At 53.4% G+C, this 105,428-nt stretch overlaps 6 protein-coding genes across 9 annotated transcripts; 4 read left to right on the top strand and 2 right to left on the bottom strand.

The window, feature by feature from the left end:
- Positions 1-324: 324 nt before the first annotated feature.
- Relb (RELB proto-oncogene, NF-kB subunit) lies at positions 325-29,071 on the top strand. 2 transcript variants are annotated; one of them, XM_036182925.1, is made up of 12 exons: positions 325-557; positions 1,568-1,615; positions 5,764-5,772; positions 9,199-9,515; positions 12,054-12,211; positions 13,613-13,704; positions 14,382-14,513; positions 16,467-16,571; positions 19,614-19,829; positions 21,900-21,968; positions 22,085-22,162; positions 28,217-28,945. In XM_036182925.1, the coding sequence occupies exons 1-12, from the start codon at positions 506-508 to the stop codon at positions 28,603-28,605; spliced, it is 1,665 nt and encodes a 554-aa protein (XP_036038818.1). In that variant the 5' UTR covers positions 325-505; the 3' UTR covers positions 28,606-28,945. The 2 variants fall into 2 exon arrangements, with proteins under 2 accessions (XP_036038818.1, XP_036038826.1); XM_036182933.1 differs by lacking the exon at positions 5,764-5,772 and having other exon boundaries at positions 28,217-29,071.
- Positions 29,072-30,225: 1,154 nt separating this feature from the next.
- Positions 30,226-53,954, top strand: LOC118580788 (CLK4 associating serine/arginine rich protein). Of its 3 annotated transcripts, none has more exons than XR_004944561.1 (21): positions 30,226-30,291; positions 31,405-31,520; positions 38,659-38,756; positions 39,296-39,397; positions 39,540-39,619; positions 42,036-42,120; positions 42,848-42,996; positions 43,628-43,724; positions 46,537-46,615; positions 46,699-46,772; positions 47,613-47,654; positions 48,957-49,172; positions 49,257-49,526; positions 50,382-50,627; positions 50,853-50,896; positions 51,138-51,198; positions 51,333-51,391; positions 51,464-51,510; positions 52,940-53,022; positions 53,602-53,626; positions 53,840-53,954. XR_004944561.1 is itself a non-coding variant. In XM_036182750.1 (21 exons), exons 2-21 carry the CDS (start codon positions 31,422-31,424, stop codon positions 53,880-53,882), a joined length of 1,995 nt encoding a protein of 664 aa, XP_036038643.1. In that variant the 5' UTR covers positions 30,226-30,291; positions 31,405-31,421; the 3' UTR covers positions 53,883-53,954. The 3 variants fall into 3 exon arrangements, 2 of the variants coding, with proteins under 2 accessions (XP_036038643.1, XP_036038653.1); XM_036182750.1 differs by having other exon boundaries at positions 50,853-50,892; XM_036182760.1 differs by lacking the exon at positions 30,226-30,291 and having other exon boundaries at positions 31,501-31,534; positions 50,853-50,892; positions 53,840-53,953.
- A 386-nt stretch (positions 53,955-54,340) lies between these two features.
- Positions 54,341-57,576, bottom strand: Znf296 (zinc finger protein 296). Its single transcript, XM_036183031.1, has 3 exons — positions 57,249-57,576; positions 56,826-56,951; positions 54,341-55,360 (listed from the first exon to the last, which is right to left on the bottom strand). The coding sequence occupies exons 1-3, from the start codon at positions 57,505-57,507 to the stop codon at positions 54,399-54,401; spliced, it is 1,347 nt and encodes a 448-aa protein (XP_036038924.1). The 5' UTR covers positions 57,508-57,576; the 3' UTR covers positions 54,341-54,398.
- A 4,595-nt stretch (positions 57,577-62,171) lies between these two features.
- Gemin7 (gem nuclear organelle associated protein 7) lies at positions 62,172-65,244 on the top strand. Its single transcript, XM_036183520.1, has 2 exons — positions 62,172-62,493; positions 64,352-65,244. The coding sequence occupies exon 2, from the start codon at positions 64,360-64,362 to the stop codon at positions 64,756-64,758; it is 399 nt and encodes a 132-aa protein (XP_036039413.1). The 5' UTR covers positions 62,172-62,493; positions 64,352-64,359; the 3' UTR covers positions 64,759-65,244.
- A 2,773-nt stretch (positions 65,245-68,017) lies between these two features.
- Ppp1r37 (protein phosphatase 1 regulatory subunit 37) lies at positions 68,018-104,325 on the top strand. The gene is made up of 13 exons (XM_036182689.1): positions 68,018-68,607; positions 97,795-97,892; positions 98,967-99,012; positions 99,119-99,219; positions 99,615-99,734; positions 100,032-100,182; positions 100,264-100,419; positions 100,661-100,773; positions 102,120-102,261; positions 102,363-102,529; positions 102,645-103,389; positions 103,611-103,697; positions 103,777-104,325. Exons 1-12 carry the CDS (start codon positions 68,391-68,393, stop codon positions 103,691-103,693), a joined length of 2,139 nt encoding a protein of 712 aa, XP_036038582.1. The 5' UTR covers positions 68,018-68,390; the 3' UTR covers positions 103,694-103,697; positions 103,777-104,325.
- Positions 68,861-82,000, bottom strand: LOC118582058 (NADH dehydrogenase [ubiquinone] 1 beta subcomplex subunit 4-like). The gene is made up of 4 exons (XM_036184538.1): positions 81,818-82,000; positions 81,544-81,753; positions 72,664-72,788; positions 68,861-68,987 (listed from the first exon to the last, which is right to left on the bottom strand). Exons 1-4 carry the CDS (start codon positions 81,998-82,000, stop codon positions 68,861-68,863), a joined length of 645 nt encoding a protein of 214 aa, XP_036040431.1.
- Positions 104,326-105,428: the final 1,103 nt, after the last annotated feature.

Genomic DNA, 105,428 nt, shown 5'->3' with positions numbered 1-105,428 from the left:
TTCCCGCTCCCGACGTCCCTTCACCCTGAGACACAGCAGGTTCAAGTCCTGGGGAGAGAGCAAGGGGTGCCCGTTTCTTAGCTTGTTCTGCGGGTAGGGGGCGAGTGGACTCCAGCAGGCCTCAGTGGTCTAGGCCAGTGCAATGGGCAGCGACACGCACCGGTCCCTGCGCAGTGCCAAGCCTGCTCTTCCCGGCCGGCCCCGCCCCCGCAATCACGTGACCGGCGGGGGTTTTCCCATTCCCTTTGGCGTGACGTCACGGAGGGGTGCAAGCCAATGGGTGTCCGGGCCGGCGGCGCCGGGGAATTCCGCCGCCCCGCCCCCGCCCGCCGCCTGCCCGGCCCGGCGCCCCCCGCAGCCCCGGGCGCCGTGCGTCCAGCCCGGCCTTCGGCCCCAGCCTTGTCCGTGATCGCCCCAGCAGACCGGGCCGTCCGGCCGCCCGGCTTGCCCTCGCGCGCTTCGCCCTGAGCGGGCCTTAGGGCTGTCGGTCCCCACGGGCCGGGCCATGCCGAGTCGCCGCACTCCTAGAGCGTCCGCGCCCGAGCTGGGGGCCTTGGGTAAGCCGAGTGGAACGTCTGGGGCGGGGCTCGGACTGGGGGTGTTCGGGACACTCGGAGTCATCTGCGGGTTCCCGCAGGACTCGCGCTTCGTTGCGGAGAGTACGAGGGTGGCGGGGACAGTGCGTGAGAACCAGGCGGGAGGCAGAGGATGGTGAAGGGTCCAGCCCGAGGTACAGGCTAGGCGTCCCGCTAAGGAGTGAGGAGGGGGCGGGGCCTGAGCCTGAGGCAGAGAAAGGGGCGGGACCCGGCCGCCGGCGCCCGGAGGGGCGGGGCCTCACCGCGAGGGGCGGGGCCGGGTGGGCCTGGGGGCGGGACAAACCCCGAGAGGTCCTGGTTCAGCGAGTGGGTGCAGCCTGCTTAAGGATAATGGGCGGAGCCTCATTTAAGGAAGTGGCTCTCTAGTCTCCAGACAAGGGGACCAGGCAGAGAAGGAGGCGGAGCTTAGCGGCAGGCTGGGGGCGGGGCCTGGCTTCGAGTGGGCGGAATCAGGATTGAGTTTGACAGGAAATAAAGGTGGGGTCAGGCTCTGAGAGCGCGAAGGTGTGTGGCTCAGTGAGTGGGCGGGACCTACCCTGCGGCGGGGGGCGTGGCCTGACAAGGCTCCGGACGAGAAAGGGCCGGTTCTGCCACTGAAGGGCGGGGCCTGACGCAGGGATAGGAAAGGGGCGGGGCCTGCAGTGAGAGGGGCGGGAAGGGTTCTCCAATGACAAAGTAGTGGGGCTTGGATCTAGCCCTGAGGGAAGAGAGGAGATGGGGTTTTCCGGAGGTATTCCTCCAAGTCCGACCTTAACCGGGAAAGTAGCAGATGTTGAGCGGTGACGGGCATGGCCAATGACAGAAACGGAAAGCCAGAACTTGCTCAAGAGTTAGAGAGAGAGGCCTGGCCTCCCTGGAGCTCCGTAAGCAGGAGGGGCAGGCCGAGTCGAGGTGAGGGCCGGGCTTGCCTGAGTCTGGTCCTCTAGCTGCCTGCGCTGCAGCGTCTGTTGATCCAGGTCTCCCTCTCACAGGTTCCGGTGACCTTTCTCCGCTGTCCCTGACGGTCTCCAGGACCACAGGTGAGCTACCTTCCACAGTCCCTGCTTGAGTGTGGAGGAGCCCCTGTACGAGGAATGAGTGTGCCCACTTTGTAAACTGCCCTTCCATGCTGCTTCCCAGGACTGCGGGCCTGTCCACACTTCCAGAGGACCTTTTAGAGGTTGCCCACCGTCCAGAATCTTGGGCCTTGAAACTGCAGTTCACATGTTCTGTTACCACCCTCTCACTGGCTGAATGCACACTTCCCTAAAGCCGCCTCAGTATTCCTCATCTGTATGATGGATGTCATACCCATTTGTTCTTCCGTGGGGATGGAGAAAGTTGGATGAGTTGATGCTTACAAACCCACAGGGAGCATTCTGGTTAGTAGTAACGGTTAGTGTCGTAAGAGTGTAATAACAACTGTTATTAGTCATAAATTCTCAGACCATGTGCATTCAAATCACATAGTGCTGGAGAACTGGCTGAGAGTCTACATCCAGTTTGGCGAGCAGCAGGAAGAGAGAGCGACTCTGGGCCTGGCTTGAGCTTGTGAAGCCTCAAAGCCCACCCCCAGTGACACACCTCCAACAAGGCCACACCTCCTCCTCCAAGGCCACACCTCCTCCTCCAAGGCCACACCTCCTAAAGTGCCACTCCCTGTGAGCCATGGGACCATTTTCATTCAAACTACCACACACCCTGAACAATGCAAAATAAATACATAGAAAGTACAAACATTGTTAGGTGCAACTCGAATTTCTGAGTCTAAGTTTGGAAGAAGTTCTGAGGGTCTCAGTTTTAGGAACTTCCTAGGAGATGCTCTTCTCATAGTTGACTATTCTAATAGGTCCCTCAAGCCAGGTATGGTGCTGAATGCCTGGAGTCCCCATGCTTGGGAGGCTGAGGCGGGAAGATTTCAAGTTTGAAGTCATCCTGTACACATAGGAGACCCTACCTCAAACAAACAAACAAACAAACAAAAAATCAGAGCCGTGATTTATTTTCTGAGGTTTGGACAACAGAGCTAGATCTCATAAGTGTGAACACTCTGTAGCCCCTGTGGTTAGCCAGGCCTGGACTTCTCTTAGGGTGGACACCGGAAGTCCCGGAGTGGGCGCGGGAGAGGTTGAGAGTTTTAGGGGGCTAGAAAGGTAGCGGATGGCCTTGAAGACAGGCGTGACCCAAATGCTGGTTCTGGACAAGAGCAAGTTGAGACTTGTGTGGGCCAAGACATAGCTGTGAGGTTTCCAAGGAGAGTCATTCCTGCTGTTCATTGATTACCAGTTCTTTTTCATCATCTTCTTCTTCTTCTTCTTCTTCTTCTTCTTCTTCTTCTGCTTCTTCTTCTTCTTCTTCTTCTTCTTCTTCTTCTTCTTCTTCTTCTTCTTCTTCTTTTTCTCCTCGACACAGGGTTTCTCGGTGTAGTTTTGGAGCCTGTCCTGGATCTTGCTCTGTAGACCAGGCTGGCTCTGCCTCCCAGGTGCTGGGATTAAAGGTGTACGCAACCACTGCCCACCTACCAGTTCTATATGAGAGCCACTGTTGGGCATAGTCCCAGCCCTGTCCTTCAGGGCTCCCTACCCAGACGAGGAGGCCGGTCTATAAACAATTAACGGTGGGGTTATGAAAAGTAGTGAGCTATGAAGAGGCCGTTGGGTCAGTGATATTCAGTAGTAGGACTGAGGGGTCAGGGATACTCAGTAGTAGGACTGAGGGGTCAGGGATATTCAGTAGTAGGACTGAGGGGTCAGGGATACTCAGTAGTAGGACTGAGGGGTCAGTGATATTCAGTAGTAGGGCTGAGGGGTCAGTGATATTCAGTAGTAGGGCTGAGGGGTCAGTGATATTCAGTAGTAGGACTGAGGGGTCAGTGATATTCAGTAGTAGGGCTGAGGGGTCAGGGATACTCAGTAGTAGGACTGAGGGGTCAGTGATATTCAGTAGTAGGACTGAGGGGTCAGGGATACTCAGTAGTAGGACTGAGGGGTCAGTGATACTCAGTAGTAGGGCTGAGGGGTCAGTGATATTCAGTAGTAGGGCTGAGGGGTCAGTGATATTCAGTAGTAGGACTGAGGGGTCAGGGATATTCAGTAGTAGGGCTGAGGGGTCAGTGATATTCAGTAGTAGGGCTGAGGGGTCAGGGATACTCAGTAGTAGGACTGAGGGGTCAGTGATATTCAGTAGTAGGGCTGAGGGGTCAGTGATATTCAGTAGTAGGACTGAGGGGTCAGGGATATTCAGTAGTAGGGCTGAGGGGTCAGTGGTATTCAGTAGTAGGACTGAGGGGTCAGGGATACTCAGTAGTAGGGCTGAGGGGTCAGTGATATTCAGTAGTAGGGCTGAGGGGTCAGGGATACTCAGTAGTAGGACTGAGGGGTCAGTGATATTCAGTAGTAGGGCTGAGGGGTCAGTGATATTCAGTAGTAGGACTGAGGGGTCAGTGATATTCAGTAGTAGGGCTGAGGGGTCAGGGATATTCAGTAGTAGGGCTGAGGGGTCAGTGATATTCAGTAGTAGGGCTGAGGGGTCAGGGATACTCAGTAGTAGGGTAGGGACAGGGTGATGAAGCTGGGTAAGTGGGAAGGGCAAATTCCTTCATTCTGATGGGCCAGACACAGACAGAGCTTTGCACACACTGAAGGTGTGGCAGGCATGGTCCCCACTCTCCAGTGTTCACAGTTGATAGTGTCATTTAGTAAAGAGAGTCTCATCTATGACAGGCAAGCTCTGAACTTCTGGATCCTGTCCCTATGCCCAACTGGAAGTGACTTTGTTTGTTTGATTGTTGGAGAGAAGTGTCTTTCTAAGTTACCCAGGCTAGCCCAGAAGAGCTGCCGTCCTCATGGCTCAGCATCCAGTGCTGGGATGGCAGCCGTGTGCCTCCCTGCCCAGCTCCCTGGGGTCTGTTGAGGACCACCAGGTAGAATTTCTTGAGTTTGGGTTTGGTTTGGTTGACACAAGGTCTCACTTTATAGTGTAGGCTGGCCTGGAACTCACTATGTAGCCCAGGCTGGCCTCAGACTAGTGTCTGTCTTCTTGCCTCAGGCTCTGAGTCACATGCCATAAAGCCTGGCAGTTCAGTTTGTCTTTGGATCTCTAGGTTCCTCCAGCAGAGATACCTAAGAAGGGTTTTTCAAAACAGAGTGATTTGAGGTTGGCACTGTCAGGTCCCTGCTACTCTCCAGGCCTCAGTATAACCCATCTCACTGGAAGGGACCTTGGCATCTGCTGATCTCACAGATCAAATGAGATAAGGGGGATGTGAAAACTGCCTTCTAAGGGGCAAAGTTCTGGCTGCTAGGAGCCACTCCCTGAGTGTGGAGAAAGGGAAGGGAGGAGGTGGAGAGGGGGGAGGAGGGGGAGGGACCCAGCTGATACTGGGATACTATGTGATCAGTCCCCAGCCAGTAGCCTTCACAACTCTAGGTGGGACAGTCACTTAGGTGACCCTCCCTGCCCTGTGACTTCTGGGCTTGTATGTTTCCTCTGGCCTTCCCCTGTCCTGTCTGGGGAATGATGGGAAATTGGTTTCAATTACTTCGTTGCTGAGTTTTACGGGGGAAACAACGGTGCTTCTTTACTGGGTACCTAGTATGGCTGCTGCCCTCGCCTCCCCAACCCCTCTGGGAAGTGGGGGTGAGCCTGAGAATTGGGGAGCTGGGCTGTGGTGCAGAGCAGGTAGCACCTGGGTTTGGTCAGCTTCCTGTTCAGACTGTAGCAGTGGTCTCTGGGCCCAGGGTGGACTTTCAGGATGGAATCTTTACCTAGAACTGCTCATGTCTACCATCTCCCCCCGCTGTTTGTCCACAAGTCCTGATAACAAGTCTGAGTGCTTGGGGAGAGGCTTTGGGGTTTCTTTGGGGGTGCTTTGATGCTAGGTCCCCAGTATTAAGAACTGAAGGGACAAGCCGGGCGGTGGTGGCTCACGCCTTTAATGCCAGCACTTGGGAGGCAGAGGCAGGAGGATCTCTGTGAGTTCGAGGCCAGCCTGGGCTACAGAGTGAGTTCCAGGAAAGGCGCAAAGCTACACAGAGAAACCCTGTCTCCAAAAAACCAAAAAACAAGAAACTGAAGGGACGGCTGGGAAGGGGTGCTGGAGACTGGGGACAGGTGGGAGAGTCTGTGTTAGAAGATGTCAAGCCTGACAGCACCTGAACTTCACCTTTCTTTTCTCTTCCTTCCACAGATGAACTGGGTGAGTATCAAGTGTGTGGGAGGCTGAGGGGCCGGGTAGAGCGGGGACACACCTGCCTTGTTTGACGGGAGCAGGTCCTGGTGTGATTCCAGGACTATTGAGGACTTGAGCAAGGGCACAGTCCCAGGATCCAGAGCACTAAGTGTCCCGTATTTCTGTTATCTGTAACCAGTGGATGTCATTGACCAGTTTCTATTATCTGTAACTCATGGATGTCATTGACCCTTCTTGGACCAGGCCCAGTGCCAGGCACTGGGAATCCAGCTTTGCACAAAACACAGTTGTTACTCCGCAGGAGCTGACAGTGTGGACTGGGGAGTCAGAGGACGAGCGAACAGAGGACAAGCAGGAGAAAGTGAGGCTGGGATGAGGTTTGCTAAGAGAGGAAGGCAGTACCTTCTGCATCCTGCCTGGAATCTCAGCACCCGCAAGGCAGAGGCAGGAGGATCAGAGAGAATTCGAGTCCAGTTGGAGCTACATAGTGTGGCTGTCTCAGAAAAGGGGGAGGGAGAATGGGGCAGGGAAGAGAGAGGAGAGAGGCAAAGAGGCGTGGCTTGCCTAGAAGGTGGCAGCATGATGTTTCTTACAGGCTGAATGGGGGAGGCCTGGAAACCAGGAGAGAGGAGGGACAGACTCGTGGCTCTGAAGTGACTGGGCTGGGGGTGCAACAAACACCTTTTCTGAGAGAGTGAATTTTTTAAATAATTGATTTAATTTTATGCACATTGGTGTGAGGGTGTGCGCTGCCATGTGGATGCTGGGAATTGAACTCAGGACCTCTGGAAGAGCAGCCAGTGCTCTTAACCTTTGAGCCATCTCTCCAGCCCCAAGAGAGTGAATTTTAAGGAGGGTTTTATAAGTTTGTTTTTGAGACAGAGTTTCAAGTAGCCCAAGCTGAAGCTGGACAGTGGTGGTGCACACCTTTAATCCCAGCACTTGGGAGGCAGGCAGGCGGATCTCTGAGTTCCAGGACAGCCAGGACTGCACAGGGAAAACCCTGCCTTGAAAAACAAAACAAAATAAAAGTAGCCCAGGCTGGCCGTAAGTAGCTGAATAGCTGAGGATGCTGAGAATGACCTTGAACTTCTGACCCTTCTCCCTAGGGCTGCGATTGATGCAGTGCTGACAATGGAACCCAGGGCTTCATGCCTTGCATGTCGGGCCAGCACTGTAACCATTGACCCACAGCCATCTGTTTGTTTATTTGAGGCAGGATCCTGCCATGTAGGCAGGTGGTCTTAACCTCCCTGTGATGGATTTACACATTTCTACCATCACACCTAGATTATATGATTATCATCATTAAATACGAGGCATTGAACCTAGGGCCTCCCCCATGCTAGGCAAAGTTCTACCACTGAGCTACACCCCAGCCCCTCACTGGGGGATTCTAGGCAGGGGCTCTACCACTGACCACACCCCAGCCCCTCACTGGGGGATTCTAGGCAGGGGCTCTACCACTGAGCCACATCCCAGCCCCTCACTGGGGGATTCTAGGCAGGGGCTCTACCACTGAGCCACACCCCAGCCCCTCACTGGGGGATTCTAGGCAGGGGATCTACCACTGAGCCATACCCCAGCCCCTCACTGGGGATTCTAGGCAGGGGCTCTACCACTGAGCCACACCCCAGCCCCTCACTGGGGGATTCTAAGCAGGGGCTCTACCACTGAGCCACACCCCAGCCCCTCACTGGGGGATTCTAGGCAGTGACTCTACCACTGAGCCACACCCCAGCCCCTCACTGGAGGACTGAAAGGCAGACTCTACTAATGAAGCATATCCACATTTGAGGAAAATTTTATGTGGGGGACATTGTTAGCCTTTACTACCAAGGAACTGGGAGCCGTGAGAGGCCTCTAGGCAAAAGAGGAACAGGTTATACTAACAAAATCCCTCTGACTGTGTGAGACGGATAAATGCAAGGGACAAAAGGCAGGACCTGAGGGGAGCTGGCAGCTGCCTTGGTCCAAGTGGGAGATGCTGGATGGGGCAGGGGGCAAGAGCAGGAGATGGAGACTGTAGAGAAGTAAGCACGGTTCTGAATAGAGGCACAGAGGCAGAAGTGCTGTGTGCAGTTCTTCCTGGTGGCACTTGCCTGTAATCCAGAGGCGGAGGCAAGAGGATCATGGATTGGAAAGCAGCCTTGGCTACACAGTGAGACCTTGTCTCAAAAACCCAAGGGGAAGCCGGGCGGTGGTGGCACACACCTGTAATCCCAGCACTCGGGAGGCTGAGGCAGGCAGATCACTGTGAGTTCGAGGCCAGCCTGGTCTACAGAGCTAGTCCAGGACAGGCTCCAAAGCTACAGAGAAATCCTGTCTCGAAAAAAACAAACAAACAAACAAACAAAAAACCCAAGGGGAGGTGTTGGGGAGCCTGCTCAGTGGTTAAGAGTACTTGTTCTCATAGAGAGCAAGTTTGGTTTCCAGCAGTCACTCTGAAGGACTTACCACCACCTGTAACTGCAGCTCCAGGACATCGGAAGCCCTCTTCAGGCCTCTGCAGGCTGGACACTCATTGGCACATACCCCTGTATAGAGACACACACACACACACACACACACACACACACACACACACACACAATTTTAAAGATCTTTAGAGGGCTGGAGAGTTGGCTCAGCGGTTAAGAACACTGGCTGCTCTTCCAGATGTACCTGGTTCAATCCCCAGCACCCACATGGCAGCTCCCAATCATTTATAATTCCAGTTCTGAAGGCTCTCTGATGCCCTCTTCTGGCTTCTGAGGGCACTCGCTCTTCCTGGTGGTGCACAGACATATGAAGGCAACACACACACACACACACACACACACACACGCACGCACGCACGCACGCACGCACGCACGCACGCATGCACGCGACCACACATGCTAAAATTAAGGGGAAAAATCCTTTAAGAAAATCAAGGGAGAGCCAGGATAGTGGTGTGTGTGTTTAATCCCAGCACTCTGGGAGGCAGAGTCAGATCTCTGTGAGTTCAAGGCCAGACTGGTCTATATAGTTCTATATAGAATAGACAGCCAAGACTATGTAGAGAGACTCTGTCCCAAAATACCACAAAAAACAAGAGTTCTGCGGGTCAGTAGTGAGGAACGCCTTTAATCCCAACACTCAGCTGGTCTACAGAGCGAGATCCAGGACAGGCACCAAAACTACACCAAGAAACCCTGTCTCAAAAAACAAAAACAACAACAAAGGGTGAGGTGTAGGTGTGGTGTGTAGATCCCAGCAGAGGAAGGGGGATCCCTCTGTCTTTGAGACCTGCCTAGTCTATATGGCAAATTCCAGGCCACCCATAGCAACACAGTGGACCCTGGATGAAAACAATAACCAAAACCAAGAGTCAGGAAAGTGTGAGAAGACAGGAAGGGAGCCTAGTCCCGCCCTTCACCACCCTCACCTGTCTGTCTGTCTGTCCTGCAGAAATCATCGACGAATACATTAAGGAGAAAGGCTTTGGCCTGGACGGGGTGCAGCTGGGCGAGATGCCTCGCCTGGTGCCCCGCGGGCAGGCCCCACTGAGCAGCGTCACCTTGGGCCCAGCTACACCAGTACCTTCCTGGAGCTGCACCCTGGGCCGGCTGGTGTCACCCGGCCCGGGCCCACAGCCGCACCTGGTCATCACAGAGCAGCCAAAGCAGCGCGGGATGCGCTTCCGCTATGAATGCGAGGGTCGCTCTGCCGGCAGCATCCTTGGGGAGAGCAGCACGGAGGCCAGCAAGACGCTGCCCGCCATCGAGGTGCGTGCGGTTCTGCTACTGCCCTTGTTGTTGTGCCTGGGAATGGGATCGCCGCGCTTCCACTCCCTAACCTCACAACAGCCTGGGGTGGCGGCTCGCGCTTACACAGCCCGACACTTCGGGAAATCGGGGCTGGACGATAATCAGACCAGCCTGGATTATAGAGTGTGGCCTTTTAAAACAGCAAGAGCAGCGACGGGTTATATGGTATGGCGTGGTTGAGTGAGGCTGTTCCAATGACGAACTAGTATCTGTGGTCCCAAAGACAAGCCATCAAAGTTACCGTCAACATCCCATCCTCCGCTAGAGGGCAGCACTCACTCAAACGCCTGTGTGAAGCGTATGTCACTAGGCCTTTGCAATTCAGCACTGCTTTCAGAGACTCTGCCGCCAGCTGGGCCCAGACACTGATCAGAGCAAAGTGTTGTGTAAGAACCAGTTTTTTTATTTTTATTTCATTTGCCTTTTTTTTTTTTAAAGTACTCTCTCTCTCTCTCTCTCTTTTTTTTTTTTTTTTTTTTTTAAGATTTATTTATTATGTATACAGTGCTCTGTTTGCATGGATCCCTGCAGGCCAGAAGAGGGCACCAGATCTCATTACAGATGGTTGTGAGCCACCATGTGGTTGCTGGGAATTGAACTCGGGACCTCTGGAAGAGCAAGCAGTGCTCTTAACCTCAGAGCCATCTCTCCAGCCCCTTTGTTGGATTTTTTTCAGTGATGGAGATTGAATCTAGGTTTTGTACTTGTTAGGCAGGGGCTCTACCACTGAGCCACACCCCAGCCCCTCACTGGGGGATTCTAGGCAGGGGCTCTACCACTGAGCCATGGTCCCAGCCTTCATTTTTTCCTTTTTATTCTGAGTCACATCTTCTCTTGTTGCCCAGGTTGGCACTCACCTTTTTATCCTTCCTCAGCTCCTGAGTAGCTGAAATTACAGGCCTATACTGCCAGGCCTGTTTTTCATTATGGTTACTTGTTTTTTGAATTAGAGTTATGTTTCTCAGGCTGACCCCAAACTCTGAGACTCAAGAAGAGATCCTCCTGCCTCAGCCTCCGAAATTAGGTGGAGCTATAGGTGGATGCCATCCTGTTCAGCTAACTTGTTTCTCTGTCTCTTGTCACTGTCTTTCTGTCTCTCTCTAAATGAGCTATGTTTGTTCAGCTCTTAGGAGTACATCTGCTGTGCATAGTGGTGCACGCCTTTCATCCCAGCACTTGGGAAGCAGAGGCAAGGGTATCTCTATGAATTTGAGGCTAGCCTGGTCTACATAGTGAGACTCTGTCTAAAAAAAAAAAAAAAAAAAATTACATCTTTATGTGCTGGATGCAGTGGTGCAGAGCTCCTAGCACTGGGGGGATAGAGGCATGAGGATCAAGGGTTCAAGTTCACTCTTCAACTATGTAAGTGAGCTCAAGGCTATCCTGGGCTACATGAGGCTTATCTCAAAATCCAAGGAAGAACAGGACATGGTGGCTCATACCTGTCACGTAGTACATGGGAGGCTGAGCCAGAAGAATTGGGAGTTCAAGGCCAGCCTGGCTACATAGCAAATGAAAGGAAATCCTGGGCTACCTGAGCACTTGTGACCCTGTCTCAAAAACTGTATGTTAAAAAAAAAATCCAACAAAGAAAGAGAGGGGGAGACGAGGAGGGGCCAGAGGAGGGAGGTGAGATGGACGGCACATTGCAAGGCTCCCTGGCCACTGCTGACATGTTCAAGCTTTACAGAGGAGAACAGTCCTTTTGTTGTGTTGTGTTTGTTTTTTTCTTTTGTTTTGTTTTGTTTTGTTTTTCGAGACAGGGTCTCTGTGTAGCTTTGGAGCCTGTCCTGGACTAGCTCTGTAGCCCAGCCTGGCCTCAAACTCACAGAGATCCACCTGCCTCTGCCTCCCGAGTGCTGGGATTACAGGCATGCGCCACCACCACCTGGCTTTTTTTTTTTTAAGCTGAGGATCTAACCCAGGGCCTAGTGCTCTACCACTGAGCTAAATCTCCAAAGAGCCTCCCCCTTTTTTTTAAAAGATTTATTTATTTATTATGTATACAGAAGAGGGCACCAGATCTCATTACACATGGTTGTGAGCTACCATGTGGTTGCTGGGAATTGAACTCAGGCCCTCCGGAAGAGTAGTTGGTGCTTTTAACCTCTGAGCCATCTCTCCAGTCCCAACCCCTTGTTTTGTTTTGTTTTCTTTTAGATAGTGTTTCTCTGTGTAGACCCAGCTACCCTGGAACTCGCTCTGTAGACCAGGTTGACCTTGCACTCACAGAGATCTGCCTGTTTCTGCCTCCTGAGTGCTGGAAATAAAGGCATGTGCCACCACCGCCTGGCTGTTTGTTGTTTTATTAATGGTGTAGGCGGTAGGATCCAGGCTGGGATTAATGGCAGAGCAGAGCAGGAGAGAGATCTCTACCAGGGCCTTCCCCTGGTTTATCTAGGGAGAAGAGGTGAGGGTAGCTACAAGGGAGCCCCAGGGAGCTCTGATGGGGACAGGGGTCCAGCCAACACCCAATAAGCCCATGTCTTCCTACAGCTTCGAGACTGTGGCGGGCTGCGGGAGGTGGAGGTGACGGCGTGCCTTGTATGGAAGGACTGGCCACACCGGGTACACCCACACAGCCTCGTGGGCAAAGACTGCACCGATGGTGTCTGCAGGGTGCGCCTGCGGCCTCACATCAGCCCCAGGCACAGGTACCAGACCCTGACTCCAATCCCTGACCTTTGACTCCAGCTTTTCCCCGCTGCTCAAAGATCCCAAAGGTGGCCCTTGCCACCTGGGAAAGTCTAGGGCGTAGGCCTTTGGGCTGGGCCTTCATTGCTCATCTTGGCTGGATGGGAAAGTGAGGTGTGGAGGCGGCAGTGTACCACTTGGGTCTGAAAACCTGCCACACCCGTTCTCCGTTCCAGTTTTGCTTTCTGTTTTGCCTTTTGAGACAGGGTCTTGCCATGTAGTGAAAACTAACCTGGAACTCAGATCCTCTTGTCTCGGTCTCCACAGGCAGGTACCAGCAGGCCCAGCTCTTAGGGTTCTATTTATCTCCGTTCTGTGGAGGAGACAGGGTCAGAGAGGGAACTGAACACAGATGCTCACTTAATATTAGAGCTGCCACTGGACTCCAGCCTGGTCTAACTGTGTTGCCCACAGCAGAGGATGGCTTGTGGCAGTCAGTTCTCTCCTTGTACTGTGTGGGTTCTGAGGACTGAACCAAGGTAGTTAGCCTGGCTGGCAAAGAGCCACTAATCAACTCTAGTTTTTGGTTTTTTTGAGACAAGGTCTCATGTAGGCCAGGCTAGCCTTAAATTCACTATTGTAGCTGAGGATGACCTTTTTTTTTTTTCACATTCTCACTATGTGAGCCTGGCTGGCCTGAACCTTGTTACCTGGGAAAGAGATCCTCCTGCCTTTGTCTCCCCAGGGCTGGGACTTAAGAGTGTACCACCACACCTGATCACCATGACCTATTTTTTTTTTTTTTTTCGGTTTTTCAAGACAGGGTTTCTCTGTCTAGTCCTGGCTGTCCTGAAACTTGCTTTGTAGATCAGGCTGGCCTTTTTTTTTTTTTTTCCCCAGAGCTGAGGACCGAACCCAGGGCCTTGCACGCTTGCTAGGCAAGCACTCTACCACTGAGCTAAATCCCCAACCCCCAGGCTGGCCTTGAACTCAGAGTGCTGACATTAAAGCCATGCACCACCACCACCTGGACATTTTATTTTTACCTTGAACTTTTGATCCTTCTGCCTCCACCTCCTGAGAGCTAAAAGCACCACTTAGCCATTTATTGAGTTTTTCACTTAATTATTTTGGAGGCCTGACTTTTTCTACGTACCACAGGCTAGCCTCACATTCTGGTTCCCTTGCTCCAGCTTCTCAGGTGTAGAGAACCAGGTTTACTTTGTGCTCTCTTGGATATAAAGGAGCCTGGCTGGCATTTTTACATGGTAAAAATAAGGCAGGTTCTTGTTCTCGCCCTGACTCCTGGTGGCCTCTGAGAGATTCAAACCCGAGGCCTTTCCCGATGCTCCTCCGAGCCCGGTGCCTGCAGCATCCAGAGGGGGCTGCCCTCACAGTCTCTCCTCCTGTCTCCTGCTCAGCTTTAACAACCTGGGCATCCAGTGTGTTCGGAAGAAGGAAATTGAAGCTGCCATTGAGCGGAAGATCCAGCTGGGAATTGACCCCTACAATGGTCAGTGCCCCCTCCCTCCCCCCTCCCTCCCCTCCCCCATTGGTTGCTTTTCTTCTTTTCTCTTTTTTCCTTATTTATTTATTTGGTTTTCCGAGACAGGGATTCCCTGTGTAGCTTTGTGCCTTTCCTGGAACTCACTCTGTAGCCCAGGCTGGCCTCGAACTCACAGAGAACCACCTGCCTCTGCCTCCCGAGTGCTGGGATTAAAGGCGTGCACCCCCCCCCCCCCCCCCCCCCGCTTCTTTCTTAACAAAATAAAAATTAAAGGATATTACAGGTATTTATTTTATTTTGTGTGTATGTGTGTGGGTTTGTGTGGTACGGACATGCTGTGGAGGTCGAAGCATGCCCCATAGGAGTCAGCTCCCTCCCTCCACCATGTGGGTTCCGGCCAATGAAATCGGGTTCTCCAGCTTTGCAGCAAGTGCGTTTACCTACTGAGCCCTCTCACTGACCCCTTTATTTGATTTCATTTTGGTTTTCAAGACAAGGTCTCAATGTAGACCAGGCTGTCCTTGAACTTACCATATAGCTGAGGATGGCCTTGAACACTGGATCTTCTTGCCTCCACCTCCCCAGTGCTGGGATGACAAGTGTGCATCCCTTGGCCCCCTTCCCCTCCACCACCCCGCCTCCAGCAGCTCAGCTGACTCCAGCCTCCCTTTGTCCTCTCCCAGCTGGCTCCCTGAAGAACCATCAGGAGGTAGACATGAATGTAGTCAGGATCTGCTTCCAGGCCTCCTACCGTGACCAGCAGGGACAGTTGCGCCGCCTGGACCCTGTTCTCTCTGAACCTGTCTACGATAAGAGTGAGTCAAGGCTGCTGTGTTCCTTGGGATTAACTCCTCACGGGGCTCAGAAAGCACCCAACAGTGGCATGGATGAGCAGGGCATCATTGAGGTTTTCTATTTGTTTTTGCTACATTTACACAGTGGTTTGATGTTTGCAGTCTCAGGGGAGCTGGGTCTGTACTTCTTCCATTCATTCTCGCTTTTCCCCTGCTGGGCACACGGTGAGTGCCATAGCTCCAGACATCGCGTTTGCATTCAAAGCCTGGGATGGGCAGTGTCATCCTGCGCGCTTGTACAGTTTGCTCCTTGTTTCTGCACTTATTTCTCTTTTCTTTTTGTACTTTTTATTGATTAAGTTTGTTCCTTGACAATTCAGTACATTATGTTTCCTCACTGCCCCTCACCCTCATCTTCTCTCCCTCCCACAGGCCCTTCTACATTCATACCTTTGTGTTTTGTTTTGTAACCCACTGATTGTAATCAGGATCCCTGTAGGACCACAGCCTGAGAACTATGCACTTAGGCCTGGTGGGTTCACGGTTCACTCTTGGGTACACAAATAGCAACAAGATGATGGTCTCTCCCCCAGAATCCATCAGTAGCCAATAGTTCATTTTGAGACAGCCTACAGCTGGTCTCAACTGTCTATGTAGCTGGAGATGGCCTTGAACTCCTGATCTCCTGAGTACTGAGATGACCAGTATGAACTACTGTAACCCATTTATTGGGACTAGGGATCAAACCCAGGGTTTTGTGCGTGTTAGGGAAGTACTTGAGCCACACCCCCAAGCCCTGTGTTTATTATTTAAGACATGATCCCACTGTGTAACTGAGCAAATCAGCAGTCCTCCTGCCTCCACCTCCTGAGTGTGGAATTGCAAGCATACACTACCATGCCTGACATTATACAGTGTTTGCTCAGAGCCTCTGCACACACTCTCTTTGCTGGGAGCTTGGTCATTTGCTCCTCTGAGCATTCAGCAGTGGCCGCAGGGAGGTGATGCTCTGACTGACCAGGTCTAGGCCATGGGGTTAGTGCTGACCTAAGGGATGGCTCAGCACTCTCCACTCCCCGTGGCCGAGGTGGAGTGGCTCCTTAGTTCTCATCGCTGTTAATTAGAGAAGAGCAATGGCCACTGCTCAGGCTAAACAAGGGCGCACGACAGGACACAGGTCAGGTGGCAAGTAGGCCTGGTGACACGGGTAATCCCAGCCACGGGAGGCTCAGGCAGGAGGATGGGAAGTGAGTTCAAGGCCAGCTTGGGCAAATGATCAAGATTAATCAAGGTGATCAAAAAATGAGAGCTCAGAGCCTGACTCACTGGTAGTGCCCCTACCTAGAATCCCCCAGTGAGGGGCTGGGGTGAGGCTCAGTGGTAGAGCCCCTGCCTAGAATCCTCCAGTGAGGGGCTGGGGGTGTGGCTCAGTGGTGGAGCCCCTGCCTAGAATCCCCCAGTGAGGGGCTGGGGGTGTGGCTCAGTGGTGGAGCCCCTGCCTAGAATCCCCCAGTGAGGGGCTGGGGTGTGACTCAGTGGTAGAGCCCCTGTCTAGAATCCCCCAGTGAGGGGCTGGGGTGTGACTCAGTGGTAGAGCCCCTGTCTAGAATCCCCCAGTGAGGGGCTGGGGGTGTTGTACAGTGATAGAATTCTTATCTAACAAGATCCTGGGTTCCATCATTTCCACTGGGGGGAAACAGTAAAACAAAAGCAGTATTTCAGGTTTTGAATCCTCATCTGGGGACCTTGTGTCACCCTGGACATGCCAAGTCTTCCTGAGTGTGAGGGTCTCCATTTTGGATGGACACTAAGCAGATTTCAGAGTGGAGTTCTGGCCATTGTACACTGGACGTTGGACCTTCCCGCCTGAGCATCCTGTGTCCTACCTGGATGGGTGTCTTCCCTCTGCTGTCTCTCACCTGACGTCAGCAAGCACCGTGGTGTGGTGACTGAACTGTCATTGTTCCTTTGCAGAGTCCACTAACACATCAGAGCTGCGGATTTGCCGGATCAACAAGGAGAGCGGGCCGTGCACAGGTGGTGAGGAGCTGTACTTGCTGTGTGACAAGGTGCAAAAAGGTGAGGGGTCCACAGACTTTGTACGGTCTGGAGGCAGAGGTGGGTGCTGGTGGACCAGGGCAGCACTCTGGAGGGAGTCAGAGCCCTGCTACAGAGTCAGGCAGATGTAGGCAGGGCCTTTGTTTGCTAGCTCGTCTCTGCCAGGTATGGCAGCCTGTGAGCTGACCAGGGGCATGCAGTGCTCTTTCGGGATGCTGCCACACTAGAAATTCAACTGCACAGATGCTTTAAGAGGGACTGGGGGGCTGGGCGGTGGTCATGCACACCTTTGATCCCAGCACTTTGGAGGCAGAGGCAGGCAGATCTCGGTGAGTTTGAGGCCAGCCTGGTCTACAAAGGGAGTTCCATCCAGAACAGCCAGCCAGCACTGTTACATAGAGAAACCCTGTCTTTAAAAACCAAAGAAAAAAAAAGGGGGGGGGGTGGAAGCTAAGCAGAAGAGCACCTGCCTAGAATCCCCCAGTGAGGGGCTGGGGTGTGGCTCAGTGGTGGAGCCCCTGCCTAGAATCCCCCAGTGAGGGGCTGGGGTGTGGCTCAGTGGTAGAGCCCCTGCCTAGAATCCCCCAGTGAGGGGCTGGGGTGGGGTTCAGTGGTAGAGCCCCTGCCTAGAATCCCCCAGTGAGGGGCTGGGGTGTGACTCAGTGGTAGAGCCCCTGCCTAGAATCCCTCAGTGAGGGCCTGGGTTGTGGCTCAGTGGTAGAGCCCCTGCCTAGGATCCCTCAGTGAGGGGCTGGGGTGTGACTCAGTGGTGGAGCCCCTGCCTAGAATCCCCCAGTGAGGGCCTGGGTTGTGGCTCAGTGGTAGAGCCCCTGCCTAGGATCCCTCAGTGAGGAGCTCATACTAGCTTATCTCGTATGCATGAGGCCCTGAATTTCATACCAGGACTATAATGTATAATTAAACCAGTCTGATGGCACATGTTTGTAATCCCAGCACACTGGAAGGTTGAAGCAAGAAGGTTTCAAGCCAGCCTTATCTACACAGTGAGACGCTGTCTCAAAAATCATTCAAGTCATCAACAAAAGAAGGAAAATGTGAATGATACTACTGTACAAATTGTTTTTATAACAAAAACCTGGAGCCAGATGTTGGGGTAAATGCTGAAAGATCAGAGGAAGCAAGCCATGGCCACTTCTCGCCAACTCCTCAGCTGATCCCATCTCCACAAGTCCTTAGATGGAATGCTCCTGAGTCCTCAGCTGAAGGGGCTTGAGTTCCTGTCTCCTCACGCCTTATATGCCTTTCTCTGCCCGGCTGTATCAGTTCCTGTCTCAACCTTCCTAGTGCTGGGATTAAAGGTGTGCATGCTTCCCAAGCAAAGGCGTGAGATCTCAAATACTGGGATTAAAGGTGTGTGCCACCACTGCCTGGCTCTGTTTCTCTCCTAGATTGGATCAATCTCATGTAGCCCAGTGTGGCCTTGAACTCACAGAGACCCAGACAGATCTCTACCTCTGCCTCCAAGTGCTAGGATTAAAGGCGTGTGCCATCACTGCCTGACCTCTGTGGCTAACTCTGTGGCTCTGTCCTCTGATCTTCAGGCAAATTTTATTTGGTACACAATATATCACCATGTGATACAGAGGTGTCCGTGAGAGAAAGGGAGGGGACTCTTGCCTTGTCCCCAGTGGAACAGTCTTGAGGAGAGGGTGGTTTCTCATTTGTTTTTCTTTTCAAGCCAGTTGAGGAAAGGACATTTAAAAACAAGCAAATGACAGGGCAGGACATTTTCCCACCTTGTTTGCTTTCTCTCCACCTGTTACGACGACGATGATCATAAAGCAAGAGGTTTCCTGGGAATTGTCCAGGTTTTTGTTTCACATTTTTATTATTGTTGCTATTATTATTTTTTTTTTTCTGAGACAGGGTTTCTCTGTGTAGTTTTGGTGGCTGTCCTGGATCTCACTCTGTTCACCAGGCTGGCCTGAGCTCAGAGATTGCCTGGCTCTGCCTCCCGAGTGCTGGGATTAAAGGCGCGTGCTGCCACCACCACCTGGCGCTATTATTTCTTTTATGTGTGTGGGTATTTTGTTTGCATGTATGTCTGTGTGCCAGGTGCGTGCAGTGCTTGAGGGTGTTAGATCCCCTGCAACTGGAGTAATAGATGGTTGTGTGCTGGGAAGAGAACCCTAGTCTTCTGGAAAAGCAGCCAGTGCTCTTAATTGCTGAGCCATCTCTTCAGACCCTTGTGTTTGGTTTATTAGGAATGTTTGGAATCATAGGATGTGATCTACCACTGAGCCACACCCCCAGCCCCTCACTGGGGGATTCTAGGCAGGGGCTCTACCACTGAGCCACACCCCAGCCCCTCACTGGGGGATTCTAGGTAGAAGCTCTACCACTGAGCCACACCCCAGCCCCTCACTGGGGGATTCTAGGCAGGGGCTCTACCACTGAACCACACCCCAGCCCCTCACTGGGGGATTCTAGGTAGAAGCTCTACCACTGAGCCACACCCCAGCCCCTCACTGGGGGATTCTAGGCAGGGGCTCTACCACTGAGCCACACCCCAGCCCCTCACTGGGGGATTCTAGGCAGAAGCTCTATCACTGACCACACCTCCAGACCTCCCTGGTGGATTTTATACAAGCTCCGCCCCACTGAACTATATCCCTAGTTCTTTTACACCACATTTGGAGGTAGAGCCACACTTGGTTATCTAGGCATACCTTGAATTCACAATCCTCCTGCCTCAGTATCCTAAGTGCTGAGGTTGTAGGTCCTTGTCATCAAACCTGTGTTAGTTTCTTTTGTGGAGGGACCCTGGGTAGTTGGGTTTGTTGTTTGTTTGTTTGTTTTGGACAGGGGCTCACTGTGTTCCCCTGGCAGACCAGAATCTCACTGTGTAGACCAGGCTACCTTCACACTACCGAGGTTCTCTCCTCTGCCTCCTGAGTGTTGGCTTTAAAAGGGTGCCTCCCTGGGTAATTTTATTATTTGAAATACTAATTTGATTGGGGAGAGACTGAGTGAGTAGGGGCCCAGTAGCCCATTCCAATCCTGTGGCTTAGCAGTGTCCTTACCCTGACCTACCTCCACCAGAGGACATATCCGTGGTGTTCAGCACGGCTTCCTGGGAAGGCAGAGCTGACTTCTCTCAAGCTGATGTGCACCGGCAGATTGCCATTGTGTTCAAGACACCACCCTATGAGGACCTGGAGATCGCAGAGCCTGTGACTGTCAATGTCTTCCTACAGAGGCTCACGGACGGGGTGTGCAGTGAGCCACTGCCCTTCACGTACCTGCCTCGGGATCACGGTAACCGCTCCACCCACAGCTACCCCTAACTCTGGAGATCAGGTCTTTGGCCTTGCTTGAGGAAGTATATCTGGGGAAGAATTAGAAGCAGAAAGCGGGCTGGAGAGATGGCTCAGAGGTTAAGAGCACTGGCTGCTCTTCCAGACATCCTGAGTTCAATTCCCAGCAACCACAACCATCTGTAATAAGATCTGGCGCAGATCTGGCACCCTCTGCATGTATGCCTGTTGGCAGAACACTGCATATGTAATGATACTAAAAAATAGTTAAAAAAAAAAACAAAAACACAAGAAGCAGAAAGCAGGGCTGGGGGCAGTAGCTCAGTTAAGTAAAGTGCATGCCTTGCGGGCATGAGACCTGAGTTCAATTCCCAGCATCCTGGTAGAGAGCCAGGCAGGTTCCTAGCACTGGAAAGATGGAGTTGAGTCAGCTGGGTTCCTGAGACGTCTAACCAGCAAGACCCAGGCTGGTCAGCAACCGCAGGCCACTAGGAAGCTGCATCTCAAAACAGAAGAGCAAAATAAAACAAAAGATGACAGATGAGGAATGGTAACCAAGGCAGGCTCTGGCCTCCACACACGTGCATAGACAGCCTCCACACACGTGCATAGACAGCCTCCACACACGTGCATAGACAGCCTCCACACACGTGCATAGACAGCCTCCACACACGTGCATAGACAGCCTCCACACACGTGCATAGACAGCCTCCACACACGTGCATAGACAGCCTCCACACACGTGCATAGACAGCCTCCACACACGTGCATAGACAGCGTCCACACACGTGCATAGACAGCGTCCACACACGTGCATAGTCAGCGTCCACACACGTGCATAGTCAGCGTCCACACACGTGCATAGACAGCCTCCACACACGTGCATAGACAGCCTCCACACACGTGCATAGACAGCCTCCACACACGTGCATAGACAGCCTCCACACACGTGCATAGACAGCCTCCACACACGTGCATAGACAGCGTCCACACACGTGCATAGACAGCGTCCACACACGTGTATAGTCAGCGTCCACACACGTGCATAGTCAGCGTCCACACACGTGCATAGACAGCCTCCACACACGTGCATAGACAGCGTCCACACACGTGTATAGTCAGTGTCCACACACGTGCATAGTCAGCGTCCACACACGTGCATAGACAGCCTCCACACACGTGCATAGACAGCCTCCACACACGTGCATAGTCAGCGTCCACACATGTGCATAGACAGCCTCCACACGTGCATAGACAGCCTCCACATGTGCATAGACAGCCTCCACACATGTGCATAGACAGCGTCCACACACGTGCATAGACAGTGTCCACACAGAGAAGGTGGGAGCAGCTGGACTGCACAGGTCCTGACCGGGAGAGGGGGGGAGGCGGCTGGGGCACACGCCTGGAATTCCAGCACTTGGGAGGCAGAGCCTGGCGGATCTCTGTGAGTTCGAGGCCAGCCTGGGCTACAGAGCGAGACCCAAGACAGGCACCAAAACTACAGAGAAACACTATCTCAAAAAACAAAACAAGGGGCTGGAGAGATGGCTCGGAGGTTAAGAGCACTGACTGCTCTTCCAGAGGTCCTGAGTTCAATTCCCAGCACCCACATGGTGGCTCACAACCACCTGTAATGAGATCTGGTGCCCTCTTCTGGCCTGCAGGGATATATGCAGACAGAACACTGTATCCATAATAAATCTTTAAAACAAAACAAAAACAAAAAACAAAACAAAAAAGGTCCTGAGATAGGATCTGCAGAGAACTGTACTGAGCTTTTATCCTAATTAGGTTTATAGAAATATGCTTGCTTAAGTTGGTGAAGACCAAGCCCTTCTCCTTTTAATGACCTCTATGAATGTCATAGTGACCTCTGTGACCGTCATGTGACCTCAATGTCTGTCACAGTGACTTCTGTGACCATCATATGACCTCAGTGTCTGTCACAGTGACCTCTGTGACCATCATGTGACCTCTGTGACCGTCATGTGACCTCAGTGTCTGTCACAGAGACCCCTGCAGTTAACTGCTGTGTGATGCTCTGATGCTTCTGCTCTCTCCTTAACAGACAGCTATGGTGTGGATAAGAAGAGGAAGCGGGGACTCCCTGACGTCCTTGGGGAGCTGAGTAGCTCTGGTGTGCCCCTCCACCCCTTCCCACCCCTACCCCCAGGTTCTTGGGAGGGGACAAGTGGCCTGCTTTGGGAGGGTGGGTTGGGAGGGTAAGGAACCCTTGTCTTCACCTTCCCTCAGACCCACACGGAATTGAAAGCAAACGACGGAAAAAGAAGCCAGTGTTCTTGGACCACTTCCTGCCGGGCCACAGCTCAGGTGAGTGCAGCATCTGCGGCTTTCTTCCCCATGTGGGCCAATAGGAAGCCCCGCCCTGTTTTCCTGATTTCCTTTTTTCCCTTTTTTTGGTTTTTCGAGACAGGGTTTCTCTGTGTAGTTTTGCGCCTTTTCCTGGAACTCACTCTGTAGCCCAGGCTGGCCTCGAACTCACAGAGATCCTCCTGCCTCTGCCTCCCCAGTGCTGGGATTAAAGGCCTGTGCCACCACCGCCCTGCTTTTTTTTTTTTTTTTTTCTTTTCATGATTTAAAAAGAATATTTTGTCTTGTATGTATGTATGCATGGGCGTTTTGCTTGTACATATGTCCACGCACCATATGCATACCTGGTGCTTGTAGAGGCCAGAAGAGGGTGTCAGATCCTCTTGAACTGTAGTTACTGATGGTTGTGAGCTGCCGTGTGGATGCTGGAAAGAGAACCTGGGTCCTCAGCAAGAGTGCTCTTAACCGCTGGGCCATCCCTTCAGCCTTATTTTGATTTCTTCACCTCCTCTGAACGCTGTTCCAAGGTCAGCAGCTGACCACACATCTAGCTACATGGAGTAAAAAGAGTAAGAGGTCTAGGAACCGGGCAGTGGCACTCAGGACACCGAGTTAGGGGAATACTAATAGTCAAAGGCCAACGTAGTCTACATAAAGTTCCAAGACAGAGAGACTCTGTGTCAAACATTACTTCTCATGGAAGAGTAATTAGAAGGCTTTAGAGACAGAACAGATACTGTGATCTCTGCAGGGAATACATTTGCTGTGTGACTTTTTACAAGTTGCTCCACCTCTCTGAGCCTCAGGGATCCTTAGAAAAAAATCTTTTAAAATTACCTTTTAAATTTATTTTATTAATTTCTGTGATTATGTGTGTATGAGTGCATGTGTGTCACAGCACATGTATGGAGGCAGGCTAGATATGGTATTGCACACCTTTAGTCCCAGTACCTGGGAGGCAGAAGCAGGTACATCTTTATGAGTTCAAGGCCAGCTTGGGTCTAAACAGCAAGTCCCAGGCTAGCCAGGACTACATAATGAGACCCTATCTCAAAACCAACCAACCAACCAACCAACCAACCAACCAACAAACCAACAAAAACAAAAAACAAAACATAAAACCCCAACTTTGTAGATAGAGTCAGTCCTTTCCATCTTTACAGAGGGTTCCATGGATTGAACTCAGGTCATCAGGGATCTGTAGCAAGTATTTTCACCTGCTGAGTGATTGCACCAGACCTGGAAAGATCTTCACAGATCTGGGCTTGTGCATTGCCTTTTACTCTGGGCTGGGCTGTAGCTAACTAGGCAGCTAGCTGGTCATGTGGCATGCCAGAACCCTGCATTTCTCCCCAGTCCACACAATTCAGATGCAACGGCACATGCTTGGGATCTCACCAGCCCAGTTTTTTTTTTTGTTTGTTTGATGAGACAGGGTCTCATTCTGCAGCCCTGGCTGGCCTGGACTTTCCTATGTAGATCAGCTTGGCTTTAAACTCAGACATCCTTCTGCCTCTGCCTCTTGAGCACTCAGATTAAAGGTGGGTACCACTACATTTGGCCCTAATTTTGTCCTTATTTTGAGTCAGCGTATCTGTCTAGCCCAGGCTAGTTTGGAACATATGGAACCCTGTCTCAGCCTCCCAAATGCTGGGATTACAGGTATGAGATACCAGGGCCAACTCAGTTATTTCATTTTATTTTATTTATCTATTTTTAAGGTCTGTCACCCAGGCTAGTAGTAGAGGAGTGACCTCGAACTTCTGATCCTTCTTCCTCTACCTCCCAAGTGCTTAGGTTATTGGCATGTACTATCACTCTGGGTTTATGTGGTCCTGGGGATTGAACTCAGGGCTTCATGAATGCTAGGCAAGCACTCTCACAACTGAGCTACAGTCCCCAGATCTAAATCAGTTTCTTTTTTTTCTTTTTAGCTGAGGATCGAACCCAGGGCCTTGCGCTTACTAGGCAAGCGCTCTACCACTGAGCTAAATCCCCAACCCTTTTTTTTTTTAAATGTTTAATGATTGATTTATTTTTATTTTATTTTATGTGCATTGGTGTTTTGCCTGCATTTTTTTTTTTTTTTTTGAGAGAGTACTAGGTCCCCTGGAACTGGGTACAAATAGACAGTTGTGAGCTGCCATGTGGGTGCTGGGAATTGAATTCTGGTCCTCTAGAAGATCAGCCAGTACCCTTAACCACTGAGCCATCTCTCCAGCCCCCTAAGTCAGTTCCTTTTTTTTTTTTTTTTTCCTTCGAGACACGGTTTCTCTGTGTAGCTTTGGAGCCTATGCTGGATCTCACTCTGTAGCCCAGGCTGGCCTCGAACTCACAGAGATCCTCCTGGCTCTGGATTTCGAGGCATGCGCCACACCGTCCGGCAGTCAGTTCCTTCTTACGGACATTCGGTGACAGGCCTCTGGGCTGTGCTCATGCTTACTCCTCAGTTTGCACACCATTGCTGTCCCCTGCTTGGCACAGGTTTAAAGCCGGAGGCTCAGAGAGGCGCTGGGGGTGGGGGTGGTGGTGCGGGGAGGGCTGGACACTGAGGACATCTGTATGGAAGAGCAGTGGTGAGTGAGTCTGACAGCAGCAGACAGAAGGATGGCATCCAGCTCATCTCCAGGTCTGAGCCTTTTCCCAGCACAGCCACCGCCTGGCCTATCGGACCACACAACTGTATCCATGTGCACTCATGTGCACACACTTACACACAAAGAAGAAAAGGGTGAGATCCGGGCAGTGGTGGCATATGCCTTTAATCCCAGCACTCAGGAGGCAGAGCCAGAAGGATCTCTGAGTGTGAGGCCAACCTGGGCTACAGAGTGAGTTCCAGGGCAGCCAGGGCTACACAGAGAGACCCTGTCTGGAAAAACAAACAAACAAACAAAAACAAAAAAAGAAAATGATAAAACAAAGGAATGTCTCCCCACTACCTCAGCTTGCTTCAGGACACCCAAGTCGCAGCCAGCTGCTAGTCCCTCAGAGGCTGTCGCCAGAGCCAGCCAACCCTAGGGTTTGCTGTACCATGGCCCTGTCTGGTTTTCATGCAGCTGGTACCCAACCTGTTGCACAGCGACTTTTTCCCTAGCAACCACCAATCCTAGCCATCTCCATCAGCTGCCCTCAGGTTTCCCAAGTCTCACGGCCCCGCCCTCATTCATGCCGGCAAAGTCACCCAAGTGATGATTAGAAACCCGCCTCTAAAAAAGCAGCCTAGGAATTCTGGGTATATGGACTTTCTGTTTTTTTTAAGCAGTCTTATGCAGCCCGCGCTGATAATAAACTCACAGAGATCCGTTGGCTCCTGCTGGGATTAAAGGTGTGGGCCACCAGTCCAGGCCTTGCTAAAGCAGTTCACTTTTAGCTGTATCACACCAAGCTTCAGAGTGACAGGCTGGAGCCTTGTCTCTCTCACAAAGACAGTGGGGCGGGAACTGCCCCAGGAATGGTCTGCTGGCTATGTGTGCGGCAGAGCCCTCGCCCCTTTTAATGTGAGGTTTCCATCTCCTGGCCAAAGGTAGCTGCTGCAGCTCTTGCTAGCAACTCCACACGCTCCAGTTAGCAGAACATTAGTGAGTTCTCCTTAACTTCTGCTGCTGTGAGAATATCCAAGACCAAATTGCAACACCTAACGGGAGGAGAAGGCAAGCATTTAATTGAGCTTTAGGTCACCGTTCATCACTGAGGGAAGTCGAGGCAGGAACTTGAAGCAGAAGCCATGGAGGAACACGGATTGCTGGCTTGCTCACTGGCAGACCCATGCTTGGCTAGCATTTTTATTCAGCCCAAGACGACCTGCCCAGGGAATGTTGCTGCTCACGGTGGGCTGGGCCATTCTGTGTCAGTTAACAATTGAGACAATTCCCTGTAGTTATGCCCCTAGGCCAATCTGATCTGGGCAATCCCTCAATTAGAATTCTCTTCCCAGCCCAGTGGTGGTGGCAGCACACGCCTTTAATCCCAGCACTCGGGAGGCAGAGGCAGGCGGATCTCTGTGAGTTTGAGACCAGCCTGGGCTACAGAGTGAGTTCCAGGAAAGGAGCAAAGCTACACAGAGAAACCTTGTCTTGAAAAAACAAAACAAAACAAAACAAAAACACAAAACAAAAAACTAACAAACAACAACCACAAAATCCCAGTATTCCCTTCTAGGTGACTCTAGGCTGTGTCAGATTGACAGTTAAAGCTAACTAGGACATATGACAGCAAGGAGGGCAGGCATGGTGACTCACACCTGCAACCCAGCACATGGGAGGCTGAGGTCGGACTCTAGTGTGGTGAATTCTACAGTGGCTGCAAGGGAGTCTCTGTCTCTCCCTCTCTGTCTGTCTGTCTCCCTCCGTACCCACTCCACCACAGCTATGTCCTCAACCCTGCTTGTTTTGGGAGCCTGGCTCCTGCTCTGGTTCTGCGAGTGGATAGCCTGTGACTGGCTGTTACTTCACTCACTGCCTTTAATAATTTGCTTTTTGGGGGCTGGAGAGGTGGCTCAGAGGTTAAGAGCACCGACTGCTCTGCCAGAGGTCCTGAGTTCAATTCCCAGCAACCACATGGTGGCTCACAACCATCTGTAATGAGACCTGGTGCCCTCTTCTGGCCTGCAGGCAAACATGTAGGCAGAACACTGTATACATAATAAATAATCTTTAAAAGTACATATATTAAAAATAATAATTTGCTTATTAAAGAAGAATGATGGACTGGGGGGTATAGCTCTATTGTGAGAGGGAACTTAGTGTACAAGGCCTTGGGTTTGATCCCCAACACCATGTAAAAATTCAGATGTTGTAGCACTTGGCAGATGGAGGCAAGAGAATCCAGAGTCCAGAGATATCTTTGGCTGTTTAGCACATCTAAGGTTAGCCTGGTCTATAAGAGACCATGTCTTACTTTTTTTTTTAATGATATTTTTTTTTAAAAGATTTATTTATTGTGTATACAGTGTTCTGTCTGCATCTATCCCTGCAGGCCAGAAGAGGGCGCCAGATCTCATTACAGATGGTTGTGAGCCACCATGTGGTTGCTGGGAATTGAACTCAGGACCTCTGGAAGAGCAGCCAGTGCTCTTCACCTCTGAGCCATCTCTCCAGCCCGTCTTATTTTTAAAGATTTTTTTAAACATTTATTTATTTATTTTGCATGTATGTGGAGATCAGAGAACAACTTAGAGGAGTCAGTTTTCTTCTTGACTGAACTTGCATCAGTCGTCAGGGGTGGCAGGAAGCACCTTTAACCAGTGAGGGGTCTGCGTGGCCTGAGACCTTGCCTTTACTTTTACTTATTTGCATGTACGTGTATGCAGATCAGTGTGAGGGTGGGCATGGACATGCAGTTGCCCACAGAGGCCAGAGGGGGTGTCAGATCCTCAGGAGCTGGAATTACAGGTGGATTTGAGCTGCTGAAAGTGGGGACTGGAACCCAACCTTCTTCCTTTGCAAGAGCAGCAAGTGTTCTTAACCACAGAGCCATCCCTTCACCATGGCCTCCTTAAAGACAGGGTCTTGTGGAACTCACATGTATAAATTATAAACAAAGGCAAACACTCACACACATTAAAAAAGTATGGTCTAGTGAGATGGCTCAGTGGATAAAGACAATAGTGGCTGCCATGCAATCTTGGATCTGAGTTCTGTCTCCATATAGAAGTAGCAGGAATGAAATGACTCCACAGGTGAACTCTGACCTTCCATGCACAATGGCAGCGGGTATGCCCACTCACATACAGCATGTACACACACACACACACACACACACACACACACACACACACACACACATTGGAATGGGGTGGTGGTATTTCCTTCTTACTTAGGTTAAGGTTAAGGGCCTAAGATAGAATACATTTGCTGGGCAGTGGTGGTGCACCCTTTAATCCCAGCACTCAGGATGCAGAGGCAGGCGGCCTGGTCTGCAATGCGAGTTGCAGGCCAGCCAGGGCTACACAGAGAAAACAAAACAAAACAATATATTTAGTACCATGGGGTCCAGGTTAGTTACTGCATGGCTAGAGGTGGGTCCTAAATCCAGCCATCCTTCTCTCTTCACTAGGCCTGTTCCTCCCGCCGTCAGCTCTGCAGCCGACAGACACTGATTTCTTCCCCAGTGCCATATCCCTTCCTGGCTTGGAGCCTCCTGGCGGCCCTGACCTCCTGGACGATGGCTTTGCCTATGACCCTTCTGCCCCTACACTCTTCACCATGTTGGACCTGCTTCCCCCAGCACCACCTCTTGCCAGCGCTGTGGTGGGTGGTGGGGGTGCAGGGGCTACAGTTGTGGAGTCTCCCGGCCCAGATCCCCTGACGCTGGACTCGTATGCAGCCCCAGGTCCTGGGGATGTTGGCACCGCCAGCCTTGTGGGCAGCAACATGTTCCCCAACCAATACCGAGAGGCAGCTTTTGGGGGTGGCCTCCTGTCCCCAGGGCCTGAAGCCACGTAGCCTCTGAGGTGCCAGAGGAGGTACTGGGTGAGGAGTGTGGTGCAGCACCCCATTCCCTGAGGCCAACCTTCATCAGTCTTCCAGCTTCCTCATCCTGAATCAGACATCTGCATTGCTTGCAAGAAGCTGGGGTGAGCTCCAGCTCTCCTTGAGCCCATTTTACAGATGAAAACACTGAGTCTGAAGAGGAAAAAGGGATCCTGTAGGTGGGCCCCTTCTCAGGACAGATTCTGAGAGATTGTACATAGGGGAGGAGGGAGCAGATCCCCAACCCTCTTCCCTGATCCTGAAGGTGGGGGTAAATTGTTTGTGCAGTTTTCCCAATAAAAATTAGGTTTTTTTTTTGAGCCTTAGGGGTCGCTTCTCTTCTTTGCCTGGGGAACACTAGGTCAGTTTGGAATGGAGCAGTTGTGGCTGAGGGGCTGGTGAGATGATTCAGTAGTTAAGAGCTATTGCTGTTCTTGCAGAGGCCCCAGGATCAATCCCAGCACCCACATGGCAGCTCAGAATGTGTGCTGGCTATTCTTAGTTATCAGCTTGGCTACATCTGAAACTAAAACCCCAAAGTGGAGGACACATATGTGAGGGATTTTTGCTTAATTTGAAGTAATCCAGACCTAATCCGGGCCATGCTTCCTGCTAGAAGCCTACATAAGATCATGGAAGAAGGAAGCTTTTGCTCTTTGCCTGCTTGCTCTCTCCTTGCTAGCAAGTCCATTTTTCACAGGCTTTAGAGCCTACTTCTTTGGGATTCTTGTGTATACTGAAGACCAGCTGAGACATTCAGCGTTGTGGACTGAGCAACTACTGGATGTTTAGAGTTCCTGCTCATAGCCAGTCATTGTTGGATTAGCTGGACCACAGCCTGTAAGTCATTCTAATAAATCTCCTTTCTATACACGTAAAGATTCATTCTCTAAATTCTATTACTCTAGAGAACCCTAATACACAGCCCATTTGACACCCTCTTCTAGCTTCCAAGGGCATTTACATACACGCATACCCTTTTTTTTCTTTTTGGTTTTTCGAGATGGGGTTTCTCTATGTAACAACACTAGCTGTCCTGGAACTCACTCTGTAGACCAGGTTGGCTGCAAACTCACAGAGATCCACCTGCCTCTGCCTCCAGAGTGCTGGGATTAAAGGTGCGTGCCCGGCTAATAAATCTTCTTTAAAAGACTTTTAATTTATGTGTTTCATGTGCATGGGTGTTTTCTCCGCATGTATGCACACCAGCAGATGGCAGTGGATCCCACGAGACCACAGTTATAGACTCCTATTGTGAGCCGCCATGCAGGTGCGGGGAAAGTAAGGTCAGGACCTCTGGAAGGGCAGCCAGTGTTTCAGCCGCTTAGCCACCTCTGCAGCCCTAAAAATAAATACATCTTTAAAAGCAACAACAACAAAAATGCGTCTGGAATGCTGCGTGCTCCTCTGCTTGCGCTTCCAGGCCACCGCACCCCTAGGACCCGTCCCAGGTCGTGCCACCACACAGGCCCCGCCCACAAGCCGGACCAATCCCACCAGGCCACGCCCACAACCACAAGCTCTCGCCCCGCCCCCGCCCTCGCGACTGCGGAAGTGCCTTCCGTGCGGTACCGCCTCTCTCCTTCGCGCAACCTGGCTTCCGCTTCCGGTGCGGGCCGAGAGCGCGCGAGCGCAGCAGTGGGAGGCGGCGACCAGCCGGTGAGTGCAGGCGTCCGACCCCGGCCTCCCGGCTCCCGAACGGGGGCAGTCGGGCCTCATCTTTGCCTGAGGCGTTCCCGGGGCTGCCGGGGGTGTCCGCAGGGCCCCGAGGGCGGCCCCGCCTGCTTCCGTCCTGACAGGCCTCTGCCTGCGCCCCTCGCCCCTCCTCGGGCCCGAGTCCGCGCTGTGGGGCTCGGCCGAGACCCCTATTCGCAGACGGAGCTCCGCCCCTGCCTCACGCCCATCGCGCCCACCCGGGCCCGCGCGCGTCTCTGTTTCGCCTGCATGCCTGGCCAGCATCACATCCCTTCTTTAGACCTCAGCCGGCTGACCATCTCCATCCCACCTGGCCTCACCCCCCGTCGGTGCTTCGGAGGAGCTTGCCCTCCCTCCCCACCGGCTTTCTGCTTTCTACTCCCCTGCAGCCCCTCCCCCCATGCGTGGCTCCTGCAGAGGATCTTTGGGGGTTCTTCCAGTGAGCACAGCCCTGGCAGCTCATGATCGGCTTCAGACATTCCTTTCATTTCCCTCTCCCCCAAAATTACATTTACAGACAGGGCCTTGGCTAGTCTGGAACTCACCACATAGACCAGGCTGGCCCCAGACTCAAACGTCTGCCTGCCTCTGCCTTCCCAATGCTGAGATTAAAAGCATGCACCACCAATACTGGCCAGTTTCTCTTTCTCCCTCTCTCTGTCTGTCTCTGTCTCTGTCTCTGTCTTTATTTTTAATTAAAGCTAGATCTCCCCGTGTATTGTATTGTACGCTGGACTGGTACAGTATAGCCCAGGCTGGCCTTAAACTTAAGGATAACCATCCAGGGGTTATCTATTCCATAATCTTTCATCTGGACTTTAGCATATTATCTAGGATAATTTCTTTCCCAGGAGAGGGCCTCACCTGGGTCACCTGAGTCACTCAGGCACTTTCTCATAGTGCCTGAGCTACCTACGGCAAGACTGTGTGCAAATCCTTTTGTGTACTCAGCCTCCAGCTCTGCCCCATAGTGTCTCTCCTATCAGGGTCGACACCAGCTTGCTAGAGGACTGTGACTCTGCCCATGTGGTTTTTACAGTCCATCTGACGTGTGTGGTGCCCTCATCCATCCCTCAGGTAGAGGCCTCACCACGATGTGGCACGAGGCTCGCAAGCATGAGCGGAAACTTCGAGGCATGATGGTGGACTACAAGAAGAGGGCAGAGAGACGCCGGGAGTACTATGAGAAGATTGTGAGTGACCAGACGTGAGCATGGCGTGGGAGGGCTCCAGAGGAAGGGCCCTGGGCTTGGGAGTATGTCAAGGCGAGAGCCCTGTTTCCTCAGCATCCTTCACTTTTTCTCAACACTGACCATTTTCTGGGGGCCTTGGAGGTAGAACTCTGGGCTGTGTGCACACTAGGCAAGCCCCCTACCATCCTAGCTTCACCCTACCCCCTCTCTTTTTGAGACACTTGTTATGTAACTCAGGCTGGCTCAGACTCAGTCTTCCTGCCCCTGCCTCCTGGTTTACAGGTGTGTGTTGCCACGCTCAGTGAACAGTCATTTCTTCTTAGTTGTTGGGGAGAACTGTTTATGTCAACCTATTGTGTCTGGTACAGCTCCTATGCAAAACTGATGTTAAAGATGAAAGACTCTTATAGCTCCAGGCTTAAGACTTTGCCTCTCGAAACAAAACAAAACAAAACAAAACTCCCAACAAACTCCATGCCTTGGCTGGAAAGGCCCTTGTGGCCTCTGCTGCCCTCTCAGTGGCGTTCTTGAATGCCTTTGCTGGCCTTTTCCATATTTGCCACCACAGATGGGCATTGGGTCATGATGCCTTATTTTGTCTAACTCTTGCTTGCTTTGGGGACCCCCAGTTTGAAATGACACTTGCTTACTTGGCTCAGTTCTTTTAGATTACATTTCTGTAGACGTTGTATTAAGTACAGTGTCGCTGTCCAGTCTGTCCATTCCCCTTGCTTTTAGTCTTGTCCCTTACAACCCATCCAGCAGACTAGAGAGGTCTTTCTGAAGTGCAGAACTGGCCCTGTTCCTCTAACTATGAGCCACGCCCCCAGCCCCTCACTGGGGGAGTCTAGGCAGGGGCTCTACCACTGACCACACCCCAGCCCCTCACTGGGGGAGTCTAGGCAGGGGCTCTACCACTGAGCCACACCCCAGCCCCTCACTGGGGGATTCTAGGCAGGGGCTCTACCACTGAGCCACACCCCAGCCTCTCACTGGGGGATTCTAGGCAGGGGCTCTACCACTGAGCCACACCCCAGCCCCTCACTGGGGGATTCTAGGCAGGGGCTCTACCACTGAGCCACATCCCAGCCCCTCACTGGGGGATTCTAGGCAGGGACTCTACCACTGAGCCACACCCCAGCCCCTCACTGGGGGATTCTAGGCAGGGGCTCTACCACTGAGCCACACCCCAGCCCCTCACTGGGGGATTCTAGGCAGGGGCTCTACCACTGAGCCACACCCCAGCCCCTCACTGGGGGAGTGTAGGCAGGGGCTCTACCACTGAGCCACTTGGTCCTTAGTTTGATTTTTTTACCTCTCCTTGAGATTCATGCCCTTTCGTGGTCTGCCTGGATGTCTTGTTCAAGTTGTCCTGGCCTCCTGGCTATCACTCTGTTGTTTAATGTTTCCTTCTGCTTGCAAATTGATGCACTATGTGGAAGTGGTTTGGCTGTAGCAGAGGAATGAAATGAAGGTGTGGCTTTAACAGGACAGAAGCTGTCTCTTACCTCCGGAAGGTTCTGTCTTGAGGTCTGAGAGCTGTGGAGGCCCCAGCTCTTGTGTGTCCATCCCAGCCAGCAGCAGGAGATGAGAGGAGGGCAGAGCCTCTCGAGCCTGCTGTTGGGAGAGTTCCTGGGTGTTTTCCTGTGACCCTTGGCCCCTGTCCTGTTGACCTGAGAGTCCCAGAGCCCTTCACCCTCAGGGAAGCGGGCATGTGGGTTCCATGCCGGGCGGGCTCGGCCAGGTGTGTGAAGTGACCACTGAAGCCGGGGAGCAGTTGGGCGGCCTGTCGGTGTCTAACGGGAGGATTGGAGGTGCAGACCAGTGTGCCTTGCCTGTTGGGTGTTTTGTGCGTTTTCCTGTGGCGACGTGAACAGATAGCTCCTCACTGTTGGTAGGGCATGACAGCATACCAAAGAGAATTCCCTGGAAGTCCAGCCTGGTGACCCTTTGAGTATATTTGGAGTCATGTACAGATCATGGAGGACTCAGGCATCTACCTCAACAGAAAGCCCACCCCAGCATGGGTGACAACTCAGGAAAGCCACTTCCCATGGCTACAGGTGGCTCTACCAGCGTTCCCTGTCGTTGGCCTTAGTCAGCACTGGGGTCACCGTGGCAGCAGCTTTGAGAATCTTGTAGATTAGCAGTCAGAGTCAGAGCCTTTGAAGTGGCCTTAGCTTCCTGAGCCAGGAAGGAATGTCTGAGCAGTGTGTTGTGGTCTGTGTAACTAACTCAGGAAGGGTTAACTTACAGGGCTGGGATGTGGCTCAGTGGTGAGTGCTTACCTAGCCAGCACTACCCCCATACACACAAGGAAAAGGGGAAATAACAAACTAACAACCTGCTGTTAGTGGGTATGGTGGAATTTGGATTCAGACCAATGGCTGGATGCCGTAGACGCAGCCTGGAGAGGGGTGTCCAGGCTCCGCTCCGGGTTGGGGAGTCTCCTGCCGGTGACTAGGAACAACCCCTCACTGGGCGACAGGAAGAGCTTGACAACAAGTGTCTGTAGGGCTCTTTGTGGTGTGGGTCACACAAGCAGCCAGTGTCCTGGACAGGAATGTGATCTGCATTCAGATGTGTGGAGCCTCGCCCGGAGAGATGGCCAGGCCACTGCTGGTGGCTGCTGGGGCGGAGTGAGGGAAGTGGGGGTGGGGGTGGTGAGGAAACCAGGATAGGCTGTGGCTGCCTGAGTGAGTTTGTCTGTGAGCAGCTGGTTTTGCATCCCTAATGGCTGATCATTCTTGGTGACTGCCTTTTTCCAATGGCTTTTCTGTCACTGTTCTTATTCTTGGCGACTTTCTTCTTTTTGAGATTGGATCTTGCTATTTGCACAGGCTGGCCTAGAATTCACTGTGTAGCCCAGGCTAACCCTCCAGCTCACATTCCTCCTGCCTCAGCCTCCTAGGTGCCAGTATTACAAGTGTATGCCTTCCATGCCTCTTCTCTAGTCATCAGTCCAGTCATTTGGATAGAGAAATGCAGTCTACAGGTATGGTGACGCACACCTTTAATCCCAGCACTTGGGAAGCAGAGGCAGGCGGATAGTATGAGGCCAGCCTGGTCTTTATAGCAAGTTTCAGGCCAGCCAGGGCTACATAATAAGACTGTCTCAAGGAAAAAAAGAAAGAGAGAGTTCCCTGTTAATACATAGGTGAGCTATACAAGTTTCCCTGTGGAAGGCCCAGATGGCCCCTATTGGGCCTGGCCTTGCCTTGACTCTTCACGTCGGCGTGCTCTGTGTGTAAGGTAGTCAGTCGCTGTTGAAGGCACGGATGCCCCCTACACTGAACTGTGAGCCTTAGAGAGTGGAGCTTGAGCTGTTGGCACTGGGGAATGCACTGGCATGTGCTGGAGGGTTCAGAGAGGCAGTGAGTGACAGCATGGACTCCTGACCCCTCTCAGCTCAGAGACAGTACAGCCTAGTTGGTAAGGGTGGATTCTGTTGGTTTGTTTACCTCTGGTGCCAGGGATGGAGCCTAGAGATCATTTGTGCTAGGTACACATGCTAGGTCCGTGCTCTACCCTCGGCCTGGATTTGCAGCTTAGGAAGACACACAGCCTAGCTCTTTGCAGACTAGCTCACAAAGCTGAGTTTGAAGAACCTCACTGTCTGTGGATGAATAAATAAAGAAATGGTGGGCTGGGCCATATCTCGGTGGTTAAAACACTTGCTATGCAAGTGTGAGGAGCAGAATTCGGATCCCCAGAATCCACGAAATGCCGGGTTGTCATGGTGGTCTCCTTGTAGTTCAGCCTCAGGAAGGCAGAGGCCGGCTCCCAGAGGCCGGCTATCCAGACCAGCCCTGTCAGCCAGCTTTGTGTGTGACTGAGAGGCCTTGCCTCAGGGAACAGGATGGAAGGGTGACGGAGTGTGATCCCTGACGCGATCCTGAGGCCCCCACACGTGTGTGTACCCACCCCTGTGCACACACTTGTGCAAACATGCACACACATGAAGATGGGAAAAGGGGAAAAACTGACTGTGCACACACTGAAGATTGTTTATCCTCACATCCAACGTAAAACAGGAAGCCAGGGACAAGCAAACACCACCACATTCTGGGGACAGAGGCAGGTGGGTTTCCATGATGAGACCCTGTCCCCAACCAAACAGGAAAACAAAAAAGACTGTATCATATGATGCAACTTGATCCTGCATGCTAGGTGATGTAGTCGAATACTTACATAGAATGGTGGTTGTTAGGGGTGGGGTGAGGGGAGAGGGGCATTGTTTAGTGGGTAGAGTTTGCACGCCGCAAGATGAGGCCACAGTAGAGATGGGCAGCGTAGTTCACACATGTTAGTTGATGCTTCTACTCGGTGCACTTACACAGTTAGGGCTGAGGTGTTGGTCAGTGAGAGAACACTTGTCTAGTGTGGGCAAGGCCCTGAATTTAATCTTCAGCACAGCAAAAAAGTCAAAATGAAAATGGTTGAGCATAGGGTTTTTTTGTTTTGTTTTGTCTTGTTTTTTAAGATTTTATTTATTTATTATACATACAGTGTTCTGCCTGTATCCCTGCAGGCCAGAAGAGGCCACCAGATCTCATTACAGGTGGTTGGGAGCCACCATGTGGTTGCTGGGAATTGAACTCAGGACCTCTGGAAGAGCAGCCAGTGCTCTTAACCGCTGAGCCATCTCTCCAGCCCCTGAGCATAGGTTTTTAGTTAGGTACTTTTTACCACAATAGCAATTACCCTGAAATTGGAAAAATAAACAGGTTAGAAAGGAGTTAGCTCTATCTAGGGTCGGACTAGTTCTGCTTGATGCTGGTGTGATCTCAAGTGTGGCTTTGCCTCAGTCTCCTCATGTGGGAAATGGGTGTCTCTGGGATTGCAGAGACAGTGAGGGGTGTTCTCACAAACAGTGGTTAGCTCAGAGCCTGGCTGTTAGGATGGCTCACTGGCTTTTCTTTTCTATAGTGTTACCACCCCAGACATGCCCTGGCCTGGGGCTGCTTACTTATGCCCTGTGCCTGTCCTTCCTGGGATGCAGATCCCTCCAGGGGCACTCACATGCTTGCCAGACTTCATGCTGCACCCAGTGTCCTAGAGTCTTGGCCTCAGGCTTGCTGGAGGCTGTGTAGCCTGAGGAATTGAAGGAGGCAGGCAGGGGCAGAGCGGCCAGGGGACTTGACCCCACAGCCACCCAGCTGCACCTCTGTCAGCTTCACTGTGAGCTGAGGGTCTTGACATCCCAGTGCTGGGCAGAGTCAGATGAGCAGGGTGCCAGCTACTCTGAGCCCCTGCACTGGTCTGCATCCACTCCCTGCTGGGGTGATAGGGGGACAGGCAGTGACATGGAGCTGGGGTGGTAAGCATCCACTCCCTGCTGGGGTGATAGGGGGACAGGCAGTGACATGGAGCTGGGGTGGTAAGCATCCACTCCCTGCTGGGGTCATAGGGGGACAGGCAGTGACATGGAGCTGGGGTGGTAAGCATCCACTCCCTGCTGGGGTCATAGGGGGACAGGCAGTGACAGGGAGCTGGGGTGGTGAGCATCCACTCCCTGCTGGGGTGGTGAGCCTGTGTGACTGAACCCCTGTAGGGAGGATTCTTTTCTTCTCTTGCCTGGTTTACTGACCCTGAGAGCCTGTGTGGAGATCAGGCCCTGGGGACAGATCCAGCAGTGAACACAACAGATCCCTGCCTCCTGGGAGGCACATTCTGCTTCATGTTCTAGTCGGAGGCTGGTGGCGATGGAGCTAGCTGGGCTGCAATAGCAGGTGCTCGTGGGCTCCCTGAAGAAAACAAGTGGGCCCAAGTAGGGCATGTATGTGGAGCTGATTGGGAAGAAGCTCTAGAAGGAGATGGGAAGTCAGCGAGAGAGCAGCCCTGCTAAGAGGGAACAACAGCACAGAGCCTGTAACTTTCTGGGAATAATAGCAGAGAGGCCCATAGACTGGACCAAGGTAGCAGAGCAAAGTCAGGAAGACACCCAGGGCATGCAGAGGCTTGGGGGAGCAGAGTCATGGCTTGGAGGGACAAGGAAAACATTGCAGAGAGCAGGGTGACCACATATCCCAGGGAAGAGGTGACCCATGGACAGTGGGCCCAGCCAGAGCATGTGCTGAGACTATGGAGCCAGCTTGGGATTTCTGCAGCAGCATTGACCCCCTCCTGTGGCTCCCCCTGGTTGGTATGATGTGACCCCAGGAACTGTCAGGCCAGGGCTCTGCCTTCCTGCCACCAGGTTTATGCTTTCCATGGTGCTTTTGTGATGATGGGGATTTGTTACCCCCACCCCCAGGACCAGGACTCAGGCTTGAGGGTGATGGACTGGGGAGTCTCCCACTTAGGTATCCTTTTGGGGGGCTGGCTTTGTTTTATTGGTTGGTTGGTTGATTGATTGATTGATTTTTGGGACAGAGTTTCTTTGTGTAGCCTTGGCTGTCCTAGAACTAGCTCTGTAGATCAGGCTGGCCTCAAACTCATGGATCCATCTGCCTCTGCTTCTGGACCGCTGAGATTAAAAGCCTGTGCCATCATGCCTACCTCTTTGCCAAACTTTTTATCTATCCACTGTAGTTTCCTCTCAGTGCTGAGGGTAGAGCTAGGGCCTCCAGCATGTCAGGCGGCTCTGTCCCACAGTGACAGCCTGAGCCCGGGGTAACTCTGAGGGACCGAGTGTCTTTGCGTCTTGCCTGTGGCGGTTGTCTGTTCCCTAGTGTGCATGGAGTGGGACTTCTCTGCCTGGTGTCTCCATGGAGCCTGCAGATGCCCCACTGCTCTTGATTGTGTGATCTTGCAGGCCCAGCGCTCACACCATGCTCCAAATGCATGGCCTGGACTAGGCCCAGAGAGTTAGGGCTCATACTTTAGACAGTATGTCTGTAGCCCAGGTAGGCTTCTAATTTGTAATTCTCCTGCCTCAGCTCCCCACATAGCTAGGAGAGAGAGGCTGGCAGGCAGGATGCCTCAGCTAGAGCAGTGTTCAGCACTGCTGGCCACACCTGGGAGAGCACAGTTCCCGTCTTGGAGGGTGGTTAAGCTGCTGGTGCCGTCCATGTTGGCTCACCTGCAAGGCGTGGCCCAGGGACTTCACCCAGAGGCCATTTGACCACTAGGCCTACTTGTGGGGGCGTGGTGGGCCTTGGCTCCTTGGTGACCTCTGACCTGTCCCTCCCTGCAGAAGAAAGACCCTGCCCAGTTTCTGCAGGTGCATGGCCGAGCCTGCAAGGTTCACCTGGATTCTGCTGTTGCCCTGGCTGCTGAGAGCCCTGTGAACATGTAAGATTCTTGGGGGTGGCGTAGTGTCAGAAGGGACTTTGGGGTGCTCTAGAGTCTGCAGTAGAGGCTCGGGTAAGGACTGATTGTGTGTGTGTGTGTGTGTGTGTGTGTGTGTGTGTGTGTGTGAGAGAGAGAGAGAGAGAGAGAGAGAGAGAGAGAGAGAGAGAGAGAGAGATTAGGCCAGGAATAACGTGTATATGAAACTGACTGTCAAAGAGATTCTGTGGACAGTCACATGGAGGAGGACTTAGGCTGACTGAGGCTCTCAGGTGACAGCGGGTCTTTTAGTGGCCTCCTCAACCTGGTTTAAGTTCCTTGCTCTTGCCTGGCCCTGAGAAGTGGGGTCCTAGTTTGTGGCCTGGCAGGTGGATGATGGCTTGTTGTGGGGACGCAGACCTCAGGTGTGGATTAGGGGTGCAGCACAGAGACCTGAGAGCTGAGGGCGAGAGGGAATTGACTGGGTGGCAGAGGGCGTGAGGTGGAGGGACCCGGTGCTTGGGTTCCCTGAGTCCCGCCTCTCTGCCTCAACCCTCCCTCAGGATGCCCTGGCAGGGGGACACCAACAACATGATTGACCGTTTTGATGTTCGTGCACATCTAGACCACATCCCCGACTACACCCCCCCACTGCTCACCACCATGTAAGTCCTCTGAGGCTGGGCTGCCAGGGTCCCCGTCCCCTTTCTTGGGAGCCCTGCCCATTCTCTCCCTAGCCAGAAGCCTCCCCACGTTTCCTGGTGGCTGTGGCTTTGGTTTACCTTCCCTTTACACCCCTCCCCGAAGCTCCCCGGAGCAGGAGTCGGACGAGCGGAAATGTAACTACGAGCGGTACCGAGGCCTGGTGCAGAACGACTTCGCCGGCAGTGAGTGGCGGGGCGGGGCGTGGGGCGGGGCCTGAGGCTGGACGACCTAGACAAGGCTCGCCAAGGTACTCGCTGCTGGTCGCCCTTGGTTCCGCCCAGCCTGCGTACCCCTCCCCGTCTGGGCCTTTGCCCATGAAACTGGCACAGGGTGGCTTCTGCCTGGCCCTTCCCAGCCCTTCACTCTGATTCTATGTGGAGTCTTTCCTAAAGAAGGGAGAAGGGGGTTGGGGACTTAGCTCAGTGGTAGAGCGCTTGCCTAGCAACTGCAAAGGCCCTGGGTTCGATCCTCAGCTCAAAAAAAAGGGGGGGGGAGAAGGGCACATGGGTGAGGGTCACAGGAAGGAACTCTTTGTTGTGAGTGGAGCCTCTTGACAGTTTTGACCCAGTGTTGAGCTCCTTGGACGTGCCCAGTCTGGCCTTTACTGGGGCTCCAGAAGGCCAGGACTTTCCCCCTGGGCTGCCCTGGGAGGGCAGATCCTCATGGGCAGACTTTTCATTAGGTCATCTGGGTACACCTGCATGTGCCTGGGGATGTGGCATGTGTAAGGCTCTGGGTGCCAGCCAGGGAACTGGCTCAGCAGTTAGGAATGAATACCTCCCATGAAAACCAGACAACTTGATCTGATCAGCAGACCCACTCCTGGGTTGTCCCCTGACCTCCATGTGCAAGCCTTGTCACATGTGCACATGAAGTGCATGGACACAGGCATGCCCAGTCTGAGACTCCGAGTCTGTCCCTGGCAGTGCAAGCACAAACAGCCCAGCTGTGACCCTGCACAGCTTCCAGCGGGCCGAGGGCTCCTCGGGTTCCCCTTCAGTGCTTTGTGCTGGGGATGGTCTGGGGCCATGCCCACATGCTAGGGACGTGCTCGCCCGTATAGCTGCCCCGGTAGACCTCAGGTGATGTTTCTTACTGGTTTCCTGTGTGAGACATGGTCCTACTCTGTGGCCCAAGCCGTACTGAAACTCGTAATGCCCCTGCCCCCCTGTCCCCAGTGCTGCGACTGTAGGCAAGGACCACTGTGTCCAGCTTGACGCCCCGTTTACAGACAGGACTCGGGTCTGTGGAAATGAGGTCTTCCTTGTGGGCACCATTGGCCAGCGTCACCCACACCCCTTTCCTGGCAGGTCTCCTTTTCCTCTGGGTGAACTGCTGGGTGGCTGCTCCAGGGGTCAGCTTGAGAGTTCGGGGATTCCGTATGCAAGCCCTTCTCCGAGCTGGAACAGGAGGCCCAGATTTCCATGTTCTAAGACCTTCTAGCAGCCAGTGAAGCTGTAGGGTCAGGAAGTTTGTGGTTTGTCACCGCGGAGCTGTCGTTTTTGCTGTTAGTTAGACTGTGGTGGAGCCAGGCTTTGCCTCAGTCCTTCATTCGCTCCTACAAGCAGTGTGTCCTGTGCTGTCTGGGGCCAGGCGCCCGCCCAGTGGTGGACACCGCGTAGGCACACCAGTTGAAGAACAAGCCTAGGTAGTAGTGTAAGAGACGGCTTGCTAAGCGTTCCTGAAGGAAGTAAGGCAGAGCTGGGTAGATAGATGCTTTCTGCTGAGCCAGGGAGAGGTGTGCATTCCAGTGCCTGGGGTAGAGTTCACAGCCAACGAGGGGCCATGCTGTGTTACCTACTCCAGACACCAGGTGTCACAGATAGAAAAGCTGAAGTACAGTGGCAGAGCACCAGAGCTACTCCAGAGGCTGAGGCAGGGGGATCTCAAATTCAAGGCTTGCCTGGGCCAGCCTGAATAACTTCATGAGACCCTGTCTCAAAAGGACGGCTGGGGATGTGGTTCCACAATAGAGCACTTGCTTGTCTTACATAGTCTTAATTTTAATCTTCAGTGTCCTCCCACCCTCCCCCTTAAAAAGGAAAGGAAAGCTAAGCTGAAGCCTGCAGAGGGAAGGAAAAGGACCTGCCTGAGCCCCAAAGCAAGTCAGAACTAACTGAAGGGAGACCTGGGCTGGCTTAGTACCCTGGGAAGCTCCTGAAGTGGATGCTGGGGTATAGGAGAGATGATCATCAGGCACCCATCATCCAAACCAAGCCACCAAGCCACAGGACCACATGGCATGGTGGACAGTGGGGTCCGGATGATATCCAGCCCTTACGGGCAGGCACATGTTCTGGGGGCCAGAGAGGCCCCATGACAGCAGTAGGGCCCTGAGTCCCAGGTCCTTACTCTGCCCGGCATCCCATCTTTAGAAAAGGAGCTGAGGCACAAGGAGTCAGGGTCACCACCACCACTTGAGCAAGACCACAGGGCGAGTGGATCGTCTGGCTGGTGCTGTACTCTGTGGTCTCCTGGGTTCTAGACAGAAGAGTGATTGGAAATAGGTGACCCTGTCCTGGCTGCCTCCCTGCGTCTTTGTGCCCTACCCCACCCACATGTGCCTGGCCGTGCTGACCTATGGCCTCTCCTTGTCAGTCTCGGAGGAACAGTGCTTGTATCAGATCTACATTGATGAACTGTACGGAGGCCTGCAGAGACCCAGCGAGGACGAGAAGAAGAAGTGAGTCAAAGGCCTCTCCCACCCCTCACTCAATTTGGCACCCTCTTCTATATGTGGAGAGGAAGAGGCAGCAGCAGAGGACAGGCTCTGCCCGAGCTTGTTGTCCTACCTTGCCGAGTGGGAGGTGGTAGGAGCCCTGTGGGCAAGCTGCCTGCCTGTGCGTCCTGTGCAGGGGCTGAGGGAAGGCAGCCCCTTGGAGTCAGCCTCAAGTCAGGAGCTGTGGGCTACATGGGTGACGGGGGTATCCTACGCTTGTCCCAGCATCTGCATACAGTGAGCTTGCAACTCAGAGACACTGCAGGGGGCTGGGGGCCTTAGCCCGGGGTTGTCAGCCGTCTCAGAAGCCAGCCTGACTAGGCTCTCTAGTTGGAGCCCTGGTCAGATCTGGACCACCCACTATAGGTTTGCTTCCTGACACACTTGGGCACTTCCCAGACGCTCAAACCCTGCCTTTAGGATAAGGGTGTTGGGATGCAGTGGGGGCATCAACAGCAGAGGTGAACAGTGGCCTTTCAATGTGACCCCTGAAAGCAGCCTGGGGCATACTTTGTGCATGCTGACTCTGGGCTCCACACTCAGTGGGGCAGGAGTAAGCCGCCATGGGTATGTGGGCTGGCGTGGAACAGCTTAGGTGGACACATGTTGCCAAGGACTCGGGATCCATCGTGGGGTTTGCCTGTGGCCCTGTTCCTGCTGGGTAGCCTGTGGCTCGTGGCTCTTTTCCCAGGCTGGCAGAGAAGAAGGCTTCCATCGGCTACACCTATGAAGATAGTACTGTGGCCGAGGTAGAGAAGGTGGCCGAGAAACCAGACGAGGAGGAGTCACCAGCTGAGGAGGAGAGCAATTCGGATGAAGATGAGGTCATCCCCGACATCGGTGGGGTCCCCTCTCTGCCCTCCCCACCTGCAGCCCCTGGGCATCGGTTTTGTGTCTCGTCCCTCACCCTCTGTGGGGTACCCGTGCTTAAAAGCCCTGCCCCTGCCTCAGCTCCAGGGCCTCAGCCTCCAACTTCCCTGTCCCACCCCCAGCCCTCTCTGTCCCTGTCCCCTCTCCCACCAAGGTTTTCCCACCCAGGAGCTGGCTCTTCTCTCCTACCTAGGCTGGCCTTGCTTTGCTCTGGGGAGTGGATCCCCCTTTCCTAGAGCTGTCCCTCATCCTCCAGCGTCTGTCACTCACCCCTGCACACAGCCTTCCTCCCATGGAAGCCCCCAGTGAGAAGATGCGCTGCCCCTTTCCATCCTGCTCTTCCTGGTGGACGTGCGGGCTTAGCCGCGGGCAGAGCTGATGTGCACGTCTGTCTCCTGCCCTCCCTCCATGCGCTGGCCTGACGCCACCCACCTCTGTCCTTCTCCCCCTCCCCTCCCTCCCTCCACTGAGCTAGTGCAGCTCCTGAGCTGGCTCAGCCCCGCCCTCCCTGAGCCGCTCCAGCTGGCGGACCTGTCCCCACTGGGGCACTCCCCTCTGCCTTCTGGGGCTTGGGTCCCTGACAGCCTTTCTCTTGGTGCAGACGTGGAGGTGGATGTGGATGAACTAAACCAGGAGCAGGTGGCTGATCTCAACAAGCAGGCCACGACCTACGGCATGGCTGACGGGGACTTTGTCAGGTGAGACCGCTGGCCACATGCTGGACTCTGCCCCTGCCCTGGCCTCTGAGGCACCCACCCCCTGGTACCACAGCTATCCTCAGCCTCTGAGCTGTCAACTTGAGGAACTTTGTGTGGAGACGGATCCCAGGTTCCTTGGGGACAGCGCCCCCTAGTGGTCAGCTTTATGCATTAGTCCTTGATGCTGCAAGTACCGGGTCCTGCCATACTGGGTCCTGCCGTACCAAGTGCTTTCTTTACCTCAGTGGCACCAACAGACCAGGAACTGTTTTAGTCTGGAACTCGGGTCCCTGCCCAAGTCTGAACCCAGAACCCTCCAGTGCAGTGATTTTTAATACAGCTCCTCATGTTATGGTGACTCCCAGCTATAACATCGATTTCACTGCAACTTTATAACTGTGATTTTGCCACTGTTAATGAATCATAGTGTGAATTTTTCTTTTTTCTTTTTCTTTTTTTTTTTTTTTTTTTGGCCATAGAGGTTTGTCAAAGGGGTTGTGGCCCACAGGCGGAAAACCCATGATGTAGTGTTTTCACCCTCTCAGGAGTAAACAGTACCCTAACCACAGGCTTAGTCCTCCCTGCCCGGGTCCCTCTCCCTTTCCTGACCTCAGGCCCTCACGTGGTCCTTACTGAAGATGTCCGAGGCCTGGTCTGTCTTCTAAGCCCTGTTACCATTCACTCTGCCTCACCTCTGGGCACCCTGGCTCTCAGGCTTTCTGTGAGGCTCTTATCTCTGCTGAGGTTTCTTGTCCAGTTGACTCTATCTGAAGGACCCTGAATCAGTCTCCTCACTTTTTTTTTTATTTTTTTTTGGTTTTTCGAGACAGGGTTTCTCTGTGTAGTTTTGGTGCCTGTCCTGGAACTCACTTTGTAGACCAGGCTGGCCTCGAACTCACAGAGATCCACCTAGCTCTGCCTCCCAAGTGCTGGGATTAAAGGCGTGCTCCATCAACATGTGCTACCAGCACCCACGCCTGGCCTCCTCACTTTTAAGTTTCCAAAGCTGGAGCCTCAAGCACCCTCTGAAGCCATGAACTCCCCTGTGGTCCTCCTCAGCTTCCAGTGGCTGGGATTGCATGCTTGCACCACCAGATCTGCCTGGGTTGGTTGGTTTCCTGCCATGCCTAAAGCCCCTTCATTTGTTTGTTTTTGAAAGAGGTCTCACAGTATCACCAGGCTACCTATCCCAATCCCCTGGCAAGTGCTGGGATTTCAGGTGTGAGCCACTATGCCTGGTTAGTGTTGAATGTGTTCTTTTTCTTTATTTATTTGGAGATAGGGTTTTATAACTCAGGACCTCAAACTTGCTATATAGCCAAAGATGGCCTTAAACTTCTGATCTTCTTGCCTCCACATCCCCAGTGCTGGGGTTTGATGCTGAATTAGTCTTCAAAAAACTTTATTATTTTATTTTACCTTTTTGTTGTTGTTGTTTTACAAGACGGTTTCTCTGTGTAGACTTGGCTGTCCTGGAACTCACTCTGTAGACCAGGCTGGCCTTGAACTCTCAGAGATCTGCCTGCCTCTGCCTCTCAGGTGCTGGGATCAAAGGCATGCGCCATCACTGCCTGGTGGGTTCTAGTTGTTTGATTTGTTTTGAATTTTATGTGTATGAGTGTTTTGCCTGCATGTAAGTTAGTTTTATGCATCAAGTGCAGGCCTGGTATTTGCAGAGGCCAGAAAAAGGTCCCTGGAGCTGGAGTTGCAGGCACTTCTGAGCTATCAGATGTGGGTGCTGGGAACTGAACTCAGACCCTCTGGAAGAGCAGTGAATATTCTTAACCTTTGAGCCACCTCTCTAGCCCCAAATATTGAACTCTTCACTCCTAAACCAGCACCTGTCTTTCAGAAAGGCCTCAAGGAGAATGTGGTTGTGTTGTGGTTGGGCTCCCAGCACCCACATGGTCCCTCACAACCAGTTCCTCCAGGGCCACCAGGCACACATGTGATACACAGACACACTTGCAGGCAAAATACCCAGTTTTCTTCTCTTTCTTTCTTTTTTTTTATTTTTTATTTTTATTTATTTTATTTTTTTGAGACAGGGTTTCTCTGTAGCTTTGGAGCCTGTTCTGGATTAGCTCTGTAGACCAGGCTGGCCTCGAACTCACAGAGATCCACCTGCCTCTGCCTCCCAAGTGCTGGGATTAGAGGCGTGCGCCACCACCGCCCAGCAAAGATTTATTTTATTTATATAAATATATATATACACACAATGTTCTGCCTGCGTGTATACCTGAAAGCCAGAAGAGGGCGCCAGATCTCATTACAGGTGGCTGTGAGCCACCATGTGGGTGCTGGGAATTGAACTCGGGACCTCTGGAAGAGCAGCCAGTGCTCTTAACCTCTGAGCCATCTCTCCAGCCCCAGTTTTCTTTTTAAGTGCTCAATAAAATCTATTAAATATATCAAAGAAATTTGGTGTGGTGGCACACACCTATGATCCTCTAGAGCCTGAGGCAAGAAAGTCAAAGCCAGCCCAGGTAGTAAGTTCCAAGCCAGCCTTGGCTACAGAATAAGACCCCCATCAAAAGGAAGGGCAAGAAAGGAAAGGAGAGGGCATAGGGATGTATGACTGCATGTAAGTTAGCTAAGAGGATTACTTAGTGAGTTCAAGACCAGCTGAGACTACCTCGTAAGTTCAAGCCTAGTCTGGCCTATAACAGCAATGCCAGTCCTCAGGGAGAAGGGAGGAGCTGTATCCAAGAGTCACAGAGTAGCATTAGATCCCTGCTGTCTTTCGCCTTCACCAGGGCTCAGCTCACCCTGTGGCCTGGGCTCTTCATGCTGGTTCTCTCTCCCTCTGCAGGATGCTACGGAAAGACAAGGAAGAGGCAGAGGCCATCAAACATGCCAAGGCCCTGGAGGAGGAGAAAGCCATGTACTCGGTGAGGCTTGGGTAGGATGAAGGGAGCAAAGGCTTGTCTTCAGTGCGGGCACACCCCTCACCATCCTGGTACTCCCTGTCCAGGGCCGTCGTTCTCGGCGGCAGCGAAGAGAGTTCCGGGAGAAGCGGCTGAGGGGCCGCAAGATCAGCCCTCCCAGGTAGGATTTCTTCCCTGGGCAACCTCACTCCCCAGCCTGGGCCTCAGGAAGGGCTGTTCTAAAGCAGCGCCTGAGTGCGAGTTCTAGTGGGGAGGAGGAGGAAGAGGAGGAGGAGCGCTGGAGGCCCGCGGATGCTGTCCTCTGCCACCTGCCCCACTAACCTGCTGGACTGGGGACTCGGGGGTGGACAGGAAGCTCCCGGGACGGCTAGAGGAACTGTGGCCAGAACTCAGGGCCCCAGTCACAGTCCACTGTGCTGCTCAGTGTCACTGCTGAGTCTAGATAATGACTCCGTCTAGCTAGTTTCTTCCTCTGGAAAGTGGGGAACCTTAGCTCTGAGGAGAGGGGCCTGGGCCACTTCCCACCGCATCTGAGGAGAGTCTGGCTGGCGGGGTGGAGGTGGCTCTAAGGACCAGACTGCTCAGCGCTCAGCAGCCCTGCTCTCGCTGTCACTCTGCTTCGGTGGCCCTGTCCGTGAAAGGGCCCAAAGTGCTAGCTGCAGACCCGGGCCTGAGCTAGGGTCTGGCTCCCTCACTCAGGAACAGTGTGACCCCAGGCGAGCCACTGCCCTCTCTGGGCCCATTCCTCTCCTGTGAAGAGTAGTCAGAATTCTTGAAAAGAGGCATCTTTTCAGGAAAAGGGCCAGTGGTCATGGGGAAGTTTGTTCCAGTGTGGTGTCGGAAAGCCGAGCAGCACCGGGACTGCCCGTGCTGTGATAAGGAGACAGATGTGCATCCCCATAGTCGGGCAGGGTGCCTAGTCTGCAGCACTGGGTTCTGGGTGGGATAAGGTCACGCCGGTTAGTCTCAGATCTCCATTGCCTTCCTGTTGTCTCCATAGTTATGCCCGCCGAGACAGCCCCACCTATGACCCCTATAAACGGTAAGAAAGAAGCAGCCGGCGTTGTGGCCCACCTTTTGGGTCACCCCTGTCGCAGACGGCATCCTGTGGTCTGTGGGTGGAGGTTGGGTCTGCATCAGTTTTGCCTTCCCAATGTTTTAATTCAGAATCTCCTTTTTTTCCTCTAACGTTAACAGAACAGGCTTGTGATACAATCAAATATGGCAGAAAGGGAATGTGGAGATGGGGTGTCTTTAACACAGACTCCCAGAAGTAGTGAAAAATGCCTGGCACTGACAGAGCCCCACCGAGCATGGTGCAGATCCCAGGGTGTTGGGTGGTAGAGGGCAGTCCAGTTGAACTTCCTCCTGCAGCTCTCTGAAGGCCGAGGGTGGGGCCTGGCAGGGCCAGGGGCTGCTGACTGCTTTGCTGGAAGGGTGTTCCACTAGGCCTCAGTATCTTAGGCTGAAATTAAACTACATGCAGTAGCTGAGAATTTAAACTCTCGGGTTAAACAGGAAGACTGCAATATTTTCATTGAGTTTGTTGCTGTTCTAGGGCTGAAACCCAGGGCTTCCTGCATAGGCAAAGCCTTGTGTGAGCTACACCCAGCCCTTCATTGTTACTGACTACATAAAGCCAGGCATTTTCTTTTTTTATATTTACTTATTTATTGAGATAGGGTTTCTCTGTGTAGCCCTGGCTGTCCTGGAACTCTCTCTATGTAGACAAGGCTAGCCTAGAACTCACATAGCCCATTAGGGCCCTGCAGCAGCTGGGGCTCTGAGAACTGCTGGCCTCAGCCTTCCCAGTGCTAGAATTAAAGGCGCGCGCACACACCCAGGACTATTTTCTGTTTTGAAAAACTACATATGTGTGGGTGAGTGTAGTGCACATGCTGCAGGGCTGGAGGTCCAGTGGCAGCTTAAAGGAGTGAGTTCTCATTCTGTTACTGTGTGGGTTCTGGGATTGACCTGAGGTTGTCAGGCTTGGGAGCCAGGGCCTTTACCTGCTGGCCTCACCAGCTGCAGACTGATTTATTTGGGTGTTTGAGACAGCATTTCTCTGTGTAACAGTCCTGGCTGTCCTGGAACTCTCTCTGCATACCAGGCTGGACTCAAACTCACAGAGATCCCCCTGCCTCTGCCTCCCTAGTGCTGGGATCAAAGGCGTGCGCCACGGCCAATCCATTTATTTTTGAGACAAGGTCTCTTTAAGTAGCTCTGACTAGCCTTGACCTCCCTATGGATGTATACCAGGCTGGCCTCGAACTCACATAGCTCCTTAGGCCCTGCAGCAGCTGGGGCGCTGAGTGCTGCCTCTTTTGCCGGCCCTCTGCTGCAGGTCACCTTCAGAGTCCAGTTCTGAGTCCCGCTCCCGCTCCCGCTCCCCGAGCCCAGGCCGCGAGGAAAAGATCACTTTCATCACCAGTTTTGGGGGCAGCGACGAGGAGGCAGCTGCCGCCGCCGCCGCGGCCGCCGCATCGGGAGCCGCCCCGGGGAAGCCCCCTGCGCCCTCGCAGCCCGGCGGCCCCGCTCCGGGCCGCAATGCCAGCACCCGGTCGGTAACGTGGGCGCCTAGCTGGCTGCCGAGTGGAGGGCCGGCCCTCCAGGCGGCGGTGCTGATGGCCCTGTGCTCCCGCAGCCGCCGCTCCTCTTCGTCCTCCGCCTCCAGGACTTCCAGCTCCCGCTCCAGTTCGCGCTCCAGCTCGCGCTCCCGCCGCGGCTACTACCGCTCTGTCCGCCATGCGCGCTCCCGCTCGCGCTCCTGGTCCCGCTCCCGCTCCCGCTCCCGGCGCTATTCGCGCTCCCGCAGCCGCGGACGGCGGCATTCCGAAGGCGGTTCCCGCGACGGACACCGCTACTCGCGCTCGCCAGCCCGGCGTGGCGGGTACGCGGCCCGCCGCAGAAGCAGGTCGGTGCTGGAGCGAGGCCCTTGCGTTTGGGCGGGTGCGGGCAGTGGGAGGCCAGCTGCGGACAGACGGCTCTTGCTCTTCTTCCGGCAAGCGCCTGGTTGGAAGCAGGACGGGGTCGGTGCCCAGAGTTTGGGGCGGGGCCGGCCATCCTTCAGGGGCTCTGGGCGTGGAGGTGTCCCAGTCTGCAGGACCCGGGAATCTGGTGGGCACCGGCGTTTGTGGGTGGGCGGGTTCCCAGGGACGGTGGAGGGTGGAGGGCACAGCAGCAGAGTGGAGAGTGGACGGACCAGGCTGACTGCCTCAGCTGCCGCCGTTTCTCCGTGTACAAGTCACGGCCCTGTTTATGGTGTGTGCCAGTCGTCAGTGCAGTGCCGGCCAGCCGCCACCGTCGGGCTCCCTCATCTTGCTGTTGCTCATAGAGGCTGAGAGTGCCTGTGGCGCTCAGGCCGACTGGCAAGCACTCGTCAGCCCGCGCAGATCTGTTAAACATTTGGAAGTTGGCTTCTGAATCTCTCCTGTAGCCTGGCCACAGGAGAGGCTGGGGAGGGAAATGGAGCCTGTGACAAACTGAATGGCAGCCTGAGGGGACCACTTTCTTGAGGATCCCACTAGCACCCCAGGCAGGGAAGCTCTGGAAGTGTGCAGCCTGTCCAGAGCTTGTGGGCTGGTGCTGGCGAACACGTGCAGTGAACATGTGCAGTAGGAAGCCGCACAGGTGTGGAGCCTGAGTGCCCCCAAGTATGGGGAGGAGGGACTGAGTATACTCACCCCTGCAGGCGGCCTGTGGACTTGCAGATGGCATGACTTCCTGCAGGTCCCTGGAGCCTCACGGCCTCCTCCTCTGCTGCACCTAGGAGCCGCTCCCGTTCAGGTGACCGCGCCAAGCGGGGTGCCCGGGGCCCCAGGCACCATAGTAGCAGCCGCAGCCGGAGCAGCTGGTCCCTCAGCCCTTCCCGAAGCCGCAGTCCGACCCGGAGCGGAAGCCGCAGCCAGAGCCGGAGCAGAAGCCGCAGCCGCAGCCAGAGTCACTCGCCGTCGCCCCCGAGGGAGAAGCTGACCAGGCCAGCAGCGTCCCCTGCTGTGGGCGAGAAGCTGAAAAAGTGAGTGAGGCCCGGCTGGAGCTGAGGGAGCCCCCACTGGGTTCATTTTGGAGGGAAGTGATGATACCCTAGGGGGTGTATGAACTCTGGCGTGGTGCCATCATGGCCTCGGCTTGGTAGGTTGTCAGAGGTGGTCCTGCCCGGGTCCTGAGGGTCAGGAGCCCGTGGCTGATGGCAGTCCGGAGGCCCACGGTAAGAGTAGCACTGCCATTTCCTCCCACCCAGGACCGAACCTGCCGCTGGTAAAGAGACAGGAGCTGCCAAAGTCAGTAAGAATTTGGAACTCGCCCGTCTAATTCCCGTCAGCAGCAGTGTCCAGAGCGGGCCCGGTGGGCCTGCGGGGGCCCGGGGAGGGGAGAGCCAGCCCAGGGACTGGGGAGGGCCACCCCGGCAAGCGAAGTCCCACCCTGCCTCCCACGGGGCTCCAGCTGCCCCGAGTCCCAGGCTCTTGGCTGAGGTGGGCTGGGGGAGCTCTGGGCACCCACGCCTCTCCCGCCCCTTCTCCCGCAGCCCAAGCTGACCCCCCAGGAGAGGCTGAAGCTGCGGATGCAGAAGGCTCTGAACCGCCAGTGTGAGTCCTCCCCCGCCCCCCAGGCTAGCCGGAGCTGTGGGGAAGAGGGGGTGACCTCTGAGCCTGCTTGAGCAGGTCGGGTGCGGGTGTGGGGACTGTGAGGACAGCCCTCAGCCTCACATCCTTCTCCACAGTCAAGGCGGATAAGAAGGCTGCTCAGGAGAAGATGATACAGCAGGAGCATGAGCGCCAGGTTAGGCCGCGCGGAGGGCGGGGCCTCGTGCAGCGGGGGCGGGGCCGCTCCTCACAGCTGCTTCTGTTGCAGGAGCGGGAGGATGAGCTGCGAGCCATGGCCAGGAAGATCCGAATGAAGTAAGGCCCCGGCCTGTGGTAGAGCCAGCCTCCTGCTGCAGGAGCGCCCTCCTCCCACTCACTAGTTCCCCAGCCCACTGTCATTGCTGCCCTCTCCCCCAGATGCCCCTCACCTTCTGACTCCTGTCTGGACAGTATCCGAGTGCCTGGCAACTGTGTCCTTGGTGTCTGATGCTTGTTAAGTAGTGGAGTAAAGCCCACCCCGTGGTGGGTCTCTTAGGCTGGGGCACCTTCTCCTGTCTCCTTCCTGCATTATAAGTTGGGCCTAGATCGTAGGCATGGGGTTTAGTTCCAGCTGTCTTAAGTCTCTCTGATCAGGTGGCATCCTCTTGGAGCCTGAAGTGGGTCAGCCCCTCAGTGCCCACTGCACTAGGCAGCTAGGATTAGTACCTGGAGTCCTCAGTTTGTCTAGCTAGGGCCTTTAGGGAAAGCCTGGGTAGTTGTACTGTGTATCAGCAAGGAGGGAGCCAGTCAGGCAGGGACGGCGGCCTGTGCCTGTCAGTTCTTTCTGATGTGTGCTGTGAGTGGAAGCTTAACATTTTGCTCTCTCTGAGTGGGGTTGCCTTTCTCTGTGGGGCCATGGTGGGAATGGTTCCTATCTCTGTAGTTAGGCATGTGGACCACTTGGGCTGCGGAGGGCTTGCTGCCCAGTGCCCAGGCCTGATGCTCCACCTGCTTTATTAGTTCTTTGGCCTTGATCTGAGTTCAAGGCCAGCCTGGTCTGCAGAGCAAGATCCAGGAAAGGCGCAAAGCTACACAGAGAAACCCTCTCGAAAAACCAAAACAAACAAAAAACCAAAAAACATGCATTATGCCGGGCGTCGGTGGCGCACGCCTTTAATCCCAGCACTCGGGAGGCAGAGGCAGGAGGATCTCTGTGAGTTCAAGGCCAGCCTGGTCAGCAGAGCGAGTTCCAGGACAGGCTCCAAAGCTACACAGGGTTTTACACCATAGTTCTAGGTGGCCTGTTACTCACTATGCATGAAACACCATGCCTGGCCTGCTGTGAGAGGGTGGAGGGAGAGAGAGCCAGCCAGGGCACATGCCATGGCGTGCGTGTACATGGATTTCAGAGGACACCCTCCAGATATCACGACTCTCCTTCCAGCTTCAGAGGTTCCTCAACTTCAACGCTGAGCTGTCCTGTCAGGTGTCACGTGTTACCTCGGGCAGAGGAGGCGGCCAGGCGTGCTGGTCCCCGCCTGCAATCCCAGCTACACACAAACCCGGGAGCAGTCTGCTCTGGGCTTGGGTTGGCTGGTTCCCTTGGCTTCTGGGGCTGCCTCTGCCACTTCACCTCAGCCCCGTACCGTCTGCACCTCAGTTTGCACTGCCAGTCCCTGGGCAGGCGGCACGGCACACCCCTCCGGGCCTCCAGCCCCGCAGGTGCTCACCCCTCCTGTTGGTTGCCTCCCCTCTCCCCCTGCAGGGAGCGAGAGCGACGGGAGAAGGAGAGAGAAGAGTGGGAACGCCAGTACAGCCGCCAGAGCCGCTCACCCTCCCCACGCTACAGTGAGTGCCCCCACAGCCCCCAGGGCCTCGGTGCCAGGGCCAAGGCAGCCGGCACTCTAAGGTTCCACGGAGAAATCCTGCTTTAAATGAAAAAGGAAGCAAACAGTTGGGACCTGGCAGTCAGGAGAGTCACTGCCAAATTCAGACTCAGTCTGGGCTACAAATCAAGACCCACCACCAAAACAAAACAAAACAAAACAGTACTGTGGAGTCTCAGGCAGAAGGATCATTTGTTTTGGGGTTTGGGAGCTGCCCAGATTACACAGGGGGACTCCATCTTATTATGTAAAAAGGTACTGGACAGATTGACAGAACCAGCCAGGTTGGTGGTGTATGCCCTGGGAGCAGACAGGAGGATCTCTGAGTTTGAGGCTAGTCTGGTGTACATAGCCAGTTTCAGGCTACCCAAAGCCTAGTGAGACCCGGACATTGCTTGAGGCACACTCAGACTGCAGTGGTCCCTTCAGCGCTGAAAATGTGGGGAGGGACTTCATCCTCAGAGGTGGCCTGCAGGGGTGAGGCACAGGCCCTCAGGTGGCCCAGCGAGGCTGGCTGGTATCACCCTCCTTTTCTTTTCAGGTCGAGAGTACAGTTCTTCTCGGAGGTGAGGCTGCTGGCCCTGCTACCAGGGGTGACCCTCCAAGTCTCCTGGCAGTCCCCTCTGTCCCTCTCCCCTGCACCCCTTCATTTGGTGGGCTGGACTTGTTCCCCAGGGAAGACACTCCTCTCAGCAGCCATTCTCCGGGTATGGCGGTGCTTGTGTGCATGGGGGAGGTTCCCAGCACCCCACCCTCACAGCTGTCTTCCTTCTCTGCAGGCGCTCCAGGTCCAGGTCCCGAAGCCCGCACTACAGGCACTAGGTGGAGGATGAGCGGGCGCCGTGCCGCTCTGGTTCTCTGTAGTGAAATAAAAGCTAACATTATTTAATGCCCTTCGCTGCCTGCTGTCCTGAGTACTGTAGGGCTTCTTCCAGGCTGGACGCCACTGCTGAGGACCACCGCAGCTGCGTCACAGGCTGCAGGGTGTGGCGAGTGGGGCCTGCCCAGGACTGTGGCATGTGCGGACAGGGCCAGTGGATGACGGGCTAGGACTGGACTGAGCCCAGGGGCCTCTGGTGACAGGTCCAGGCCTCTCCCTGCCCTTGCCCGGCCCCTGGCCTCACCCACACCAAGAACCGGGAGCACGGCTTTCTGTGCCAGTCCTCCAGTGCCCAGGGCATTCACCCCCACTCCAAACCGGTCTGTCCAGCCAACCACACTCTGGAGGGGGAGCCTCCCACCTCAGACACCCCAAGACAGCGAGAGTCCAGGCACATGTATAAATAGAAGATGGTTTATTCACACAAAAGGAAGGCTAAGGAGGTGACAGAGCCTCTCTCAGGCCATCTCTGGGTGGCTCTGCCACAGGTGCTTGTCCAGTGTGGCCCGTAGGCCAAATGGCACACAGCAGTGTGGGCACTCATAGCGGGTGCTGCCAGGCCCCAGACCGTGCATACGGCGGTGGCGGTTGAGCTTACTGCTTTGGGCACAGGCATAAGAACACTGGTCACAGGTGTAGGGCCGCTCACCAGTGTGTTTTCGCCGGTGTACTACCAGGTTGCTGCTGTTGGCAAAGCTCTTCCCGCAGAACTCGCACCTGCTCCCAGGCCCGCGGCTCTTGCTGGTCTTCCTGGGTGCTGTCTTCCCGCTCTTCACAGGGTCAGTCCTTTGTACTTTGCTGACAGTCAGCTTTGGTCCCCAGTCCACACCGCCTGGGCCTGCTTGAGCTCCATTGCCAGGGGCTCCTGGTTCCTGGACTCCTGCCGTAGCTGCCGCTCCAGCCTTCTCCACCTGGAGCGGGAGGGTGCTGGCTGGAACAGCTGCGTGGTGAGCTGGCTCTGGAGGGGCTGCCGGGGAGACGCTCCTGCTGGTGGCCGGGGTGCAGGGACCCCCCGACGCCTGCTGCTTGTGGGTCTTCTTGTGGCGGTTGAGCTTGCTGCTCTGCGCACAGGCGTAGGAACACTGGTTACAGACATAGGGCCGCTCACCAGTGTGGGAACGCATATGGACCTTGAGGTTGCTGAAGGAACTGAGGGTCTTCTTGCACACCGGGCAGGTGGGGCTCCGCCGGGCAGCACTGCTCACTGGAGGGGGCTTATCCTCAACCGGTGCTACCACTGCCACGGCCGATACGGCCGCAGCCACCTCCGCCAGGCCCAGCAGTGGGGACTCCGGGGTCTCTGATTCTGTCTGGTAGATGGATAGCCCATGATCCCACTGGGCATGGCGTAGCAACTTCCAGGCTTCACTAAACTGTCTACCACACCGCAGGCAACTCAGAGTCTTCAGCTCCTTGGATTCTGGAAAGGGAGGGGAAAAGGGGCAGGGAATCAGTGCTGGCCTCAACTGAAGAGGGCCTGCTGTTCCAGAGAAAGGGGAGGTCAGCAAGGCACCGGAGAGTCGGACAGGGGCAGATCTTACCACAAAACCTTGGAGCTGGGGCCTGGCACAGACAGGCCAGGCAGGTCGGCTAGTGTCTGTATTCCAAATTTGACATTTTCTCTAGACCCATGGGCACAACTACAGGATACTTCCCAGAGCCACCAAACCCCAGACAGTCCAGACCAAAGGCAAGCAGAAACCAACCCATCCAACTCAAGACCCTTCCTCCAGCTGTGTGATCCTGGACAAGACATCCTCCCATACCTGTTCCCTAATGTGAGGGGCCCCTTTAGGGCTGTGACCTCAAATAGGGAACAGCTGAGAGTTTTGGTCCCTATAAGCCCTCAAACATGAGATGAGCCTCAGATACCAAAATACCCACAGCTGAGTCAGGAGTGGCGGCTCACACCTTCCCCAGCAAAGGGAAGGAGGCAGAGGCAGGCAGATCTCTGAGTTGGAGGCCAGCCTGGTCTACATAGAGCCCAGGACAGCCAGGGCTATTTAAAGACCCTGTCTCAAAACAAAAAGTTCCCACAACTGACTCTCCAGACCTGCACTACCAGCTGCCTAGGCAAGGATGAACCCCTGTCTAAAATGTTAAACCCAGCAGTAACTCTCCAGACACTGCCTACTAGTCAGTCCTGGAGTGCTCAGTTACTCAGGTTAAATCCATCTCAGCCCCTCCCTCAACAAAAGGTGATTGAATTATAGACCCACCCTGTCCCAGCCCTTAATATAAATATTCTATTTCCCAAGTCCCAACGGAGCACCACATGAGCTGGGGGCTGGAAATTCAAGTTCCGATCCAGTCCCTAAATCCTGTGGCCAGGAGTTCACTCCATGGACCAACCACCAGTTAGCGTTTTCATCCCTCCATATGAGTATCCAACGGCCTGACCAGGGGCTTCCCAGCACTCAGCCGGGAGATCCCAGCAAAGGAACACGCCCGAAGCCCCGGCTCTGAACTGTCTGATTAGAAGGATTCAAACACAGTAGGAGTGATAAGATCCGTTCCTGCGGGCCTCCATCCCTCTCCCTGGGGCCGCTGTCCCCACCTCCTCCATGTCCCTCTAACAACCCTGGTCCAGCCACCTGGCCAGTTATTTCTGTCCGTGGGGAAGGAGAAGTGAAACTAAATTGAGGGTGTATGGCAAAACCCCGGGCCAGTCTTCTGGGCTTGGCCACACCTTGTGGGTGGCCTTCCTCCGCTACCCAGCCCCCGCCCTAGGACAGGCAAGCCAAGGCCACGCCTAGGTTCTACCCTAGGGGGAAAAGGGGAAGTAATGTTGCTCGGTGCCCCATCTGTCCACCTTAGCGCTCTCTCCCCAAGGCAGGAAGCCCAACCCTGGGTCAGAGGTGGTCACTACACTCGCAATTACTTGCCTTGGAGGACCTGACAGCCCAGTTTCTTGTGGTCCATGAAAGCGATGATGGCCTCCAATGGGAAAGTCTGCAGGCAGCGGCCGCAGGTCAACAGATCCGGGTGCTTGTCGGTCCAGGGCTGGCGGTCTGCAGGGAGGAAGCGGGTGGTGAGCGGTGGGGTGGGGCCCGCTAGAAGTGAGGGCTCCAAGGTGGAGAGGGGAAACCCGGAGGTCAGAGGCGAAGGCTGGGGAGGCCAGGCCGTCCCGGGGCCATCCCCAGGGGAGAGGCACCCACCGGAGGGTCCCGGTGCACATGCGGGGGCGAGGGCTGGGGACACCAAACCGGTTCCGGGGGCGAGGGCTGGGGCCGCCGGGCGGGCCCCGGAGCAGACGGGCACCCACCCGAGGGTTCCGATGCGCACAGGGCCCAAGACTGGGGACTCACCGCAAGGTTCAGGGCTCAGCGGTATCCACGGGGCACACGGGCTGCGCGCGCCGAGAGGGCGCGCGTCGGTGCCGAGGCGACGCTCGGTACCGAGGACCCTCGGCATGTTCACGTCCTTCGGCGACCAGAGCCCCCGGGCCACGGCCCCCGCGTCGCGCTCCGGCTTCACATCAATGACCAGCTCGGACGTCTCCATGTCGTCTTTGTCGGGCTCCGGGTCTACACGGCGCGGCACGCAGCCGGCCTTGCGGCGGGACATGGGGCGATGGGCGAGGGCGCAGGAGCAGACGACCCGCTCGGCGGCCGGACGCTCAGGTGAGTGGCCTGCGGAGACCCGCGCCGAACTTTTTACACGTGCTGGTCCTGCGGCGGCTCCGCCCATTGGGGGCGGGGCCTTGCGAGGCCAGTCGGCGCGGCCAAACCCGACCTCCTGGCCCGCTGCCCCGGGAGGGGAGCGCAGACGGTGCCGCCCCAGTCGGTCTCACCCGGGAAAGTGGAAAGAATTGTTCCCAAACCCACCGTAGCGCTGGTGATGCCTGAGGCTCGGGATGTCGCGCCTCCTACCCAAAGGGAGAAGTGGTGGGCATCTCTTACAAGACGGGAAGTATTCTAAGAAAATTTCGCCCTTTAAACCTTTTTCTTCTTTTGTCTTTTTCCCTAAGACAGATCTCTGAGACAAGCTGACCCCGAACTGTCTAAGTAACCAGTATCGGATGATGGCTTCGACCTTTTGATCGGGCCTCCACCTCTCCAGCGCTGGTTTTACAGGGTTACATCGCTACACCCATTTTATGTGGTGCTGGGCATCGAACCCAGAACTTGCAGTCTAAGGAAGCACTCTACCCACTGGGCTACATCCCCAGACTTTGCCACCCCATTTCTTGAGCACCTACAGTACCAGCAGTGAAAGAAACCATTCCATAATACTTATACCATGGAGATGGGGGGTGGAGCACAGCGAGAGGGAGCGGGCCACCACAGATGACTGTATAATATGGACCCTACCTCCACCACTACCCCCGAGCCTTCTGGTAATCCCAGCTACCCGGGAGGCTGAGAATCACAAATTCAAGGCCAGCTGGGGCTGTTCCATAGAATATGGAGTGCCATATGTGCTGGTAAGTGAGGAAAAATCAAGCTGGAAAGGGGACAGGGTTGCCCTCCCAAAAGGGCTTCAGTTTTCTCCCCTGTGCCAGGACTGAGCAAGCAGGGCAGAATGGAGACTTGGGAACGCAGTGGTAGCCAATGCAAATCGGCAATCTCAGCATATGAAATGTGGAAGCAGGATCAGCAGTCCAAAGCCCATTTCAGTCAGCTACATAGGGAGTTTGACTAGTTTAGGTTGCGTGAGACCCTGCCAATAAATAAAAAAAAAAAATTAATTTCTATTTATTTTTCTTTGGTTTTTCAAGACAGCGTTTCTCTGTATAGTCCTGACTGTCCTGGAACTCACTTTGTAGACCAGGCTGGCCTCGGACTCACTGAGATCCACCTGCCTCTGCCACCCGAGTGCTGGGATTAAAGTTGTGCATCACCACTGCCCCGATAAATTAAAAAACAAACAAACAAACAAACTGGTTTTTGGTGATGGTACACTCTATAACCACAGTGTTCCACTCCAGAATCAGAGGCAGGAGGATTGCCCAAGAGTTCCAGGCCAACTGGGATACCACCTAGGGAGGAGATCTTGTCTCAGTAAATAAATGTGAAGATCTGAGGTTTGTGAGGGAACTAAGGAGGGCGAGGAGCCTGAGCACTCAGGACTAACGGGAGTGTGTCAGGAACCTGGGGTAGGAGCACACCCAGAAGGGTCTCCTGGTGACTTTGAGGTCTGTTGGCTTCTCCTGGTACCAGGGGCCTGGAGGGTTTGAGGCAAAACAGAAAAATAACCATCTACCTCTGCTTTCTTCCAAGTCCCAGGCTACCCATTAAAACCAAATAAATGGCCAGCAGCCCTCTCTGCCTCTCTGGGGGGCCTCTGAAATAATTTCCCTCAGATAAGAATTTTCCCTGCTGCACTGTTGGAAGTGGCATTGACACCCTGCCCCACCTCAATCATTTATGAATTTCTCTTTCCTTCCAGGCACCCACCACAGCCTTACAGTAGGAGAACTGTTTGTTGACTGTTGTGTCCCGTCTGTGTGTCTGTCTGTCCATTGTCCGTCCCTCCCTGCCACCCACCCACCCAAGCTCCTGTAGGTTAGGGCCACCACGTAGTGTTCTGCCCCAGGTGTACTCAGACAGGTGAGTGAATTCAGAGGCTGAGCTCTGGAGTCCCTCATATTGTTATTCAGGCACGGACTCAAGTGAACTCCTGAAGGCCCAGGGCCTCCCGGCCAGCTTTGTAAAGTAGCCACACCCTGCTGAAGGCCTTGCAAATTACTCCCGATGACCTCCATCTGTTCCCAATTCCCTCTCAGCCTCAGTTCCCTAAACTCTTGAAAGAATTAGGAGATGCTGGACCTAGAGAGTCATCAAAGGTGGCTTTTATTTTATGAGATAGGGTTTCTTCTTGTAGCCCTGGCTGTCCTGGAACTCGCTCTGTAGACCAGTGTGGCCTTGAACTCACAGAGATCTACCTGCTTCTGCCTCCTGAGTGCTGGGATGGAGCTAGCTCCAGGACAGGCTCCAAAGCTACAGAGAAACCCTGTCTTGAAAAACAAAAACAGACAAAAATCATTAAATTGACTTGTTTATTATTAATCTATTTTTAAATGTATCTATCCCATCCCAAGAGAGCTCTGTGATTGCATATGCTACAGCATGCAAGTTGGGGGTGGGTCACAGGACAATTTTCAGGAGCCAGGTCTCTCCTTCCTTCCACTATGTGGGTCGAGGGAATTGCACTCAAGTCCTTAGGTTTGGCAGCAAACTTTCTAATTCACCAGTGCTTCCTTCCTTCTTTCCTTTCCTCTTTCTTTCTTTCTTTTTTTTTTTTTTCTTCTTTAGAGGTGTGAGGGTTAGGGTTGGTTTGCTGTTGTTGGTTTTTTGTTTGTTTGTTTGTTTTTGAGATCTATGTAGCCCTGGATGTCCGAAGACTCACTCTGTAGACCAGGCTGGCCTGGAACTCACAGGGATCCGCCTGCCTATGCCTCTCTGAGTGCTGGGATTAAAGGCGTGCACCATCATGCCTGGCATTTTCCTCCCTCCCTCCCCTCTTTCCCTCATTTCCTCTCTCCCAGGCTGGTCCCAAATTCACACCAATTCTCCTCCCTCTGCAGACACCCAATTTGATCACTGAGTTTTAAACCCTTTTAACTTGCTAACATTATACCCATGGCCCTTATTGTCTCCTGTTTTGGGGATGTAAGAGACCGGAACACAGAGCCCAGTGCTCAGCCCCATATCCTTCACCCTTTGTCTCTTTGGTAACAGGGCCAGCCTTCAACCTGAAATCGCTTGCTTCAGCTTTACCAAGTACCAGGTGCAATTGTAGCTTTTTTTTTTCTTATGCTAAGGATGGAACCTAGGGTCTTGTCATGCTAAGTAAGCCAAACTGAGCCTTGTCCCCAGTCTTGGAAAGATCTTGATTTATTTTTTTGAGAAAGAGTTTCTTTGTGTAACAGTCCTTGCTGTTCTGGACCTTGCTCTATAGACCAGGCAGGCCTAAAACTCACAGATCCGCCTGCCTCTGCCTCCTATGTGCTGGGATTAAAGGCGTGCCCACCACTGCCGGGCAATATTGGTTTGTCTATTCACTCACTGTTAGCCTATTTTACTCCCCCAAAACAAAAGAGAATGCAGGTTTTGAGAGAGCAAGACTGGAGTGTCCAGTTCCTAAATAGACCATCCATTCTTTCATTACTTTTTCTCAGTGAGAAAGGACTTTCTGAGTCTGGTTTGGAAATCCTCTGCCTTGGCCTCCCTGGTAACTGGGACAGGGACGTACCCCAGCACCTAGCTTCTACTTTCATGATTCAGTCAACCAATTTGTGGGGGGCACCACTCTTTCCAGGGATTTTTGCAGAGCACCTGTGTACCAGGCAGTAAGGGGAAAGCCACAGTCCTCCCCCTTTTGGGCATAAAATCATTTCTATCTGGGCTCATCAGTGAGGTATCACATTTTCACATTGCCCCATGCAGGGCCTCAGTAATTTTTTTGAGACAGGCTTTCTCTGTGTAACTGCCCTGGCTGTCCTGGATCTCACTCTGTAGGCCAGGCTAGCCTTGAACTCACAGAGATCCGCCTGGCTCTGCCTCCCGAGTGCTGGGATCAAAGGCGTGTGCCACCTCGGCCCCACAGTTTTTCTCACCTTGTAACCTAGGGTTGCAGGAAGGGCTAAGGACAAAAATGAATGACCTCTGTCCACCAAGTTGCAGCACACTGTAAACCGTCTCCTGGTATGTGAAGGCTGAGAGAATAATGGGGTGGGGGCAGTTTCCTCCTAGAGGGGAGGGGTGGGGCTAGGGGTACTTTCCAAGTGGCTGAGAGAAAATCTGCTTGTCTCTAAGTCATGGCTTCTTTTTTCCCTTTTCATTTCTACCCGAACTTGCCGCCTCTTCTTTCCTTCTCTTTTTTTTTTTTTTTTTTTTTGGTGTGGGGGGACACTCGCTTGCTGTATTTGTTTGTTTTTGCACAGACTGATCCTGAACTTTTGAAATCTTCCCGCCTCTGGCTCCCAAGTGCTGAGATCACAGCCGTGATCTCATTTCTCCTTCCTTTCTTTTCATTTTCTTTCTTCCTCTTTTTTCCTCTTCTGTCTTTCTTTCTTTCTGTCTTTCTTTCTTTCTCTCTCTCTCTCTCTCTCTCTCTCTTTCTTTCTTCTTCTTCTTCTTCTTCTTCTTCTTCTTTTTTTTTTTTTTTTTAGTTTTTCGAGACAGGGTGTTTTTCTGTCCTTTTCTTTCCTTCCCCCTTTTTCGGACAAGGCCTTAACTCTGAAGCCCAGGCTGTGAGGCCTGGAACTGTGACAATCCTCCTGCCTCACCTCCTGAGAGCTCTGGGGATGCCAAGCCTGGGAGCCCCCATGCATGCCCGACTTTCTGAGGATCCACTTCGTGCTCCCTGAAGCAGGCAGCTAAGACATCCCTAACTCGCAGGCTGGCAGAGCTCAGCGCCGGTCCGGCGACCGCCGAACACGTGGGGAAGCGACGGCGCGGGCGGAACCCAGGCGCGCGGGGCTCGGTGCCCACCCGGACCCGTGTGGCCACTGCGCTGGCGGAACCCAGGCGCTCCGGGCTCGGTGCCTGCCGGGACCTGCGCGGCCGCGGCGCGGGCGGAAGTGGGGCCTCTGCAGCGACGACCTGGGTGAGCATGCAGTGGCTTTGGGCTGTCCGCCCTGTCAGCCGCAGAGGATGGGATTGGAGCTGCGGGGAGGGGACGACCTTAGGGGGACTGTGATCCGAGGACCGGCGGGGTGGGAGGGGGCTGCCCAGGGGCGGGAGGACGCTGCCCTGGGGCGGGAGGACGCACTTAGAATTTGAAAAGGAGGACGCTGGGCGGACGGCAGGATTGAAAGAAAACTGACCTGCCCACGGGCGAGAGAGCAGATCCTGCCCTCCGGCTGCTTATTCTCTGAAAAGGCACCATTTATCGAATTTGCATGGAGACGCGGGCAGGGTGGGGGGACGGGCGAGGACAGTTATCTCATGGTGTGTGTGGACAAATGTGTACCTGTCTCCTAGCCTGGAAGCTCAGCCAGTTACTATCCTGATAACTTGGGGTGGACCTAATGCCCTCCGAGAGGATCCGTTCCTCTTTAACTTTTTTTTTTTAACCTCTCTTTTCTTTTTTTGAGACCAGGAGACTGGCTGGTCTTGAACTCACTGTGTGGCCTAGGATAACTTTGAATTTTCTGCCCCACCTTTCACCTGCCAAGTGCTGGGGAATACAGGCCTGCTTACCACAAACAATGCATGCTAAACTGTTGATAGAACCCCACTTTATGCTTACTGTATAAGTACTCTACCAACTGAGTTATAGTTCCAGCCTTCCCCGCCCCCATCTCCCGTCCACTTCCCTTGTAATTCAGGCTGCTTGTAGCAGAGACTGGCCTTGGTCTGTTCCAGGTCTCCATTGCCCATGTGCTGGAATTACAGGTGTCAGCCACCACGCCTAGCTCTGCTCTCCTTGAGGCCCCAAGGAAAGCCCTGTAAACTGTTGCCTCTTCACTGACCAAGGGCTTTGGGCTAACAGATTAGCCAGGCGTTGGGATGGATGGGTTTGGACTTTAACCTCTGGACAGGGAACCTGTGGATCAAGGGCTTCAAGGTCAGGACAGCAGGGAAGATGGGTAATTCTAGCCGTTCTTGCCTTCTAGACACTAGATGTACTCTTCCTTTCTTTTCTCAAAAAAAAAATTTTTTTTTTTTTTTTTTTTTTTTTTCCGAGACAGGGTTTCTCTGTGTAGCTTTGCGCCTTTCCTGGATCTCACTCTGTAGCCCAGGCTAGCCTCGAACTCACAGAGATCCTCCTGGCTCTGCCTCCCAAGTGCTGGGATTAAAGGCATGGACCACCACCACCCGACTGGATTCTTCTTAATGGCAGTTACTTATCCCCAGAATCATATAAAGCTGTGATAGGAGTAGACAAAGGGGGCTGGGGATGCAGTTCAGTTAGTAGAGAGCTTGCCTGTCAAGCAGGAGGCCCTGACTTCCATCCCTAGCATACCTGAAACTGAATGTGGTGAAGCAAGCCTGTAATTCTGGCACGTGGGAGGTCAGGGTAGGAGTGGTGGTGGTGGTGGCGGCTGCGGCGCACACCTTTGATCCCAGCACTCGGGAGGCAGAGCCAGGAGGATCTCTGTGAGTTCGAGGCCAGCCTGGGCTACAGAGTGAGTTCCAGGAAAGGCGCAAAGCTACACAGAGAAACCCTGTCTCGAAAAACACCACAAACAAACAAAAGGGCAAAAGAGTCCCATATGGTGTCACATCCTGTCCAGCACCTAGGAGATATGGTGCCTGTATGTTCAGGGTCAGCCTAAGCTACACAGCAAGACACTGTCTCTAAAATCATCTAACCACAACAGACAAAATTCCCTCCCTGGGGTGGGGGTGTGGGGTTGGCACAGGTTTTGAACAGGAGAGCTACAGTGTGGCGGTGAGACCCTGGCCTGTTCTCTGTTGGAGCTGTGTGTGGCTTTAACTCCCTCTACATTCTCCCTTAGCCTGGGCCATGCAGACCCCGCTGACCATTCCTGTGCCTGTCCCAGTCCTCCGCCTCCCTCGGGGCCCCGACGGCTTCAGCAGAGGCTTTGCCCCCGATGCACGCAGGACCCTCCTGAGGCCAAAAGTCCCAGAAGCTGAAGAAGGTCATAGTCAAGAGCCCCCAGAGTTGCAGGAGCAGCGGGCCCGAGCCACTCTCCGAGAGCGCTACCTCCGAAGCCTCCTAGCCATGGTGGGGCACCCTGTGAGCTTCACGCTACATGAAGGCGTGCATGTGACTGCCCAGTTTGGAGCCACAGACCTGGACGTAGCCAACTTCTACGTATCCCAGCTGCAGACCCCCATAGGTGTGCAGGCCGAAGCCCTGCTTCGGTGTAGTGACATCATCTCCTACTCCTTCAAGCCCTAAGGCTGTCTGGTGTCTCCCCTGTAGGCATTGCCGTAGTAGCCCAGGCCTCCAGCTGTTCCTGGGCCACAGAGCTCTTCACACCTTCTTAGACTTCCAAATCAAGCTCCAAGGAACTCATGGAAACTCCAAACCAGATACCACCTGGTGCTGTGTGCTGACAACCCCAGCTCTCAAGAGGCTGGCTGGGAAGATGGTAAATTCAAGGCCAGCCCGAACTACAGTGGGAGACCACAACAGACATTCTAGATCTCATTTATTAAAAGGAATGTTCTCTCTACCTCATAAAACTGAACTTTACAGAAATAGACCCCCGTGGCTAGTCCCTGAAGGATGGGGTGTGGAGGGGGGTTCCAAGACAAACAGCTGAGATGGGCACTGAAGAGCTTGCAAAGCTGAGCCTCCTGCCAAAGAAACAATCATCCAAGGAAATCTGGCTCTTGTTTCTTTTCTTTCTTTCTTTTTTTGTTTTTGTTTTTGGTTTTTGGTTTTTCAAGACAGGGTTTCTCTGTGTAGAACTCGCTCTGTGGATCCGCCTGCCTTTGCCTCCTGGAGTGTTGGGATTAAAGGCGGGGGCCACCACTGCAAGGCTCTTGTTTCTTTTAAATTTCATTATATATTTGTGGTGTTTTGCCTACATGGATGTCTGTTTCACGTGCATGCAGTGCCGGCAGAGGCCAGAAGGGGGCGCTAGGCTCAATGGAACTGGAGTTAGAGCTGTGAGCCTCACGTGGATGCTGGGAATTGAATCTGGATCTGCAAGACCAGCCAGTGCTCTTAGCTGCTGAGCTATCTTTCCCTCCCCATTCTTTTAAAGACAGAATCTGGCTATGTTGCCTAAACTGGCTTGTAATTCACAATCTTCCTGTCTCAGCCTCCCAAGTGCTAGGATTTCGGGTCAGGCTACCACTCTTGACTTTTCTGTTTATTCTTTTACCTGTGCCCCGTGGAGGATGGTGCCATATTGAACATTTTTGTTTTGTTTTAAATTTTAAACATTTAGGTGCTTTGTGAGTATGGGTGTCTGTGGAGGTCAGATGAGGGTGTTCACTCAGCAGGAGCTGGGGTTACAAACGTTTGTGAGCTGCTAGACATCACTCAAGAAGGGAATTCAGGTCCTGTGGAACAGAGTAGCAAGTGCTCTTAACTGCTGAGTTGTTTTTCCAGCCCCTGGAGTAGTGTTTAAAAGTTAGTGGGGTAAGGGAAGGGAGGGGGAACAGGTTGGTATGTAAAATTTAAAAAAAATTAAAAATAAAGTTAGTAGGGTAGCCGGCAATGGTAGCACATGCCTTTAATTCCAACACTCAGGAGGCAGAGGCAGATGGATCTGAGTTTGAGGCTAGCCTGGGATACACGTAGATGAAGTTCCAGGACAGCCAGGGCTACATAGAGAAACCCTATCTCAAATAACTGCCCTTCCCCCAATGTAGTAACATTTGGCAATTGCTGCCCAAAAAAAAGTTAGTAGGGCAGTTATCTCAGGCTGGAACCTCTGGGGCTCAGCTGTGACAGTGAGGGGTCCAGCTAAAAGCAGGGGATTGCACTGCTCCTGGTTCTCTGTTATTTTGTCTTTTTTTCCCCCCCAGAGCTGAGGGCTGAACCCAGGGCCTTGCGCTTGCTAGGCAAGTGCTCTACCACTGAGCTAAATTCCCAACCCCTCTCTTGGTTCTCTGGACAAGAGATCGGTCATCAAGTTATTTTGAGGTAGGCAAGGATGGCCTTTTAGCAGCAAGAGCCCTTCCCTTCCCTTCCCAGGTTGTGTCTCTCAGGCTCCCGGGCCTCTGGGCCCACCGCAAACAGCAGCAGGTCTGTTTTCCCAGGGCAGGGGACAGGGGAGTGGTGGCAGTGTCCACATGTCACTGTGTGATAGTGCTGCACATTGGCAGTTAGCATGAAGCTTCACCTCCTCGGTGTGCTCCAGCCTCCCTGTGATACAGTCTGTGTGGGTCACCTGTTTCAGTCCCCTGTTCCTAGAAATCTCAGTAGATGGTATCCAAAAGCAGTTCTAGCTGGGCATACAGGCACAAACCTGTAATCCACAGGGACATAGAAACAGGAACCAGAGTTAAGGACAGCCCTCCCTGCATAGCACATCTGGGTTACGTGAGAACCTGTCAACAAACAAAAACTAGCTAATGCCTTTTAGTTTAAGTTCAAGTAAATGAGGAGTGCACTAATTGTAGAGGCTTTGGGTACTTCTCAGGTTCCATGCAGCCCCCACACCGAGAACAGGAAATGTTACCTTTAGCAGTAGCCTCAGCTGCCATCCCTCAGTTCATAGTGACGCCTGCCAGTACCTGCCTAGCTCTCTAGTTGTCTTGGCAACGTTGTACTCGCCCCTCCCTGAGTCCCCTACTACGGTTTCAGTCCCTTGAGCTCGGGCCTGGTCTGTGATGGACTAGGAAGGCCAAGCGAAAGTACTGAGCCGAATCCTGAGCTATGGAATCAATTCCTTGGAGGCGTGGCTTCGGCCGCTCAGGTTTGGGTCAGCTGACTCATCTCTTCGGAATGTCTTCCAGTTTTGTTTTGTTTTCCAATCAGGTTCGTGAATACCCCTCGTTTGTTTTAACATTGTAATTTGCATTTGATACGAGTCTGACGAGACACAATGAAACTGAAGCCCGCAAATGGAAAGCCAGGGCCAGAGCTCTCATCTGCCAGCTTGTCACGTGGACATACTCACCCTATATTCAGCTCAGCCCCCCGGCCTTTCAATCTCCAGCCCTTTACCCGGCCCCAGCATTTGGCTTAACCCCGCCAGGGTCTCATCTATAGCGCCCGTTGATCTGAAGCTCCCTACGTCATCCAGCCGGGCCTCGAACTCGCAGCCTCCTGCTTCAGCTCCTCCAAGGCTAGCACTACAACAGGCGTGCCGCTACCGGGCCAGCAGGCAGTTGTCTTATCTTTTAGTGTCTCTGATCCTTTATTTGTATTTTCAATGTTCCTTGAGGATGCGTGTGTGGCGATCAGAGGGCAGTTTTGTGGAGGCGGTTCTCGCCTCCCGCTTTTACATGGGTCTGGGGGATCGAACTCAGACAGCTTTAACAGCTGACGGCCGTTTCGCAGGCCCGGGTGGTACGATTTCTATCGGATTCATTCCCGAATTACTTGGGATCCTGACGAATGTGCGGGAGCCTGAGTGTTGACAGCTGGGGCGAAAGAGGCGGAGCCTCGCGCACGCGCGCTGCTGCGGGAGCCGGCGTCCACCTGGCCCCGCCCCCAGCGTTCTGCGGTTCTGGCTCGGCAGATTCGCCGCTCACGTTGGTCTTTCCCGCAGACCCTGCTTCTCTTTGTTCCTGCCTTCGTGCCGCTCTCGAAACGATTCTTCCAGAGCAAAAGCGAGAGTCAGTGTCGTGCTCTTCTCGGTACGCCGCGGGCGCCTCGGCCTGTAACGAAAGTGTGGCTGCGGACGAGCAGGTCCCCGCGGAGCTAGGCAGAGGCGCGTTGGGGCTCCCGGCGACGACGACGACGACGACGACGACGACGAACGGAGCGGGCGGAGGCGGCGCCTGAGGCAGCGGCGAAGCCCATGCCCCGGAACGGCGGGCGGGCCCGGAGAGACGAGTCCGGGGCCCGGGGCATGTCCCCGGGGCCCCCGTGAGGAGCAGGCGGCGGCGGCGGCGGCGGCGGCGGCGATGGAGATCCCGCCGCAGGAGGCTCCGCCCGGGCCGGGCGCGGACGCCGCCGCGGCGGACGCGGACGCCGAGGAGGCCCCAGCCGAAGCCGGGTCTCCTAGCGCGGCCTCGCCCCCGGCCGACGGGCGCCTCAAGGCTGCAGCCAAACGCGTGACGTTCCCGTCAGACGAGGACATCGTGTCCGGAGCGGTGGAGCCCAAAGACCCCTGGAGACACGGTAGACACGGCGAGGGCAGCTCGCGGGGCCGGGCCGGGCCGGGGGGCGGGCGGGCGGGCGGCCGGCTCGGAGGCGGCGCGCGGCGAATGGCACCGATGGGTGACCTGAGCCGGCGGTGCCTGGCTTAGAGCTGGGCGCGGGGCGGGGTTGGAGGGAGAGGTGGGCAGACGCCAAGGGTTGGGTCCTCGAACCCCGACCGTCTGGGACTCCGGGAGGCTGGCAGGCAGCCTTGGAGCCTGTAGCACGTCCAGCGTTAGCTGGGGAGCCGGGCCACAGTGCGGGGGAAGAGGTAAGTGTCTGGGCCTACGGGGTGGCGGCAGTGGAGCTGCTGGTCTGCACACCTCCAGGCAAAGGGTGGCCATGGCCCTTGCTCCTCCTGGCTGGAAGCAGGGAGAGAGAGAAGTCGGTGAACCCTCGGACTGGAAAAAGAGGGTCAGAGGCAGTAGGCAGAAAAGCTGTCCAGTTTGCTTGTGGGCGAGGAATTCCACAGCAAAGTTCAGCAGCGGAAGAACGTAGGGCCTTCCTGGAGCAGGACTTAGGTCAACAGAGGTGAAAGCCAGGTGGCCTGTGTGTTGGGAGATGGGAAGATCTATGAGTCTTCTGGGCCTCTTGGAGAAGGTTGGTGGGGGTGGTGGGACCAACAGGGCACTGGGAGGGAGTGCACTGGCTTTAATGGCCGGGGCAGGTGAAAGGTGGCTCGGACACAGGTGGATCCCGTTTCTGTGCCGAAGAATTGTTTTGCTGGGGTGGATCCTGCGAAGCGATGGCGCCCACTGGCCGTGTTCTCTAGAAGCTAACCTGCTTGTCCGGGAACAGACAGACACTATTGCCAGGCTGTGGGCAGCAGAGTGGGCAGCTGGTGGCTTTGATGTGTGTGGGGGCTGGGAACTTGGTTGCAGGAAATGATACACTGGGAGCCCGCCGTAAATGCCAGTTTGACTAGTAATTATCAAAAAGGCCAAGGTTAATTTAGCCTGGGCCTGGGGAGCCAGCCAGGGGCCGGGTGGTCTGTTTGGGGTTCTGAACTTCTGGGAACTGGTGCTGAGGACAGGGAGAGTCAGTTGGGCCCTGGCAGCAGCCTGGTGTCCAGTGTGGAGAGATCAGAGCAGGAAGGGGAGAGGTGGAGCAGTGTGGCTATTCAGAAGTGGTTAAGAAACCCGCTGTGGCTGTATGCAGCTGTACACCCAGCAGAGGCTGAGGCTGGAGGTAGTCGCGTTCTAGGAGGCTTGAGCTCCACGGTGAAACTGTTTCACTATAAGAAAGCAAAAGGAGAAAAGGAAGGAAGGATAGCTGTATCAAATTCTGTCTTCCTGCTTACTCTCTCAGCATCTGCAGAGAGGTTACCTAGCTCCCCTGAGCCTCAGCCCCGCTCCCTAAAGTGAGTGGCAGGAGCAGTGGCCTAGGTTGACCGGAGACTGAGTGAAGTCACACATGAACAGTGCCTGGTGAGGTCCAGCCCTCCTAAATCTGTGATGATGACCAAGGCAGCCTTGAGGCCTGCAGAGAGGTTGCTCTTTGCATGGGGCCACAATGGACTGGGTCAGGGCCTTCCAGAATGAGGGTTCAAATGGTGGGCTTGGAGGTGTGGGCACTTGGAGAGTTGGGCATAGTTCTGGGCAAAGTTTCTGGCCCACACTTTTCCTGAAAAGGCCAAACCTTTTATTATGTTTTTGAATTACAGTTTTTTGAGACTGTCTTACAGCACAGGCTATGTGTAGCTAAGGGGGACTTTCACCTTCTGACCCTCCTGCCTCCATCTCCTGAATGGTGGGATTACAGGTAGGTGCTGACACTCATTTTATGCAGGGCTGGGGATGGAGCTCAGGTCTCCCTTAATACTAGGTAAGCACCCTACCTGTAGCCTCTCTATAGTTTTTTGTTTGTTTTGTTTTTGAGGCAGGATAGATTTGGGTAGTACAGGCTGTCCTGGAGCTCACAGTATAGTCCAGGCTGGCCTCCTGCATCAGTCCTGTCTCGGAGACCTACGATGACAGGCACAACCCACCGTGCCCTGCAAGTTTGGCAGTTGGGAAAGCTTTTCCCTCCTGCCTCTGGTTTCTTGTCTCCAAATGGAGGGGGGGGGCTAATTTTTTAGTTGTAAGCGTTAAACAAGACAGCTCTTATAAATTCCTGCCCCATAGAGCAGCTAAGTGGATGGCTGCTGGTAAGGGTGACCGTAGAGGTGATGACGTCCCCCAGCTTCCCAGAGACAGCAGGGACTACTCGGGCTCACTTTTGGAGGAGAGGGTAGAGAGGCAGCCCTGACTGCTGACTGGGAAGAAGCTTGAAGACTTGGGAAGGAATGTGAAGGTAGCCAGTCTGGACAGAGATTTGTAGAGCCATCAGTGCCTAGGGGCAGGTGCCCAGGAGGACAGCGGGGTTGTTCATGCTTGGGACTGAAGGGGATGGGAAGCGTGGTGGGCTCGGAAGGTTGGTGAGAGAGAGCCCAGCTGAGAGACAAGGGTCCCGAGGGAGTGGTCTAGCCTGGATCAGGGGCTGCAGATGGCGTGGTACAGTTGGTCTCTGGGTCCTGTATAGTACGGGGTATAGAATTCCCCCCCGCCAAGACAAGGTTTCTCTACAGTTTTGGGGGCTGTCCTGGAACTCACTCTGTAGCCCAGGCTGGCTTCGAACTCATTTCGAGAGCTGGGATTACAGGCGTGTGCCACCACCACCCGGCTGGGGGTATAGAGTTTAAGCCATGGCCTTGTGGAAGGAAGAGTGATGACCCCACACAGTGCCCCAGTGACAGGCATTGGAGGGTCTGAATTGAGAGACTCGGTTGTCTCAGATCCATTCTTCTCGGGGAGACAGATGGGAGAAGAGCTGACTGGGCCTGCTGGGGTGTTGGGATGTAAAGGAAGCCTGGGCAGGGGAGCAGCTCTGAAGGAGTCTGCCAGCACCAGCTCCCACTCAGCCTCGTTCGAGGGGTGTGCTAGCTGGGGTGAGGATGGGGTGTCTGTTTGGGGGCCCCTTGACATGGGCTGCTCTAAGGACCCATCTGTTTTCCCATCCGTGGTCCCCAGCAGGAATGGGAGCTGACTCTTGTCTTTAGTCCCACCTTCCCAGCCCCTCCTGAAGCCCTGTCGCAGAGGGACCAGCCTGAGGGAGGTTTCCAGGCCTTGCAGTGTGTGCTGGGCCTGCTCTGTGGCCTCCTCTCTTTAGCAGGGCCAGTGGGCTTAGCCCTGCGGTAAGCCAGCCAGGAGGATGTCTGGAAGCATGGGGTGGCCATGGTTTGGGAGCTGGAGCCAGGTGTGGGGGTGGGAAGTGAGACTTGGGGAATAGGGAGGTGGTGGAAGTCGTGAGTGGAAGAGGCATATTGGGCATGTGGTCCTGGGAGAGGGAGCTGGCCAGGCCTCCTCTGATGAGAGGCAGCCCTTGGGCCCTAGCTTATCCCAGGAACCAGTAGCCAGCCTTCCAGGCGAAACCACAAGAAAGTGCCCAGCTGTCTCAGCAGGCGCTGCCAGACTCTGGGCTTTAAGCTTGTGAGGAGGACTTGTGATCCAAGCACAGGGCACCGGGAGACTGCCTGGCCTGCCGATGCCACCCTACGGCTTCCTTCCCCACCCTGCAGCCCTGACGGTGGCATATGGCCAGCTCTCAGGCAGCCCTGGCGCTGCCCACTAGGAGACTTCTCCTGAAGCTCCAAGTGACTGTCCCTAGCCACCTGGGATCGGGGAGAGGCTGGGGGGGGGCAGTAGCCATGCCGAGCACAGCCACCCCGTCCGTCTGTTCTCTCTGCACTCTACTGGACTGGTTTGACAGGTAGACGCACTTGTCTCAGGTCTGGAGCCGCTGTGACAATGGGGCAGGGCGGGGCGGGCCTCCGTCTGTGGGGACCCCAGTCCACACCTGCTGCTGCCACCCCTCTCGCTCTGCCCGCAGTCTGCCTGTCAGCCCTTGCTCTTCACTTTGCCGTGCTTGCCACTGTCCGCCCGTCCACTTCCCTCCAGACTCCCTCCTCAAGACAGCCCTTACTCCAGACCCAGCCCTGTCTGTGGGCACGGTGCTCAATCTCTCTGAGTAAAGTAAGTCGAGGGTGTGGGGGCCACTAACCTGAGTGGCTGTCGGGGTACCAGATCCCAGACCAGGAACGTTGCAGGCCTGTCCACAAGCCTGCTGAAGAAGACTTGGGGCCAGTTGTCGCTCCAGTCATACGCCTCGTGCTGCCGCTCTCGGGCCTATGGACCCAGGTGGTGCCAGCTTCTTAACCCTTCTGTTCTTTTCTTGTTTGTTTCCTTTTGGTTTTTTTAGACAGGGTTTCTCTGTGTAGCCCTGGCTGTCCTGTATCTCACTCTGTAGACCAGGCTGGCCTCAAACTCACAGAGACCCGCCTGCCTCTGCCTCCAGGATGCTGGGATTCAAGGTGTGCGCCACTGCCACCTCTCCCTAACCGTCAGTTCTTGGTATGTATTCCCATGCTAGCCCCACTGAAAGGTGAAACAGGTCATTGCTTTGATTTCAGTCTGGTTCTGAGTACAAATGAGGGAAGGCGCCAGGGGGTTTTTGATCTGATGATGCCCTGTGGTGGCACTTGGGGGGAAGTTCTGGAGCACTTAATCCAGTTTGTGCCAGGATAGGGCTCTTTCTCCAAGGTGCCAGGCAGGTGTTGGCAGCACTCCTGAGCCCCACTGAAGCACTCAGAGCTGGCACTGGGCACAGCCCCTGAGCAGACAGGGCCTCCAGGGCATTGCTCCAAAAGGATTAAGATCTGGGAGACACAGGCCTGGGCTGGACCTGCTGCAGGCCTCAGGGGCGGCTTGCTTTTGCGCAACAGACCTTCCCAGGCTGTTCTGACCTGGGGTTTAGCTCTCCTGTGCTCTGCCCTTCTGAGCAGTCTGCAGGCTAGCAGGGTGACCTTGGGAGCGCTGACACGTCTGACCCAGGTGACTGAAAGAACTCAGGTGATAGCAGCAACCTTCTGCAGTAGAGCATGGGGCTAGGGCTGTAGGAGCTGTTTTCTGGGTGCCCACAGTGTGTTAACCTTCCTTCAGTCACACAGCTCCCCAGTGGCCGGGCCTGTGGCGGTGAGGCCTGGCTCAGACCCAGGTACCCCCCCCCCCAGCCTGTTCTTGTGTCCCTCTCTGCAGGACCAAAGGCATTTAGGCCAGCAGGTAGTGTCACTTCACCTGAACCAGAGGAGACACTGTGGCCTTGCAGGGCTGTAGCAGGAATGAGAAACAGTGAAGGTCCTTGACTTCTGGCACTCGGGGAAACTGGCTTCTGGATGGCTTCAAAGTCCCAAGAGGGCTGGGCTGCTGCTCTGCCCCTGCTAGTGGCTTGTCCCCACCCTTGGCCCATAGGACATACGTTTACAGTGCTGCTACCTGCTCTTGTTGCACGAGTGTCTTGGTGGCAGTCACCCCTGCCTGGTCCGTTCAGGTGCTAGTTGCTGGGAAGAAGATGACAGGAGATCGCAGAGTGACCAGGAGACACTTAGACTGGGTGCTGAGGCCTGGGGTGGGGGTCAGGATAGGACAGGACAGGGACGTCTGCTAAGAACTTCTCGGAGAGAGCTTGGTACGGAGCAGCTGCAGGTGTGTGTGGACTAACGCCACAGTCAGCTACACAGACGTGCAAGGACAGGAAGAACCCAGGGAGGCTATGGGTGAGGCTGCATGAAACACCCTAGTAACGGAAGATGAGGAGTGTAGGGGTTGGTTTGTTTTGGGGTGTGTGTGTGTGTGTGTGTGTGTGTGTGTGTATTTATAGATACAAATTGTTGTTGATGATTTTGGGTTTTTTTGTTTTTTTATTTTTATTTTTATTTTATTTTATTTTTTTTGAGGCAGGGTTTCTCTGTGTAGCCCTGGCTGTCCTGGAACTCGCTTTGTAGCCCAGGCTGGGCTCGAACTCACAGACATCCACCTGCCTTTGTCTTTTCAGTGCTGGGATTAAAGGTGTGCAGTGCTATGCTGGCCCTCTTGTGTTTGAGGCATGCTATCGCATTGTAGCCCAGGCAGAGCTCAGGCTCACTGTGAACCTGCCTCATCCTCCAGTGCCACTGTACCGGGGATTTTGTGTTTTTATTGAACTCAGGGCCTCCTGAATGCTAGGAAAGTACTCCTCTTCCAAGCTGCCTCCTCAGCCAGTGAGGTGACTAGTGTATGTCCACCCCCAGCTCAGCATCTCTGTGGCTCTCCTGTCTCTTCCATTCTTTCATTCTTGATCTCTCGTACAGCCCACCGAAGCCTGGGGACTTTTTTGCTTTAGAATACTACCATATGTCCTCTTCAAGGAACTCCACACTCCCATCAGGTTGTGGCCATAGCATGTGAGCGTCTTCCCTCAGGAGCTGATTTGTTTGTGAGCTAAGGATGACATTGAGCTGTACCAGAACAAACAATGTGCTGTAGGGACTAAGTGTGGCCACCTGTCAGCTTGTGTGGCTCCTTTTCTGAACGTGAAATGACAATCTTTGCCTCCCCTTGCTGTGAGGAAAGCAGGTGACCTGTGGTCAGGTGCAGTCTGCCTGAGGCTGACGTCAGCTCCTCCACACGCAGGCTGCATGACCTTGGACAGGTACTGTTGTGCCTCTGTTTCTCTGGTTGGCAGAGAGTCTTGGAGTTTTCTGTCAAATTGTTTTGACTTTGGGAGGGAGGAGGGCAGGAAGCTGGCAAAGGGAAGCATGCACAGCCCACAAGTGCCGTGGGTGCCCTTCTGTGGGGCGGCTCATAGTGCCTTTAGATGCCACTGTAGGTCCAGGTCTGTCCCCTCTGAGGGATGCATCTGCATGGGCAGTTGGTGTGGGTGGTGGTGTGGAGAGCCCCCAGTTCCAGGAAGGAGCTCTGGGGCTGGGTGCCAGAGTCCTTAGAGAGATGTACAGGCCTTGGCTGTGTCCCCACATTGGGAAAGCTCCTTGAAGGTCAGATTCCTCTGAGATTCTAGCCCTTCATAGTTCTCAGCCTCCATCACGGGCAGGGCTGAGGATGGTGGCGGCACACAGTCGCCTCACACATTGTCTTCACCTCCCTTCCCTTTCTAGGCAGCTGCACACACTGTTGCCTGAAGCTGGGGGTGGCATTGGGAAGTATCTCTGCCGCTGCTGCTGGCTGTGCTCACGTGACTGGTGCAGTACCCTCTCCCTTCCCAGCAGGAGCCTGCTGCCTGCTGATTCCAGCAGGGATGCCCTTCCTGCTTGGTCTGGGTGGGTGGCCCCACCTGCCAGCTGGAGCTTAGACCTCCTCACACCCACCTCCCTTCTTCCTTTCAGTCTGAGGCTCAGCTGTCAGTCAGCCTTGCAGTCACAGGGCTCCTGTCTGGACTGCCTTCCCCTTCCCTGTGCTGTGCAGAGGACCACTGGGGCTGCTTCCCCAGAGGAGAAGGGAGGAGCTAGGGAGGCTGGGGCTCCAGAATATGCCAGCAAGCCTCCAAAGCTCTGGGCGGCTTTTCCTTGGTGGTGAGGTGATGGTGGTAAAGGTACCGTGGTGGTGGTGGCGGTATCTGGAGAGCAAGGAGGACACTCAAAGCTCCCTTTCACTCATCCCTTACCAGGGTCTGGCTCTGTGTTACTGACTTAGGTTATCTTCACAGTAGCAGGATAGGGGATGGACTCCATGGGGGTGCCAGGGCCACACAGCCCTCGGGAGGGCTAGCTCTCCAGGAGGATTCTGACACTTTGCCCTGTTGTGGGTGTCTCTAGAGTTAGGGGATGAAGCTTACACCATGCCCAGCCTCCAGCCCACCCCACTGTAGCCTGCCCGGACACCTGCTGTTTTTATAAAATAATCAGTTAGAGGTTAATTAATTACAAAGTTTGGTCTATGGCTCAGGCTTATTGCTAGCTAGCTCTGACATCTTGAATTAATCCACTTCTACTAATCTATATTTTGCCACATGGCCGTGGCGTTACCTGTCTCCTGGAGTCTTGTTCCTTGGGTGGCTGGATGGTGTCTGCCTTGACTCCGCTCTTCTTTATCCTATATCTTTGCTTGGATTTTTTGCTTGACTATATAACCTGTCTTGCCATAGGCCAGAGCAGCTTCTTTATTAACCAGTGGTAGCAACGCATTCACAGCATACAGAAAGACCACCCCACAGCACCCACCATCCCTCAGACTGAGGTGTCCTTACTGATCCTCCTGCTCACCCTCCCCAGTTGGCCCAGAAGGCACCGCCTCCCCTGAATCCCCAGACAGAGCTCTGCCCTCCCCTTCCACACTGGGTCTTATATCCCAAGCTGGCCTTGAAGTTTTAGCAGTCTTCCTGCTTTATCATCTGTGCTAGAATTGTAGGTGTCTGACCACGCTTGGTCCTTCCAAATATAGGTTTGTTTTAAAGGTAGAGTCTTGTAGTCCTGGGTGGTCTCAAACTTTAGAAAGTAACTTGAGGATGGCCTTGAACTCCCATTCCTCTTGTCTCTACCCCACAATGATGGGATTATAGACTGTTACCACCATGCTTAGCCCTTCTTTTATTTTTGAGACAGTTGAACTGTAGCCCAGGCTGGCCTGGAATCCAGATCCTCTTGCCTTAGGCTCCCAAGTGCTGGGACTCAGGGTGTGTGCCTGGAGGCGAGCTTTGCTCCCATCTTTGTCTGTCAGTCTTTTGGCCCTACCATCCTGTGTGCAGTGTAGGAGCTAGTTGTGCTCCCAGCCCGCACCCCCACCCTGGAGCTGGGAAAGCAGCCGCCTGTTCTCCCCTTTACTGTAGACCACGCTTAGACCCCTTACTGAAGCTCGGGGTCTGGTCGGACCCTTCTCTGCCTCCTTTCATGGCTGCCACAGAGCTCACCTGGCCCTGTACCACCAGCTTCCTTTTAAGGCTTGAACGTGCAGGAGTGCCCCACTTTGTATCTATCTGGATTAGCAGCCCTGTGTATACATCTGAACATAACCAACAGACATTTTCTCTCAGCTCTTTTTCTTTTTCTTTTTTTTTTTGGTTTTTCGATACAGGGTTTCTCTGTAGCTTTAGAGCCTGTCCTGGACTAGCTCTGTAGACCAGGCTGGCCTCAAACTCACAGAGATCCACCTGCCTCTGCCTCCCGAGTGCTGGGATTCCAGGCGTGTGCCACCACCACCTGGCTTCTCTCAGCTTTTTTTAGATCTGCTGATGTGCTCTCCTGCCTGAGATGTGTCAGAAGGCCAGAGGGCATTTTTTCTGGAACTGCTGTTTCTCCAAAGTCCACACCACATGGCACCACGGGTGGCTTCAGCCAGAACTTGGTAGAGCAGTGGGGAAGGAAGTGGTGTGTGGTGCTGCAACAGCAGGATGGGTCAAGAAAAGCCTAGAGACAGGACACCCCGGCCTTTTGTGGTGTCCCACTGTGCTGCTGGGAATGAAGTTCAGAGCTGAGGTGCCAAGCCGAAGGCTGTCTGCCCTTAGTTTGCCATCTGTTGGAGGCAGGGTTGTCCACTGCATCAAGGTAGTGTTCAAGGCCCTTTGCCAGTGTGTGGTTCCAGTCCTTCCCTAGGAGGAGGGTCTGGGAACTCAACCTTCGTCTGGCCACCTGCAGGGCAGACATCCAGCTCTCCTGCCCTCCAGCAGCACTCAAGGTGGCACTGCCCCGTTCCAGCCTCTTCCCTCTCCAAGCACCTCCCCTTCACCTCAGTGTCCAGCAGTGTGCGTCCCTCCTGGGCCTGAATGCACACCTGTGGGGATCCCTGTGCTGGCTCTCCTGCACACACAGCTCTGGGCCAGAGCCAAGGCCCAGCACTGCTCCTCCACCAAGGCCTTGTTTTCAACTCCCTAGGAGTGGACTTGTGGACACCTAGGCGCCATAGAACTGCTTGAGGAATGGCCACACTGTCTTCCAGCCCCTGCCTGGTGACCTTGCCTGCAGTGTAGGAAGGACAGCAACACTGGCTGCTATCAGCCCTTCTGATTGTGGTCTTGCCCTGGGGCAAGAGATGGGATCTCACTGTGCTATGTCCTGTTCTGTTGAAAGTGTTTGTAGCAAGGGTTGGCTTCTCTAAGTGGATCCTCCTGCTTCCGCCTCCAGAGTGCTGCTGGGATTACAAGTATATGCCATGGCTCTCGGCTTCATTGTGGTTTGATTTGTGTTTTCTGATGCCTCATGGTCTTTGTGTGTAGTTTTTTTTAGATACTTGACCACCTTCAGTGGAGAAATGGCTTTTCACATCTTCACGCATTTATAAATTGTGTTGTCGTCTTGCTGATTTGTCTAGGTTCTCTGTATATTCTGGGTGCCAGGCCTTTGTGAGGCGGGGTTGTTTCTTCCCAGCATCTCTGGGTGGTATCCAGCCACAGAGAGATGCAGATAAACTGCCTGTTCCTGGCAGGACGGCTCAGAACGGCACCTTCTCACGGCATCTCCCCATGTTTGATACACACACACACACACACACACACACACACACACACACACACACACTATGCTGCCCTGGCTGGAGATCAGGTTGGCCTCGCAGTCAGAGAGATGTACCTGCCTCTTTCTCAGAAGTGTAGAGTTAAAAGCCCGTGCCACCAGCCGACATTATCTTCCACTCTGTTAAAGAGCGTGACCGAAAGGCCGAGGAGGAGGATGGCATGTGCCTGTCATCCCAGCACTCAGGAGACCGAGGCAGGACTACCACAGTTCAAGGACAGCCTGGTTTACAGAGCTTGACACCCCCCCCCCCAAAAAAAAAGCATGCTTTAAAATGCATCATGGGCTGTGGTAGCTCATCCAGCTGTTTCCGACTTCCACTTCCTCGTTGCTGAACCAATATCTTCTTGTTTTCAGCCACAGAAATGACCAGTGCTAATTGACCCTAAACCTTCCTGCTCCTCCTGAGTGGTTTTCGCACAAGTTCTTAGGTGACTTCACAAGGTTTTGAAACCCTGGGTTCAGTTTGTGTTTCTGGACTGAGGCCGAGAGGGGCCAAGGCTCCATAGTCGTGGTCACCAAAGCAGGAGGGTAATGCTGGCTTCCGTGGCCGGCTTCCATGAGCACACGAATGCCGTCTGCATTTGTGTGGCTGCCGGGCGTGGGGGTGGTAGGCTGGCTTTGGTTTTGGAGTCGGAGTCTCACTCTGCGGCCTAGGCCGGTTGTGACTTTGTAGCTCTCAGCAGTCCTCCTGCCTCAGCCCCTGAACAGTTGACACTTGTGACGTTTGGTTAGGAACTAAAAGACACAAACACACCCTCATTCATTACTAAACGACTTGAGGTGATCAAAACGGGTCCACCCATCAGGGACCTACTGTTAGGACAGCATGTGAGTCACACAAAAATTACAAGTCATACAAAAATATGAGCAGGCCTGGTGGCACAGACCTGTGATCCTTGCTACTTGGGAGGCTGAGACAAAGGGACCACCAGTTCAGCACCTTCTTCGGCTGCAGAGTGAGTTCAGGGCTACCCTGAGCACCTTGGCCAGATCCTATCTCAAAGACTAGTGTAAAAATGGAATGGGGGCTGGACGTAGGGATGCATGATTTTGATTCGAGCACTCAGGAGGCAGAGGCAGTCAGATAGCTCTCTGAGTTCAAGGCCAGCCTGGTCTACATAGTAGGTTACAGGCAGCCAGGACTGTGTAATGAGACCCTGTCTGAAAAAAATGTAACTAATAGGCTGGGAATATAGCTTAGTGATGGGGTGCTTGCCTGGCAAACACTAGACCTCAGACTCAGCACCAGCTGTTTTAAGAAAGTTACAGGAGGATTGGGGATTTAGCTCAGTGGTAGAGTGCTCGCCTACCAAGCACAAAGCCCTGGGTTCAGTCCTCAGCTCAAAAAAGAAAGGAAGGAAGAAAGAAGAAAGAAAGAAAGTTACAGGAAACAGGAGTGACACAGATGGAGAGTTAAGTGGGTGATTACTGAAGACCCCTTACAAAGAGGAACATTTAGAGACTAGAGAGATGGCTCAGCTGCTAAGGTCACCTTTTCCAGTGGGACCTGAGGTTGATTCCCAGCACTCACATTGTTCAGCTCACAGTTGCCTGTAACTCCAGTTCCATGATGATCTGGTACCTTCTTCTGACCTCTGTGGTCTCCTGCATATGTGTGGGGTACATAAACTCATAACATACACATACATTTTGTTTTTTGAAACAGGGTTTCTCTGTGTAGCCCTGGTTGTCCTGGAACTTGTTCTGTAGACCAGGCTGGCCTCCGAATTCAGAGATCCAACTGCCTCTGCCTCCTGAGTGCTGGGATTAAAGGTGTGAGCCACCACTGCCTGGCAAATTTGTTTGTTTGTTTGTTTGTGTTTGTGTTTTTCAGACAAGGTTTTTCTGTACAAAGTTTTTTGTTGTTGTTGTTGTTGTTGTTGAGCTGAGAACTGAACCCAGGGCCTTGTGCTTGCTAGGCAAGCGCTCTACCACTGAGCTAAATCCCCAACCCCAAAGTTTTGTTTTAAGTTTTCCTCATGAACTGGAGAGGTGGCTCAGTGGTTAAGAGCACGCACTGCTCTTCAAAGAACCCAAGTTCAGTTCCCAGCACCCACACCAGGCGGCTTAGGAGTGCTTTAAGCTCCAGCTCCAGAGGCCTGAAGCCTCTGCCCTTGAAGGACCTGCAGTCATGTGGGGCCCCGTGTACAAAAAGCACATCTTTTTAAAAAAGTGATTTCACAGCAGCCGTTATCTGTTTGTGGTGAGTTGAAAGGGTCTTTAAAGGTCTCTGAAGATAATGGTGTGTCTCCTGGGGTGCATTGGGTAGATCTTAGGCTGCTAAGGTAAACACAGGGTCATGAAAGCTGCACAAGGGAGTGAGACCTGTGGCTACTGGAAGGGGGCCTGGGATTGCAGTTTTGTAGCTGGGGTGGGAGTGAGACCACACACACATGATGCTCCGGCCTCAGCTCACTGCTGTTTTAATATTCTTATTTGGAATATCACTATGTAAAGAAGTGCCAGTTCTGCACAGGCAGGCGACTTGTGTTGGAGCTGTTTCTTTCTTTTCTTTCTTTCTTCTTCTTTTTTTGTTTTTTGTTGTTTTTTTGTTTTAGTGATTAACAGGTGATTTCTTTATGCAAGAACAGAGTCGTCCTTGCCAAACTTAACAGGAACTTTAAAGTTCGGTTCAATTTTCCTTCCTGGATAAGTCTTCCCTTTCTGTCCCTGTCTGTTCTGAAAATGTAACACCAGAAGATGAGGGGCCCAAATGCCGCCACAGCCTCTAAAAGTGAGTTCTTTGGAGTGGGTCTGAAACTAAGATAAACATTTGTTGATTTTGCATAGGCCCAACAAATCAAGGCAGAGTCACCCTCATCATCTCCAATAGTCTCAGAATAGAGCCTGAGCAAGTATTTCTGACCAAATCAGTCATTCGATGTGGGATGTGCATTTGGGGTCGTCATACTGAAGCAGAGATTCCCATTTAAGCCAGGCCCTTAAGCTCAAGTGCTTGACCTGCACCTTTCGGGTCTCCGGAGACACGTCATACTTGGAGAGGTCGAGGGTACTGGGGAGAATGGTCAGGGACGAAGGCTTATACTTGGAATCCAACATCTTGTCGACCAGCGCACATCTGTGCCTGCACGGCTCTCGAGTTGTTTTCTTTTTAATGTTTATAATTTTATTAGTACAGTTTGTGTGTGTGCATGTGTGTAGATGTGGAGATCGGAGGACGGCTTTGTGGAGTCTGTACTTTGAGTCCACCTTTGCCAGCTCCAATTGTCAGGCTTTTTACCCTTTGAGCTACCTTCCTGGCATGTGCCACCGCGTGTTCCGTTGGGATTCTTGACTCTCGGCTGTCAGGTGACCCCACGCAGGCTCCAGCGTGAAGGGCTCTTTCCCTTCCTGTGACCCTGCTTTCCTGTCTTTCCATGCTGCCTCACTCCCCCCTGCCTTTTCTTCAGCACAACTCAGCAGGGCATCTGCTCCCTTCTGGGAGGCTGAGATGCCAACCTCTGCCCTCTGGTGGCCTGTCCTTCCTTAACCCCAAACCCTGTTAGGTGCTTTCCCAGGCTGCATTGCGGCCCACCACTGACTGGGGCAGTGGTGTCATTTAGATACTGCCTGCAACATCACCCTGTGGGGCACAGTGCGTTTTCTGGTGAGGTGTGGGATTAAGAGGAAGAAATGGGTTTCAGTGTTCTGTTCTCCTTGGAGTTGGAGCTGGGTCATGGAACATGTGAGCCTCAAGTTCAGCCATTTCCAAAGGCCCTGCTGTCAGAAGCCCAGAGGTGATGGGTCACTGTCCACTTCTCACTGCCCTACCCTGGGCAAGACTGCCGTCTAGAAGTGAGAGGCCCCGGAGCACGAGGCTCAGGACTGGCCCTACTGTTGTTTTGAAGAGAGGACAGGTTGCCGCCCCTACAGAAAGTGAACAGGCTCAGTATGATGCATGGAGTCCTGCAGGAGCAGTCGGAGCTGTATCTGGGCTGTCATGGGCTGATAGATGACCAGCAGCGGGGTGGGAAAGGCTGGGGCGGAGTGCAACCTTAGGTGCTGGCTACCTTTTTTTGGAAAAAGGGTTTTTTGTTCGCCGGAAACTTGACAAGTAGGCTAGGTTGGGTAGCCAGTGAGCCCTTACTGGTCTGCTGGTCTCTGCCTCCCTGGCACCGCACACTGATCTTACAAATGCATGCTACCTTACCCAACATTGTGGGTTTCCGTGTGTCCGTGTGTCCGTGTGTCCGTTTGTGTGTGTGTGTGTGTCCGTGTGTGTGCGCGTGCCTGAAGTTGATTCACTAAATCATTCTCACTGACTCCAGCTAGTCTGGCTGCCAGCTGGCCCAGGGATGTCCGTCTCTACCTCCTGAGTACAGGATTATAAGTACCCATCACACCTGTACAGCTCTATGTGAGTGCCATGATCCAGATTCTGGCCCTGATGCTCGTGAGACAGCCCTTTATCCACTGAGCCATATCCCAGCCCACCCCCAACTTTTTTACCCGAGTCTAAGGATTGAGCTCGGGTCCTCATGCTTGCCTAGCAAGCATTTTACTGACTGGGCTACCTCTCCAGCCCTCCCAGCCCTCCCTCAGGGATGTTAGTAGCTGGATGTTAGTAGCTTGGGGCTCAGCTCTCTGTGTAACAGCCAGTTCTAGGCATCCACATGTATAGGGGGTGTGAAATTTTTGCCCCATTGTGCAGATGAGGGAAGGTTGCAGACCTGACCTGACCTGGAAGACCCAGTCCAGTCTACTGTGCCTCTCTGGGTGACTGAGCCCTCCACGGCCTGTGTACAGAGTTCTACCTCCTGGGGCAGTGCGTCTGCTTTGCTCATGGACAAACTGAGGGGTAGTTCCAATGCCACATCTGAGTGGATAAGCTGGCCTGGGCTGCAGCCTCTTGCTTACACTTGGGTCCCTAGCCCTACCCACTGCCTCCCCTAGGATAGTCTTTGGTCCTATTGTTTCTTACTCCCTAGTGCTCACCCCTCCCTTGCCTATCCCCAGGTCTTCCCCTGTGCACCCTCAGCTACCCAGCCCTGGGTAAATGTTTAAGGGTAAACAGTGGGAGTGCCAGCAGTGTTTCCGGATGCAGTTGGGTTGGGGCAGGTGAGCCCCCCTCCGCAGTCGGGAGCTGTTTGCTCTGCTCTACTGCCACCTGGTCACCAAGGTATTTGGCCTTGGACTATGATGGTCACTGCTGCCGTTTACAAAGTTCCAGCCTCTTGCTCCCATTAGATAGAGCTGAACTGGCTCACACACTGCTTCTAGAAGTCTCTGTGTACCATTGGTTGTTTTCTGGGCATGGAGACCCAAGCATGAGACAGGAACTGCATCATTTGGGGTCCACACCTCCCCAATGACCAGGAGACAAAGAGCTCTGTCTCTGCTCTTACGTCTTAGGCCATCCTGAGAAGTCCAGTCCTGCCTCCTGTGCAGGACTTGACTTCAACTCTGTGTCCTCACTAGGTCATTGTCTCCTCTGTTGTGAAGGTGCACTCCTTCATGAGACAATGGCACTTGTGTCCTGTGGCCCACACATCCCTTTGAGGAGCCCCTTCCTGCTAGGGCCATAGAGGAAAGCCTGCAAAAAGCTTTAGGTTAGCGACAATGCCATGGGGACCCTATTCTCTTCCCAGCACTGGGCTAGATGTGCCCTCACAGTTGTCCAGACATTCCTCTACCCAGATTTAAGTGCTGGGCCTGGGCCTATGCTCAGGGCACAGCAGTGGGGAGGGCAGGGGATCAGCAGCAGCTCCACAGTCATCTGAGAGGAAGATTTGGAGGGAGCCAACACACGCCACACTGTTGAACCCACCTGTGAGGGTCCCAGTGACTTTCCCAGCTCGGTGGTCATCAGTGATTTCAAACTCATCATCACTAGGAACCAGATAATGATTTGGGAGCATGCCCAATGAGGACGGGATGTGTCCTGTCAGCGTTGGTGGCGGACATTCAGGTGCACCTTTTTTGGTTTGTTTGTTTGTTTTGTTTTTTTGTTTTTCGAGACAAGGTTTCTCTGTGTAGTTTTGCATCTTTCCTGGAACTCACTTGGTAGCTCAGGCTAGCCTTGAACTCACAGAGATCCTCCTGTCTCTGCCTCCCGAGTGCTGGGATTAAAGGAGTGTGCACCACCAATGCCCGGCTTTCAAGTGCACCATTTAGGAGGGCCTTTAGGTGTCCAGGCAAGGAAGCAAACCTTGAAGAGGTAAGAGTGAAAACCCTGTGCAGATTGACTTGGGGAGTCTGAGGCCAGGTGGTTCATTGTCAGCATATTTAAACAGTACAATTTGGGGGAAAGTTTCTAGGCCACATCATTTCCATTCCAGTGCACAGTAAAGCTTAAGGTGTAACTACTTAGAAACTCCTTTACAAAGTATATGTGACCCTGAGGTCTCTATAGACGTCTGTAGATCATGAGGGTTCCATAGCTAAAAGGCCTAGAATCTAGTGTGGTCTCTGGTAGCAGAGTTCAGCAGTCTATAAAGTATGTGTAATAACCCCCAGGATTGGCTCTATTAACTGGGAGAGTCTGGGATTATCATTCTGGGGAATTTGGGTGAGATCTTATATTAAAAGGTGGGTGAGGTCTGCCCCCACAGATAGCAAAAAGGCCACTCCCAGCCGGCTGGGCAAGAAAACAGGTGTTTTATCTCCTCCATTGAGGAGAGGCCCCTGCATGTTTAACATTCCTGGTTCCCTAGTGCTCTGGGAACAAGGACCTTTGTGCCTCCATCACACAATGGTGACCACTCAGAAAAAGCAAGGTTTATTTATTTTTTATTATTATTATTTTTTAACCAGAGCTGAAGACCGAACCCAGGGCCTTAACGCTTGCTAGACAAGCGCTGTACCACTGAGTTAAATCCCCAACCCCATATTTTTAACTTATGTCTATATGTCTGTGTGAGTTTATGCTGAATGCCCCCAAAAAAGGGGGGTGGGGGGTGGGAGGTGCTCGTGGAGGCCAGAAGAGGGCATTGGATCCCCTGGAGCTGGCGTTATAAGCAATTGTAAACGCATGTGTGTGTCCTGGGAACTGAATTCCAGGCCTCTGAAAGAGCAGTAAATGCTCTTAGTCACTGAGCCGTCTTTCTAGCTCCTAAATTATTTTAAATAACTTGAAAAACTAAATAAAACAAAGCACACAGATGGCTCAGAGGGTAAAGTCATTTGATTCTCCAGATCTGCACGGTAGAAGGAGAAGAAAACCAACTCTTGCAGTTGACCTCTGACTTCCGAGTGTGCACACAGAGGAAATCAATGTAAAAGAAAATACAAAGGCTGGAGAGATGGCTCAGAGGTTAAGGGCACTGGCTGCTCTTCCAAAGGTCCTGCGTTCAATTCCCAGCAACCACATGGTGGCTCACAACCATCTGTAATGAGATCTGGTGCCCTCTTCTGGCCTGCAGGGACACATGCAGGCAGAACACTGTATACATAATAAATAAATCTTTAAAAAAAAAAAAAAAAAAAAAAAGAATTGTTGCCAGGTGGTGGCGGTGGTGGCGGCGCACGCCTTTAATCCCAGCACTGGGGAGGCAGAGCCAGGCGGATCTCTGTGAGTTCCAGGCCAACCTGGGCTACCAAGTGAGTCCCAGGAAAGGCACAAAGCTACACAGGGAGACCCTGTCTAGTCAAAACAAAACAAAACAAAAGTTTGCATACTAATGGGATAAGTATATTGTACATCTATAGCTGCGCTTACTCTACACCCGCTGTGGAACGGTGGTTGAAAATGTTAGCTTTTTGTCGGCAGTGCAGTGCTCTGTGTCTGTCTGAGTAGAAAGCCCTGCATGTACAGTAAAAGACCTCCAGTTTACACGTGATAGTCTGGAATCTGAGCTGAGGTGTTTCATGGGTGTTGACATGGTATTTACATGGCGTGAGTAATGCTTGTGAGGTACACGTGTGTTCAGAGCTGAGGCTGCAGGAAAGCTGCAGGAGATGGCTCCAGAGCGTGCTGCCGCACACTCATGCCATGCTTTGCCTATCGCAAGCTCAGAACCTTTACTGTTCTTCATAACCTTACCCACATGCTCAGCTTTGTCCTAGGACCCTGGCAGGCTGGGTATGTGTGCCCAGGCTGCCATCCTTCCAAGAGGAGGTGCTGTGGGAGCTGAGGCCTGAGTGGCACATCTGCTGAGGGAGCAGCAGCACACAGGGTAGGAAGGAGGCCACGTGCACACGTAGAGGGGGTGAAGGCCCTCCCCAGCTCGGGCCACCTCATTCTGGGGTGTCAGTCTATGTGCAGGGGGCTTGTTACCACAGCTGGCCATGTGCCAGCATCATGTCTGAACATAGTAATGACAAGAGGAGGTAGGCTTGCCTTCTTGGGTGATGTCCTGGGGTCTGTCATCTTCTGAAGCACCAGTGCAGGTGGAACTTTGGGCAGGGCTGGGGAGCTCGTGGCAGGGTGGCAGTAGTGGGGCTGTGGAGTTGCCAGGACATCAGGGTTCCTGATGGCCATTGTTGGGTATCCACTCTTGTCCTGCACCTTTACCTGGTCTCTGACATTGTTTTCGGGGGTCATTCTCCACGGTACCTCATCGTCCATGACAGGAATGAGCCTTGGGCCTCATTGGTGCCGGTTGATGCCAGCAGATCATGCTGTGGTGAATAACCTTTTCATTTAGCCTGGGCAAGTGAGTCTGAGTGTGAGCATCCAACAGCGGGATCTGGATCAGAGGCTCTGTGCCTCTGTACCTTGGACTGGCTTTGCCAAATGACAAGGCTTCTCCTTGTTTTCCCCAATCTGCCCAGCAGCATGGCTCCCCCACCCAGCTTCTTGTTAGCCCGTCCTGCAAATAGAGGTGATGGGGTAGCTCCATCTACTCCGTCTAAGGATTTGTCTTATGAGATGCAGTAGCCATTCATGGAGGCAGAGGATTAAGAGCCCAGGGCCAGCCTCAGAGGCAGTGGGTTCATGGCCACCTGGACAGTCAGTATTGAAGAGACCCCCTCAGAAGGCCGGGGTGGGAGTGAGAAGAGAGTCTCCCCACTGTCCTCGGGGTTCCAGGAGTGGACCATGCCAGGTTACTATAGACCCAGCCCCAGTGTGTGATAGGAAGGAACTTGCTTCCACTGGGGCTGTAAATACCTCCCATTTCCAGTGCCACTGGCAGCCATCATGGCATCCCCAGGGGAGACCAGCTCACACGAAAGGCAACTACGAGAGTCAGCGATGCTGTTGGAGATGGGGACTCACCAGCTGGGTGTGTCACCACACTGCCCAGGACGTCAGCTCAGTTATCAGGCAGCTTCCCCACTCTGGGGTGGGTGTGGAGCCTGGGGTTTCTAACTCCCACTACAGATCCACTCCTGGACAGCTAAGGGAAGCCAAGGCCGCAGGCAGAGCGCAGTCCCAGCTTGCTTAGGAACCTGGGCCTCTCCACTGAGCATGGTGCCCTACTGCACCCCACCTCCCTCCCTCCCCTAGAGCGCCACCATGCTCCTCCTCTTTCTGTATCACTCTCTCAGATGCTCTGTCCTCTTGAAGACAGCTGCTTTGGGCTGGGCACAGAAAGTTGTTTTTCCGTTCTCCCCAATTTACTGATGTGAAGTTGTTGATCCCACCAGCTGAATAAGACCACTACCACAGTTGTTGAGCCAAACTTGAAGCAACGGATTAAATACCGGCCAGGTCCACAGAGGTTGATAAAGGCAAACCCCACTTTGTCCAGTCAGGGCAAGCCTACATCCTGATATACTTCCTGCATATGTACCTCCTGCCTGTGTGTGACCAAGAACACTCTATGCAGTTAGGGCAATCAAGCTTGTTTACAGCAGCAAAAACACGTGGCTTGTTATCTTACATGAGCGACAGCCCCCAGCATTCTGGGACGTTATCTGTCCTTGGGCAAGTGGGGCTTACAGGTTAGAGGCATTTTGTTTTATAAATCAATAAACACAGTAATTTAAACTAAAAACACAACTTTAGCCCTCCTTACCTCGGTAGCCTAGCTAGCCATGAATTCAGGTTAATCCTTCCTCAGCCTCCCCTGGGCTAGATTTACATCATGAGCCACTGTGGTTTTCTAAGTGACTGAATGTGTGGATGCCTGCACGGGGCTCAGTGCTGAGAACCTGGACAGCATGGTGGTGCACACCTGTGTATTTCAGGACAGCCAGGGCCATATGAATGACAGTGAGGACGTGACCACTCCAGGTCGGCTTGAGAAGGTTTAGCATAGATATGAAGGTGCATGCCGCCGGAGGCATCTGGAAGAGGCCAGACTGAACATGGCCAGCTGAATAGACGGGGCCATGGGGGTGGGGGCAAGAGAGGGAGAAGAGAGAGGGCAAAGAGGGGACCAGGAGCTAAGAGAGTGTGGGGCCAAAACCTCCGAATTATAGGAATCTGAAGCTGGGGGAAGGGAAGCCTAGCCCCTGGACTGGAAGAGGTTAGGTAGGTGGTGGGGTGAGTTGTGCTAGGAGCCACAGGGACTGAGTGAGCCTTGTCCCAGGTTTCTGTGGGGCCTGACACTACATTGTGAGACACTGACTTTTCCTCACTCTTAAGCTTGTCTAGCTCGCCTTCCTAGAAGGCAGCGCCCTGTGTGTCCTTCCAGAGCTCAGCAAACTACAGATGTGTCCAGTTGCTGGAGTTTGTAAATAAAGTATAACTCCCCACCCCCACCCCAAGACAAAGTTTCTCTGTGTAACAACTCTGGCTGTCCTGGAACTCGCTTATAGCCCAGGCTGGCCTCGAACTCACAGAGATCCATCTGCCTCTGCCTCCCGAGTGCTGGGATTAAAGGCGGGCGTTCTCAGTGGCTACCAGAACCTCACATAGGGTGGCCTCCCTCTGTCCCTGCAGAAGACAGTCTCCCGGAGCCTCAGCCATGCTGCTCCTGCAACCCCTCCACCAAGGCCTTGAATGTGGCCTCCCGCTGCCCCTTCCCACCCCCTCCCTCTGTGCCTTCCTAAGGGCTGCTGCCAGTGCTGTGCTGCCCTCTGGGTCCCTCTCTGACTCTCCCACAGGGCTGGGTTTGGGTGTCTGCTAAATTCTCCAACAGGCAGACCTGCTGCTCCCTGTGGTGGTTGCCTGGGGACCAGCCCCTCTCCATTTGCCAACTGGCCTCTTCCTCTTTGTTCCATAATAGCAACACAGTATCTACGTTGCCAAGTGTGGGGGCTCTCTGGGGGTAGTTCCCACAGATCACCTAGGGGCTCATTAATAATACCCAGTCAGGCCCTTGCTGGGACCTCCCAAGTAAGACAGCATTCTTTGAGCCTGGCCTCCAGGTCTCCTTGTCCATGGTGGACACCAGGGACCAGGGAGGTTGTTCCCAATAAGGATAGCATGGGGTTAGGGTGCAGGTTAGTGAATAACCCTGCCTATGGGTTGTGTGCACCCCAGCCCCAGTGTTGTTTTCTGGTAGGGACCCCTACAGAATGCCTATTTCCTACCAGCACCCAGCTGCTGGGGATGGCTTGAGACGCTGCTGCCCCTTTGTGCTGGCCCACCCTGCATTTCATCCACAACCTTGCACCTGTGTGCACATGTGAGGTCAAGCCTCCTGGCGGTGTCACCTGATGCTCAGCATCAGGTTTCTCACTGTCTCTGTGAGAGCCACAGCAGCCTGTCCCTGGGGAGAGGCGGCCCCACGGCTGAGGCCCTGCTTGCCAGCCATGCTACAGTGTTCTCTTATGGAACTCAGTTCTGTCCCTGGCGGCCCTTCCTTGAGTGACAGGCCCATACTCCCACCCACCTCCATTGCTGTGGCAGTGAGAAGATGAGCCTGCCTCTTCTGGCGCTGTGACGAGGCAGGTGCCCTGCCCTCTGGCAGGCTTCCCAGGATAAGATGAAGATGGAAGTGTGCTGTCTCTGGATCTGGGATCAGTCCCAGTCCTGCTAAATGGAGTTGCTTGTTGAAAGTCCTTAGCCATGCATGGAACCCCAGTGCTTGTGGGGCCAGGCATAAGGGTCATGAGTTCTTGGCCAGCCTGGGCTTTCTTTTCTTCTTTTTTTAAAATATATTTATTTATTAAAAATTTTTTTCATTTTACATACCAACCCCAGTTCCCCCTCCCTCCCCTTCTCCCTCCTCCTCCCCTCCCTCCCACTCTGCCCCCATCCACTCCTCAGAGTGGGTAAGGCCTCCCATGGTAGTCAACAAAGTCTGGCATACCAAGTCGAAGGAGAGCCTAGCCCCTCCCCATTGTATCAAGGCTGAGCAAGGTATCCCACCACAGGGAATGGGCTCCAATAAGCCAGTTCATGCACCTGGCATAAGTCCTGGCTCTGCTGCCAGGGACCCCACAAACATCAAGCCACACAACTGTCACCCACATACAGCGGGTCTAGTTCAGTCCCATGCAGGTTCCCGGGCTGTCAGTCCAGAGTCAGTGAGCTCCAACTAGCATTGGTCAGCTGTCTCTGTGGGTTTCCCCGTCATGATCTTGACCCCCTCTTCTTCTTCTTTTTTTTTTTTTTTGAATGCCGAATGCCGTTTATTGAAGGAGGGAGGAGGTCTTAAATACAGGCTTACAGCACAATGGGGGAATCCCGGAGGGCAGAAGTTTGCTTCTGATGTTTTTTGTTTTTGTTTTTGTTTTTGTTTTTGTTTTTTTTTTGAGCTGAGGATAGAGAGTGCTAGGCAAGTGCTCTACCACTGAGCTAAATCCCCAACCCTGCTTCTGATGTTTTACAATCTTGCATCTAAGCTGTTAATGCCCAATAATGCAGGATACACAGACAAGGAGCTTCACTTAAACATTCAGGAGGGTGGAATCTCGCAGGGAATTAGCATAGGGAGGATATTAAGGTCAAGGTCGGCAAGCGAGGCAACAGTTATCCAAATGGGGGGACTGGGCCCTACAGGTCCTCCCTTTTACTAAAAAATGAGCTTCTGACTTAGGTTGTGTGGGACGTCAGCAGGTCACCTTACTCGTCATGGAGAACCTGTCCAGGCCACACAGGCGCTCTGTCTTAGGTTGGTGAGCGTCCCCCCAGGCATAGAGGCTCAATAGTGTGAGCAGCCTGGGCTTTCTAAGGAGTTCCTGTCTTATAAGGGAAAACCTGAGTTCTGAAGATTGAGAAGAAGCCATTGCTACTGACTCTCCAGCTGTGCCCTGCTGACAGAGAGCCAGCTCCTTCTCTGCTTTCCTCCTGCCACTTATCTCTGAGACTGGGCAGCTCTTTCCAAGAGGGCAAGGGGCCACACCAGCACACACACAGACACGCCACTCTCCCTTCCTCTCTGACAGCCATTTCAGTTGGCAGCTGGGCCTCCCCTGACTCCCTCATCACAGCAAACACTAGACCAACATGTCCCCAGCATTTTTTTTCTCCTAACATGTATTTTAACCAAGCAGTAGTGCCACATGCCTTTAATCCCAGCATCCTGGAGGCAGAGGCAGGCGGATCTCTGTGAGTTCGAGGCCAGCCTGCGCTACAGCGTGAGTTCCAGGACAGTCAGAGTTACACAGGGAAACCCTGTCTTGAAAAACAAAAAACAAGACAACAAAACCAGATTTATTTATTTTATGAGTATGTGCTTCAGGGTGTATATGTGTGCACCATATTTGTGTAGGTACCCTTGGAGCTGGAGTTGCAAATAGTTTGGGTTGCCTGTTGTGGGTGCTGGGAACGGAACCCAGGTCCTCTGCAAGAATAGCAAGTGCTCTCGGTGCTGAATTGTCTCTCCAACCCTGCCTCTGTCTTCCTTTAAATACATACAGGTCCATTAATGATTAATATGTCCCCCCAAGCTACTCACCAGTTTCTCCTTTGACCACACTGGTGATGTTCTAGGCCTTGCTCACACCAGGTGGAGTGGAGTTTGCTATGGTAGGCTGGGGCTGCCACAGCATGAGCATCACGGGCCAGCTCTGAGCCTCTATTCTTTTTTTTTTTTTTTTTTTTTTTTGAGCTGAGGACTGAACCCAGGGCCTTGTGCTTGCTAGGCGAGCACTCTACCACTGAGCTAAATCCCCAACCCAAGCCTCTATTCTTGTTTCTTTACTGTATCACCGCTTAGAAGGTGGGAAGCTGATAAAATGCAGCCGTCATGTTTATTTATTATGTATGTATACGGGTGTTATTGCCTGCATGTTTGTCTGTGTATCACATGCATGCCTGGTGCTCACAGAGGCCAGAAGAGGTCATCAGGTCCCCTGGGACTGGAGTTTTGGACAATTGTGAGCCACAATGTGGGTTCTGGGAATTGGACTCAGGTCCTCTGGAAAAGCAGCCAGTGCTCTTAACTGCTAAGTTATTTCTCCAGCCCAGTATTAGTATCATTGTTATAACACTAGGAGCTGTATCTCTAGCCCTCTTTTTAATTTGTATTTGAGTCAGGGTCTCACTACATTGCCCAGACTGTCCTTAGCTCCTCCTGCACCAACTACCTATTATGTACCTGTGTCCCCATACCAGGCTATGTGGTCAGTTTTCTTGTTGACTATACAAGGCTGAGAATTACCAGTGATGACAAAACAGCCCATATTAGCCCCGGCCCAGCTTCACCCCAGCTAATGCCACTGGCCTGGACCTATGGCCTTTGGTTGAACCAAGTGTCTATTTGGAGCCTCACTGGTGCCCTCTGGTAAACCCTGGGACGACTCAGAGTGATCTTTAGAGGCAAAATATTAAATAGACTTAGAAAAGATGCCAGTTAGATAAAGCCAGCCCCTTTTAAACTATCATCTGCTGTGTGTGTTCCTCCTCATGATCACCTGGAAAGCCCAGTGGAAGTGGCTGTAATTGCTGCTGTTTTCAAAGTAGTTGTCAGCACCCAAAATCTTCAAGTATGTATGTGATATGAGAACATCTATTGTTTTGTAGGGTTCATGGGTTACTGGAGATGTAAACTAGGACTTTTTGTAAGCTTTCTACCACTGAGCCACACCTTCAGATCCTCAATGGGGGAATTCTAGGTAGGTGCTCTACTAGTGGAACTGTCTACTCAGTTTATATATATATATATATATTTATTATCTGTACAGGGTTCTGCCTACATGCTAGAAGAGAACACCAGATCAAACTATAGATGGTTGTGAGTCACCATGTGGTTGCTGGGAATTGAACTCAGGACCTCTGGAAGAGCAGTCAGTGCTCTTAACCTCTGAGCCATCTCTCCAGCCCCTGTATATTTATTTAATTATAAGTTGAGATAGGGTCTTATACTCACTCTAACCCAAGCTGCTTTTAAACTTTTTTTTGTTTTGTTTTTTGTTTTGTTTTTCAAGACAGGGTTTTTCTGTAGCTTTTGGAGCCCGTCCTGAACTAGCTCTGTAGACCAGGCTGGCCTCGAACTCACAGAGATCCACTTGCCTCTGCCTCCCCAGTGCTGGGATTACAGGTGTGTGCCACTACCACCACTGCCCAGCTGCTTTTAAACTTTAATCCTTCTGCCTCAGCCTCCCAAGTAACTACAGTGCCTGGCTTAAATGTATTTTTCTAAAAAGTTCAGAAGAAGGAAATCTGGCAGACAGAAATATAGAAGACAGAAGTTCCTGTCCCAACCACCTGTTCCCAAATAATCACTCTAAGGCTTATATTAATTGTAAATGCTCAGGCTTGTTACTGACTAGTGCTTACATTTTAAACTAAACCAAATTTCCTTATTTATGCTCTGCCACATGGCAGTACCTTTATTAACATGGCAGTTTTATCTCCTGCTCCCTCTTCATCTGGCTGGCCACTCCAGACTCCGCCCTTCTTCCCATCCTTCTCAGATTGGCTCTGCTACCTAATTTTATCCTGTTCGGCTATTGGTCAATCAGCTTCTCTATTAAACCAATCACAGCAACATATATTCACTCAGTGTAAAGGAATATTCTAATGCATTTCCCCCTTTCTGTCTAAATAAAAAAGGAAGGGTTGGGGATTTAGCTCAGTGGTAGAGCGCTTGCCTAGCAAGCACAAGGCCCTGGGTTTGATCCTCAGCTCCACAAAAAAGGAGAAGAAGGAGAAGAAAGGAAGAAGGTTTTAACTTTAACATAGTAAAATTATATACAACAAAGAATTACAATATCTAGTCTATTTATATTTGGCAAAATTAGAGAATGTATTCTATCTTTGTGACTCTAAAGTTTTATACCTAATTTATCTTTTATCATAACAAAGGAAAACTTTAACTCTGACTATCTAGTCTTCATCTCCGTCAAAGACCCCAGAAGGGTGAAATGTTACCTAACGACAGGGACATCTGGCTGCCTGGACAGTTACTAGGTTCTTCTGTGACCTTTGGCCTACAGACTTTTTTGAGAAGCAGGGAATTCTGAAGGGCTGTCCTATTTTGTCTTGGCAAAATCTGGCAGTGGCTTTCTTTTGTGTCCTGCTGGTCCAGTTTGGACAGTACACTGTCAGTAATTGAGGCAAGGGCAGTTTCTTGGCCAAATGGCTAACTTTTGCCACCAAGAAAGCAAACTCTTCCATATGGAGTTTCTTCAATATCCATTATGTTCTCTGAAGTAAATTGTTGCTGCCAGGAGCAGACAAGTCTCATTGTCGAGAAAAGCAGTGGCGGCGGTTGCACACGCCTTTAATCCCAGCACTGGGGAGGCAGAACCAGGCAGATTTCTGTGAGTTCGAGGCCAGCCTGGTCTACCAAGCAAGTTTCAGGAAAGGTGCAAAGCTACACAGAGAAACCCTGTCTCAAGCTAACACAGAGAAACCCTGTCTCAAAAAACCAAACGAAACAAACAAACAAACAAAAAAACCAAAAACATTTTAAATACCATGTTCTGTAGGTCTTTGAAGTTTTGAAGACCATCTGTCTATCTAAATATATCTGTTTAGCCTTGAAAACATGTCTGACATGACTATAAGTTTGACTCTTATAGATGATTAACTATTAATCTGTATTTCTTAATTATACATTACATTTTTAAATGAGTTGCATAAACACAATACCCTGAACAAGAGTAGAAACATACATACAGCATAACAAAATTAACTTTAAATTTGTATCAATAAACCAAAATCGATGCCAATGTAAAACATTTTGAGACTCACAGGTTTCTTTGTTTAAAAGTAGATTTAACAATCTATCTTTGTATCCTGTCATTTCTATATCCCCCCCCTTTTCTTCTCAGAACAAGATCATTGAATCTAATCTCCCATATTCAGCTTTTTTCCTGACCATTACTAATTACAACTTGAAACCAACCCCCCTTAAATGATAGTAAATATCCATAACCCATTTTTTGGGAGTGTGGGCAGAGTTCTCTGGAGTACTTCTTGTTGTTTGTGGGAACTGTTATCTTTGGAGGACCCTGAGAAATTTTAAGATTATGATCAAGTTCTAATTAGAGTATTCTGTGAGGCTATATCATCTCAGCCAGCAGCCTTGAAGCTGTTCTGGAAGCAGAATTCTGAGGAGACTGTGACAGGCATTTTGAAAGGCTGGATTGGCTGGGCCATCTGTTTTCATTGGTGTTTGGTCCCCTTGCTCTGAAAATACATCAACTTTTAAAGATAACATACATATAGACTGTGCACTGCACACAAGTCAACCAAAAGGATTTTTGTTCTGTGTCTGAGCAGGTAAACTGTCGATCACGTGTCTTGTAGTTCTCTTAGGTTATTTCTTTATGTCTGCAGTCAGGATTTCAGGGGGGTCTTCCTCGATCAAACCTGATTTTTTTTTTAACCCTGAATGAATCCACAGCTTCTCATTTCCTGTGGAAATAAAAGTAGAACCTCTTCCCCAACATAACATACCCTTTGACTTAAATTTGGAAGTCAAGACATTTTTAAATATATGGGTTGGTTTAACCTAGCAACTTTCATAATCCAATGTGCCTTAGCAGCTGTTTATTTCTTTATTAACAATCTAAAAAGCAGAGAAACTCTGTCTAAAAAAACAAAACAAAATAAACCTTTTTTTGTTTTGTTTTTTGAAACAGCTTCTGTGCATAGTCCTGACTATCCTGGAACTCACTCTGCAGCCTAGGCTGGCCTTGAACTCACAGAGATCTGGCAGGCCGGCCTGTAGGCAGTGGTCACTTCATCCACAGTCACATTTTGGGCTGTGGGCAAAGGAGCAGGCTCAGACTCCTCTGCCTCCCTAGTGCTGGGATTAAAGGCTTGTGCTACCACAACCTGGCTAAAACAAACCTTTTTTAACTAAAAAAAATTATATTGTTTTTGGGGCGTGTCACTTGATTCAGGCACACGTGTGAAGTTGGAAGACAACTTGAGAGGGTCGGTTCTCTTCTTCCACATGTGGGTCCAGGGATCCAACTCATGTGGTGTCAAACCAACCACCATCTGGGGCTAGTGTGAGGAAGAGGTTTAACGAGGGATTGTCTAGATCAAGGGGCTGTGGTCCCGTCTAGGGGATTCCTTGATTGTCGCTTGAGGTAGGATGGGAGGTCCACTCTGAGTGTGGACTTGTTTGTTTGTTTGTGTTTTTTTGAGCTGAGAATCGAACCCAGGGCCTTGTGCTTGCTGGGCAAGCGCTCTACCACTGAGCTAAATCCCCAGCCCTGGACTTGGTTTTATAGACTGATCCCTGAGATGTGTTATAAGGCAGGAGAAAGCTTCCTGGTACATTCTTCCCTCTCTGCCCCGATTGTGGGTGTGGTGTGTGACTTTGCTACAGTGAGGGATTATAACCTACAATTGAGGCTGGATAACCCCCATGGGGGTGCTTTTTGTCAGGGTGTTTCTCACAAAATGAAACTAGAGTACCCTGAGCTAGCGCCTGCCTGGCCTTGTGCTGGCCTGCAGGGGACCTGGTGGTAGAGGAGGAACCTGTAAGCAGCAGTCTTGAGCTGTGTGTGTGCCTGTGGCTGCCTGACAGCCCAGTTCTCTGTAGAGGGCTGGGCCAGCTTTGTGTGATGCCTGTGACCTGGAGCTCTGCCATGCTGCTGTTGGGAGGGAGGGATGGAGGGCCCTGCAAGGCAGCAAGCAAGGACTGTGGAGTCTGAGCCTGCTCCTTTGCCCGCAGCCCAAAACGTGACTGTGGATGAAGTGATCACTGCCTACAGGCAGGCCTGCCAGAAGCTGAACTGCCGGCAGATCCCGAAGCTCCTCAGGCAGCTGCAGGTATGTGGGATGGGACGCTCACCAAACGCCTGTGCAGACGTGTGGTTTTTGTTTTGTTTTGTTTTTTGTTTTTTTGAGCTGAGAATTGAACCCAGGGCCTTGTGCTTACTAGGCAAGCGCTCTACCACTGAGCTAAATCCCCAACCCTTACATGAGTGTAGGTAGCACAGCCTTGGGGCCTGCCCAGCCTGCTCCCAGCCAGGGCCTGTGTTAAGGACAGCTGCAGAAATCCTCAGTTCAGCTATGAAGTTAGCAATGACCCAGAATCACAGTAAGTGGTAACTACTGACTCAGTCAGCCCCAGAGAAATCCTGTCCTCACAGAAAGGTCATCTTGTCCATTCCTTCAAGTCTGAACTCCAAAATTCATTCCTAAAGTGTGAATTCTAAGGTGAGCATCAGCCTGGGCTCTGTACTGACGTCCAACTCAACAAACAAGGACAGAACAGCAAAAACCCAAATCTGGACCTCAAGAGATAGACCCCTACTGTTTAGGAAGTTAACAGAAACTAGCACTGCCTGTCATCCTAACACCTAGAGGGTGGAGGCAGGCGGATGGAGTTCAGGGTTATCCTCAGCTACACGATGAGTGTGAGGCCAGCCAGGGCCATATGAGATCCTGTCTCCAGAATAAAAAACAAGCTGGCAAGATGGCTCAGTGGTTGAAGGTGCTTGCTGTCAAGCCTGGCAACCTGCGTTTGAGCCGCTGGAAGCCACATGGTGGATAGAGGTAGAGAACTACATTTTTCACATGTGAACAGTGAGTGTGCGTGCACACACACTTGTATGTACACATACACACATCAAAAGTTTAAATAGGTACCCTCAACCTCCCTTCGTCAGCTGGAGTGATGGGGCTGTGGCTCCTGGCTCCAGGCAAATTCATCTCATGCTCTCTGTGCTCAGAACCAGCCCCGGTTGTCCTCTGGACCTTTGTCCTGCTGCCCTGCCCAGTCCAGATGCCATTTCACTGCAGGGCATGGCAGAGCCGTTGAGCCTTGACTGCCCCACTTGCAGGCCACCCCAGTTGCTGGGTGTCTTACCTGCCTTGACAAGACCCGTCCTGCTTTCTTAGGAGTTCACGGACCTCGAGCAACGCATCAACTGCCTGGACCTAAAAGGTGTGTGTCCCAGGGATAGCAGGTGTCCAAGGGTTTGGTGGCTTCTGCAGGAATCAGAGACAGGTGGTGGTGTGGACTCTACATAAAGGTGCCCGCCCCTTCCCAGGGGAGAAGCTTGACTACAAGACCTGTGAGGCTCTGGAGGAGGTCTTTAAGAGGCTGCAGTTCAAGGTTGTGGACCTGGAGCAGACCAACTTGGATGAAGATGTGAGAATCCTGCTGCCACCAGGCTCCTAGGCCCTCTTGAGGCTTGGGTAGGGAGAGGGCAAGGGCAGGGCCTCATGAAGACCAGATGGGGGTGTCTGATGTGATATGTCCAGGGTGGGCCTGAGGCCCTGAAGGTGAGGCCTGGGGGGCTGGGTGAGGGGCAAGTGTGGCACCAGGAGCGTTCCTGGCTGCCATGCTGCAGGGCTGAAAGGCACCTGGGGAGTCGCTGCACCTGTGGCTGAGTGTCGTGAGCATGGTTGTAGAAGAGCCCCCCAGGTCACACAAGTCATGCCTGTCATTCTGAGGCTCTTGCCGCCCAGCACCCTCCTGAGGCACAGCCCATGTTTCCCTTGGCCATCTGACCTGAGGCCAAGCCCACGTGTGCCTGTCCCCAGGGTGCCTCGGCCCTCTTTGACATGATTGAGTACTACGAGTCGGCCACACACCTCAACATTTCTTTCAACAAGCACATTGGCACCCGGGGCTGGCAGGCTGCTGCCCACATGATGCGCAAGGTGGGTACCTCACACACTGGTAGGAAACAATGTGGGGAGACCTATCCCAAGCCCATCTCTCCTGCCCTCCTGCAAGGTAATGCACCTCCTTCACTCCTCCCTAGGTGACCCTCGGAAAGTGGCCATGTCTCCAGCCTGCTTTATTCAGCCTAGCAAAGACTGGAGCACGAAGTGGAACTGTCTGGGAGGAGGGTCCCCATAACAGGAATCAGGGAACTCAGACATAGGCCCAGTGTGTAAAACCCAGGTGCTAGCTGTAACTACTGAATGACCTCTCCCCTCACTTGTCCCCACCAGACAAGTTGCCTACAATACCTAGATGCCCGAAACACACCCTTGCTGGACCACTCTGCACCTTTTGTGGCCCGTGCCCTCCGCATCCGCAGCAGCCTGGCAGTGCTGCACCTAGAAAATGCTAGCCTGTCTGGGCGGCCCCTCATGCTACTGGGTAAGTCTGTGTCTATAAGGCCCGCTGCTGGACAGGTGACCCAGGACATGGGCTGGCCAGTCACTCCCACCCCCTCCCCAGCCACAGCTCTGAAGATGAACATGAACCTACGGGAGCTGTACTTGGCAGACAACAAGCTCAATGGCCTGCAGGACTCAGCCCAGCTGGGCAACTTGCTCAAGTTCAACTGCTCCCTGCAAATCCTGGACCTGCGTAACAACCACGTGCTAGACTCAGGTGTGCCTGTCTGTCACCCAGCGCCTTCTGTGCCCAGCCCTGTGCTGGGCACGGTGTCGCCTCTCTCAGGCTTACGGCTGGCAGAAGAGGCAGGTGTGCTACCGACTGTGACAGCCCTGACAGGGAGTCTAGGCAGGACTGAGGGTCAGAGGTCAGGCCAGAGCTCCTGGGTCTCACTGGTACAGAGGAGCAGACAGTCTCTCCAGGGATGGAAGAGGCACTGACCACCTGCCTCCTCTAGGTCTGGCCTACATCTGCGAGGGTATCAAGGAGCAGAGGAAGGGTCTGGTGACCCTGGTGCTGTGGAACAACCAGCTCACGCACACAGGCATGGCCTTCTTGGGCATGGCGCTGGTGAGTCTAGAAGGCTTGCTCATCATCCTCACCCTGCCTGGCCCCAACAAGTTTAATGTTTAAATCTTTGATTACTTTATTTCTCTGTGTGTGTGTGTGTGTGTGTGTGTGTGTGTGTGTCTGTGTCTGTGTGTGTGTGTGTGTGTGTGTGTGTGTGTGTACACGTGCTTGCACGTGAAGGTTGGAGGACAGCTTGCAGGAGTCAGTTTTCTCTTTCCACCATGTATAAATTTCCAGGTATAGAACTCAGATCCTTGGGCCCTCAGCCAGCCCTGGGCCATGTTGCCAGGTTTCTTTCATTGGGGGTCTCAGTCTCTCTCTCTCTCTCTCTCTCTCTCTCTCTCTCTCTCTCTCTCCCCCCCCCCCCTCCAAGGCAGGGTTTCTCTGTGTAGCCCTGGCTGTCTTAGACTTGCTCTGTAGACCAGGTTGGCCTTGAACTCAGAGATCCTCCTGCCTCTGCTCTGAGTGCTGGGATTAAAGACCCAAGCTGGGTCTTATTTCTTTAGTTGCCTTTTTATAACAGACTACATAGGACAGTGCTTTGCACAAATTGAAAACGTTGGCCTAAAAAAAATTAATATTTTCTGGAAGCAGTCAGTAAGCTTTTAGTCTTTTTTGTTGTTCTTGTTTTGTTTTGTTTGTTTTTCTCTAGACAGGGTTTCCCTGTGTAGTTTTGATGCCTGTCCTGGAACTCACTCTGTAGACCAGGCTGGCCTCGAACTCACAGAGATCCGCCTGCCTCTGCCTCCCGAGTGCTGGGATTACAGGTGTGCACCACTGCTGCCACCACCACCACCTGGCAGTTTTTACTCTTTTTTTTTTTTTTTAAGGTTTATTTATTTATTTATTATGTATACAGAAGAGGGCACCAGATCTCATTACAGATGGTTGTGAGCCACCATGTGGTTGTGGGAATTGAACTCAGGACCTCTGGAAGAGCAGTCGGTGCTCTAACCTCTGAGCCGTCTCTCCAGCCCAGTTTTTACTCTTTTTATTATCACGTAATATATAAAGTAATTGGAGCAGGTGCAAACACTCCAGGGGAGGGAGACACTTTTGTGGGGTGCCTTCTCACAAGAAGGCTGTTTTCAGGGTCCTTAAAGCCATTCAGAGACCGGCTTGGTGAGGGGAGGGAGCCAGACTGTGGACTCTGGTGGAGAGTGGGCAGTGTGGGCTTTGGGGAGCCCCAGCCTGGGAGAGACCTGTGGTAGAATTGTGCTCCGAGAGGCAGATAGAGGAGAGAGAGAAGACGTGTACCTCTGCTCCTTTTCTGCTCCTTTCCTGACACACCTTTCTAGCCTTTCCTCCACCGTGGCTCCCCTCCTCACCTTCCCTGTCCCTTCCAGCCGCACACACAGAGTCTGGAGACACTGAACCTGGGTCACAACCCCATTGGGAACGAGGGTGTGCGCAACCTCAAGAACGGGCTCATCAGTAACCGGAGCGTGCTGCGCCTCGGCCTGGCCTCCACCAAGCTCACCTGCGAGGGTAGGATGCGGGCCAGGCGCGCAGGGGCCGGCGGGGCTCGGCAGGGCGGCCGGCGCGGCCAGGCGTGGGGCCCGTGGCCAGCCCCTGCGGTCCCCTCCCAGGCGCGGTGGCCGTGGCAGAGTTCATCGCCGAGAGCCCCCGCCTCCTGAGACTGGACCTCCGGGAGAACGAGATCAAGACAGGCGGGCTCATGGCACTGTCCTTGGCCCTCAAGGTGAACCACTCCCTGCTTCGCCTGGACCTGGACCGAGAGCCCAAGAAGGAGGCGGTGAGGGCGCTCGCTTTGTAGCAGTGTTGTCTTTCTTGGGCGGGGCAGGCGGGAGAGTGAGGGGCCCAGGGTAGGGCAGAGGCCACACAGAGCCCTAGCAGGCCGGGTCCCACAGGTGAAGAGCTTCATCGAGACGCAGAAGGCACTACTGGCCGAGATTCAGAACGGCTGCAAGCGCAACTTCGTGCTGGTGAGAGAGCGGGAGGAGAAGCAGCAGCTGCAACTGTCGGCCTCCATGCCCGAGATCACCATCACCGCACCGCAGCCCCTGGAAGAGCCTGGGGACCTGCCAGCCATGGGGGCGCAGAATGGGGCCCCTAGTCCTGGGCCTGACCCTGACTCAGACTCGGACTCAGACTCTGACCGGGAGGAGCAGGAGGAAGAGGAGGAGGAGAAGCAACAGGCCCAGCAGAGGGCCGAGGGCGGCGCTGACCAGAGTCCCTCAGCCCCCTGCCCTGCCCTCATAGCCTCCACGGACTCCCTAGGCCCTGGGGATAAGAGCCCCCCAGGCAGCCCCTCCTCCCCCGCTGAGCAGCGCATTTCTGTCTCCAGCCCAGGCCGAGGCCACAAGGTGTTTGTGGTGACCCGGGTGGAGAGTCCACCCGAGAGGCCAGAGCCCCCTGTTCCTCCCACCTTTGTCTCCTCTCCTCCACCCTCCCCTCCCTCCCCACCTGCCTCTCCACCATCTCAGACCATGGACATCCAGGACCCAGAGTCATCCGAGGCTCAGCCCCAGCCGGAGCCATCTCAGGCAGGCCAGCCTCTACCCAACGGCCTGAAGCCTGAGTTTGCCCTGGCACTGCCCCCAGAGCCACCCCCAGGGCTGGAGGCTAAGGGGGGCAGCTGCAGCCTGGAGCACGGTAAGCAGAGTGAGGGAGGGGATAAGCCGTCAAGGAAGCAACCGCCTGTGGGTGGGCTTCAGCTCCCCATTCTTTAGAATGCCCTAAAGGGAAAGGAAACTGCATTGGATTGTTGGTTCCTACCTGGGACCCCAGAGCTCTCCCTGGGGTGGGGACTGTGGTCTGGAGGGCAAGGCCATACCCTACCTGCCTCTGAGGGGGCTGCCACCTACTGCCTACAGCCCTGCACCGACCCCCGGGTGCCAGCAAGCTAGAGGAACTGCTTTTAGAGGCCAGTCAGGAGGCCCCGCGGGACACACTGTGACACTGTAAGTAGGTGCCATTTGGGGGGCTGGCATGAAGCGCTAAGCTGTGAGCCTTGCTGACCATCCTCACCTCTGTTCCTAGTTCTTTTGTTCCTGCCGGTCTGTGATGAGCTGAAGCCATCCCCAAGGGTCTGCTGACTCCCGGCCTAGTCCCCCAGGAAGCCAGGCGGGGTATCCCAGGCCTCGCTCCAGCAACACTACAGCCACAGGGGCTCGGGGCTGGGAGTGCTTCCCGGACTCGAGCACGTATTTATGTGTCTGCCGCTCCCCAGGTTGGGGCTGGGGTGGACAGGAGGAAGAGGACAGTCGGAAGGAGCTCTCCAGGGTCACTGGCCACAAGGCTGCTCTGGTCCTGGAGGGCCAGTGACCAGCCTGCCCTGGGAGGGGTAGGCGGCAGGGCAGGTGTAGGATGGCCCCCTGGTCCCTTTCAAGACCTGGCTGGTGAGCGTGGTGGTGGAGTTTGCCAGCCCCTGTGGGGTGGGGCCAGTGGGAAGGAAGAGAGCTTTCTTTCTTAAGTGCAATAAAATCTATCAGGGAACTGGGCATGCAGCAGTGGGGCTCTGGGACCCTGCTGCCCAGGCCACTGAGGCTGCGCCCTGGCAGGCACTACAGCAGTGGGCAGTGGGTGGGTGGATGGTGTGGGGAGGGTGGGCTGGGCCACTCCTGTTGGTGCAGCTGCCACGCCTTTTCTAATAAACGGGAGCTGGGTTGACCATCTGCCTCTGCTTTGTGCTGGGCCCAGCTGCCCGAGGGGTGGGAGAGAGGGTGAGTGGCCCCCAAAGGAAACCCAGAAGGCTGAACAGACCTCCCTGCTTCCTCCACCCTCTTGTCCATATACACCTCAAGCCACTCGCAGCCAGCCTGGAGGGAGGTTCCCAAGGTGCCAGATGAAGGCACTCCGCTGGCTGAGAGAGCAGGTCCAGCCTGTCCTCTCTTGGCCCCAGGGAGGGGTGTGCACAGGGCCTGGGAGCCACCTGTTCCCACACTAGCATCTGCCTGGCTTGTGGACCGGAGAGCTGTTCCCCTGCAGAACACCAGAGAACTGCCAGGTCTATGACACAGGCTCTCCATCCCTGCTGCCAAGGAGGCTGAGATGGGAAGATCACAAGTTCTAGGCCACCCTGGGTAACTTAGACTGAACATGAGGACTTAGTTGACAGTGAAAAGCTGGAGCAGTAGATAGTGGTGAGCCCTGGCCTAGAAGCCATCAGTGAGGGACTAGGTGTGCTCAGTGGATTCAGTCTCAGGCTCCGCAAGAAATGAAAACTAAGGAGAGCCATCTGTAGTGAATGCCTTCCTGTGTGGATACAGCCTCAACTTCATGGTGTCCACGTCCTTTCCTGTCTTAAACCTGGGAGTCAGGCCCTGTTCGGCAGCACTAAAAATAGCAGGCCCTTGAAAAACAGAGGAAAAAAAAAAAAAAAAAAAAAAGCTGGTCGAGGTGGCCAGGCCTTTAATCCCAGCACTTGAAAGGCAGAAGGATCTCTGTGAGTTTGAGGCCAGCCTGGTCTACAGAGCGAGATCCAGGACAGCCAGGGCTGTTACACAGAGAAACTGTCACCAAACAAAACAAAGCAAAAAGCCTGGGAGTCCTCTGCACCCCACCATTGTATCTGTCAGAAACTTTGTAAAAACTAACTTTTAGGTACATGGATGTGTGCGTACAAGTTAGTGTGTGAATGTGATGCATGTCTGCCATGGCACACTCATGGAGATCAGAGGAAAACCCAGGGT

Source organism: Onychomys torridus, chromosome 1, assembly GCF_903995425.1.
Source record: "Onychomys torridus chromosome 1, mOncTor1.1, whole genome shotgun sequence".
NCBI classification, from domain to species: Eukaryota; Metazoa; Chordata; class Mammalia; order Rodentia; family Cricetidae; genus Onychomys; species Onychomys torridus.
This window is presented reverse-complemented; position numbering and strand designations above follow the sequence as displayed.

Bases quoted from the DNA above. Each gene is read 5' to 3' on its own strand.
- Relb (XM_036182925.1), top strand. From the start codon at position 506: ATGCCGAGTCGCCGCACTCCTAGAGCGTCCGCGCCCGAGCTGGGGGCC. The intron at 558-1,567 runs GTAAGCCGAGTG...TCCCTCTCACAG, and splicing joins GCCCGAGCTGGGGGCCTTGG to GTTCCGGTGACCTTTCTCCG. The intron at 21,969-22,084 runs GTGTGCCCCTCC...ACCTTCCCTCAG, and splicing joins TGGGGAGCTGAGTAGCTCTG to ACCCACACGGAATTGAAAGC.
- LOC118580788 (XM_036182750.1), top strand. From the start codon at position 31,422: ATGTGGCACGAGGCTCGCAAGCATGAGCGGAAACTTCGAGGCATGATG. The intron at 42,121-42,847 runs GTGAGTCAAAGG...CTCTTTTCCCAG, and splicing joins AGCGAGGACGAGAAGAAGAA to GCTGGCAGAGAAGAAGGCTT. The intron at 42,997-43,627 runs GTGGGGTCCCCT...CTCTTGGTGCAG, and splicing joins TGAGGTCATCCCCGACATCG to ACGTGGAGGTGGATGTGGAT.
- Znf296 (XM_036183031.1), bottom strand. From the start codon at position 57,507: ATGTCCCGCCGCAAGGCCGGCTGCGTGCCGCGCCGTGTAGACCCGGAG. The intron at 56,952-57,248 runs GTGAGTCCCCAG...TCCTCCCTGCAG, and splicing joins GCTGAGCCCTGAACCTTGCG to ACCGCCAGCCCTGGACCGAC. The intron at 55,361-56,825 runs GCAAGTAATTGC...CTCCCTTTCCAG, and splicing joins GGGCTGTCAGGTCCTCCAAG to AATCCAAGGAGCTGAAGACT.
- Gemin7 (XM_036183520.1), top strand. From the start codon at position 64,360: ATGCAGACCCCGCTGACCATTCCTGTGCCTGTCCCAGTCCTCCGCCTC.
- Ppp1r37 (XM_036182689.1), top strand. From the start codon at position 68,391: ATGGAGATCCCGCCGCAGGAGGCTCCGCCCGGGCCGGGCGCGGACGCC. The intron at 99,013-99,118 runs GTGTGTGTCCCA...GCCCCTTCCCAG, and splicing joins CAACTGCCTGGACCTAAAAG to GGGAGAAGCTTGACTACAAG. The intron at 99,735-100,031 runs GTGGGTACCTCA...TGTCCCCACCAG, and splicing joins CTGCCCACATGATGCGCAAG to ACAAGTTGCCTACAATACCT.
- LOC118582058 (XM_036184538.1), bottom strand. From the start codon at position 82,000: ATGTTGGATTCCAAGTATAAGCCTTCGTCCCTGACCATTCTCCCCAGT. The intron at 72,789-81,543 runs GCAAGGACGACT...CTGGGTCCATAG, and splicing joins TAAAGTTCCTGTTAAGTTTG to GCCCGAGAGCGGCAGCACGA. The intron at 68,988-72,663 runs GTTAGTGGCCCC...CCCTGCTTCCAG, and splicing joins GTACCCCGACAGCCACTCAG to CCAGGAGGAGCAAGGGCCAT.